The 123,845-nt window shown below is 37.8% G+C and overlaps 3 protein-coding genes and 1 long non-coding RNA gene across 5 annotated transcripts; 2 read left to right on the forward strand and 2 right to left on the reverse strand.

Moving 5' to 3' along the window:
- Nucleotides 1–35,003: 35,003 nt before the first annotated feature.
- LOC131836245 (uncharacterized) lies at nt 35,004–38,175 on the reverse strand. Its single transcript, XR_009355555.1, has 3 exons — nt 37,538–38,175; nt 36,918–37,007; nt 35,004–35,353 (listed from the first exon to the last, which is right to left on the reverse strand). It is a non-coding gene; the product is annotated as an uncharacterized LOC131836245 (long non-coding RNA).
- A 6-nt stretch (nt 38,176–38,181) lies between these two features.
- On the forward strand, nt 38,182–64,918 carry SLC24A5 (solute carrier family 24 member 5). The gene is made up of 8 exons (XM_059181471.1): nt 38,182–38,341; nt 57,134–57,217; nt 57,311–57,414; nt 57,750–57,850; nt 59,551–59,834; nt 61,897–62,103; nt 64,003–64,104; nt 64,596–64,918. The coding sequence occupies exons 1-8, from the start codon at nt 38,182–38,184 to the stop codon at nt 64,916–64,918; spliced, it is 1,365 nt and encodes a 454-aa protein (XP_059037454.1).
- Nucleotides 57,503–97,411, reverse strand: MYEF2 (myelin expression factor 2). 2 transcript variants are annotated; one of them, XM_059181469.1, is made up of 17 exons: nt 97,102–97,410; nt 90,085–90,293; nt 88,801–88,853; nt 87,579–87,586; nt 87,381–87,474; nt 82,994–83,185; nt 82,141–82,294; nt 81,544–81,593; nt 81,361–81,424; nt 76,951–77,052; nt 75,402–75,452; nt 75,038–75,106; nt 74,699–74,797; nt 74,336–74,398; nt 72,343–72,551; nt 72,212–72,263; nt 57,503–65,655 (listed from the first exon to the last, which is right to left on the reverse strand). In XM_059181469.1, exons 1-17 carry the CDS (start codon nt 97,260–97,262, stop codon nt 65,492–65,494), a joined length of 1,794 nt encoding a protein of 597 aa, XP_059037452.1. In that variant the 5' UTR covers nt 97,263–97,410; the 3' UTR covers nt 57,503–65,491. The 2 variants fall into 2 exon arrangements, with proteins under 2 accessions (XP_059037452.1, XP_059037453.1); XM_059181470.1 differs by lacking the exon at nt 74,336–74,398 and having other exon boundaries at nt 97,102–97,411.
- A 23,282-nt stretch (nt 97,412–120,693) lies between these two features.
- On the forward strand, nt 120,694–121,017 carry CTXN2 (cortexin 2). The gene has a single exon (XM_059179676.1). The coding sequence runs from the start codon at nt 120,737–120,739 to the stop codon at nt 120,980–120,982; it is 246 nt and encodes an 81-aa protein (XP_059035659.1). The 5' UTR covers nt 120,694–120,736; the 3' UTR covers nt 120,983–121,017.
- The last annotated feature ends 2,828 nt before the right edge of the window (nt 121,018–123,845 follow it).

Consider the following 123,845-nt stretch of genomic DNA (forward strand, 5'->3'; position numbering starts at 1 on the left):
CTGAGTCACAATGGTGAGACTTAACTGCATCGATTCCCACGTAACACTCAGCATAGCCTCTGCACTGGGTAAATACTTATTTGGGGACAGTTTAAAATCAGTGAACTGTCCCCCTTCTTGCCAGATACAGCGGACACCATCAGACACCTGTATGTGTCACCTCGGGTCCTCTCAACCTCCCCCCACTTCTGATGTCATTGCAGCTGAAGCGGCTGCACAGGGACGGCCACCTCCACCGCATGCCTATGCCACGCACCCTTCACCTCCCCGAGGACCTGTCTCCTGGCTTCAGGTAAGTTCTCCTAGAAGCGGGATCTGAGATGAAAATGTAGAGTGGCTCCTAGGACACTGATAAGGGATGGAAGGAAAGCCAGTGTCTGTGGGAGGTGCTGTACCTGGGTGGGTACCTGGGCTTCGGTGCCCCTGGAAGCCTCGGGGAGGATGCCCAGCACCTGCTTTACAGTGGCCACACCCGAGGAGGAAGACTCCAGAGTAGTGAGCACCAACTCTCAGCTCCCAGGAATGTGAACTCCTGGGTAGGTGGACCAGACATGCTCCTACAACCAGAGAGCCCCAAGCAGAGAGCTGCAAAATTGGGGATGCTGAAGGACACCAGGCCACAAAGGGGCCACATCTCTGACTGGCAGCCCTGGCATGTCTCAGGACTCCACTTGGCACCTACACACACAGCCAGGATGCAGAGGGGAACTAAGAACCTGTGGACAAAGCTTTTAAGAGATGGTGGGAAGACAAGGGCTGGCAGATTAATTCTTCCTCCTGGATTCCCTCAGGGTTGACTTCCTGAGACCCAGTTTATACATCTTCTTAGAAAATGGTCTCATGAGATGGAGGAACCTGTCGCACTCACAGGAGGCTAGTTCCACAGCCCATCTTCACTTGCCCCTCCTCCCTCCTGCCTCCCTTTCCTCAGCCCTCATTCCTGCTCCTTGGAACTAAGTTGTTCCAGTAAGCCTTGGCCTCTAGGCAAGCCAGGCTAGGACAATGGGGTTACCTTCACTCTCTCTCTCTCTCTCTCTCTTTTTTTCCCATAAGAGAGGGGAAGAAAGAGAAAGAGAGAGCATGTGCAAGCAAGGTGGAAGGGGTAGAGGGAGAAAGAGAGAGAGAATCTTAAGCAGGTTCCACACCCAGCATGGAGCCCAACATGGGGCTCCATCTCACAACCCTGAGATCATGGCCTAAGACAAAATCAATAGTTGGATGCTTAACAGACTGTGCCATCCAGGCGCCCCAGCGGGGCTACTTTCTTACTAATTCCAATCTCCATCACTGTACCAACCTCAGAGAAACTAGATCTTAATGAAGGTGTTTAGAGATGTAATGTGGGACCTCAAGTCACACGTGTCCTATTAAGAAGGTTTAAGCCCTTCTAAGTCATCCAGGAGGAAAGAGTAGATCCCTGTATGTCCCTCGGAAAGGAGATAACAGTTCTTGAAGAGAATGGTCCACAAAATTCAGGTGCCCGCTTCCCCCATTTTGGAAAAAGTAAAATCACTGGTGCAATTGAGGGGTTGGATTTAGTGACTTCTTGCAACGGCTGCATCGCAGCCATTCAGTTTTTGCCCTCAACAACCCCCAGCCACTCCTGCAGTTAACCAGTGGGAAGCAGGATTGCATGATGGAAAAAGGTCCTTAACAAAAGTACAACAAAGAAGCAGATGCTGCAGTTAACTTCAAGGTAACGTCAACTATTTCAAGACTAGTTTCAGCTTTTGATGTTTTAAACGTACGTTGAAGGAGAAGTTAAGTCCCTTCTCTAAGCCAGTGCAGGAGACAGTTGTCAGGACCCATCATTGTCCTGTGTCTGTGGCACTGGGGCAACTGTCCGTGTGGTCCTGCTCACCGCACACTCCCAGTCCCTGCTGCCTGCACACCAGAAAACCCTCTATGCCAAATGAACAACACATTTCTTGGTTTCTGCGAGGATGCCTGTCATTTTTTCACCTGCCACAGTATAAGCGAATACCCAGCAAGGACTGCAGCCCCCGCTGCCTGCCCTGAAGGGGCAGGGGCAGCCAGTAGCCCTGTGCTGTGGCTGCAGAATATTCCTCCTGCCAGAAGTCACCTGGAACCTGCAGGAAAGGAAATTGGCATTTATCGAGTGCCTACACACCAGTTCCGCACAGAGCCCCTGCATCACTTATGGGCAAAAGTTCTCCATAAGCCCCAGGTAGTGCAAGCTTTAGGCTGCCCTTGCAGCATCAAAGCAGCCATAGATGGTCAATGCACATAAGGGCGCAGCTGTGTTCCCACATAATTTTATTTACTAACACAGGATTTGGTCAGCTGGCTGTAGTTTGCTGACCCCTGGACTGGCTTACATCACCCTCATAAGCACTCATGGTGGTAAGCGCTGTCCTACCAGGGGGGTTTCTTCTTGTCAAGGGTCATCACTCTCGAGAGAAATCACTCAGCAAATCTCAAGTGTCTTACTTAGCATGATTTAAGTCACCATCTGCACTTCTACTAGAGATGAGAATTGGAAGAAGGAGACGCAACTCTCCAGAATAAATATATCTGGAGATGAAAAAGAAAGAGGGAGAAGAAAGGAGGAGGTGACAAGCTGAGCTTAGCGTGGGGAGGAGGGAGAAGAGCAGCTTTGAGGGATGTTGTCACAGGATTCTATCATCCCAACTTTTCTCAGGATGACTGGAAGCGGTGTCCACTGTCACACGAAGGTTGAGAACATAGTCTAGAAGTCAACAGCATTGATGTCACTGGCCAAGTTTCTGCAAGGTGGTGGGAACTTGGATGAATTGTGAGTCCCGGGCATTAGGTTTCTCATCTGTCAAGTGTGGACTCATAAGACTGAAGTGAGGATTCAGTTAGATCATTAATGGAAATGGCATGACTGTGTCCTTGGTGCGATGTGAGCACTCAGTAAAAGCTGGCTGTTCTAACCATTTTTACCTAAAATGAGCCCAAGGAAGGAAAGGCTAGCAGAATGAAAATGTCAGCTCTCGGTTCACAGATGCTCTTGTGGATGTTCTATAGCTCTTCCCTCCTCCTAAGAAACCTATCAGTGAGTCAGCTGGCCTGTCCGAACCACTGCTAATCCTAAGCAATGATAGGCATTCAGACAGCAGTTCCCCTGTAAGCCAGGATCCATCAGAATTTGACCCGACGTAGTTTCCCTTACGTGGTTTTGTCCACTGAAACGTTTGTGCTATGTCTTAGCAGTTGATCACTGATACTAGAGGGACTGCTCCTGTTGATCCAGCCTAGATGCTGCGGCTTGTTTTTCTAGTTGTTTCTTTCAAGCATGCTTTCTGGAGGGCTTACTGGGGCTTGAGCAGAGACACAAAAAAGGGGACACGTTAGATAAAATATAGCATTTTGGGGACAGAAGACTAACCACTTTTTAATTTTATTTGCATGAATTCTGGCGAGCCCCTGTTTGCAAGCTCTTGAACCTAAGAGCATTTAAGATCAATTTTCTAAGGAATCAAGTTTCTAAGTGAAAATGTAGCTATCACCAGAAAAACAGGAAAATGAGAATTGGAAATTGAATGTTTCCCAGGCTCAAAACACTCATTCATTGTGTGACTCCACGGCCCTCATCCATCCCTCCTAGCCTTTGAGGACCCATGCGTAGCCTGCCCTCTCTGGGAAGCCTGAATTCACAGCTTGAGTCTGCACCGATTGTGGGCTTCTCTCACTGCCTATGGGACAAATAACAGTTGCTCTCTCCATCCTGGGTGGATATTAGTATAATCTAGGGAGCTTTTAAAATTACTAATGCCCAGGCCCTCCTCCAAGAAACCTGATTTAGTTAGTCTAGGTAGGATTAGACATCAGAACAGCTTTTAACTTTTGATTGAAATAAAATATTACTTACAGAAAGTGCATTAGAGTGTTCATTTTAGTCAATTCTCACACTGAAATGTGCCCATGTAATCAGCACACAGATCAAGACACAGAATGTTACCAATTCCCTACTGTCCCCTCATGTGCCCTTCCAGAAACCACTCCCCCCAGGGTAAACATTTTCCTGACTTCTAACAGCATAAGACAAATTTTGTCTGTCTTTGTATTGACATAAACAGAGCCATACAGTATGATATTTTATATTTAAATTAATTTTTAAATTTTAGAAGAGTTTACTTTTACAGAAAATCTGTACATGGTGCAGAGAGCTTCTGTACCAAGGTCCCTATGAGGTGAATATCTTACATTACGAAGGCATATGGAGGTGTGATTTCTTTTTTAATCTGGTTTCTTTCATTCTACATTATACAAAAGAGATGTATCCACGTTGATGTGTGTAGCTGTCATTCTTTGCATCTCATTGCTGAATTGTACTCCATTACGTGAATAATCCATAATTATTTATCCAAACTCCTGTTGATGTGCTTTTGGAGACTTTCCAGCTTGGAGCACTTATAAGTAGTGGTCGTACTATGAACATTCTAGTAGGCATCCACATTTTGTAGAAAGCTGTCTAAGGATTCTAATATGCATCCAGAACTGGAAACCACTACTACAATCTAGTCCAAAAGATTTATCCTCTTGAATTTTTGTTCTGCCATTCCTCATCCCTGTCTTTTCTCTTGTGTGTGGGGCAGTGGGGGGAGGACAAAGAGCATGGTGTTCTCATTCTCTGGTGCACAGGGTAGTGCTGGAGACAAAGTGGGTCTTCAGTAAATGGCTATTTCTTGATTATAATCAACTGATCATGCTTTCATAGTCCCCATCACCCTTTGTTCCAGGTTTGAGGAAACCCTCTCCAAGTAGCAGCACCTCGCTTGCTGATGGGTAACGAGCAAGAGGCGTGGTGCCCATCTTTACTTCATGTGGCCCACTCCAAGCCTTCTCTCTGGTCCTCACAAGCTGGGTCCTGGATGTGCATCTTCAGGATACACTTAACACATTTTGAGTACAAATTTAAGAGGAGAGAAGAGGCACAATGAGCCCAGGTCATCCCAGGGGTGATTCATCAGCTTTTTCCTTTCTGTATTGATTGTTCCTCAATTTTCTTCACTTTTCTAAAAGACATTTGTCTTTTCTTTCCTGATTTTTTTATAGCAGCTTTTCCTATATAAGGAAATTAATCCGTTTCCCTATCATATCTGTTCCACTTCCATGCAGTGTGTTTGCTCTTGGTCTTCGTAGGTAGTGTCCCCTGGGAGCCCTGTATCTAAGCCTTTCTTTTCTTTCCACAGTCCTCCCCAGAGCTCTGCCAATGTGCCTGGCACCATGAACATCCTAACCGAGTCCCAGAATGGGACAACAGACCCTAACTTCTACTGGGATATGTGGCTGGGACACTGTTGAGTTTAACTACGTATTAGTTTTCTTGGGCCACTATAACAAACGACCATAAACAACAGGGCTAAAAACATCATAAATGTTTCCTTTCGCAGCTCAGGAGGACAGAAGTCCAAAATCAGGTTATTAAAACAATAACAAAAACAAAATCAAGGTATATGCAGGATGGATTCCTTCCGGAAGCTCTGTAGGAGAAACCAGCCTAGACATCTGTCCTAGCCTTACACAGTTGCCAGCCGTCCTTGGTGTTTCTTGGCTTATAAACACATCACTCCCATCTCTGTCTCCTTCTTTACAGTATCTTCAGCCCTGTGTGCCTGAGTGTCTGTGAGAGTCAGTTTTGTGTGTCAATTTGGATGGGCCACATTGCCCAGATATTGCGACAAATGTTATTCTGAATGTTTCTGTGAGGGTATTTGGGGGTAAGAGTACCATTTAAATGTGCAGATTTTGAATGAAGCACATTGCCCTCCATCAAGAGGCTGAGCCTCCTTCAATCAGTTGAAGGCCTAAATACAGCAAAAGATGGACATCCCATCACCCCTAGCTCCCTCCCAAGAGGGAATTCCACCAGCAAGAGATCCTGAACTGAAATACCCACTGTTCTTCAGGCTTCCAGACTGATGGCCGTCTCTAAAGATTCAGGGCTTGCCTGCCTCCATAATCCATGAGCCAATTCCTTAAAAGAAATATCTTCAATATGTCCCTGTAGCATTTTTCCTTACCACTCTGTTTACCTACCTATATTCGTCATAAAAGAAACATTCAAACATGCTCCCATTGTCCGCCCTCCTCACATGCCTTACTGAGTGGGGCTGAGTCATACCAGCCCAGCTCTGAAGGCATGAGTTAGCCAGGCCACAAGTTTCCAATACTGGAAACCTCATCTTAGCCCTTCTCAATGCTGTTGTGCCTACATTATTGCACAAGAATGTTCCTATCCTTTGGGAATATGACAAATTTACCTGTAAACTGACCTGTCCAATCGGAGAAATTAGCCAACTCCTTCCCTGAGGGATCTAAAAAACATAAACGACTGAGACATGAAGCAGAATCCCAAAGTGTTTGAGTTCCACCCCCAGGCAGATGGTAATGCAACCAGGTAGTGTCCAAAGAGTCAGCCAGATGGCTAGATAAGTTTTTTAGGAAGACCAAAATATAGGAAGAAAACTGGCATCAAAATTCCTTATGCCTCTGGTGAGAGATGATGAAGGATTTTCTTTAAAGTATATTCTTGGATTCTTGGCAATGACATTTAGGACTGCTAGCCAGTAGACATGATGGAAACAAGCAACTCTGACTCCTCTCTCTAAGCTACCCTCTCTACGCTGTGACCAAAGATGTTACTCTGGACTCTGACCATACCCTGTACTGACTCAAATAGCCCAGCACTCATCCCTATTTCATACAGAGCCAAGCATCATCCAGGCTCAAACCTCCTCTTGAGCGCGGGTCACTCCATGCTTCTCACCCACACCTGACCATGCTGCTCTGTTCCTCCTCCATGCCTTGGTCATGTTATTCCTCTGTGTTTATTTCCATCTTCTTTCATCCTCCTGGAAAATGCAACTGTCTCTCCATGTATACGGAGAGATACAATAATAATAATAATATATACATCCCTTTATTTCCATATATCCACTAAACTGTGTTATAATGAATCGATCAGAACTAGAAACCATGGTAAACCTTTTGGAGGTGGGGTAGAATGGGGGTGTGAGAACAGGTGTTACAAAGATACTCATAGCCTGTGGGCATGGAAGAGCTTCGGAGAAGTCTGGAAGCATGTTCTACAACAGCCTCCTACCTTCCCCCTGTTCACACTGTTTCAAGTGGGGTTGCTGCTCAATCCCGCCAGGGAGGAAGGCTGGAACACGTAATAATGCTTTCGGTGCTTACTCGCCATTAGGGCTTAGTCACGAACTCCTGTTATATTACCTTAGACAACCAAATGACCTAATCAGATTCTAAGCTCCTCTGAGGGCTGTCACTAAAGCTTTGCATCACATAAAACACGACCTCATGAAGCAGCCAATTTGAGTTGTGAAATTGGATTGAAAAAATGAGTCTGCACAGCCCACAACTCTGATTTGTACACCACCTGTCATCCTACCTAGCTTTGACTGCCCACCATTCCTGCCCGTCCCCAGACTTCATCAAAGCCCTAACTCCTGCCTTCTCCCTTATCCTTAACGGGGTGAGCATCAGAGCAGCTGAGGGGAGGGGTGAAGGAGAGCAGGGATGCCCCCCTGCATGTGTGTTACATGATAACATCTTTTAAGGTGAAAGTTTGATTGTTTTGTACAGGACAGTCAAAATACTCTCAAACTATCTGAATCAAGACATCATGTGACACAAGACAAGGAAACAGTAATTGCTGTGGCTAGGGGAGACGGTTGCAGGGACCTCACTTTTCAGTATAAATTACTAACACCCTTTACATTTTGTATTATGTGCATGTGTTACCTTTACCAAAATATAAGTGAATTTTCTTTAAGATTGTGTATTCCCTCAAGAAACCCCTTGCACTCGAGTCCTAGAGAATAGTGAATGACAACTCCAGGAGGGGACATATTTAATTAAAATTCCTATTAATTCCAATGTATTTGCACCATCCCTTTGGTGGAGATGTAAACTTGAAGGTTCTCTTAGAAATGTTCTCTTTTTCTAAAATTAGAATTGGAGCCTAGAATTGGCTGTGAACTTGTAAATAGGATAGAGGTTCAACATCATTCCTCCCACAGGAAGCTGAAGAATTACACAAATATGTGTCTGAGAAGCAAAGGACTGTTTAGGGATGCAAGCTCATGTTTCCTGATTGGTGAATAAATATTACAACCCTGTAACTCAACATAATCTTCAGTGGTGGAGTTTACTGGCTTATTTATTTTACAGAAAGGAAACCAGCAAAATACATCAGGCTGCTTTCCTCCGTCAAGTCCGGGTGAGTTATTCAGAGTGTTACTCTTTCATAGGCTATCGATAGTTTTTCCATCAAAAAAGCTATATTAATTCATTATGGGTGCTTTTTTAAAATGCCTCTGTCTAGCCACCACCCTATTGATGGCAGAGGATAAAAGAGAAAACATCTGAGGAAATGTGAAACATGAATACAACCATTGCCTTTGTTTAAAATGGTTCATTTAATTATCTCTGCCGATGCAAGTAAACTCAGTGATGTCTCCATTACCAACCAAAATGCTGGGAGTGCTAACAGAAATTCCCTGTGCATGCCCTGCTCTGCTCTCCTGAAAGTAGACAGTCGCTGTGGCAGAAGAATTACACTCAGGAGCTCTGGAGTCAGACTTCGGTGCTTTCCTAGCTACTAGCTAATAACCTTGGCTAATTGTCTTAACCCTTCTGCCTAAATTTCCCCATCTATAAAAGAGGGGTAACAGTTGTATCGCCTGCATGGGGTTGTTCTGTGCAGTAAATAAGATTATGCATGTCAAGAGCTTGGCAGCAAGTGAGTGCTCAATAAATTGAGCTATTATGGTTATGTGATAATAGAACGGCCAGATTTGGTGCTATTAAATCTGGACATTTTTCTGTCTGGGTACTTCTCCATTTCACCATTGTCTCCCTGATGATCCAAAACGTGTGGGGAGAGCATGCTTCCCTTGGTCACCATGTTCCCCACATTTCATTGTTGCATTCTGCCTCGGGCCTTTCCCATGTTTGGAATTTGGCGATTTATATTAGCTGAGCAACCTGGAGACATTCCCTCTCTTCTGCCCTCTCCTCCTGTTTGCTCTGACATGGTTCTCAGGCATAAACAGGCTGGTGAGGGCTCGTGCAGTAGCACTCCGAAGGAGAAGGGAGCTCTAAACCGCTCCTTGTCCCCAGTCATCCCTGACGGAGAACATCTCTACTCAACTGCTGGCTCAGCTCAGTCTTCAGTTAAAAAGGTTGGAAAGGAAAAAACAAATGGAATTAAAGCCCTCCTAAAAAGAAAAGGAACACAATCTTTCCTTGCTCCAATCTGCCTCAAACTCAGACTTAAGATGTGATGGGAAAACATGGTGTTTTGGATTGCCTATGGGTTATCTCAAGAACCAAATCCATAGGCTTTATAATAAAACTTCATGAGTAATAAAACATAAATTTTTTGCCTCCTTTCTTTTTTTAAAGATTTTATTTATTTATTTGTTGAGGGGAGAGAGAAAGAGAGCAAGAGAGAGAGAGAATGAGCACACAAGCAGGGACAGTGACAGGCAGAGGCAGAGAGAGAAGCAGACTCTCCGCTGAGCCTGATGTGGGACTCAATCCCAGGACCCTGGGACCATGACGTGAGCCGAAGGCATTGTCTTAACCGACTGAGCTACCCGGGCATCCCAAATTTTTGCCTTCTGCCTACCCATATCCTCTGCATCATTCAGAACTATTCTACACACATTCCATCCAGGAATGAACTCTCCCATTTATAAATACCTATAATGCTCTGCAAGTTGATTATAGCCCTTATTAATACCTGCCTTATATTAAGGTTGTGTGTTACAGGTGTTGGGGACTATGTTCTAACTTTTCCACTGAGCTGTCCAAAAGCTGAGGTCAGGGCTGCTACCTTTATTTTTCAGCCTCAGCTTGTAATCCAAGCTCATTTTCACGGTGCGCCATCCTTACTGCACCAGCCTGCGCTGATAGCCCCATTTAATGCATAAGCAGCAACTATCAGAGCTCCAAACTTACAGTGACTTTATATCTGCACAGCCTTAGAAACCATGATATAAACCAAGGAATAATCAATGGCGTCGTTTTAAATAGCGCAACTCAAAATGGATTACCTGCGCCGACACAGAGAGAAAAAATTAGAGCTGGCGCCGCTACAGAGGGAAGGGATGAGGTTTACCAACATGATAGAGGAAATCTCAGGAAGCTACAGAAATGGTCTGCGTCGGCTCAGCTCCAACCTGGAAGCGACTTTTCCCGCACAAAGGGATTGCAAATCCCATTAATAACCGAAGTCCTTAAAAATTCAGCTTCTGACCACCACATTACTTATCCTCGCAAAGGGAATGCAGTAGTCCAATCTCATTTTAGATCTACAAACCTCAGAAATGTATATGACCATCAGCACCATGTTGGAGAAATATTGAAAGGAAACAGGTGCTCTAAAAATATATATGTCTGATGGGCTCAGAGCCAGTGACATCAGAGACAGAAACAGCATTTTCTTTCCATCCACATAAGTCTATCTCAAAACCCATGTCATTCAGAACTGGAGATACATGGCATCTCGGACTTTTATTCCAGTCTCCTTCCCCTCCACTACTTGGAAGAATTATCAAAAAAAAAAAAAAAAAAACCAAACCTAAACTAGGGGCAGGTCCTCATTTCTCCCAACAGCTTCTTCTGACATGTTCAAAGGGTCCACAGGGTTTCTTGAAGTGTGACTGCTCCAAAGCATAGGGTCTCTGCCCATCTTGCTGGTGCTGCAATGACCTTTACCCTCCTGAAGCCTTGGTCCTCCCAGAGCACTGCTGGGAACAGGGTGTAGATCCCACCCCACGTTCATTCTTTTTTTTTTTTTTTTTGAAGATTTTATTTATTTATTTGACAGAGAGAGATCACAAGTACGCAGAGAGGCAGGCAGAGAGAGAGAGAGGAGGAAGCAGACTCCCTGCTGTGCAGAGAGCCCGATGCGGGACTCGATCCCAGGACCCTGAGATCATGACCTGAGCCGAAGGCAACGGCTTAACCCACTGAGCCACCCAGGCACCCACCCACGTTCATTCTTAATACCTGGGATGCCCCTACTCTCATTTTGCCCTCAAAGGTTCTCCCTCCACACCACACTTCTCCAGAATACCCAACACCTTCTCTGAGGAGCTCAAGATTTTATAACACACTGGGCTTTTTGCCCTCATGAAGCTTCCCCTCACTGCTCTGCAAGTTTCCAGGGCAAAGAAACACAACACCCTTGTTTCCCATCTGAACCAAGAAAGGAGGAGGTAAAACTTGCATCAATTAATATCTCAATCCTTTGTTCTGCCATAAATAAAGTCTTTGTAATAAAGGTACAAGCAGGTTACAGATATCCCAGGGCAGATAAGACCTTTTCAGAAAAAAGCAACAGGAGACTTGCAGAAGAGAATCTAATTTGGACCAGAACTAATCTAGTGAAATGTTATCTCCAAGTTCATCAATGAGGAAGGCAAAGAGAAATGGGCAGGATCTGCTGTGTATCTTTCCTTGCAGCTTGAAATCAATACATAAGAACAATGAATGGCATTTCAATTCATTTTCTATAATGTGTTTATGATCTTCATAAAACCCAAGGTACAGAACCCTTTCTAAAAGTTTTAGAAATAAATGCAAGATTTAGGTGATGCACACTTGAACACTAGAGTCATGACAGTAGGCAAAAAACAAATAAGCAGCTCTTTCTATGAGGACTGGTTAAACCCAGAGCATTTCCATCTGTATGTTCACAAGATGAAAATCATGGTTTTTGGAGGAGGAGCAAGATGGTGGAAGAGTAGACCACCTAAATTTCATCTGGCCCAAGGAATTCAGCTAGATAGTTATCAAACCATTCTGAACACCTACAAACTCAACAGGAGATCAAAGAGAAGAATAGCAGCAATTCTATGAACAGAAAAGCAACTACTTTCTGGAAGGTAGGACCTGGGGAGAAGTGAATCCGAGGCTACATTTGGGAAGATAGATGGCGGGGGGAGGGAACCTCTGTCAGCCACTTACCAGCAAGCCGTAGAACAGCAGAGCACAAAATCAGAACTTCCAGATGCATGCTCTGGTGAGGGACGTCGCTCCAGTGGCTAAGGGAGGGGGGAGGTGGAACCATCATTGGGAAAGTGTGGTCCCAGGTCCCTCAGGCTCACAAAGAATGAGACTGCCTGAATGCGACAGAGCTTCCAGGTATCAGAGCAGGGATACTGGCTTCAGAGACGGAGCCATAGAGTAGGCTTTCAGTTCGGGGTGTCATAAACCATGATTCCCAGAACACCCTGGCTACTGCTTTTCGAGCAGGGACCCCACAAGTGGTAAATCTGGGGAAACTCCCCATTTTCTCCCTGGGAGGAGGGTGTGGGAGAGTGCGCGACAGTAATCTGCTGGGTTTGGAGACTCCAAACAGGGCCCTGTGCCAGAGATAGAAATGCTGGGTTACAGGCCGGGTGAGCTGTAACCAGCTGGAGCTCAGCTGGAGGTCAGGGTGATGGGAGAGATTGACAGCTTTTCTCCAAGGACACACCAAGGAGCAAGGCCCCAAGCTCTTGGCTCCTCTGGGCCAGAGATTAGGAGGCCGCCATTTTCATTTCTGCCTCCGGAACTCTACGGTAAGCGTTCAGGGAACAAAAGCTCCCAAAAGTGAACCCAAGCAGCCCCTGGCAAGGGCGGTACAATTCAGCCTCCGGCAAAGACATTTGAGAATCACTGCAACAGGACCCTCCGCAGAAAAGCAGCAAGAACAACCAGCCATGACAAAGTTTGCTGATGAATGAGAATTACGAAATACCAGTTCTAGGGAAATATAGCACATAGAATTCATGGCTTTTTCCTACAATTCTTTAGGCTTTCAAAGTTGAAGTTTTAAAGTTTTGGGTTTTTTTTTTTCTTTTTCTATTTTTTTGAATCTTTCCTCTTCCCTATTTTAACTATTTTATCTTATCAATACATTTTTTTTAATCTTCTTTTGGGGTGCCTGTGTGGCTCAGTGGGTTAAAGCCTCTGCCTTCAGCTCAGGTCATGCTCTCAGGGTCCTGGGATTGAGCCCCATATAGGGCTCTCTGCTCAGCTCAGCAGGGGGAGCCTGCTTCCACCACCACCCCCCCCCCCACCTGCCTCCCTACTTGCAATCTCTGTCTGTAAATAAATAAAGAAAATATTTAAAGAATTTTTTTTTAATTTTCATTTTTATAGTCATATTTTATCCCTTAATTTTATTTAACCTTATTTTTTGCATACATACAAGTTTTTCTTTAAAATTTTTGGATACAGTTTCTTCTAACAGAACAAAATATATCCTAAGCCTAGCATATGGTTTTTTTCTAGTCTCCAGACTGATCACATTCTCTCCTTTTTTGTTTTTTCCTTTTATTCTTTTTTAAAATTTTTAAAATTTTCATCTTTACAGTCATAGTCCATCACTTCATCATGTTTACCCTTATTTTTGTATATATATAAGTTTTTCTTTCTTTAAAATTTTGGGAGGCAGTTTCTTCTAACAGACCAAAATATACCCCAAATCAAATGTGTGGCTCTGTTCTATTCACCGGCCTATTCATTTTTTTTCTTTCTTTCTTCCCCCAGTTTCGTGTCTCTTCTGATTTGGTTAGTGTATATTTTTCTGGAACCGTTGTTACCCTTTTCACATTTTCTTCTCTCATTCATCTATTCTTCTCTGGACAAAATGGCAAGGCGGAAAAACTCACCTCAAGAAAAAGAACAAGAGTCAGTACCGACTGCTGGGATTTAATCAATACGGACATTAGTGAAATATCAGAACTAGAGTTCAGAATGACAATTATAATTATGCTAACTGCACTTGAAAAAAGCATAGATGATACTAGAGAATTCTTTTCTGGAGAAATAAAATCCCTTTCTGGAGAAGTAAAAGAACTAAAATCTAATCAAGTTGAAATAAAAAAAGCTATTAATAAGATGCAATAAAAAATGGAGGCCCTTACTGCTAGAAGAAATGAGGGAGAAGAGAGAATTAGTGATATATAAGACCAAATGATGGAGAATAAAGAAGCTGAGAAAGAGAGTAGAAACAACTATTGGATCACAAGGAGAGAATTCAAGAGATAAGAGATACCATAAGATGAAAAAATGTAAGAATAATTGGGATCCCAGGAGAAGAAGCGGGGGCAAAAGGTATACTAGAGCAAATTATAGTAGAGAACTTCCCTAATTTGGGGAAGGAAACAGGCATCAAAATCCAGAAGGCACAGAAATCAATAAAAATCAATAAAATAAATATCAATATCAAAAAAATCAATAAAAATAGGTCAACACCCTGTAATCTAATAGTAAAACTTACAAGTCTCAGAGACAACAAGAAAATCCAGAAAGCAGCTCAGGACAAGAAATCTGTAATATACAATGGTAGAAATATTAGACTGGCAGGAGACCTATCCACAGAGACCTTGCAGGCCAGAAAGGACTGGCATGATATATTCAGAGCACTAAATGAGAAAAAAAAAAAAAATGCAGCCAAGAATACTACATCCAGTTAGGCTGGATGATAGGAGAGATAAAAAGCTTCCGGGACAAACAAAAACTAAAAGAATTTGCAAACACCAAACCAGCCCTACAGGAAATATTGAAAGGGGTGCTCTAAGCAAAGAGAGAGCATAAAAGTAACAGACCAGAAAGAAAAGAGACAATATACAATAACAATCACCTTACAGGCAATACAATGACACGAAATTCACACCTTTCAGTAGTTACCCTGAATGTAAATGGGCTAAATACCCCAATCAAAAGACACAGGGTATCAGAATGGATTAAAGAAAAAAAAAACAAAAACAAAAAACAAGACCCATTGGTATGCTAATTGCATGAAACTCATTTTAGACCCAAAGACACCTTCAGATTTAAAGTGAGGGAGTAGAGAACAATTTACCATGTCAATGGACATAAAAAGAAAGCTGGGGTAGCAATTCTTGTATCAGACTAATTAGATTTTACCTATTCTCCTGAATCTGTTCCAAAAAATAGAAATGGAAGGAAAACTTCCAAACTCATTTTTTGAGGGCAGCATGACTTTGATCCCAAAACCAGACAAAGACACCATCAAAAAGGAGAATTACAGACCAATATCCCTGATGAACATGGATGCACAAATTCTGACCAAAATTCTAGTCAATAGGATTCCAAGGTACACTAAAAGGATTATTCACCACAATCGAGTGGGATTTATTCCTGGGCTCCAAGGTTGGTTCAACATCCACAAATCAATCAATGTGATATAATGCATTAATAAAAGAACGAGAACCATATGATACTCTCAATAGATGCTGAAAAGCATTTGACAAAGTACAGCATCCTTTCTTCATCAAAACTCTTTACAGGGTAGGCACAGAGGGTACATACCTCAATATCATCAAAACCATCTATGAAAAACCCACAGCACATATCATTCTCAATGGGGAAAAACTGAGAGCTTTTCCCCTAAAGTCAGGAACGTGGCAGGGATGTTCACTATCACCACTGCTATTCTACATAGTACTAGAAATCCTAGCCTTAGCAATCAGACAACAAAAAGAAATAAAAGGCATCTGAATCAGCAAAGAAGGAGTCAAACTCTCACTCTTTGCAGATGATATGATACTTTTTGTGGAAAACCCAAAAGACTCCATACCAAAACTGCTAGAACTTAACAGGAATTCAATTAAGTGTCAGGATATAAAATCAATGCACAGAAAGCAAGTGCATTGCTATACACCAGCAAGACAGAAGAAAGAGAAATTAAGGAGTCAATCCCATTTACAATTGCATCCAAAACCATAAGATAGCTAGGAATAAATCTAACCAAAGAGACAAAGAATCTGTACTCAGAAAACTATAGAGTACTCATGAAAGAAATTGAGGAAGACACAAAGAAATGGAAAAAACATTTCATGTTCATGGATATTTCACAAATATTTTACAAGTATTGTGAAAATGTGTTTCCTAGAACAATCTATACATTTAATACAATCCCTATCAAAATACCTTCAACTTTTTTCAAAGAAATGGAACAAATAATCCTAAAATTTATATGGAACCAGAAAAGACCCCACAAACCGGAGGAATGTTGAAAACAGAAAACCAAAGTTGGTAGCATTCCAATTCCAGACTTCAAGCTCTAATATAAAGCTATAATCATCAAGACAGTATGGCACTGGCACAAAACAGACACACAAATCAATGTAACAGAACAGAGAGCCCAGGAATGGACTAATTCTATGGACAAGTAATCTTTGACAAAGCAGGAAAGAATGTCCAATGGAAAAAAAAGACAGTCTTTTCAACAAATAGTGTTGGGAAAATTGGACAGCCACAGGCAGAAGAATAAAATTGGACCATTTTCTTACACCCCAAAATTGACTCAAATGGATGAAAGACCTCATTGTGAGACAGGAGTCCATCAAAATCCTTGAGGAGAACACAGGCAGCAACCTCTTCAACCTCAGCCACAGCAACTTCTTCCTAGAAACATCACCAAAGGTAAAGGAAGCAAGGGCAAAAATGAACTATTGGGACTTTATCAAGATCAAAAGCTGTTGCACAGCAAAGGAAAGTCAATAAAATCAAAAAACCGAAAAAATGGGAAAAGATATTTGCAAATGACATATCAGATAAAGTGATAGTGTCAAAAATCTATAAAGTACTTACCCAATTCAGCACCCAATGAAGAATCCAATCAAGAAATGGCAGAAAATCCAATCAAGAAATGGGCAGAAGACATTAATGGACACTTCTGCAAAGAAGACATCCAAATGGCCAACAGACACACGAAGAAGTGCTCAACATCACTTGGCATCAGGGAAATACAAATCAAAACCACCATGAGATACCAACTCACACCAGTCAGAATGGCTAAAATGAACAAGTCAGGAAACAACAGGTGTTGGTGAGGATGTGGAGAAAGGGGAATCCTGTTTCACTGGTGGTGGGAATGCATGCTGGTGCAGCCACTCTGGAAAATAGTATGGAGGTTCTTCAAGAAGTTGAAAATAGAGCTACCCTACAATTCAGCAATTGCACTACTGGGTATTTACCCCAAAGATACAAATGTAGTGATCTGAAGGGGCACGTGCACCCCAGTGTTTATAGCACCAATGTCCACAATAGTCAAACTATGGAAAGAACCTAGATGTCCATCAACAGATGAATGGATAAAGAAGATGTGGTATAGGGCGCCTGGGTGGCTCAGTTGGTTAAGCGACTGCCTTCAGCTCAGGTCACAATCCCAGAGTCCTGGGATCGAGTCCCACATCAGGCTCCCTGCTCCTTGGAGAGTCTGCTTCTCCCTCTGACTTTCTCCCCTCTCATGCTCTCTTTAAAAAAAAAAAAAAAAGAAGATGTGGTATATACATACAATGCAATACTATGCAGCCATCAAAAAACTGAAATCTTGCCATTTGCAACAATGTGGATGGAACTAAAGGGTATTATGCTAAGCAAAATAAGTCAATCAGAGAAAGATAATTATCATATGATCTCACTGCTATGAGGAATTTGAGAAACAAGACAGAGGGCCATAGGGGAAGGGAGGGGAAAATGAAACAAAATGAAACCAGACAGGGTGACAAACCATAAGATACTCTTAATCTCAGGAAACAAATAGGGTTGCTGGAGGGGAGGGGGATGGGAGGGATGGGTTGGCTGAGTGATGGACATTGGGAAGGGTATGTGCTATGGTGAGTGCTGTGAGTTGTGTAAGACTGACGAATCACAGACCTGCACCTCTGAAACAAATAATACATTATATGTTCATTTAAAGAAAAAAGAAAGTCATGGTTTTTGAAAAAGAATCCAGGTGTCTGGGTGAGACTTTTGTACAATACAGATGACTTGAAAAATAGCAGATGCTTTTATCCAATTTATTACCCTGCTCAGTTACTAAGGAAATGGAAATTCTGGAAGTTTGCCAGCAATGTTTAATCTAAAGATATGTCCTTTCCAGGAAGGAATGGAGATAAGCCTAGCTTATCTTTCTGATCACAGACATGGCCTACACAAGGCAGAAGTTTTCCAAACATAATATATGATCCCCAGACTTTTTTTTTTTTTTTCATGTTCCTGAGTTGTTGGCCAAACAGTCCTGGATGGAATAACAGAAGAATTTTTAAAAGGAGTGGTAAACAGTCAACCAGCCAGTGTGTACACACGTGGGGAAATTAATTATATTGCACAAGCCTTAGAGTAATACATGTCTATTGTTAAACAAACAAAAAACCTTAGAAATCATATAGATAAACCAGTAGTAAGACTTGAGAATTATTTATTATCCTACTACCACTATTAACATCTTTGTATATAATTTTTTGGACTTTTTTTATACATACACATAAGTAGACTATACATCTAATTTTTACAAGATTGGAGTCATTGTACATATTATTTTACAAACTGCATTTTTCACTTAGGAACACATTTCCATAAAAACAAATAAACTTCTGTTTAATCCCTTTAACATCAACAGTGCTCTCCATTATACTGTAATTATTTTATTAGAAAATGTAGGTGATCTCATTTTTTGACATCATAAAAAATGCTACCAAGAATAAATACTCTAGATGCATCTCTGGTCATTCCTCTAGGATAAATTCTTTAAAAAGGAGTTTGAGGTCAATGCTGTGTAGATTGCATAGGTTGTTTTGATGCACACTGCCAAATTGCCCTTCAGAAATGCTATTCCAATTTATACTCCCACCTGCATGGTGTGGGTGAGCGTCCAAAGCATCAGTCTTCATGCTGTGCAGTAAACTCATTGACAGAACCAACTTTTCATGACTGTAAGAATCCACAGCCCTTATGACACATTGTCCATCACTTGCACATAAGCATAGCTAAGGGAGAGAAATCATGCATAAATGATACATACATGTGCAAACAAAACAAAAATCTTCAGGAATTTCTCATTTAGCAATAACTCCTAAACATATTCTATTTTTAAATATCTAGTTTAATCAAGTCACCAACTGAGTGTCAGGTTCTTTTTTTTTTTTTTTTAATGTTATGCTAGTCACGAAACAGTACATTGTTAGTTTTTGATGTAGTGTTCCATGATTCATTATTTGCATATAATACCCAGTGCTTATTACAACATATGCCCTCCTTAAAACCCAACACCAGGCTACCCCATCCCACGACCCCCCTCCCCTCTGAAACCCTCAGATTGTTTCCCAGAATCGAGTCTCTCATGGTTCGTCTCCCCCTCCAACTCCCCCCACTTCAGTTTTCCCCTCATGTCCTCCATGCTCTTCCTTATACTATATATACATATACCATATGTGGAACCACATATGAGTGAAACCATATGATAATTGTTTTTCTCTGCTTGACTTATTTTATTTAGCATAATCCCGTCCAGTTCCATCCATGTTGATGCATGGGTAATCATCCTTTTTGATGGCTGAATAATAGTCTATTGTATATATCAACCACATCTTCTTTATCCATTCATGTGTTGAAGGGCATCTTGGCTCCTTCCACAGTTGGGATATTGTGGACATTGCTGCTATGAACACTGGGGTGCAAGTGCCCCTTCTTTTCACTACATCTGTATCTTTGGGGTAAGTACCCAGTAGTACAATTGCTGGGTCATAAGGTAGCTCTATTTTTAACTTTCTGAGGAAATTCCATACTGTTTTCCAGAGTGGCTGTGCCAGTTTGCATTCCCAAGAGTGTAAGAGAGTTCCAGTTCCCCTTTCTCCACATCCTCTCCAACATTTGTTGTTTCCAGCCTTGTTAATTTTTGTCATTCTAGCTGGTATAAGGTGTTATCTCAATGTGGTTTGAAAATGGGCAAAAGACATGAACAGACACTTCTCCAAAGAAGACATATAAATGGCTGACAGACACAGGAAAAGATGTTCAACATCATTAGCCCTCTGGGCATCAGGGTTTTTATCCACTACATGTTCCCAAAACTTACGGTTCCACTCCACAGAGGGAGAGAAAAAGGCCTGAGCTCCCTGGCTGGGAAGAGAAGGCCCTGCATCTGGGCCAGCCAGCTTCCCCTCCAGCCATCCCTCCTCTGGTTCCCTGCAGAGGCATCTCATGTCCCATTGCTGTTTCCTGAGTCAGCCAGGCCACTTCTGAATTCTGCCTTTGGACATGCCATCTCCTCTATCTTAGAAAGATCTATCTATCTATCCCCTCTATCTTCTTTCTTTCCTTCTCTGGCAAATTCTACTGCTCCACTAAGGTCCACTCCCAAGAAAACATCCTCTGAAGCTACTCTGAACTCCCCAGCAGTCACTTTTTGTGTTTCTGACATCACCCCATGTGTACCTCTTTTGACCACTTGTAATACTAAATGCAATGGTCTTGTTCAAATCTGTCCGTCCCATGAGACCACCTTCCAGAATAAGAACAGTGCTGTGGTTATGGAAGGTACCTAATAAGTACATGATACATGGAAAATGTACATGTGAGCAAATGAACAAACAGTCTAGAATTCTACTGAGCCCTTCTATGACCTCTCCAACAACTTCAGAGGTTTATTCAAATCTACATCAACTCAAAGACTGCTATTTTGCATATTTAGGGACCAGGCTTTCCTTGGGGACTTACCTCAGCCCAGGCTCCTACCAACAGTATGCTCTCCTCTCCTTCTCATGAACAAACACTACCACCAGGACTCATTCCTACCCTGGGAAAGAAGGTGATTAAACACAATCAATATACACAGTACCATGGGACCAGCCAGGGACTGTCCATTCTCTGTATTGAGGGGATCAGGAAGAGAAGAATTGGTGACAGGAATTCTAGATGAACAAAGGTGGGTTGTGAAGTGTAAATAGGACAGTCTTTGCATCCCCTTCTAGCAGCCTCTATAATATGGCAGGGGAAACTAGTGAGAGGAGGTTAAAAGAAGCAAATGTGTTTTCACTCTATCAACTTGATCCTGTAGGACTTGGGTGCAGGACACAACATGAATTACCCTCAAGCAATGTGAACATTCTGCAGGTACCTCATCAAGTAATGCTTTAGAAGTGCCGACACAACACAACACAGCTCCCAAAGACACTCCCCTCTCACTATTTTCACATGGCAGGACAGATCCCAGCTGGTTTTCAAATCTGTTTTCATCAAAGACATGTTTATCTTTTTGCCATGAAACGGAAGCCAAGCCCCACTGCTGTGACCACAGCAGGGCTGCCACCAAGCAACAGTGGAAGCCCTGACTTTGGAAGATAGAATTCCAGGAGTTGAGATTTTACTTTCAAAACTATCCTTGAGGCTCTGGTAGAATTAGCCCAGAATTTGGTGTTTATGAAATGACTGACTTTCTCACCATATGCAGGTTTCTTCCCAAATGTCACCTCAGCAGAGGGGCCTTCCCTGACCACTCTTTGAAAATGTACCCCTTGTCCCTCGCCATCTCCTTGTCTAGCTTTACATTTCTCCCAACATTTAGATATTTATTACTATTGGTATTCTGTTAGATTCTGTATTTATTGTCTTCTTTTGGTAAGGAAACACATGAAAGGAAGGTTTTTGTCTGACTTATGAGAAAAGTTGCCAGCACATAGTAGGAACTCAATAAATATTTGCTGTATGCATAAATGCGAATCCTGATCATTCCTGTAATCAGATTACAATCAGATTACATTCCTGTAATCTGTAATACAGATTACAATCAGGATTAAATGAGTAAGACAAAAAAAAAATGTTTAGCCTTTGCTTAGCACATAGAAGCACACCATGTATGATAGTTAATAGATCTAATAATATTAATAATAAACATTCTACTCCCAGAGTCATTTTTAAATTCAATACTGAAAACATAACTTTATATAGTCTGGTTTTACATTCTTTAATGAACAGCCCTGCTTCTCCCAAGAAAGGATGCAAAGTAGCTTACAAAAATATGTAAAAGTTGCTATCCCAACATTACTTATACCATTCTGGAATGTTTTTACACTTGTTGATAAAATATTGATGTATTTTATTTTCCTATGCATCTATTTCACGGTCAACACAATCAACAATCTCATTCTTCTCAGATACAATACTTAATGAAACCACTGATCAAACTTTACAGGAAGGTTACAGTCGTCTCCAACCAAATTACAAATGGTGATCTGGTCTTGGCCTCACTGGTATAGGCACCATTGCTGAGCTGTACTTGTGTATCCTTCTCTACCCTGTGGGTTCCACATTTCCATCTGCAGAAAGCAACTCTTGTAAAATATAGTAGGTATCTCAGCTTGTGTTCTGGAATAAACTTTCCCACAATGACAGTATTTATGTATTCTCTCAGTGTATTTAATGACTCTCCAATATCCTGTATTGCAAAGCTCACAGCTGTGACATGTTTCCTGTTTTTCCTTTTCATTTTCTTTCATGTGTAGATTTTTGTGTCCAGTATTCCTCTGTGGCTGGTCCTATAGAGTTTCTTATGTCCTCTTATTTCCAGTTATCCTTCTCGTTCTTCAGTGGCCTTCGTCCATATTTGTCATCTTGATCTCTGCCTTATTATTGCATTTGCATTTCTAATAAGGTTCCCAAAGTCCTTAGTCATGACTTAGTTCTTTTCGCACTTCTTCAATTATTTGATTAAGCAAATATATGCTCAAAAAATTCCCAAGATTCTTTAATTAAATTAATAAAGGCTCAGATAGGAGCTTTTGATTTAATTGATAAATGCTCAAAAATGTGTTTACTCTTTGTAAGCAATTTTGTGCTTGTTATTAAGCCCCAAATAGGTGACATGTTTAACATTCTATGTAGAAATTCCGAACTTAACTCAAAAAGATGAGGTCAATAAATTCTGAGAAATATGTATTGTTTATAAATCGTTGTAAGTTAAATCTTTACTATTATAGGTTATGAAATAACAGGCTCACTTTTAACCTGATCACCAGAAGCATGTACCAGTCGAAGTGGTCAAGATAAAATCCATCCAGCTGAACCTTGGGGAAATACACTTTAGCTTTACATATTCAAGAAATACTCTAGAATAGAAATGAAACATAAGAAAAAATGACCGACTTGAGGAAACCAGGAAAAGAGAACCAGATAAAGCAAAGGGTAAAATTAGTCCTAAGAAATTGATACCATATTTTTCTGCATAATTGCTAAGTTGAGCCTGAGCCACAAATCTGACTGTAATGGGCAAAGCAAAGAGGAGTACATATTTGCTTACAAGGCACACAAAGTGTCAGTTCACTTAAGAGAACCACAGGTCTTCCAAGCAATGAATTCTTAGAAAAAGTTTCCCTTGTGGGTCCTAATGAAGGGAATACTGTGTAAGGGAGTGAATTACTTCCTCAGCAAGCCCTATATTAAATACCAGGGAGAATTAGACAGGAGGGCTTCCATAGAAGCAGTAAATGTCATTACTAACAAGGCAGCTCACAGAAAGAGGTCCATAAGGAGTCAACACAATTGTCCTAGGGTGCAGCTCTCTATTCAGAAACAACTTCTAGAATTTTTAAAAGAATAGACCTCTTTGCCCATTCAGTAAATATTTATTGAGTATTTTATGGGTCAGGTACTGTACTGGGCATGAGGGAGAAAGCAGTGACAAGACAAATGTAGTTCCTTCCTTCAGAGAACAACATACCTGTTGGAAAGATAGACCAACCACCACAAAACATTAAGATGTGTTCAAAATGAGATAAAATATAAACCGCTGAATTTTAGCTCCTTAATGTTCTCCTCTCCAATTGCATTTCCCTCCACCCTATTACTGTTAAGCTAGTCTTACTGTCACCCACTCCTGTGTTACTGCAGCAGCACACCACCTCCAACTTTGTTTCACGAAAGCCGGTCTCTAACCCACACCTCCTCCCCTAGCTTGTCCTCACCAACATGATTCTTTAACCTCTCTGCTATCTCCAAACCATCAGCCACCTTCCCATTATCCATCAGTCAGTCAGTCCCCTCTTTCTATTATCCTTCTGAATCATTTAGATTACGGGCTCTATAATTATTATCGCCTCCTTGAAAGAAAGTTTCCTCCCCTCCTTTACACCTCTCTCTTCTGTCACACTTGCCTGGAATAAAGCCAAGCCTGGTGGACTCCAGTTTATCCACACCTATACTTAAAAGACAGAATACTCCTGGAGGGAAAACACACGCACGAAATACAGCAAACCAGGTTCACTCTAAATTCATGACCAGAAACCTAAATAAACCCTCAACACTCCTCTTCTGTTTCCTCAGTAAATTAGCTTTTCTAATCTTGTTATGATTAGTTTATACCTTCTACAGTCTCTTTTCTCAAACCTTCTTTAAATATGAATTAAACATGATTTTTTAAATGCTCTGATTAAAAGATAGACACCATCAGGTAAGAATTCCTACTTTTCCTCTCTGCTTTATCTATGAATCTGCCTCATCTCTACCTGTTTCTACGCCATTTCTCTTGTTTCATGGGAGGAAGCAAATCTCCTCCAACAATGGCCCATCTGCAACCTCTGGAGGTCTGGGGCCCTCATCCTCAGCACCTTCTCAAGGATTCCCTTATGTTTGCTGTACCTTCACTCTTCCTTGTTACTGGATCATTCCATCAATGCATAAGCATGCTATAGAATTTCCCATGGTAAAAAAACAAAAAACAAACAAACAAAAAATAAATAAACAAAAACACGAATCCCCTACCCAATATTCTCCTCAATTTCTGTTTCACATAGATTAACAATAAATAAGTAAATAAATAAATAAGATTTTAAAAAAATAAACCCTACTTCTTTCCTTCTCAAGGTTACTCCCATTTTACTTACCTATAGGACTCTAATGAAACTTTTCTGTTAAGGTCATCTTTGACCTCTGTGCTGCCAAATATACTGGACTGTTCTGTATTTCACCTTAACCTCTAACCAGTCCATCCGTGAAACCCACCCATCTTCCACTCTAGCAATACCACCACTCTTTGGCTTTCTTCCCACCTCAGCGACCTACTTGCTGAAACTCATTTGCTGGCTCCTCCTCTTCTATCAGGATGCACCTCTGAGTTCATACTCCTGTATTCAACTGTCTGCTTGACTCACAAGGACAGTGGGCTTAGGGGGGCAAGAGACATGACACCCTGTCAGAAGAATTCTGGGGAACAAATGATGGAACAGTGGACATGGAGAGAAGCATGGTGACCCAAAAGATGTTTAGGAGAAAGAAATAGCTGGACCCACAGACTGAGAGATATGATAGGGAGTGGGAAAAGTAGGACAAGTAGTCAAGGATGCCAAAAGGGTGATCTCATTCACTAAGACTGGGAATTTGGGAGGAAAATGGGCTGCATATAATACATTCTTTAGAAATTTTCCAGAAACCTGCTTTTTCTCAGCTTAGCCTTTAAGAAAAATTGGACAACAAGCAGAGGGTTAGAGGTGGATTCCCCAGACAAAAACCTTGATATGCAGGTATTGCCCCTGAAAAACCAGATGTTCTGACTGTCTCTGACTTCCAACAGTGCAGAGACCTTGTCTGCTTTATCTAGCACTCTATCCTCCAGTGCTGGCATTGCACCTGACCCACAACAGGTGCTCAATGAATAGTTATTGAGTAACTGAAAAGAAAACATAGTTATGAATAGAATAAGGAGATTACCTGCACCCTTCCCCACCAAAAAAAAAGAAAAGAAAACATAGCTAGCAACTTCTTATGAACAGTTAAGAAATGAACCAGAATGGATGGATGCCTTTTTCCTTTGTCTCTCTTTATTCATGACAAAATGGAAATATAGTATCAACTTTCTTTTACAGTTATTGGAAGAATATAGTAATAACTAGAAAAGCTTAGAACAGTGCATGGATCATAGTAGATACTCAATAAAAGCTATTTTTGTCATCAATTTTTTTTTTAACACAACCTCTACTTGGCCATGAGGAAGTACCAAATGACTTTTATGATTTTTTTTTAAAGATTTTATTTATTTATTTGACACAGAGAAAGAGAGATTACAAGTAGACAGAGAGGCAGGCGGAGAGAGGGGGGGAAGCTGACTCCCTGCTGAGCAGAGAGCCTAATGCGGGGCTTGATCCCAGGACCCTGAGATCGTGACCTGAGCCGAAGGCAGAGGCTTAACCTACTGAGCCACCCAGGTGCCCCTATGATTTTTTTTTTTTTTTTTAAGAAAACCATGAGTCTTAAAGAAAGAGAGGAAGAATCCTGAGACTTGGTTAGAAATTCTGAGCTCTATTTTAGTCTCTCAGGCACAAAAAAAGAGACTTTACCTGCAGGGCAGCCCTATTTCTGTTTCTCTCTGTGACCTCACCTCAAAGAAAGCCAAGTCTCCTAAGTGGGTGCTGAGTGAATCTTAAATGTTGCAGTGAAATTCCTTGTGAAGGGAATCCAAGGCTGCTGTTCTTTGGGGTTCTCCCAGGTCATACCTCCCACGGACATGAGTCCACACTCAGGACAAATGGACGGCTGCACAAGTCATATTCAAAAGGTTAAGCACACAAGGCGCAGGAGAGACAGCCCTCCAACAATGAACCTCTCACTCCCGATGTATCTAGGAAGAAAGTCTGAAAATCTCCAGATTAGAGGGATCAGCCAGAGCACAAAATAAACACATAAGCAAAAGGAGAGTAGAAAGCATGATAGACAATAGACACAGCAGCTGAAATTAAAATATCCTAACTTGATTAAAGCCATTTCTGCCATCATAACCACTGTTTCCTCCTGTCTAAATCACCTTCCTAAGTATCTGAGAACAACCAGATTGGCTGAGGCCAGCCCAGTTCTTCAGTGGACTGCAACATGGTGAAAGGGATAGCCCTCATCCATGAAAAGAGCCACAACCATCAAGTTTTATCCAGTGCTCTACAGTTTACAAAGTCATGTAATAGGGATATAATGATACTTTCCAACTCTTTCTTTTCCCCCATTTCTTCTTGCCCTGTGACCGACTACCCATCCATGGAATCGATGACATTCATAACTTCAAGGAAAGTGTAGACGCAGCCTAGAACAAAGGAGTCATTCCTCAACATTGAGTTTTCAATGTTTTTTTTTTGTTTTTTTGTTTTTTGTCCAGAGACAACATTTTTTAAACCCAAGATATGTTGAAAGAAAAAAAGCATTTTCCAAAATCTAAAACTCGGGATGCCTGGGAGGCTCAGTGGGTTAAAGCCTCTGCCTTTGGCTCAGGTCATGATCCCAAGGTCCTGGGATCGAGCACAGCATCGGGCTCTCTGCTTAGCAGGGAGCCTGCTTCCTCCTCTCTCTCTCTGCCTGCTCTCTGCCTACTTGTGATCTCTGTCAAATATAAATAAAATCTTCAAAAAAATAAAATAAAATAAAATCTAAAACTCACTTGTTTATACACCTAGAATAAAGTTTGGAGTTCTGAGCATAGAACTATCAGGCAGGTTAGAGCCCCTCACATGTGGGCTTCTCTGAAGTTGTCACTGAGATAGAGTTGGGATACAAGATGTTTACTGGGGCTCAGCATTTGTAAGAGGAAAAGGAAGAAGCAGGATTTGGGGGAGGAAGAATTTGAACTTGGGGGCAGATGAATGAAGCTGTAGCCAAACCAGTGAGAAGCTCTGAAATGAGTAGTGCCCATCAGAGTTGTCTATGTCAGAACAAAATGTCTGGGCTTCTACAGCCCTCCTTTATTTCGATGTGGTCTGGGAACAGCATGATGGCAGATGAGGCGGCCTCAGGGCTGGGGCAGCAATCTTCCCTCAAAGGGGATCTGGGAGACACAAGTTCATGTCTCCCACAGTGACCTTCCAGTTGGAGAAGAACTGAGAAGAGAGGCAGAGAAGAGGAAAGAGTGAGAAACGGGCGTCCTTAGGTTCCAGGTGGGGTAGGGTGAGGGGGAGTAATATTGTTCTAGTTCTTAGGGAATATCTAGCCAAAGACAGAGAAGTACAAGTAGCCCAGCATTCTGGAAGGCGAGGGCCTTTTTCACAAAGACTTGTGCAGACCATTCCTCGAGAGATTGATTTACAAAGACCGACCACGGTCACAGTCCCACCAGCTGTCCTGGACTGCATGGGTATGGTGTACTAAGCTGTTCTTATTACAGTGGCCCATCTTTTTTTGTCCACCTCCCTACTTCTCCTCTAGCTCCATACTCCACCACCCCCTCATAGCAACTCCCTTCTCTGTTAGCTAAGCAAGGACTTCAAATCACATAATATAATCTGTACAGCCAATCCCAGCAGAGAGAGACGTTACAGAGCACTTACTGTCTTTCTCTCTTCAGGACCAGATTCTCTTATATTCAGTCTTTATGAGCTCTAGGGCTTTTGAGTTCCAAGCCTAGGGGGGAGAAGTTCTAAGGCCAGCAAATTTTGAAGAATCCCTGATAAATGCCTTCATCCCGATTATTTATAGTAAAGGAGGCATCAATCTCTTCACGTAGGGTTGGCAGCCTTCAGAGAGCAGACTAAGGAAAAATGATGATGCTAACTCAGGCCCTGAGGGGGTTTATTATATTAAAGTGAAGAAAATAAATCTCCACACTCCAACATATTTTAGTCAGGGGCCCTCCACTTGTCTCACTTGCCACCCCTTCACAGCACCTCAATGAAATAGAGCTGGAGGAGAAAATGCAAAGTCAGGCTAAGGCAGGCCCTCTTCCGGATTACTCATTCAACCACCAGGTACTGAATCACTCAGGGAAGGCTTTTATTTGCACTCAGAGAGCAAAGACAAAGAAAGGCTACCACAAATTAAGTGACAGTAACAAGTATCAAAAAGCAGGCTAAAAGCAAAATTTCAAATTTTTGTAAATATAGCTAATAAAAATCCCTTATCATTTTGTTCCCAGATGATGGCCTGCCTGATGTATTCAATTTCATTGAGAGCTAAGCACTCTGCCAAGTTCTAATAACATAAAATGTGCTCTCATGGAGATGTGCTCACAGAAGAAAGGGGGACGAGTATTTATATTCTAGGTCTATAATTACACAGCCTAAAAACAAGTGGTATTATCCCCACTTACTAAGTTTCAGAAATAATCAAGAAGGGGAGATTTAACTGAGGTTTAATTAATTCTAAAATTATTTCTGTGCTATGGTGAGTGCTATGAATTGTGTAAGACTGATGAATCACAGACCTATACTCCGGAAAAAAATAATAAATTATATGTTAATAAAATATTAAATTATTTCCACTCCAAAATGTTTTTTAAATAATATTTGATCTGAAAAACTTGAACTCCCCTTCAGGACTCAGAGAATTGGAATATACCCTCCCATAAAAAGGGGGGAAAGGGAGAAATTCTGAGAAAACTGTGAAGGCCTTCTAGGAATTGAAAATGTTTTTGAATGATTTTCATGGAGTTGGACACACACATCAGTGAATGAGACCAACCTGTCCTGGGTTGAAAATTGAACATACTCAGTCATATCCTAAACCAGTGCTCAACCCTGATTTTTGGCTTATAAACTCCCTGAGGATGGGAGTGCAGGAAAGATGGCAGGCACCCTGTGAATATGTGAACCATTAAGCAGAATGACACTCAGCTCACAGCCGTGGCTGTGGCTCAAGCTGACAACTCTTGCGATGGCTGGAGACAAAACAGGAAGGTTCTTGGTAGCCTGAGCTAAAATTTCCTTGTCCTGAGGATTCCCGGGCTACTCTCCTAAATGAGCAGCCACTCATAGGACAGCAGCAACTGAGACACTGAAGCCTCCCTGTAACAATGCATTCCCACTCAACACTCCCTTCCCAGGCTGTGCTGAACACACGTAGGGACACGTAATTGCTCACCTTATTAAGGATCACCTATGGGGCTTGATGTTGCATGTCTAAACTGCAAAAGGCAATGGTGAAATACACACACTGTGTCATATCCATGTGTAATATGTGTATATACATTACATAATATACAATAAAAAGTTAAAAAATAAAAAAGTTCTATCAAGATGCTAGAGTCAGAGCACAGGGACAGCCTTAGTCATGTGATTCTTTCTCCTCCTCTGTCTTCAGAAGAAGAGCGCAGACTGTGAAAGCTTTCATTTAAGGGAGCAGATACTCAAAGGCAGGGAGTAGCAAACATCCCTAGGTCTGATTCTATGGAGAAGAATCAAAATGTCTTTTCAAATGACTGATTTCACAGGGCTTCTTAGAGTAGATTTTTCCATATTTCCTCCAACGGGAAGTTGGAGAGCCCAACTGTGTTTGAAGCATCAGCAGGTGGAGCTGGAGAGCTAACTGAGCTGCTCTGTTAGGGGACACTCAGACAAATGCTCAGACAATGCAGCCAATGGCATTGGAATGGGACAAAAGACCCTGCACATTCTTGTAGGGTCCCAGGGATGTTGTCAAGGAACAGTCATTGTGAAATTCCCTATGTACTTCATTCATTCATGCCTTCCCCAATACTTATTAGGTACCCACACCATGTGCCTGGCACTAGCTGAACACAGGCAATGCAATAGGAAATTAGATAGGCATGGGTTTGCCCTCATGAAACTCACTTTCTGAGGACCTGACTCAGGCTGCAAGTGAGGATGCCACGTACTTTGGCCTTAGACAGACCTTTCCCTACATCCTGGCTCTGCCACTTAGGTGGATGCTATGTAAACTTAGATCTTAGGCAATCAATTCAATCTATCCTTTTTAAAGCAAGGATATTGCAATATCCATCCTGGTAGTTCTCAACACTCCTGGTACCAGCTGGGAATTTTTTTTTTTTTAATATCCATGCTTGAGTCATGCCCAGAAATCTTAGTTCAATTCATCTGGGTAAGTGCCAGATCATTAGTAATTTTAAAAGCCACCAGGTACTTCTACTGAGAAACCAGTGAGAACTCCTCTTCTGTCCTTTAGGGCTGGTAGGAAATTTATACTGCATGATACACAAGGAGATCTCAGGTTTAGTAAACACGGACTGTTGGCTTTGATTCCTAAGCACAACGGGTGGCATCTTACTCAGCAGAGGCCCAGGTATTCCAGAGAAGACTGTTAAACTGAAGTTGTTCAGTGAGTAAGGAAGAGCTGAAGGTAATTCTGAGAGTTTTACATCTTAAAAGAAAGGATGACTACCAGTCTATAATTTGACCACAGCTCAATAACCATCTCTGTACCAATCTGAATGGATTAGTTCCTTGGCCACTTCAAGAGATGGCTTCTTCTGGAGATTCTCTATTTTCTGTTTATTTTAATTTCCATTTCAATACAAACCACACTCAAGAGTCTGATAATGTTGGGGCGCCTGGGTGGCTCAGTGGATTAAAGCCTCTGCCTTCGGCTCAGGTCATGATCTTAGGGTCCTGGGATGGAGGTCCGCATGGGGGGGGGGGGTCTCCACTCAGCGGGGAGCCTGCTTCCCTTCCTCTCTCTCTCTACCTGCCTCTCTGCCTAATTGTGATATCTGTCAAGTAAATAAAATCTTAAAAAAAAAAAAAAAAGAGTCTGATAATGTTGACTACTAGCAAATGCTAATAAAAAGAATTAAGAACATATCTAGCCCAGCCCTTTCATTTTACAAATGGGCACGAGGAAGCCCTAGGAAGTAAAGTCATCATCCCAAGATCAAACATCCAATAACTTCATGGTTTTGTTTTGTTTGCACAGCAGGAACCTCACTAACATTTTGGCTGTATGCGACTTTACATAATAGATGAGTTTCCTACTGGTTGTATGTAAATAGAATCTTTATCAAGTAAACCATATGTTCAATGGACTAAAAAAAAGTTCTGGTTAAAAAAATACAACTATGGATTCCTTTGCTTAAAGATGAAAAGGTTTTTCAGCATGGAGGCAGGAGTGGCATGGCTTTCCAATCTTTCCAAATCTCCAATAGAAACAGACAAAGCAACTAGATAGCAAAGACCCATTAACAGCATTTAACAGAAAGCTGTTTGGAGCTACCACCAGCAGCCCCAAACACAAATGAGTGGGGATGAAGCACCCTCATGATACTAAATATACATGGTATCAGCTTCTATGTGGGAGAAAGTACAGGCAAGGCACAGGCAATCTGACCAAACTGAGAACAGGACACCCCAAAATAACAACAAAAATTTGATGAAATAGGACTATTTGCAAACACCAGTCAAAAACAAAAAGAAACAAACAAAAAAAAGTTTTGGCTCAGCCTAACATTGGTTGAGTACAAGGGATCGCAATAGGGTCTGAAACACATGAAGTCTCAAAACTAATCAAGCAGAACTCCCTTCCAGGATGGGGCTGACACACAGAGATTTGAAACTTCTAATCATGGAATAAAAAAAGCTAACCAGGATAGTGATAGTAGGGAAGAAAGGAAAGAGGAAGTCCCAATAAAAGTAGGCATGGAGGACAGAGCCAATAAATTTCAGAGAGCAAGTCATGATTTTTTTTTAACACTACAAGAAAACAATAGAAGAGCCATCTCTGCAAATTGAAAGAAGTTACACTAAACAACACCTTCTTCTTAAAGTTCAGGAAAAATTTGTTTCACATAAAAATGAGGAAAAGAAAGATGTGAAGGTCAAATCCCACACAAAATTACCATAAGAAAAAAAGAGAATAAGGGGGGAGAAGAGCCTTGCTTCAGACACGGGAAGCATGGTAGGAAGACATGGCCACACAACAGATCAAATTGTAACTAGACTCTAAAAGACATGAAGAAAATCACACGAGATAAGAACAACACAAATCAGATTTAGAAAGAAAAAAACTCAGAAATGAGGTGTTAGTCATCAGGAGATATTAGATATAAAAGAACAATTTTTGAAAAAATGAGTATGAAACTAGAAAGAACATAGGAGCAATAAGCACAACAGATAATATCTTAAAAGAAATAGAAAGGGAAAATGAAAAAATTTAAAATCAAAAAGAAATTTAAAAAAAAGATAAAAAGAGATACATGACCAAGTAACAATACTGATGATACCCAAAGACTATCCAACATAAAAATAGTGGAAGTCCCTGAGAGAATAAATCCAAAGAAAGGGAACAGAACAAATACTGAAAACTATAATTCTCTAAAACTTTCCTGAAATCAAGAAATTTGAAACTACACACTGAGAGAGCACATTTTATATCTAAGAATAGTGACTTAAAGTGACCAACATTATGATATTCTCATAAAATTACTGAACTTTAAAGAAAGAGAAAAAAAAATCTTCTGGGTGGGGCGCCTGGGTGGCTCAGTGGGTTAAAGCCTCTGCCTTTGGCTCAGGTCATAATCCCAGGGTCCTGGGATCGAGCCCCACATCAGGCTCCTGCTCAGCAGGGAGCCTGCTTCCTCCTCTCTCTCTGCCTGCCTCTCTGCCTACTTGTGATCTCTGTCTGCCAAATAAATAAATAAAATCTTTAAAAATAAATCTTCTGGGTATCTAGGAAAAAAGAGCAAGACATCTAAGGGGAGTAAAATTTTATATATATATATATATATATATATATATATATATATATATATATAATCAGCTTGTCAACAGTAATGCTTTATGTCATAAGAAAACAGAGCAACAGAAGATACTTCAGGGAAAAAAATGTGAGCCAGTGATTTTATATCCAGCACAGCTGACTTTCAAGTATAAAGACTATTGAGAAACCATTACAGATAGGAAAGAACTCGAAGAACACAGTTCCTATGAGTTCTTCCAAGGGATCTATTAGAAAGTATGTTTCAGGCATCAAAATGTCTAGAGAAACATCAACCTTAGAACAGTGGCAAACATTAAAAGTGTAGTTACTTGTACTACCAAGACTAAATGAGGATTAAAGGGAGCAATGCAGATAGGCTATAGCTCTTGGAATAGAAGGAGAATGGAAAGAGCATAAGCAAAACTTTTGGACTTTTCTTAGTGATTCTATTAGTGGTGGTAGAATCAATGTCATCATTTTGAGACTCATATATCTAACATAGGACCAGGAAATAAATAATTGTGAAATTCTAGATATGCCAATTCTATCATCCAGGACCCTTGAATAGGAAGTATGAGTATGAACTCGTGAGATATTTTATAAAGAGATATGGTGAGGGGTGGGGCAGAGGGGATTACAAATAATGAGCAATCCAGTAGCAATAAGCATTGCTAGTAACCCAGATTCTTAGATCATGATATGGATATACTTTCCACTTAAAAAAAATAAAGGGTCATTTTGAAGAAATGATTGGTTTTGCGTGTAGGATGAGGCTGGAATATTTCTTTTATATCACGTAATAAGAAAGCAATTAAAACCTATTAAGGTCATGTCAAAGGCTCTCAGAAGTCAACCCAAAGATAAGGCTAAAGATGAGATGATTTGAAATTTAAAAAGGATAATCATGGCAATTGGAAGCCATCAAATATATTTAAATACATAGATTCATAATCATTTTTAAAATCTGGCTGGTTATTTTTGGAAGAAAATTGAAAACTAATTAACTTGAGAAATGATCAGTAGAGGAAAAGGATCAAGCACATATCTTAACTTTTCCATATAAACTGGGTACCCCTGTGTATCCAAAGAGTAGATGATAGAAATCATCTCACTATAAAATATTCCAAGTAATAAGTGAAAAAAAATTATAGAATTAGAACATGACCTTTTTGTGACCTCTAGAGAAGGAAAGGCTGCTAACATCACAAAAGAAAAGACAAACTGACCCCATGTGCTTTCTAAGGAAAGGCCACACTGCCCACCCACTATGGTCTTGCCAGTGGGACAGAACCCAGTCTGATCAAATCTCTACATCCAGCTGCCAGTTACCAAAAACAGAAGAAATGGAGGTATATGTTGAGCTATACCATAGGACACACCCAGCAAAATTAGGACTGTGGGAAACTCTATAGATCAAGTGCCCTGGGGTTTCCCAATAGATAAATTATAAAGAAAAGAAAAAGAAGGAGGGGAAATCTGTAAACTAAAAGAAACTTAAAGGTCTTTTTTTTCTAAGGCTAAGCTATAGTGTCCTGAAGATGCTCCCATTTAGGAGTGGGTGATAAACAATTAAAAATACACAGACTCTGAAGTAATTACTCTGGAAGTCCGTGGCTGTTTACTTTCCAAGAAAAGGAGGAGGTAGGATTGAGGCACATGAAGGGGTTTCTAGGGTGGCTGGCAAAGTTCTAGTTCTTGATCTACAGTGTTTACAAGGGACTCTATCTTATAAAATAATAATAATAATATAACAATAAGCTACACATTTATTTCATTGGGCTTTATGCTTTATTTTACAATAAAAAACTTTTTAATGTCCTTTTGTAAAATGAGCAATAAACATATAAGGTATGTATAATTAGCCTCCTAAATTCTCTTTCCTCAATAAACCCTTATTTGATTTTATTATTTGTTCAGAGCAAGTACATATGTGCTCTGGGAAATGTATTTTGAAGAATCGTTACAATGGGGATGCCTTGGTGGTTCAGTCGGTTGGGTGTCTGCCTTCGGCTCAGGTCACGATCCCAGGGTCCTGGGATCCAGCTCCACATCAGATTCTCTGCAGCAGAGAGCCTGCTTCTCCCACTCTCTCTGCCTGCTTCTCTACTTGTGCTCTCTCTCTCTGTTAAATAAATAAATAAAATTTTTAAAAATTAAAAAATAAATTACAATGTAATCAATCAACGAACATTTTTAAAGTAACTACTATGTGAAGCACTCTATTCCATTGTAATTGGCTGGTATCCTGAGATATGTACTATTTCCCAGATTGATATTGGGCACTGGAAATACTATGGTTTGAATGTTTGTGCTACTTTGTTTGTTTGTAATGTTTAGTTTTATCAGTTGGTGGAACTACTGCATTTTGGAGAGGAAAGGCTCATGCAACATATCCACTCAGCACAAAATTAAGTGGCCTCTACCCTGGCCTCGGCCACTGCTGGCGCTGAGGTCACGGTCTCATGGTGCAGGGCACTGCCTTCTGTGGGGGTCAGCAGCCCAGACACTGCTTGCTGAGAATCTGCTCTGTTCTGAGCTACACTTTGGTGACTCATTGTCCCAACCTCACAACCACACCACACATCTGGATAGACAGTTCCTAGAAATGACCGTTTCAGAGAGGTTTATAATGGCTACCAATTCCCAGCAAAACAAAAGGGCGTTTGAGAATTTTTACCAACCCAGAATCATAATAAGCATCCGGAAACAACTTACTCTTTTCCATCAGAAAAACCCAGTTTCTAAATCTAAAACTTAACAAACACATCAATTTTTATGCTTTTTCTGCAAAGCAAAGGAACCACGAGAATTGCGAAACTTAAAAAAGAAAAGAAATCCTTTGGCCAAGAAGCTTTTATTGTTTTGTTTTGTTTTGTTTTAAGATTTTTATTGATTTATTTGACAGACAGAAATCACAAGTAGGCAGAGAGGCAGGCAGAGAGAGAGAGGAGAAAGCAAGCTCCCCGCTAAGCAGAGAGCCTGATGCGGGGGGCTCGATCTCAGGACCCTGGGATCATGACCTGAGTTGAAGGCAGAGACTTTAACCCACTGAGCCACCCAGGCGCCCCAAGAGGCTTTTATTGTAATCAAAAGTAACACATTAATAATAATAAAGACAGATGATAGATAAATAGGTAACACTGACCATGTGGCAGAGGCTGTTTTTAAGCAGATTACATGCATTCATTTATGTCATCCTCACCACAGGTGAGGTGGCCTACCATTCCCTTTTAACAGAGAGAAGAACTGAGAAGCAGAGAAGTTAAATAACGTGCCCAAGGACACAGAGCTAGGAAGTAGCAGTGCTACGACCCAAACTATGTGGTCTGTGCTATTAGGCACAAGTTACTTCATTGCCCCAAGTTCTTAATGCCTTAGCAAGTGCAATAAATGCTAGGGTAGGGGAGTTAGTAGTTTGTGTTTGAAACCCCCTGGCCTGTCGAATTTGCATTTCAAAATCTCTGGCAGAGAGCACAGCTAATCAATGATCAAATAGCATCCACCATGTCTCCATACAGTTCTTGAAGCTGTCCGCTTCTCCCCACCCCCATTGCTACGGCTCTGGTTCAAGCTCCCATCATTTCTCCACTAGATTATTGCAACAACCTCCAAAATTACCTTTCTGCCTCTAGTTCTAATGGGAGAGGAGGAGGAGAGGCCCAAAAGAAAGATAAAAACATGCATACCTAGCCAAAGAATTCACATACACCTGTCCCAGCAACTTCTAGAAGTGAGGGCTGGAGACGAAGCAGTTGCAAACTCAGGTCATTCCAAATCTAGAGAAAGTCAAAATCACAGCCACTATGAAGACCAGTAAATCAAACCATGCCATAAAGAACAAGCCGCCTGGATCTGCCTCAGGGACGACTACAGCTGCACACAGGAATCATCTGCTCTCCTCCTCACCTCCCCCAGCCTCTCTGGAGCTTGGGGCTCCTGATCAGAGGAGACTGCCTGGCTCCTTTCACCCTCCCTCCTGCACCGGCCTGGCTGAGATGTGTCCTGGGCAGGGCAGTGAGCAGGAAGGAGACTCCTCACATGACCCAGCTTATTCCACCCTTTCCCCCTTCCCAAAGCAGCACTCTTGCAGTAAGAGCACAGCAGGAATGCCGACTGAAGGGGGCCCACGGTGGGCAAGAAGGGCTCTGCTCCTCGGCATCCTCGGGGCTACTGCACGCTTGCCTCCCCCGAGTGCCTCCCTGCCCCAGCGTCTCCTAAGGGCCACAGGTAGGTGGACACTGGGGTCAGCGGCCTCTGCCGCAGCTGCCATGTACAGATGGAGGGACAAAGAGAGGAAAATACTCACTTGACTGACTTCGGCTCATGCTTCCTCCTCTGATTTTAGCATTTGGAAGACTATCAAACGCTTTTGATCCCTCGGATAAGTTCTCAAAGATAGCTCAGAAAGAATTCACAGGCTTCGTGAAGCAGGCGAGCCTCCGGTTTTTATTGTTGGAGACTTCATCGTGAAAAAAAAAATCTTCTTTCATCTTAGAAATTCTCTCTGCAACAGTGGAGGACTCTTCACAGGCCCGTGGGCAGCTTGGGCTCTGAAATGGGAAAATGAAATTGTACAGATATTAGGAATCTTTCTCACCAGAGATACAGTTTCTCTTTGAGGAGGAGGAAGGGTTCAGAATTCCCTTTTAAGAAATAAAGCAGACAAGGAAGAGTGATTTCGTGATTTTTTTTTTTTTTTAATTCTTTCACTATCATCAGCTTACTTCATTAAAGCACCTCTTTGGGGCCCCAATAATTATTTTTTTCAAAAGCTCTACATCATATTCAAAATGCCTTATACATTTCCACTAGGGTTCTTAAAATTCCATCTCGTGACCACACACTTAGTTTTCTTAAGAAATCTCTCTTTGTGGGATTGGAACTAGCGACACCAGCATACTTCAAATTTTCTCCTTCTTTTTCTTACCAGGAAATAGCACCCAGTGTGTTATGTCTCCATCACTGGACTTTCCCGAAGGGTTTTTCACAAAACAGGAGCGCACAGATGGAGGCATTGTCATCTACTTCCTAATTATCCTTTACATGTTCATGGCCATGTCTATTGTCTGTGACGAGTACTTCCTACCCTCCCTGGAAATCATCAGTGAAGGTAAGTGGTTGAAAATCTCCCCCATAAGCTTCCGAAATGTGGTGCCACATGCGCATGGTTGTCTTTAAAACAGCTCAGCAACAATTTTGTCCGTCTCAGCTGGTAACAGAGCACGGACTTCTGTGTTGAGGGGTCCTACCTCAAGGAACGGGCCTGTGCGTGGTTTTTCTTGGTAGTTCATGTGCAGCGTGGCATCTTTAAATGAGCACCCAGCACTTATTATTACAATGGGTCTCTCCAGAAACTCTTTGTCTCCTATAATCCTGGCCATTTGTTAGTAAACTCTTCCAAGTTTGCACATTTGTGCCCTTGATGTGTACACAAGATAAGGCCTTCCTAATGCTCATTTTATACTTTAAAAAACCTGCTGTTTTACTCTAAAACTGTTTCAATTTTTTTTTTTTTTTTTAAAGATAAGATGGGTGGTAAACAAATGACATTTTTCATTTCAGCCTTATGCTAGTAAGGAGACTAACTGGTATTTATGAACCAATAAATAAGTAATAAGTCCTGCATCTTATGTAAAGTGACTTCAGGTATCAGATAATTGTAAATTCAGTTATTAAACTTTAAGCTCAGTCACTGGTTTCTGAAAATAAGATCTGCCAGGCCAAGCCTCTTTCTTCTGTCCCCTCAGCCATGTAGATCACACAAGAATTCTGAGCATAGACCTTTCCTTGGAATCCTCGTCCCTTAAATCAGGATGTCAATGATGAGTCATGCCCTATGCAACAGAAGTGCCAGCAGAAATTTCCAGTCTGTCTCCAGCTTGGTTTAGTTGACTGAGCATGCTTACCTCAGAGAATGTCAAAGTTAAGGGTTAGGTGTCCAGCTGCATGCTTACAGGATTGTACAGAAATAGCATCCACCCCCAGCACCCCGATCCCCACCCCCACACACACTCTGCTAACATTTCTTCCCAGAGAAAGCTAGAACATTAACTCTCCCTTTTCCCAAGGCCCCAGCCCTCTGGCTCTGCTGAAATGCTCCTGATTTTCTCTCCTGTTCACTGTACCACTGCAGTATCCTTAAGACCTACAACAGGACCTGACAAGACCAGAGGCTCTCAACACATATTTGTTTTAAGAAAAAAAAAAAATTCATAGAACAGGTCAGTTTAAGTTTGTTATAATTATTATGACTTAAGTAGGTCTAAATATCATCATTTTTACATTGGCATTCCATTTTATGACCACCTTGATATTTTTCTATAAAACAGATTAAATTACTTTAACATAGTATTTTTACCTAGACTGATAAAATGCAAGGAAAAAAGTAAAATCACCCAGAGATCCCCACAGTCAGCATCTGATGTATTTTCTTTCAGGCTTTTAGGTCTTGATATAAATACAGTTTGAGGTTTTTTCTTTTCATCATATTTTATTCCTCACATCTTCCCATATTATTACTGTTGAAAAACATGATTTTTAATGGTAGCATGATTTTGTAAATGATGAAAGTATCTAACACTGGGTTTTATATACAGTAGGTACCCAGTAGAAATGTATAATTTTAAAAATTATTTTCTTTGGACATTTGGAGGTTTTTTATTATTATTATTTCATGCAATAAAAGCCTGTACTTGTATAAAATCTTTGCAAAGTTCTCTGATCATTTTTTTAAAATTTTATTTATTTGACAGATAGAGATCACAAGGAGACAGAGAGGCAGGCAAAGAGAGGAGGAAGCAGGCTTCCTGCTGAGCAGAGAGGCCGATGTGGGGCTCGATCCCAGGAACCTGGGAACATGAACTGAGCTGAAGGCAGAGGTTTTAACCCACTGAGCCACCCAGGTGCCCCTCTGATCATTTTTTGATAAAGATACAGAGCTATGTGTATTTTGAGCTTTATTTTATACATTGCCAAAAACACTTCACATAGGGTATGCTAACTTAAACCTCCAGAGAGTGGAATAGCTTCTACTCTAGAAAACCATGAATAATAACATAATAAATGTTTTTGTTAATTGCTTTAAAAATGGAACTTCATTTTATAAAATTTGGATTTATCCTATTCTTTGTGAGACTGAACATTTCATGTTTATGGAAATTTGAAATTTGTGGTTTTTGCTTTTTGCTTTTTTGCCCATGTTCTAACAGGGGGTATTTGTCTTTTTATTATTGATTCCCAAGACTTTTTTTCATATAAGGATGTTAACACTTTTTCTAATATAATTTTATATCATATGCTTTTCATATTCTGCTGTTTGCTTTTGTATTTTGTGTGTTTCTCACGTTGAAGTTTATATATTTTAAGTGAATTTATAAATATTTTCTTTTATGATTCTCCTTTTGGTTTTTTTTTTAAATTTTATTTATTTATTTGACAGACAGAGATCACAAGTAGGCAGAGAGGCAGGCAGAGAGAGAGGAAGGGAAGCAGGCTCCCTGCTAAGCAGAGAGCCCGATGTGGGGCTCGATCCCAAGACCCTGAGATCATGACCTGGGGTGAAGGCAGAGGCTTTAACCCACTGAGCCACCCAAGTGCCCCTCTCCTTTTGGTTTTATACTTCAAAAGACATTTATCCTCAGGTCAGAAAAATTGTCAAATTTTCTTTTACATGTAGTTTCTCTCTCTCTTTTATTTTTTACATTTCTTTCTTTCTTTCACTAAGAATTTGACTATAGGTGCAATGTTATCTCCAGAAAGTTGACCCATTTTCACATACTAAATTCTTACATATAGATGTATGTACATCCGCTTCTATACCTTTTTTTAAAATTTTTTCAATTTATTTATTTTCAGAAAAACAGTATTCATTATTTTTTCACCACACCCAGTGCTCCATGCAATCCGTGCCCTCTATAATACCCACCACCTGGTACCCCAACCTCCCATTCCCCCGCCACTTCAAACCCCTCAGATTGTTTTTCAGAGTCCATAGTCTCTCCACTTCTATACTCTTAACTGTTGTAATAATCTCCCTTTTTCCAGGACTAAACCTTTAGTTAGAAAATCTAAATAGATCATGTTAATTATATTAAAATAAGAATTTTTTTTCATTTTTATTTATCTTATTTTTTTAAAGATTTATTTATTTATGGTAGAGAGAGAAAAAGTGTTCAAGCAGGAGAAGGGTAGAGGGAGAAGGAGAGAGAGAACCCCAAGAAGACCCCATGCTGAGCTGAGAGCCTGACTCAAGGCTCAATCTCATGACCCTGAGGACCATGACCTGGATGCCTGGACTGCTTAGATGATTCAGTCAGTTAAGCGTGACTCTTGGTTTTACTTCAGGTCATGATCTCAGGGTGGTGAGATCGCACCCCTCATCAAGCTCTAAATTCAACACAGAGTCTGCTTAAGTTTCTCTCTACCTCTTCCTCTCCCTCTCACCCCCCCACTCCCGACCCCAGACTCACACATTGTCTTTCTCTAAAATAATTAAATAAATCTTTAAAAACAAAACAGAATAAAAAATAAAAACAGAAACTAGGAAATTCTAAATTCAAGGTACTTTGTCCCACCCTGAAAATTTCTCTTCCTGGAAAATAGAAAGTCAAAAAGTGTTGTTGGTTTGTGTTTTTTTTTTTTTTCGTTTTCACATTTCTAAACAATGACTTGACTAAAAGAATAAATTCATCAAGAATTTTGTTTATAGAAAAATTGTCTTGGGAGCAGTAAATAAATAAATAACTTTTCTAGGCCTGCAGCAGAAACTGCATTAAAATTTAGATTGCTACTTCAAAATAATCTTCATTAAGTGACTTCACAGACGATTTATAATAATGACTTCCACCAGGCCACTTGTGGAATTACTCTGAAACATCATCAGCAGACAAGTGAATCACTCTTTGCTCTGAAATATGATAACAGTAGATATTACAAATGTGTAAATTGGTATTCAGTCCAGAACTGGGTCCACAATTCCAACATGTGGGAGGTAGGGTAGGGAGTGCAGTTCCCCCAACAGCAAGTAATTCTGACACTATCTACCCAAAGATAGCGTCTGATTCCAGAATGCCCCCACACTTGGCCCTCACTGCCTTCAGATGGCGTCTGCAACCTATGCTTCTGACTGACTGGCTATTGATTGGGAGTTCCAACAATCTCCTTCTTGGGTTTTGGATACCAGGCATAAGGCTAGGTTCTTACCTATACTTCTGGCCAATGGGCTATCAATCAGAGGTTTCCATGACCTCCTCCTTAGGTTCAATTAATTTGCTAGAGTGACTCACAGAACTCAGAGAAACATTCTACTTACCAAATTACTAGTTTATTGTAAGAGGATATATACTCAGAAACAGCCAGAGGGAAAAGATCATGCAGCAAGGTACAAGGAAGGGGAGCAGAGCTTCTATGTCCTTTCCAGACATGTCACTCCCCCAGCTCTTCAAATCCCATCTTTTTGTTTTTTGCTTAGGGAGGTTCCATCACATAAGCATTGACCACTGACAACTGATTCAGCCTCCAGCCCTTCTCCCTTCTCCTTCCTCTGGAGGCCAGGGGTTGGGACTAAAAGTTCCCATCCTCTAATCACGTGGTTTGCTTCCTTGGCAACCAACAGCCATGCTAGATAGTGTCCAAAATATGCCTCATTAACATAACATTATATATATATATATATATATATATATATATATATATATATATATTTTTTTTTTTTAACACTCACAATATCACAGCCCACTTCCTGGTCTTTACACACATATTCCCCTTATGGCAAAATAATCATGGCAGTCCAAAGATACTGGCCTATTACCAGACTCTCATTGGTAACTACCCAGCCCACTGTGCTGGTCTCGATCACGGATAGCAACACTAGCAAGCGTCTCTCCCTCAGCCCATTCCTCATCACACAGTGTAAGGCCACATGGTGCACAACTAGTGAGCTATTTTTACTACAAGCAATAAAGCTGAATTCACTATTAACCCCAATTTGGCAAAGGGGGTGAAGGTACACCCTATCCCACCAGGCTCTCAGCAATCATAACAGAAGTGTTAAAGACATGGTCACAGTTTCTGGCTTTTCATCCTCCCTGCTTCCAGCCCTTGTAGCTGCAGTCCTGGTCCTGGGACCCCCTGCTCCTAGCAGGGGGACAAAACAAACAAAACATAAGTTGCAGCAAAGTGCAAAAGAAGGAATTCCAACAGCTCCCTTTCCCGCTCTTGCCCAGACCTACCAGAAACCAGGAAGCTATCAAGCGGGGCCACCCCTTCAGGACTCTGCACTTTTAGGGTAAGCACACTCTGGGGATGGCTGGTGAGCCAGTCCTCAGTACCTCTTTCTTCCCCCGTTTTCGATAACCAGTGTTTCAATCGCCCATTCTAATTCTCCATCAAACATATCTCTCTGCCCATTGTTGGCTGTTAGAGGTTGCAAAATGTGTTCTTGGCCTGAAGGAACCATGCAATTATCTTCTGCTGCTATTGTTTTATAGTATTTTGAGCATTTGCATCTACTACCAAGGAAGCAACACCCAGTCTGGAAGCAGTAAATACTCCTGTCAGGCAGGACCCATTTGTAGCCCCCGAAGGTTACCAGCATCAATCTCACTTGCCAGCTATGTTCAGGACCTTCCCACCAGGGAATCTGACACATAGCTGTCTCTGTCTCTCTTGTTGGCAGGTAGGACAGCTCTTATTGGCATTTTGTGCTTCAGAGGGTGCAAGAAAAATGTGTCTGGCTTCAGCCCATCTTTGCACTGCTGCAGACTCTCCTGTCTAGTCATTTCATGGACCCCCAGGCAGCCATCTCAAGGGAGCACAGTGGGATATCTACTTATCTATTTCAATCACCCTCCAGACTTAGGGCGTTCTTCTTATAGGCTCCTACTTTACGCACCTTTCAAATTTTCATAGTGATTTCCACAGGGTTATGTCTTATGTAGACATATATTTAGTACCCAGGTTCCTATTGCCTTTCTAATCTGACCATATGGCCAGGCCATTGGGCACTGCCTTGGAAACTACTCTTCTCCATCACTGCCTAATTTATCCACACTTGCACATAAGGTCCTCAGTGAGGGGTCAACCCAAGAGACCCTGGCCCCTTCATCAACCTTTAATTTGATTCATCTGCCTAACTACTGCCTCAAGTGGTTGCTGGTCCATTTTCTCATAGTAACCGCTACATTCCAGTTTTTATAATTTCTCCAGACAAGGTAAATAGAACACATGTGTTTGGGGTCCTTTAATGATGGGTGACCAATAGGGGGTCCCATGGGCCCACCAACCTTAGGTAACACTCATTAAAACCTTAGTTTTAACCCAGTCAATGTCTGCTTTATTCATCCCATTTCCTTTTTTTTTTTTTTTTTTTTTTAAGATTTTATTTGTTTGGTCAGAGAGCAAGCACAAGCAGGGAGGGGGGCAGCAGGCAGAACAGGCAGAGGGAGAAGCAATCTCCCTGCTGAGAAGGGAGCCCAATTTGTGACTTGATCCCAGGACCCTGGGATCATGACCCGAGCCGAAGGTAGATGCTTAACTGACTGAGCCACCCAGGCGTCCCTATTCATCCCATTTACTAATAATCATCTAAAGACTTCCACCCTGCTGGGACAAGTCCTACCACTTTCTCCTTTCTGATTCCTTTGTTTTTCCCTTTCAATATTTGGTTTGTTAATGTATTTCTAAATAACCTTCTAGAAATTTTCATTCACCTTCTTGGAAACAGTCCCTTGGCATTCCCCTTGGCCTCTTCCCATTTTCTTATTAATTAACCTAATGTTTTCATTAGCATCTGTAAGACCCATGCGAGGAAGCTCAGCAGATTTGATATAGATTCCCTATTTTTCCGTTTTGCAACAATAAGGTGATATGGGGTGCTCATGAAGGCTCCCTTAACCACAGCATCTGTCATGACATGGGTAATGGACATATTCAGTGGGTGAATACCCTAATCTTCATAAAGTCAGTCCCACATGGCGTACATACAAAGCATTATCAACAGCTTTATCTGGGATGTCCCACTTGATATTCATAGGGAAAACTGGGCAGTCTGCATTCTCAGGGTAAACAGACCATTCCATGTCTTTTATCCAGTCCTTCTCTCTCTGGAATAACTTCCTATGTGTATGGATCACATATAGCCATCTGTAATTTTTTCACAGTGAGCTAGCTCTATGTCCCATTAACAACCCGAACATGCTCTTTCACTCTGCAGCGTCCAAAACCAGACACAGCCCCCAAACCACCCTTACAATGCCCTTAGGAAAGGTTCCTCAGGAAGCTACTGATAGCAATACACAAAACAAAACAATTCCTTCACACTATACCCTCTGGTTTCAATGGTTTCTCTTTTTGCTGTTTTTCTCTATTGACCACTTTCTTGGCAACCAGAGGTCTTAAAAGTACTTTCTGATACCCCTGTGTAATTCTCCCCTTGCTGGGAGGCTCTGAGGCTAGTAGCCTATGCTCAGACTCACTGAAATCGAAGCTTGATTTAGCATCAAGATCTGGTCAGGCATCCTCTTTTATTACAGATAACAATAACTAAAGGGTAGAATATTTTGCCTTTTCTCATACTTCACATTTCCTTATATATTAAGTGAATCAACCACAGGAGTTGGATCCATCTCTAAATTCCTGGTAACTTTTATCTTTAGTTAACTTTTACTCTTAGTAACTGACCACAGCACAGCTGCGACTCCATACCGTGGGTGACCACATAGCCACCCAGAAATCAAAGGTTCCTCATTCCCTGTCCTTTCACCTTTTCTCTTTCCAAACCAAATGCTTCTGTGAGCCAGGGTCATTCTAGCAAACCCCACTTCACTGACGCCAAACTAAATAGGTTCTGAACCCAATTCCAATGTATATGCATGGGGGTGGGGGAGGGTTCCCACACCAGCAAAAGCAATGCTCAGACACTAGCACGGTGTCCAAGATATCAATTCAATTCTGACAGTATTTGCCTGGAAATAGCATCAAATTTCACGGGTTAAGGGCTCAGGCCTACAAGACCTCTCTCCCACCCCCCAACTCAGATGCCATTGCAAACTTGTGCTTCTGAAAACTAGCTATAGATTGGGGATTCCAACTGACCCCTCCCTGGGTTTCAGACACCAGTCATAAGCCCAGGTTGTTACCCCTACTTCTGGCCAACAGGCTATCTATCACAGATTCCCACAACTTCCTTCTTGGGTTCAATTAATTTGCTAGAGTGGCTCACAGAACACAGAGAAACATTTTACTTGCTAGATTACTGGTTTATGAAAAATAATATACATATATAATTATATATAAAATAAATATAAATATAATAAATACATAATTATGTATAATTATATATTTGTTATATACTGGTATTATAAAATGACATAATAGCCAGATGGAAGAGATACATGGGGCAAGGTATAAGGAAAGGGCATGGAGTTTCCACCCTCCTTGAACCTCCACATGTTCACCAACCTGGGAGCTCTCCAGAAAACTTCTTTTGAGTTTTATGGAAGCTTCATTAAATAGGCATGATTGAATAAATAATTAACCATTGACATTGGATCCAGCTTCCAGTCCCTCTCCTTCCTAGAGGTCAGAGGTGGGACTGAAAGTTCTAACCCTCTAATTACAGTGTTGGCTCTTAGGTGGGGCCCACAAGTCACCTTGTTAACATAATGAAAGATGCCTTCATCGCTCTCAATACTTAGGAAATTCCAAGGGTTTGGGGAGCCTGAGTCAGTAACTATGGATCAAGACCAAATATATATGAAAAATACATTTTGTTCATATATTTTCATCTGAATGACCAAATATATATTTCTTATAGATCACAATATCGCATGTATGAGTGATGGATGCCCACACTGCTGCTAAATCTTCTTCAGCTGCTAGGAATTGACCCTGGTCTTGAGTACTGAAAATACCTGGCAACAAAATGAGATAGAAATAGTGCTGGCTAGATTCATTTTTCAAGTGCCTATAGATTAATTCTGTCATTTCTCTGTTCAAGGTCTAGCATACTCTCATCCAAATTAGGACATCAGCAATAAGAAACAATTTCCCTGAAATTTGTTTACAGACACAGAAACTGGCTTCAGAGAAGTCTGCAAATGCTTTATATTTCCCCAAGTTCTTTGATGAGCACTGAGTTGTAATAATTCCACCCATTTTGTCAACTAATAAGGATTAATATAATCCTGAAAACAGTTTACTGAAGCATTCCACAGTGTGATGGAGGTGTTTTATTTATATATTTATTTTTTAGCTATTTATCATAAAACAATTATAGAAGACCAAGCATGGTTCTAAACTAAATAGAGATAGTTTCATTTAGTCTTCACAAAAACCCTACCAAATCAGGACTATAGATTGGTTTTACTGATGAGAAAACTGAGGCTCAGATGATAACTAATTACTTAAGATTATACAGCCTGGGGGCACCAGGGTGGCTCAGTTGGTTAAGTGTCAGACTCTTGGTTTCAGGTCAGGTCACGATTTCATGAGTTGTGGGATTGAACCACAAGTCAGGGTCCTCAATTAGCGGGCAGGGGGATCTACTTGAAAGATTCTTTCCCTCTGCCCCCCCCCCAACCTCACCAGTGCTCTCTCTCTAAATCTTTAAAAAAAAAAAAAAAAAAAAAAAACTACACAGCTTGGACCCTGCAGAGACTGTTCTCTCTAATGCCAAAATCCAAGAATGTTCTCAATTTTACACATTCTTGTTTAAGGTTAACTGCCATAATATGGTTATTTCGGAAGTACCATTCTATATAAACAGTCTTAAGTGGCATTTTCCTCCCAAAGGAATGGAATTTTGACCAAAACAAAAATACATCAAATAGGGGCGCCTGGGTGGCTCAGTGGGTTAAGCCGCTGCCTTCGGCTCAGGTCATGATCTCAGAGTCCTGGGATCAAGTCCCACATCGGGCTCTCTGCTCAGCGGAGAGCCTGCTTCCCTCTCTCTCTGCCTGCCTCTCCATCTACTTGTGATTTCTCTCTGTCAAATAAATAAATAAAATCTTTAAAAAAAAAAAAAATACATCAAATACCCATTGTTACTATGGAGGAACTATAGTACAAAATAAAGAGAATCTGCTGAATTGCTTAAATAAAAAATCACACTCTAGCTGTCCAGAGCATTTTACCTTAGAGATAAGATCTGGTTTCTGAATTGAGAAATAGGATGAGGATTCAGGGAAGGGGTTAAAAGGTGTCATCAGAGGTGGAATATTATCTGAGATCAAAGAAGCTAGAGGCAACGGGGTAAAGAACATACTTAAGGGAGCTCCCTCATCCCTGCCAGCCGTGTTCCTCTAGACCCTAGACCCATAATTGGTGGACACACTGAGGTATGTGGGTGACAGAAAAATGGAGACAGAGACAGCTCATAGAGCTGTGTGCCACGTACAGGAGGTAATATAACTAAACTGCTTACACAAAAACCTAGAACATAGTAAACATTCACAAGTTATTCATTATTACATAAGAATAGACTACAAAGACTATAATCCTTTACTCAGCAAAGATGGAAGTGCAGAAGGTGAGTGATCGAAGTCAATATGAATATATTTGGGACAAACACCAAATCTAGGGAGCATCTGCTAGAGCCTGAACACCAAGTTCAAGGCAAATAAAAGCAAGTACTACCTTCACAAGCTAGGAGGTAAATTTATGAAATCCACTCTTTGATCTAATAATCCATGCGGTAACTTAAATGATACTTCTTTGGGATATTCTGTTTAGGGTTCCTTTTACTTCTTTTATGATTTTATTCTATCTTTAGCAATCTTTCCTTGTTTAAAAAATGATATCTTTAAAGTATATTTAATTTAAATATAAATTAATATTTCATATATGATATAAATTAAAAATACAAACCATATTAACTGTTAGCCCAAAGAGGACTATTATCTCTCATCTCTATAAGCAGTCCAATTTTAGAAACAACAAAAGTTCAGTATAAAGCCAAAATAAATCCTTTTTATGTGCCCTTTTGATAGGTAATGGGGACTTATTTAACCACAGTTTAAAGCAGCTTTCTTTACCTTTTTCCAAGCTAACTACACAGAAAACTGAGAATGCTTTATGACTGGTCACTTGATACAGCCCAAAGACTACCATAAGCTCGCTAAGACACTTTTCTTTTTAAATGTTACACTAATATACTACTCAGAAACGCTAATCCCTCCATTGTGCTGATCCTTTGAGGTATAACATGTCTTAAGTGAAAATTATCTTAATAAGGTGTTGGGGAAACGTACTTAAATAAAATATTTAATTTTGTATTAAAAACTTATTTTGTTCATTTTGCTTTGAACTAATGTTTGCCCATGTTCAATTTCAATGTTATGTCTCAGAAAGAGTAAGAAAGAAATGCAAGTTTTAAATCCACATAGAATTGGTTCTAACTTGATAAAATTGAAAGGGAGTTTAATAATTCCATGAGTGTGGCATTTGGATAGCCTACAGTTTCATGGGATTGTTGGATTCTTAATCCTCATGAAATTTACAGAGGCGAAGCCTTCCCAAAGAACAAAGAGTCTAAGAATAGTGCTTCCTCCCTGACTCAAGGGCACTCATCCTTCTCTCAGGAGCATTTCCATCCTCTTTTTCTTTTCCCTCTGACCTTAAGTTGTGGTTCCCCTGGATTTGCATCTAAATCTACCCCAGGTGTATGGATCTAGATAAGTACCCAGTCATCTGGGTATTACCTGAGTAGTCTGCAATAGCAGAAACATACAATAACAAAAACAACAACAAAAATAAAACTATGCATTCATATCTTCACTTTACCTACATGGATAACGAAAGAGTAGCTTCTTGGGAGTAAAAAAGAGCTAGGTGCCTATCCCATCTCTCCAATTACTATCTATGTGACCGTGGGCAAGTTATGGAGCCAAAACTGAGGTAACTGTGAGGTTACGTCTTGTGCATGTGTTATATGATAAGCTTAGGAAAGTTGGAAATTAATTATAATATTATAGGCCTCAGACTCGGGGTTTGTGGGAGTCCTCTTAAGTGGAATTACCTTCAAAGCATTATATTATATTATATTATATTATATTATATTATATTATATTATATATTGCATATAAATTACATATTATACAGGGTTTCAAAATTTATGGGTAACTATAAAGAACTCAAAATGCTTGTATTTATTGTTAAAAAATCACAGAATATATATATATATATATATATATATATGTACACATATATATGTAGTGCATTGAGAAGCTAGACATTTATTCCAAAAATCTAAAGTTTTACTCAAAATTTTTCTAAAAATACATTTGAAATTAATGTCAGAAGCAATTTTGCAAATCACAAAAAAATATATCAGCTTGTTGTCACACTTCATATTGGACCCAAAATAAAACTAGACAGGATGACTACCATCCCAATCACTAGATTTGGGTATGAATGACCTTTGATTGGTTCCAAAACTCTATTCACAAAGCATAAAAATTTGCTATCACTGGGGACCTTCTAAAACTGAGCCAGAGGGTGCCAAATTACACACACACATATATATATAGCTTATGCTTATAGCTCTTATCAAGACATGCATCATGGGGGGTACCTGGGTGGCTCAGTGGGTTAAAGCTTCTGACTTTGACTCAGATCATGATCCCAGGGTCCTGGGATCAAGCCCCGCATCAGGCTCTCTGCTCGGCAGGAAGCCTGCTTCCTCCTCTCTCTCTGCCTGCCTCTCTGCCTACTTGTAATCTCTGTCAAATAAATAAATAAAATCTTTAAAAAATATATGCATCACGAAAACAGCTGTAAATATCTTAAAATTATAGCAGTGGTTAAAACACAATGGCAAACATGTGACTCTTCCCCTTCTATATTTCCACTCTATCTCCTAAATTTTCAATAATGTAGGGGTTTTTTATTAAAAGAAATTTATTTAACAATAAAAAGTGGTATAGAGTCTAAAAGAATAGAATCCATATTCTACGTTTTGATAAAAATTGATAAAATTAGAAGATACCTCAAAGATCATGTCATCCAATGCTCCATTGTACAGACAGCAAAACACAAGTCTTGTCTGAATGACTTGTCTGAAGTCTCATATTAGGGCAGGGCCAGAATACAGGTCTTCATTTTAGTTTAAAACTCTTCCTACTGAATTATATTTCCAGAAGAGAGTTTTCAAAAACTGTTATAAGCTTTTTAACATGGCGCCAGAGAAGACAATATGCTTAAGAGAAAGCCTGATGAGTTTTGGTCTAAGTCGTGGTACCCATGGACCACAGTTCATTATCATAAATAAAGGTGCACTTTATTTAAACAATGTAATGATATCTAAACCTATAAAGAAAACTCACCTTGAACAATCTTCCTATATCCTGAAGGAAATGTGATTATTCCTTTAGAGTAATAAAGAGGAAAAAAGTAATAGCTCTAAGGGAGAAAAAAACCAGAACAATTTATCTTCAATAATAAACTATAGCAGAGAGAAATGCTACCCAAAGGTCAGCAAAGACAAAGTCAGTCTATTCTAAAGTTCAAAAGTATAAACCATTTTACAAAATATTCTTAGAACCTTAAGATATAACTTGTTAAAATATCTTTGAAGCTTTATATATCCATCTTTACAGAATCTTTCCTTTCATAACTCAATTAGAGTCCAGTGAATAGCAACCAGCTTTATTGTTACTGTCTTTTGATAGTAGAAGTGTTCAGAAGAGTTACTTATTTTTCCACCTTGCAACAAACAACTCAATAGATCACCTTTTCCTCCTGAGACTGAATTTTTCTAACAAAGCATTCTTCAGCTAGTGTTAAGCGGCTGAAGATTCTTCTGGTCATTCACTCTTCAGCTGTACCGAGTTTGGACATTTAGTTCAAAATAATGCATCTTTCTTTTTCAACTTCATCCACATATTATCAGGCCCTGATTTTATTAGAGAACTCATGATAATCCAATATCCAGTATCACTCAATTGATACATCTTCTGGAATATTCTGGAAAACTTCCTAAGTACCCCTGAGTCCTAGTATCTATTATTTCCCCTAGGAAAGACTAGAATGGAGACAGTAATACGCCCATGCCAAGAATCACGGAAGAAAATAACTCAGTTACCCATCATGTTATAATTGGCTTGTCTGAGTGCCATTTTTATACTAGGTTTCTGTGATAAAACAGACATAGCATTGGATTTAGAAACAATAGATTCAGGGTGTATGCCCAAACTCCTCACACTGAAGATCCTCACTATCCATGTAACTGAGGTCCCTGGACCTGTGTCTTCATCTGTAAAAAAGAAATACCACCACTCATATCTGAGGATAACTGAGATGATTAAATTATGTACATGAAAGTGAATTGTATACCATGAATGTAACATAACATTTACTTCACTCCTAAAATGAAAAAAACTTAACACAGAGCAATATGCCTTATCATGTCCTATTTTAAATTTTATGGCCAATTGGTCTTACTACAGATCACAGGGATGAATAGATGGATAGATTGACTGTTGATGGATAGGTAGATACTCTAAACAGCAAAAGAAATGTTATGAAATCTGTTCCACGAAACATTACTTCACTCCCTTCATTCATCACTGCAACATGTTCATCAAGCAACATGACCAAAGGCAAATAGTGAGGAATCATTCCAGCTCTTCTAAGAGGACTTTTCACAAAATGGCTCAGCCTCCAGTTAGTCTCTCAGACCAAATATACCCCATGAGAGAAATGATGACCAGGGCTGGTTTATCACTGACAGGCAGTATGTGGATGACTTTCCAAGCACTTCCTGTATCTTTCAAAATAAAAGCCAAAATCCTTGCTAAGATTTACAAGTCTTGCCTGATCTAGCCACTTACATTATCTCCTACTGCTATCCCTTTACACTCTTTATTCCATACATGCCAGCCTTTTTCTGTTTTTTGAACACACAGGCTAGCCTCTAGCATCCAATCTTTACACACTCCTGCCTTGAGCACTCTTAGCCCAGGTACAGGCACACCTCAGATGGTGGAGGTTTGGTTCCAGACCACCACAACAGAGCAAATACTACAATAAAATAGTGAGTGAAATCATATAAAAGTTATGTTTACATTAAGTGTGCAGCAGCATTATGACTAAAATGTTCATACCTTCACTTTAAAATGCTTTGTTAAAAAAACGCTAACCATCATCTGAGCTTTCAGAGCATCATCTTTTTGCTGGTAGAAGGTCCTGCCTCAGTGTTGATGGCTGCTGACTGATTGGGATGGTGGTTGCTGAATGCTGGGGTGGCTGTGGCAATTTCATAAAATAAGACAATGACTTTAGCCACAATGATGGACTCTTCCTTTCATGACCAACTTCTCTGTAGCATGCAATGCTATTTGATAGCAGTTTACCCACACTAGAACTTCTTTCAAAATTGGAGTCCATACTCTCAAACCCTGCTGCTTCTTTATCAACCAAGTGTATGTAATATTCTAAATCCTCTGTTGTCGTTTAACCGTCTTCAGAGCATCTTCACCAGGAGTAGATGCCATCTCAAGAAATCACTTTCTTTCCTCATCCATAAGAAGCAACTCCTCATCCATCACAGTCTTGTCATGAGATTGCCACAATTCAATCGCATCTTCAGGCTCCACTTCTCGTTCTAGTTCTCTTGCTATTCTTACCACATGTGCAGTTACTTCTTCCACTGAAGAAATCATCAAAGTCATCCACGAGGGTTGGAATCAACTTCTTCCAAATTCCTGTTCTGTTGATATTTTGATCTCATCCCATGAATCCTGAATGTTCTCAATGGCATCTAGAATGGTGAATCCTTTCAAGGTTTTCAATTAACTTTCCTGAAATCCATCAGAGGAATTGTTATCTATGGCAGCTATAGTCTTACAAAATGTATTTCTTAAATAATAAGACTTGAGAGTTGAAATTACTTCCTGATCCATGGGCTGCAGAACAGATGCTGTGTTAGCATGAAAACAACAGTCATCTTGTACATCTCCATCAGAGCTCTTGAGTGACCAGGTGCATTGTCAATGAGCAGCTGTATTTTGAAAGGAATCTTTTCTTCTGAGCAGCAGGTCTTATCAGTGGGCATAAAATATTCAGTAAACTGTGAACACAGGCCAAGCAGATTTAGCATCATTCTTAAGGGCCCTAGGATTTTCAGAATGGTCAATGAGCATTGGCTTCAACTTCAAGTCACCATCTGCATGAGCTCTTAACAAGTCAACCTGTTCTTGAAGCCTTGAAGCCAGGCTTTGACTTCTCCTCTCTAGTTCTGAAGAAAGTCTTAGATGGCATCTTCCTCCAACAGAACAGTTTTGTCTACACTGGAAATCTGTTTAGCGTAGCCACCTTCATTAATGAACTTAGCTCAATCTTCGGGATACCTTGTTGCAGCTTCCATATCAGTATGTGCTGCTTCACCTTGCACTTTTATGTCATGGAGATGGCTTTTCCTTAAATCACATGAACCACCTCTGATAGCCTCAAACTCTTCTACAGCTTCCTCATCTCTCTCAGCCTTCATAGAATTAAGGAGAGTTGGCGCTTTGTGGATTAGGTTTTGACTTAAGGGAATGTAGCGTCTGGTTCGATCTTCTAGCCAGACTATTGAAATTTCCTCCATATCAGCATTTAGACGGTTTTCACTTTCTTACCTTCTGTGTGTTCACTAGAGTAGCACTTGTAATTTCCTTCAAAAACTTTCCTTTGCATTTGCAACTTGGCTAGCTATTTGACCACAAGAGGCCTACCTTTTGGCATATCCCTGCTTTCAACATGCTTTTCTCACTAAGCTTAATCATTTCCAGCTTTTGATTTCAAGTGAGAGATGAGCAACTCTTCCTTTCACTTGAACATTTGAAGGCCATGGTAGGTTTTTTCACTGGCCTAATTTCAATATTTTTGTGTCTCAGGGACTAGGGAGGCCTGAGGAGAGGGCGAGAAATAGCAGAATAGCCAGTTGGTAGAGCAGTCTGAACACATACAATATTTATCAGCTAAATTCACTGTCTTGTATGAGTGAAGTTGAGTATGGCAACCCCAAACAATTCCAGTAATAACATCAAAAATCTAACACAACACATATTTCACTTGTGTTTCTTTTCACTAGAATGAAAGTTCCACAAGAGCAGAAACTTTTGTCTATTTTTTTCTGTCCTATTCCTAGCACTTAAAAAAGCATCTGGCATAGTAGGTACTCAGAAAGTGTAACAAATTAAGTGAACAATAGCCAGGTGTTCAGTTATCAATGGCTGCTTAACCAATCACCCCAAAACTAGTGGCTTAAAACAACAATCACCATATTACCACTCACAGCTTTGAGGGTTTACTGGGCTCAGCTGGCAGTACCAGCTTGAGGTCGCTCATGCAATGACAGAAGGCTGGAATTATCTTAAACCTTCCTCCCTTTCACATGTCTGGTGTCTGAGATGGGTAAATTCAAATTTTGTGGGTTGAAATAGTTAAGGGTACGTCAGGCATCTCTGCTTCTGTATGGTTTCTTCATGAGACATCTCCAGTACATCCATCTCCGTGGAAGTCGGAGTTTTATGTGGTGGCTCGGGGCCCTAAAGTAAAGGTCCCTAGAGAGAATCATGATAAAGTTTTGTCACCTTTTATGTCCCAGCCTCAGAGATATTATGGCCCTGCCATGTTCTGTTACTCAAAGCAGTTACAGGACATATAAACTCTACCTTTTTTTGGTTGGGGGGAGGGCAGGAAATGGAAAGGTTCTCAAAATTCACACAGATGCAAATATTGTAGCCATCTTTGTAAAATACAATCTGCCACACCAAGAATAAAAAAGCATGCTATTTCTATGGGCTACTTTCTAGTGTACCAGCAAAACCCAGTTGGGCATTTCTGATGCAACCTGTTTTGGCCTCCCCAAAGCAAGTTTTCAACATGGCTTTCTCTTTTCCTTCCAATAATAGATCCCTTAACTCTAAAATTGAAAGAGCCAAAAGTTTCTTAAGACTCTCATCCCAGGGCTGCTAGGGGGACGGGGGACAGGAGAGGGTGGTGGGGATATGGACATTGGGGAGGGTATGTGCTATGATGAGTGCTGTGAAGTGTGTAAACCTAGTGATTCACAGACCTGTACCCCTGGGGCTAATAATACATTATATGTTTATAAAAAATAAAAAAAATAAAAAAATAAATAAAATGTAAAAGTTAAAAAAAAAATACATTGAATGTTTTTAAAATTAATTAATTAATTAATTTTTAAAAGAAGACTCTCATCCCAGCAATCACCAAAGATAAGGAATTTCCACACTTGTTAAGTCTGAGGGATATACACAAACTATTTGAATAGTAGTGTTTTCTCATATTTCCTACTCTAGAGCTGTCTTAATGGTTTTATGTCTTGAATCAATAGATTCTAATTATACAATAGTAAATCTTTTTGGTTCCTAGTTAACCAGTTTCCTCTCATTTGTAATGACAAGGTTGAAATTGCCAATTTGTGAATAAGCTCCTTAATTCAGGTTCACTTGCAGATCTTAAAAACGACCAATATTTACTTCTTCCTCCTGCTTCAAATTGGATTAAGACTCCTGAAATACTTTACTTTCCCAACTCCTATTGGAGCACTGTTGGCAGTGTTATTTTAAATAATTTATGCTGTCACTATACACCTACAAGCCATACAGCTAGAAAAGAATCTTTTCTGGGTCCTAAAAAACCCTGTATCTTGGCATTTACAATACCGAGTCTCAGCATAGCTCCACAAGCCCCTGGTCTTCTCTCCCTTCCTACAGAACCATTAAGTAATGAGTTCACAGATAAAGTAAGGCACTGGATTCCTCTTTTTTAACCTGCCTATTTTATTTTTCCAGTTTAAGTCACTGTCAGTGCTTTTCTATGAAGCTATAGATTTGAATATTTAGGTATAAAGACATACTTTCATTTGCCACTTTAACATAATTTCATTTGTCTTCAGCCCTTGGATTGTCTCAGGATGTTGCAGGTGCAACTTTTATGGCAGCCGGTAGTTCAGCTCCTGAATTAGTTACTGCTTTCCTGGGTAAATATTGCTCCTTATATTTTCTGCTTACTCAATGTGATTTTCTCATCTTCAAGTCTAGTAACACTTACTTAGCAATTACCTTGCTCATAGGTGTATTTATCACAAAGGGAGATATCGGCATTAGCACCATCCTTGGATCTGCAATGTATAACCTCTTGGGCATCTGTGCAGCTTGTGGCTTGCTATCTAATGTGGTATGTAAGAAAACATCACTCAACATGTTTATTGTTTTGACAAACTCTTAAAACTATTTATAATCTAGAACAAAGAAGGCACTAGTAATGTGTTCAATCAAATTTATTAATCAGTAGAAAAACATGTATTCCATTAAAGTTTACCCACAAATAGCTCTTGGTCAAATTTATGAAAACCAGAGTAGGCTTTAAAACACAATTTTTCTTAAAATTCCTTTCTCTAAGCAAAATGCAAAAGGTAACAATATTTGGCTACAAACATACAATTTCAGTATCACACTAAGCATGTACTTAAAGTTACAGTGTAATGGAAACAGTAAATTATCATTTTACAGGTCTCAACGCTATCATGTTGGCCCCTATTCAGAGACTGTGCAGCATATGCAATTAGTGTAGCCGCAGTTCTTGGCATAATATTCGACAACCAAGTTTACTGGTAAGCTGGAAATAATTGTTACTCTTATGTAAAACACAACTTCAGAGAGTATTTTATGAAATTCCAATGCTTTAGCAATTTTTTTTTTTAACTGAGATCTCAATTATCTGCCACTTCTGCACCATTTTCCTGGATGCCTCTGAGCTAACTTCCTCATCACAGCTGCTGGTTGGGCTTTCCCATCTTTAAAGTTTCTATAATCATGTCAATCTCCTTGTCTCACAATTACTGAATATTACCAACCTTCCTTCTTCACACTACCTGTTCAGAAAGTCTCCCCTTTTGTTGTCTATTATAAAGCCCCAATAGTTGGGTTTTTCAACTACTGGGTTGTTTACCTTGCCTTGGTTAGAAGTGGTCATGGTCACAAGACTGGAGAGAAATGATGGAGGAAGTAAATTTTAAAATCTTCAGGTTCTTCCAACTTTCTCTCTGATGTTCATTTAGCAGAGGAATTACAGCCTTCTTCCTCTAAGAATCAACAATATTTAGGTATTAATAATTGTTTGCCTTCTTTGTAAACTCCCAGTATCTTGCTGTTGCAAGAAAATGAAAAAAAAGGGTGAATCAGTGGATAGCTAATAACTTTTTCAACTAATAAGAACCAAGTGTTTAATAGGTGTTTAACACTACGCTAGGAATCATAAGGGATGGAGAGGAATATATAATGCACAACCAAAGAGATTGTGCATTGCTCAATGCCAGAGGATACCAGAAAAGAAGAAAAAACAATGTAAATGGCACCTTTCTGGAATACTACAACTTAGCAACCCTGCAAAATACCTGCTAACAAGAAACTTAAATCTAGCAGGGAGAAAAATTTCTAAATGAATCATCCTAAAATCTGGTCTGTTTCCCAAAGAAAGACCAATGGATATAGTAGGGATCCTTCTGGGACCCAGCAGTCATCTCTAAGTGGACACTGACAAGGATAGTATCCAAGCTTATGCTCCCTCCATTAGGGAAATCAAGAACTCTGTGCTTCCAACTGCAGCAGAAATTCACTGGCTATCAAATAAAAGGTAAATGACAGGTGCAAATATGATATTAGCCAATCATAACTCTTTAGGAAATCAGAGCACAGAGTAACAGTTCTCAGGGCCTAAGGTATAATTTTATTTTTAAGACTATCCTCGTCTTCTTGTGAATACATGCCAAATTTAATTACATCAAAATAAAAAAACTCTGTAAACTGAGAAGTCCCAGTCAAAGACTCATATATTCTGAATATTTTACACAAAATTCTTATATGGGATTTGAACAGACTCAGTTGAAATGAACTAACTGATACTATATTCTTTTATAATTACCATACATTTTGGGGAATATTTGCTGCCAATGAACAGAGATGGAGAATGCCCATCACTATTCATTAACTTTTATTCTGAAAATCTACAATTATCATTTTCAAAGCATTGTTTATGCCTACCATTTATAAAGAATCTGTAAATGAAGACAATGAATTTATAATTCTTGGTTTTATTTGAAATATAGAAAGGACTCTTAAGCTTTTATCAATTTATAGTAAAGCTGTAACCAAGCGAGGATGTATCCATAAAACCAATATACACCTAGAAATGTTCTTTGCTTGTTCTATTGCTATGCTATAAAATTATTAAGCAGATATGCCCAAAGCTATTAACGTTTTTTTAAAAAAAGTGTTTTTAATTTTAAAACACACAAATTTCTCTGATTTATAGGTATGAAGGAACTTTGCTGCTTTTGATATATGGATTATATGTTTTGGTGCTGTGTTTTAACATTAAAATTAACCAATATATTATAAAGAAATTCAGTCCTTGGTGCACCTGTCTTGCCCAAGCTATGGAGGAGAGCAGTGAACAACAGCCACTGATGGGATGGGAAGATGAGGGTCAGCCATTCATCCGTCGGCAATCAAGAACTGACAGTGGGATATTTCATGAAGAGTCTGGCTACTCTCAGCTTCCTTTAAGTTTACAGGATCTTAGTCAGGTTTCTGAAGGTAATAAGCACATCATGCCCACTATTGAGTCTATTCACTAGAAAAACTTAAAAACTCATTTCAATTCAGCAATTACTATATATACTTATGTAAAAGATACTGTGGAGATTCAGAAATGACGAAGAGGTGGTCCCTATCTTTAAGAAGCTTCCAACGCTGTAGAGAAAAAAGACAATAGCTAAAATATGAAGGTTTTAGTACTATAAAAGAAAAAAGTGTAAGTGTAGTTCCTAAATGGGACAGATTGTATAAAATTTGATGGCTACATTGAAAAGATTATTACAGAGAAGGGAGTATTTAAACTGAGCCTTGTAGAACTGATCAGATTTCAGCTGATGACCTGATTTATGAACAAAGCTACATAAATAAATATGTAATGTGTATAGTAACAGCTATAAAAGTCTATTATGTAAATAATGTAGAAGTAAGAGTATAGTCTGTATTTGATGCCAAGGAATTAATATGAGCAAAAGGCCTATTCAAGTACTAGCATACCTAGAGCACAGAATGTACACAGTAAGGAAGCAGAGAAAAGGTAGATAAGAAAGAACAGGATAGTAAGAGTCTTAAATGCTTTGTAGGTTTATGAAGCAGGGAAATTTGAGGACAAAAAAAATGAAGGTCTGTAAGAGGCTACTAAAAAAGCTGATGTTTGGTAGATGCCTAGACCAAAGGAAAGTAGGAATAAAAAAGACAATGCAAAGGAAGCATCACCAAGACTAGGCAATGGAAGGACTACATGGGACAAGAAAAGGGAGGAGAAAATTCTGAGGCTTTGTTCATGATTGAGAAAAAAGAAATACCACTTATAGAAACTTGGAATTTAGAAAAAAGGGCTCGTGTGGGAAAACATAAATAGTTGAGTTTTAAACATGCCATCTGAAGCAGCAGCAACACATTTAGGTATTTAATAGAAGTCAAATTCATCCATGGCCAGAAATAAAAATTTTTGTGTTAGTTTTTTACAAAGTGGTTCTATGAAACAGATTCTAAATTTATCTAAGTACATTAGGAAGGGAAGTTATTCTTTTACTACCTTAAAAAAAAAAGACTTTTCCCCTTTTTACAATAATTATAGTTTTTAGCCTTTCACGTGCTAGTGGTATATATTGCCAAGTTAAATTTTATAACAATTCAAAAAGAACCACTCTAAATTTTTTCATTACACGGAGATTACATCTAAAATTTACCTAGTGGCCTATTGGCTGGGGCTTGGCAAATTTTTTTCACGAGTTATTTTACCAGCATTAGTTGTAATGTAATTTGATCTAATATATGGGTACATTCTTTTGTAAATGCTATGCAAATTTTAAATAATTTTAAAGTGAATGCTTATTTTTATCCAATCTATTATTGTCTTCCATTAATTTAATAAAACAAATTGTATAAAGGAGCATACTCGAGTTTTTTAAGTTATATTGTAGATTCCAAGCTAGTTCCTATTTTCTTCAAGGTTCTTCTTAAGAATGGTAGTGAATTCCAAATTTGGTAAACTAATGGAAGAAAGAAAAATGAAGCAAGCCTCCAAAACTCACTTACAATGAGAATTAGGATGGAATATTCAAAACTTAATAAAAAAGATTATGCTGTAATTATTTTATACCTCCTAAGTATGCATTATCTGACACACAGGGCAGGCTAGAGACATCAACAATACTGGGGAATAGAAACAACTATAATAGCTATAATAGGTAGAAGCCAGATTAATCCCATAAGCAAAAAAAAGTTACTAAAGACCATCCACACTGTAGAAAACCAGAGAAGTCCAACTGACACTTCATAAACATTATGGCTAATATATTTAGTGAATGATCCAAGATTATTTTGATGGATTTAAGGCCCCAAATCAAGAAACACTGAGTATTACATTTTATACTATCTGCCCTAAAGTCTCAGTTAGTTTCTTTTTGCCAGCAGTATCAGTAATGAGGTATTCAAATGTTTTAAATAGCCTCTTAAAAACTGATACAGCTAATTTATTTCAATATAGCTTTCTAAATGGACGTTTCCAACTTAAGTGGCCATTAGAAAAAACTCAGAATCATTTGTTTTTCCTCAACAGATCCACCAAGTGTTTTCAACATGCCTGAAGCCGACTTAAAAAGAATTTTTTGGGTACTATCCCTTCCTATTACTACCTTACTTTTTCTAACCATACCAGACTGTAGAAGAAAGTTTTGGAAAAATTACTTTGTAATAACATTTTTCATGTCAGCACTATGGATATCTGCATTTACATATATCCTGGTTTGGATGGTCACAATAACTGGTATGTATCTTTAGCATAAGAGCACAGTGTAAAAAGAAAATAATCAGTTTTATAGAAGAACAAACTGCATATACTCACAAAAAGTAATCTAGCTACAGAGGAAATTTCTCTCTCAGCAAAAGACTAAAGAGATGTGCTACTTACAAAAAGATTAAATATTAATATACCAACAAGATCATTCAGGGTTTGTAAGTTGCATATTACATATCAACTATATTCCCAATATTATACAGTTCAGAGTTACAAGCCACAGGATCTTCTTATAAATGAAATCAAATACACAGGATAGCTTTCTACTGTGCTAATAATTACAGCACATGATATGGGGTCCACAATATACTCTTTATATTGAATTCCATTCCATAATGAAAAATATAGCAAGAGGCCAGCATTTTGAGAAAACGATATATGCTCACTGTTTAACTGAAATGCACTTTATTTTGCTTTTTAATATGGACATATAAACAAACTATGAAATGGGTGAAAAGGGTATAAAATAAAATTTCAATTTAGGTTTCTACTATCTTCATGACTAGAATTTAAATATTACTGCTTGGCCATAATCCATTCTAGTCCCACAGGACTCCAGAAGAAAAAACTGAATATAAACATGGAAAAAAAAAAAAAAATCAAGAAATTTCTCCCAAAAAGTTTAGCCCGAATGGACATATCAGAGGTGAGCAAACTACAGCCTATGTGACCAAGTGACCAGGTCTCCTGTTTTTGCTAATGAAGTTTTACTAAACATTATCATGCCCACTCATTTAATTCATTTATACCTTATCTACGGATGCTTTCACACTACAGTGGCCAAGGTGAATAGCTGCAACAGAAACCATATAGCCTGCATAGCCTAAAGTAATCACTACGTGGCCCTTTACAAAAAAAAGCTGATCTCTGACTTTTCACAAATTAATATATGACTTAGAATAGCATGCTAGCAAGAAAGCACTATTTTTTTTAATGAGAAAGATCAAAAAGTCCAATTAGCTTGCATATTAAATCTCTTCAAATTTTCTCAGCCAGAATATATTTCACAGTAGGAAATCAGGAAAAGAACAAAATCAAGTACTAGATCATAAAACAGCCCCCAAGATGATAAATATTACTGTTATTTATGTACATATGAACTCCGGCAAACCAGTAACAAAAATTAACAACCAATTACAATTCCAATATCAATATATAAAGCATGCAATAAACAGCTAAAGTTCTCTCAATTGACAATTTAAGAAAAAAAAAGATTCTAAAGTAAGTTTTCAATCACAACATTAGAAGAGCAGTTACATGTACCTTTTTTTAACTTCCCTCTGCTTGCTTCCCAAAATGAACACATATCTGAAAAATGTTGAACTGATACTGAATTTACCAGAACAGGACCATAATGTTAGGAAGACTCCGAGTAGAACCCTATTTTGTTTTCCTTTGTTTAAGGTAGATCACCAAAGTACGTACAACTTAAAAAATGTATACCATGTAACACATTTACAGGTTAAAAATAGCTATAAACAATTTGCTTAATTCTGATCACTTTAAGAAAATAGTTTGAAAAGCAGAAAATGACCTATCTTATTAGCATATATTAAGCAATGGCCTTGATGAGATAACAGTGAACATCTAAACCTTCTGTAAGTATATCAGGTAGGGGAATTACTCCTTAGTAGAATTCTATTAAATATCTTTAGATATCTGCTATTAAAAATTTGTGCTACCTGGGCTACCCAATTTACCAATCTTATTCAAATATTTTGCTAGGTAAAATTTAAATACATATTGGTTGTGAAATCTAAATGTGCCTATTTTCTTTTTGTTCAGGAAGGAAATATCTGAAGTAACTGCAGAGAATGGTTATTGAATTTGTAAGATTTGCAACTTGTAGTATATCTCTGTTAATTACAGGGGAAACATTAGAAATTCCAGATACAGTAATGGGCCTTACTTTATTAGCAGCAGGAACAAGTCTGCCAGACACGATTGCAAGTGTATTGATTGCAAGAAAAGGTAAGAGCTAGGTCCCTCAAGCTGCAATGCCTATTCTACAAGGCTGGCTGAAATACTGAGCAAAGGTACCTTTAAAAATATTTATTTCCTCAGTTAACATACTTTGAAGAAAAAAAAAGAGTGACTCAAATAGAAGGGTTTACTATTTAATAGCAGAGTAACTTCACTAAATCTAATCCCCCAAATAATATTCATCTGAAATGTGCATCAAATTGTAATAAACCATATTAAATCAGAATGAAAAGCAACAAGTAATCTACAGACCTTATTGAAAAATGATTTAATAAATAAAGATAATTATTAAATAAATGTTAAGACTTTAAATACTAATCCCCAAATTAAAAAATACAAATTCAGTAAGACTTTTGCTCTAATATAAACAATTTTCCAAAACCAACAAACAAAAAAGAATTTCCAGTGTTTTTTTTATGAAGCTTATTAATAAAATACAGTATTGGTGTGCACATTTTAACAATATGCTTTTTTTGCAGGCAAAGGAGATATGGCTATGTCTAACATCATGGGATCCAACGTGTTTGATATGCTTTGCCTAGGTGTTCCATGGTTTATTAAAACTGCATTTATGAATGCATCAGCTCCTGTAGAAGTGAACAGCAGAGGACTAACTTACATAACCATCGCTCTCAACATATCAATTATTTTTCTTTTTTCAGCAGTTCACTTCAATGGCTGGAAACTAGACAGGAAGTTGGGAGCAGTCTGCCTGTTATTATACTTGGGACTTACCACATTATCAGTTCTATATGAACTTGGAATCATTGGAAATAATAAAATAAGGGGCTGTGGAGGTTAACATTAATAGTGTTATGTGGAAAATGTGAATGATGGGAGAGGGAAGAGAAAGAAAACTCCCATTTCTTCATTTAAGTATAATAAAAAATATCCTGAACTAAAACTTACTTACAGTAATTCTTTATCACCAAAGAAAAGTAATTTAAAGCCAACCAAAATCACATCCTAATTTGTCTGAGCCCTTTCTTTCAAGGACAATTACATATATAAAACAGAAGTTTTGGGAAAAATCATCTATGTTTTACCTTACAATAAGTTGATAAAAGCTGAGGAAACTTGGAACAAACAAATCCCACTATGTAGTACTGAAAGTAACAACAAGAAAATGGCTTATTTCATTAAAAACAGTATAACCATTCATTTAAACTGAATGACTGACTTGCTGTCTTTAAAAACCCAAACTTGAGATTAACAAAAATCACAGTATATTTAACACTATACTGTTAAAAGCTGGTGGGAGTTTTAAAAGTTCATTTTTACAGCTTTTGTAAGCATACAGTATTACTAAAAAAATGACTTTTTACTAGGAGATTCAGCAAAACAGATGTAAGAATGTTCCAACCGTGGTTTGAAATTATGCATTACGATCCAAGCGAACATCGATTTCTCTGCCACTGATTTTTATGCCATTCATTATTCTGCAGGCTTTTTCAGCTGATTCTGGGGAGTCAAATCTGACCGTTCCACAGCCTTTTGACTTTCCGTTCTCCATTTTTATTTCTGCAAACATTACATGACCTGTAAAAGAAAAATTACATAATTATTACTCAGTTTAAATGGGTTTCATTTGACTGCACAGGTCTGAAATTCCTCACAGCCAATGAAATGATAAATAACTGACTAAAAACATTAATGATTAAATAACATCATATAAACATTATTCTCATCATTTCATATTCTGATTATAAGGCAATTCATATAAAGTAATAAATATACACATTAAAATACACAAAACAAGAATTAAACTTACTTAGTATTTAATATTTTATCAAAATAAAAAAATAAATAACTTCTTTCTTGTGTTAAATTCTTAGCTTCTGGGGGTGCCTGGGTGGCTCAGTTGGTTAAGTGACTGCCTTTGGCTCAGGTTATGATCCCGGGGTCCTGGGATCAAGCCCCGTGTCAGGCTCCGTGCTCAGGCTCCCTGCTTCTCCCTCTTCTTCTGCCCCTCCCCCCAGCTTGTGCACGCATGCGTGCAAATACACACTCTCTCAAATGAATAAAGACTTAAAAGAAAGATTATTAGTTTCTGAAGTGAATTTTATAGCAATATGGCAAACTAGCACAAAAATGCCACCAAGTCACCATGCCCAATAACAAACTTATAAATTTAAACAAAATTAGTTTTAGAAAAAAACTGTCACTTTCTGCCCAATCTCCTTAATCTCTTTCTCTTTTATCCTCCTTTTCATTCCTTTATAACTGCAAATAGTAGCAACTGCCCAGAATTTTAATTTTTACTAGGCCACAAATGGCCCCCATAATTCTGCTTATCAACCACAGTGCAAAATCATCTATTTATTCAACATCACAATTTGAACTCCAGTGTTAAGAGTGGTACCAAATGGGCTAGGGAAATAGGCATGGAAGAGGTATCAGATTTAAATCAATAAAAGTAAAAACAGTGATGGTCAGAACAAAAAGAACTCAGAGAAGCTTCGAAGAGGAGGAAGAAAACCAGACAACTGTTCCATATGTAGTTAGTATCATTGCTGACTCTAGAGACTGATATTTGAGTAAAACAGTATCATTCATCAAACTGTGAAAGTCCATAAAAATCGACCATCCAAACTAGAACACTTTAGAGAGTTAAATTGAGTTATTAGTAATTATACACTAAATAACAGATGCAAAGGGAGACTAGCCCCAGGCAAACTGGGATATATTATCACCTGATCCACAACAGGTAAGTTGTGTGCCTACTTACCATAATATTTCTTTTCCTTGATTATTATATAGTTGCCAAATTACCATGGGCTAATTTTAGCCTAGCAACCAACATAGAAAGCCAACTATATTTAGTTCTATAAAGGGACTATAAAGGAAGAGGGGGACAATGAAAGCAAAAGGCTTATCAAAAAAATTGCTTAAGCCCTTTTCCAGGTGATAAGATCAACTTTAATCTCAATGCATGAGTAGAAAAATTTGTTTTGTTTAAATCTTGATCTGAATGCTTTCTTATGTACAACATCCTGGACCACTTTTCTACTTTTATTTTTTCATCCATTTCCCATCCCACCGTTACTATATTTTTTTAAAGCAACTGCTGGTCAACTGCTCACCCACTCAATACTAATTAAATGGTCCAAGTTAATAAATGTCATAGCAAACCAAAACCATGATCTTGTAACCCAGGCTGGGCAGCCTTGAACTGTTTCTAAAAGTTATAAAACAGACTAATTCCCACCCCCCAAAAAATTATATATTGTTTGGATCTACAACCTACAACTGTTTAAAAAAAAATAAAACAAAAAACACAGAAATCACATTTTCTAATAACATAAAATGAAACTTTAAAAAGCTTTAAAGATAGATGCAGAGCAATTTCCAGAATCCTCTTAATATCTTGAATGCTGGGACCTGAAAAAAAGAAGTTTATTTAAAGAAGCATACCTTGGTCAATGGCAGCATTATACAGTGATTCCAAAGGAGATTGCGGAGAATTTTTAAGGGCTTTTAAGGTTAGAGGTTCCTCCTTATTCTACTTTTACCTTTTATAAAAATTTAGGGCTTTTCTTAATGTAAGCATCCCATCATAGATTTATTAGCAATAATACTAAGAGTCACTCAAGCAAGAAACCTTCAGAACTTCAGAGGAAAATACGTAATTACCTCGTGCAAAATCTGTCTCAATCTTTCAAGATAAGCTTCTCTCTCTTTTTTTCTTCTCTTAAACTGTATCTCTCAATTTAGGAATCAATACTCAGACCCCTAAATTCCTAAACTCACAATGACCTCACAGCATTTCAATTTGACAAGGTCTATCAGCCAAGATGCTTCAACATGCTTACAGTTGGGACACTTACGCTATAGAAAATGTCCTATAGATACTTGTGTTTCATGGTTAGGCTGTCCAAAAATCCCCACTAGGCATAGAACCAGAAAGAGCTGTGTGTTTTCTAAGTTTCTTCCTAATCCCATAAAAACACTGATTGAGATAACTTACTTTTCTAAAGCAATAATCGAGGAGAAAAAAATTTTTGTTTCAAAAAGTTAAAATCTGACTTCCCTGGCTATTTTTACATGCTCTTGAGGATTTTCTTAAATGACTTAAATATCTACTGATCTTGTATGATTCCACAAAAAGCAAAAATAGAATTGCTATTTTAACAACAGTATAGGACAAAATAGTATGCAATGAGAAATCAGTACCACAGAATAATCAAACATGTTGCTGTTTCATGTACTAGTTATAAAAATGACTTATCCTGAAAAGAAAACTTTTCACTTTATTCAATCCAGCCTATTAATATTATCCTGTGGTATGATCTGAGAAATGCTGATTTAAAAGCATATCTAAAAATACACCAAATTAAAAGCAGAAACAAGTGGTTCAATAAAATCTACTACCAAAGTGAAGTGTAACATAGAAACGAGAAAAAAAGCAAAATCAGGTTCTACAAAAAGCCATAATTATGATATAAAGGACAAAAAACAAAGATTTAATGCTATCAATGAATGTTCTCCATGCATTATTTTTACTATTAAATTATTCCAGAGTTAAAATCCACTAGTCATGCTTGAAGCAGCATGTGCTTTAGTAAATAAAATCTACCACAAGTCTCTACTTTCTAGCCGGTTAACAAGCATACTGATCTAGAAAACTCCATAATGGCAATGTGTGAAACAAAGCTATATTTGTTTACATGGTTTATAGGAGAATAATTAAATGTGCTTTCCTTGCACTGCAGTTCTAAAATATTATGGTACATCATCATACTGAGCTAGAAGGTCAAAGTACAGCTAAAGTGGACAAATATGGGAGCAAGTTTGAAAGACTATCTATTTGACTCCATTAGCACAACTTAAACTAATGTGGGGTCCAATTCTGAATGAGTCAGTTAATTTATTTATACTCAGCCTTCTAAAAAATGCATGTCATTGAAGAATCACATAGGATAGGATAGATAGGATCTCTTTTTATTAAAGTCACTTATTTCTCATATTGTTACATATTGGGATATCTGAACACATTTTCCCCTAAATTATAAAGGCTGAGGAAATGTACTGAAGGTAGTATAACCTAAAGTGCATTTTCTAGGGCCTTTGTATTTGCCCTATCAAGGACATTTAACCACTATATAGATGGTCCCAAATTATAATGGTTCAACTTACAATGTTTTGACATCATGATGGTACAACAGCGATACACAATAGAAACTGTACTTTGAATTTTGATCTTTTTCCAAGCTGATGATATGTGATATATGATACAGGGCAGAAGACATTGAACAGCAGCCCTCAGTAAGCCAGGCGATCACAAGGATAAACAATGCATACATTTATAACCATTGTGTACCCACCTAACCACTCTGTTTTTCACTTTCACTTTAAGTATATAATCAATTACGTGAGATACTCAACACATTATAAAATAAGCTTTGTGTTAGAGGATTTTGCCCAACTGTAGGCTAATATTAAGTGTTCTGAGCATGTTTAAGGTAGGCTAGGTGAGGCTATGATGCTCAGTAGGTTAAGCATAGCTCCATTGTTAAGTCGTGGAAGATCTGTATAGACATTTAATAAGCAAACTGCTTGCTGGTGAGTCACCTATGGGCAGATATTGCCTAGGGAAGCTGCTTGGACTACCACAAGACTCTTACTAAGAAGCAACCAAGCATATACACTTACTCACTTTGGGCTCAAGGGAGAAATAAAAAAACAACAAAACCTGCCTTTTGCTGTTAAAGAGATCATTACTGACTGCAGCAGGTTAAAAACAAACTCCCCATACTAACAAAGAAAAACCTTTCCAAGACTTGAAAATAAATAAATAAAAGAACGTGGCAGAAAAATAAAGATGGTTCAGTTCATACAAGCCAGATACTTTCCATAGCTGTCAATAGCTGAACACTAAATTCCCTATTAACATAACTTATTTTCTTTCCCACCAATGTAGTTCAAGATTAAAAACAGGAAGAAGGCAAGGAATTATTTTTTTTTAAAGATTTTATTTATTTGTTTGACAGAGAGAGATCATAAGTAGGCAGAGAGAAAGAGAAAGAGAGAGAGGAGGAAGCAGGCTCCCTGCCGAGCAGAAAGCCCAATGCGGACTTGATCCCAGGACCCTGGGATCATGACCCAAGCCGAAGGCAGAGGCTCAACCCACTGAGCCACCCAGGTGCCCCAAGGAATTATTTAAATATGGTATTACCTTAATATAAATCTAAAAGTCAGAAGCTCTTACAATAGAATTGAGAAAAACGGGGCGCCTGGGTGGCTTAGTCGTAAGCATCTGCCTTTGGCTCAGGGCATGATGCCAGGGTTCTGGGATTGAAAAATGACATATATCTCATTTGGAGATTTTTTTTCCTACTGAAACTATCACAGAGATCATCCATACCTGCTGCCACTGCTCCTCATTTGACATATTTCACAAGGCCCTAATATATTCATTCCTCTGCAGTCTATGTGATTCATTGCCAAATGCCACTTACTCGTTCTGGTAGACTTCTTACTTCTACAAATATTTCCAACTCTGCAAAACTGTTACAATTCTACTTTCTCTTAGTGATACCTATTTAGTAGTTAACTCATTTTCAACAACTTTTTTACAATTAAAAAAAAATCAAGTTTCTCTTCTTTGAATAAAATATAAATGAAATACAAAAAAAAAAAATCCACAAATGGAGTCCCACGAACATCCTAAACAGATTTACACTGTATGTCCTTTGAGGGCAAGAGGGATAATGTCTTTCTTTGTTCACATTTCTAATTCTAATGATAATCAACTGTCAAAAATACAGTATTTGTAGATTTATTCAATGATTAAAAACTGAATAAATGAATAAGATTTGCTCAGAGTGTTTAACTCACTCATAAACCCTCAACAAACTCTTACAACATATACCAAGGGGGTGAAAAATGTTAGACTAAAAATGACAGTTCTTCCATCAAGAGCCTCCATCTAGGAGGGAAGAAAACATGTGAGCACATTATTATCACAGAGTCGGGTATATATAAAGTATTCTGAGAACAGAGCAGATGACAGCCACGTGATCACTTTGATCACAACTAAAGTTATTCCCCTCAAGATCTCAAAAAATTAAAGATATATTCCAAATACACCTAACTTTCCATCAACTCTCAAAAACTGAATGTCCCTTTTCATCACTATATGCCACCTTTATAACTTACCATTATGATTATAGTCTCTGGGATACAATGCAATAGCAGGAAAGTACTGGCAGAAAATCTGCTTATGTTGTTCCACTCACACTAATTCTCTCATCATCTAAAAAAAAAAAGGCCTTGGGACGCTTAGGTGCCTTAGTCATTAAGTGTCTGCCTTTGGCTCAGGTCAGGATCCCAGGTTTCTGGGATCGAGCCCCTCATCGGACTTCCTGCTCAACAGGAAGCCTGCTTCTGCCTCTCCCACTCCTGCTTGTGTTCTCTCTCTCACTGCGTATCTCTCTGTAAAATAAATAAACAAAAGCTTAAAAAAAAAAAAAAAGCCCTCTTCTAAAGTAAGAAGACCTACAGGACTAATGAACACAGTAAGGTTGTATAGACAGCATCATCACAGCCAAGAATAGTTTATGAAAAAACTAGAAGGGCCACCAGAATGTACCTGTCTAAGGAATTCCTTAGCTATCAACTAAGTTTCCTGTGTCCTATAGGTAATAGAGTATGCAGAACAGGTGTCATCTATTAACTCCACATCATTTGGATGTCAGCATTTTAGGGTCATGTTGACAATGTACTGCACTACACTACAAACAAGGAAATAAATACACCCTTCATTAATATTTCCCACAGAGAAAAAAAAAAGGTTTTTAAATGCAAGCAATGATGATATACTAACCTTTTAAAAATCAGGTAATAAAACAAGCCCTTTCTTTATCCACAGAAGACAAAAACAGGCTCTACTCTAAATCTTGTTATTTAGTAGTAATTTGCCCTGCTCTATGTCAGAGGACAACAGAGTAATTTATTTGAAGTAGAAGTAGACCTGTCGTACTATCCAGGAACAAACATCGGGACAGGTAAGGTCTAAATACAATGTTTAAAAGTTTAAAATCAGTTTTCCCTCCATAATCAATATTAACATGTCTGCAGTCATTAGCATACTTACCACACTGACTGAATTTCTCTTTTAGTTTCTGCCAAGTCAAGTCAAAAGGCAGCTAGAATGAAAAAAGGTATTAGTAACAGATATACAAAGAAAAAAAAAATTTTAAGTATCCTTTACATTTAGTTGCTTACATTTCTGACAAATATCTGGTTGCCTTTGGAGCCTATTCTTTCTCTTATTCCGCTTCCCATTGGACCAGATAGAAATCCTCGATCCATATCGATGCTCCTTTCCAGTATGGCTCCTATACCTGGTCCCATTCTATCAAAGCTGGAGCTCATCCGGTCCAGTCCCATCCCCATTCCTCCAGTCACACTGTTCATGCCACCCATGCCACCACCTAGATTTCAAGAAGGGAAGGGGGGGGATTTGGGAATTTGGGTGTTTTTGTTTTAAAAACAGAAGAAAAAGGAGAAAGAAGAGGGAAAAGAGGAGGGAGAGAATCATTTTTGAGAAAGAAAGAAAGAAAGAGAAAAATTAATTCATTTATATAATTAGATCATATATAAACATAGAATCATTTTCTTATACACAACAGAAAAATCTTCCAAGAAACAATATAATTTGATGTACATTCAGTTAGTTGACTGTTAATGGCTAACTGAATCTCAATCTAGCCACTACACAAATACATCATACCTATATACTTCTATAAAATTATATTCTGATCATAAAATACATCATATAAGTTATATAAATTCTCTGCCCAATATTTGATCCATTAATGGAATATGAGTTTTTATCATTTTTCTTTAATAATATCATGTTTAATAAATGCAAGAACAAAGATATATGAAGTGAATTCAAATTCCCGACCCCCTTTTCCCCCCATCTACCTCGCCCTGCTATTACAACTCCAACGCATTAACTGTTGATCTCATCATACTCTCCCATATAATATTCTTTTCACCTCAGTATCTTCTGTTTTACATGCAATTTCTCTTTCATATCAATTCAATATGCAATAACCACAGAAAAACCTAACTTTTAATCTCAATATTATATAGATCTTAAGGAGATAACAAAAAATGGAATCATATGCCTTTGGCCAGAGCTTGAGAATTTAACTCACAGTGCATACCTAATTCATTCTTATGCACTGAGTCCCCTTTAATTAATTCCAATCCTATTCATCCTCAAAATTCATCTTTTTCTCTTGTATTTAATATCCTCATACACAGAAATTCTAAAAATTAACATCACCTTCAAATTGACTTTCTATGAATAACAAATATAAAGCTCGGGAAACAGAAGTATGAACATTGAGGTAAAAAAGGAAGTTATTACGATTAATGGGAAGATGACCAAGGCTAAAAAAAATGATGAAAGGGAATGAGAAGCAAGGTACAATGGAAGTAAATATCTTTAGCTAACAGGATTTTACAAAAGTTCAAGTAGGCTATATTTCCTATTTGTGAAATTTCAATCAATTAAAGGAATTCAGTTAAGTATGGAGAGCTCACAAAGACATGGCTCAGTAAGCAACAGAGATCAAAAACTGAGCAATGTCTTAAGACTTAATATAAGGCCTCAAATGTAGTAGTGGAAACAGATGGAAGACATGGGGCATTGCCCAGTGTTGCAACTACTCTTGATTCTATCACAGGAAAAGTTTAAGAGGAGAGGAAATAAGCATCTCTTTCAACCTTAGCCTTTAACCTCAGGAAGTCTCTAGAGGTGTTATAACTAGGGGGATTCACCTGCATCTACCAAAAGACACAAAATGTTCACAGATGAAATAAGCTAGTCACCAACCAGCAACTGTAGACAATAGGCAAGGAAACAAAGTTGGTGCTAAAGCAAAAGTTGCTCCTGACATGTGATCACAGAAATCCCCAGATTCCTTAGTTGGAATAGAGCTTCTTGGATTAGCTGACAATTAACACATACTCTGGTGTTAGTTTAGAAATGTCAAAGTAAAATTCAAAGTTAGTTTACAAATTTCAAACAGTGATCAAACAGAAAAGCTCAGTAAATATTAAAATTTCTCTAAATTATGACAAGACATAGTAACACATAAGAACAAGATTTTGTAGTATAGTAATACTACAATAACTATTCTTGCAAAATCTTTTGCAAGCACTCAAATATTACTGAATAAATTCTAGTAAAATTTAAACCTACTTATTCCAGATCCTACTGGACCCATGTTAGAAGCTCCTATTCTTCCTGCAATCATTGCACTGCCTAAACAAGGATGGAAAGATAATATACTAATTAATTTGAATAATCATATTTTAAAATTCCCAAAGTACTATGCTTTCAGATGTACAGTAACCAAAAAACTATATGTCTTCTAGAAATAGGATTCAAATACATAACATATTGAAATAGCAAGCAAGTACATTAAAATACCTAATGTGTTTTTCATCAAGTAATAAATTACGTGAAACATTATAAATTTCCAACTGTTCACAAAAAAGGGGAAACAGACTTTGAAAAATATGACCTACAAAACGAAAAGGAGAAATATGCAGCCAACCCTACCAAGTCTACCAAAGGAATCTCCAAAGCCTCGATTTATTCCAATATCACCACGTCCAAAATCTCTCTCCATGCTACTAGTCATCGCACCACGGTATAGCTCTGAAACGATTATGCAACAAATTAACCCTTTTTCAAATGCATCAGTACACGGTAATCTATTTAGAAAAATTTTGAAACTAAACTGAAAAGACAGCAAAAGTCATAAAAACAAAAAAGTCTGTGATTTACCAACCTACCTCACATGCCATATAATATCCCAGTCCCGTCATGCCTGTCCTATTCCCTATGCCCATATGCCCTCCGAAGACCTCTACAGTACCCATTCCTACATTTACCTACCTCCCATTCGGCCAACTCCTCCAAATCCTCCCATGCTATTCATTGCTTCCAGACCACCAAACCCAAGTCCTATGGAATAAAGATTAATTTTGAGATCCGACTGTCAGTTAGAGAGCTGAAAGGTACATTTTGTAAATGTTGGTTTCATCAGTAAGCTCTTCATCCACCCTACCTTGTCCAAGGGGCTTCTTAACACATCCATTTCCATATCCCTTAAGTATGTACCAGGCTCAATCTCTGCTAGCAGTCTTTAGGTGTGAGCCAACAATAAACCATGACTTTTTTTCCTTGGAATTCTCAACACAGCTTCTAATTTACTAAAAATGGTGATGGGTACATACAAAAAACAAATGCTTATACATACCTCCTCCAATTCTATTCATTCCTCCAAAACCTGGACCATCCATTCCCATACCTCAAATAAAATACACAGTATGTACGTTCAGTCAATCTTATTTTTATGACTAAAGAATGACATAACGCAATACAGCAAAAGATACCACTGGTCTAGTCATGACGGAATGCTAGAGAAGCAGTGGAACGCAGGTGGCATGTGTGCTATGCCACATCAGCTATCTATCATGAGTCTCCAAAAAGGCCTCTACGAATATTTATTGAATGAGAAAACAAAATTCACTGGTCACACTCATATTCAAGCAGAGAATATCTAGGACCAGGTAATCGCTCTCCCTTTTTTTTCAACACACACAAATAAAAATATCACCACAACAGATTTAGAGATCACTTTAGAAAGTAAGGACTCTTTACATGGCAGCTAAGGGAGCAATAAAAAACTAAGAATAAAAAAGCATGTATTTAGGAGGGCAGAGGGCCTAAGAGTAAGGAACAAGTTTCTATCTCTTTGGGTCAGAATGATTTCTGTAGCTACCCTAATAATTTAAAAGTTTAACTATAGCATCTCAGCAAAAACAGGAATCTGATAGCATTTATTAGTCCATCAATTAAGACACAGTTATCAAAGTATGATCTGGGTCTAATAAGTCAAAATTATTTCATTCAAACATCACATTAAGATAATATTTGACTGTTTGACTCTCATTCTCTCATGAATATAAAATCCAATTTCCCAGAAACTACATGATGTTTGATACTGTAACAAACTAAATGCAGAAGGAGACACAAGAACATGGATGTCTTGCATTAAGCCAAACATTAAAGAGATGTACAAAAAGGTAAAACAATGCCACTCTTCTATGTTTTTGTATTGGAAAAGACAACTTAGCTTCTTTAAAATTATATTTATGTTAACACAAGTTTATTACTGTTATCTTAAATATATAAGTAGTTTTAAATTTCTAAGTTTTAATTTCTAATCAGTAAATACCGACAAACATAACTACATAACTACATAAACAAAACAAAACGTAATACATAAACAAAAGCACTTTGGGATCCTCAACAGATTTTGAGAGTAAAAGAATTCTGAAACCACAAAGTATAAAAACTAATCTTCAAAGACAAACTCTAAATTAGTCCAGGTGAAGAGCCAAACAGCTATTTGAAGAGCTACCGTCCCAGCTATATCTTTCAATTTAACCTGCTTATAAGAGGGAAGCATTTCAGTCATATACAAACATTGTATAACCATGATACATACACAAAGCACTACATTTAAACATTCTCCTTCTGCCTTACAGACATTTTAAAATCCAAAGTGCTAAAAGGCTAGCTACAACACAACTGGCCCCAGTGGAACCTGACTGACCTCTGCTCAGCCTTTTTCATGTTCTCTGCTCTCAAGGTTTCATTCTTTTATCAGACTGAATGACATCCTAAATTTAGCTCAACTATAAAACAGAGTCCTTTGAACATTACTACAAACTAGTAAATGTAGGCTTTGTAATCCAGCAAATGTACCATTTAAAAAGAAATAAAAATGTGAGAATACTCACCACTTGGACCTAAATTTCCCATTACACCACCTATGTTCAACTGGCTGGCACTAATAGGCTGTCCACCTGGACCAAGTCCCATTCCAATGCCTCCAAGACCACCTAAAACATAAATAAGAATAGTACTCACCCATATATAATTAACTAACTGGCACTAAGTAAATGTTTTAAAGCTAGATGCCTGTAGTAATACTTCCAAAACTTTGCAAATAAGAGCACTGGTTCTTCTTTTTATTAGAATGCAGCACACTGAAGTGTCACTATAATACCATTTATTAATGAGAAGTGTTTTATGAAGCAGCCCCATCTTTTATCCTAGGTTCAAGGAATATTAAAAAGGACTAATGAAATACCAAGAGGATTTTGAATAACATTATATACCTTAAAAATGGTATATATATCTGAAAATGAGAAGTTGCTCAATTTTATAGAACCACTTAAAATACAAGAATTACGTTTAAGATGCATTAAATCAAACTAAAGTCAACAACAATGATAACATAATACTGAATAAAACAAACATTACATTACTTGGTTTGACCATGACATATTTATTAACATTTATATGGCAACCTTATGTGTTTTCACATCTATTTTCCATAGAGGAGGAAATGTTTGAAACCTTAAGTTACTTGTATAATGCCATTTTAGCTATGTAATTGAGCTAGGACGAGAATTTAAGTTTTGTCTCTAAATCCAATATTCTTTTTTTTTTAAAGATTTTATTTATTTATTTGACAGAGATAGATCACAAGTAGGCAGAGAGGCAGGCAGAGAGAGAGAGAGAGAGGAGGAAGCAGGCTCCCTGCTGAGCAGAGAGCCTGATGCGGAACTCGATCCCAGGACCCTGAGATCATGACCTGAGCCGAAGGCAGCGGCTTTACCCACTGAGCCACCCAGGTGCCCCTAAATCCAATATTCTTTTTACTACCTCTCTTAAACTAAATTTGTTGAAAATAGACTTTAAGAAGTTAATTTGATGACCTTAAAGACTTAATATTTGAGTGGCAACTATTTTATTCTACTAAATCTGAGTATGACTTAGCCCAAAGTTCTTGCTAGCAATGTAGCAATTAAATGGTAGAGGCTGAGAAAATTATATACCATATATAGTTTTCCAATACATATTTTTCAATACATACAGAAGCATATTGTGTTAAGCTGGAAAGATTAATGTGATCTGGTAAGAGAAATATTTTTCAACTCAGTTCCCAAAAATGGTCTAACTGAAAGCAATAGCACATTTGACTATCAGTAATGCTCATGTCTATGCCTAAAACTCATACTTTCATTTGATATCATTCTTTATTAAAAGGAACCAGGACTCCTTGAAACTAGGCCAATTCCATGTCTCTGGGACAAAAAAAAAAAAAAAAAAAACACCAAAAAACAAAACCTTCCCAGATCTAGGAAATCATGCTTTTACCAAAAGTAAGAGTATCAGCAGCACAGGAAATGAGAAGGCTCCCACCTGACAAAGTTACAATAATTTGAGCAAAAGAAGAGAAGGGAAAAAGGACATTAGTAATGATTAACTCGAACAACAAACTGATTCTGTTAAAGTCTATGAATTCAGGGCGAATGGGTGGCTCAGCTGGTTAAAGCCTCTGCCTTCAGCTCAGGTCATGGTCTCAGGGTCTTGGGATCAAGCCCCACATCGGGCTTACTGCTCAGCAGGGAGCCTGCTTCCCCCTCTTGCTCTGCCTGACTCTCTGCCACCTTGTGATCTGTCTGTCAAATAAATAAACAAGATCTTAAAAAAAAAATAAAGTCTATGAATTCATATTATATCTCAAGAAAGAAGAATATATAAAAATGTAAATCTCAAAAAAACAGATAAAGAAGAAGACTGAATACAACAGAGAATTATTTTTTAATATAAATAAATAGAAGAGTACTAATAGTGGAGAATAAACCAGAAGTCCCCTGCAGAAAGCCAGGCAGGATCTCGGAAGACGAAAAGTACTAAGTGATAATTTGGTTGAGGCAGGAAAAGACTGCCCTTATCTTATAAAGAGAGAAAAGATGATATTCAAAGACACATGAGCTGAGAATTTTCCAGAAATTACCAAAAAACCTTGAATTCTCATATTGTGAAAGCTCAATAAAAAGTAATTCATACCCACACTGTAGAAAACTATACACCAAAGACAAATATCTTAAAATCAGCTACATGAAGAACAAAGATTAACCAAAAAGAAAGGACATTTCAACTGATAGCTGGCTTAAAATAACAACAATGGAAGCCCAAACACTGGGATATTTTCAAAGTGCTGAGACAAAATAACTATAAACTTTAAACTGCAAACCAATAAAACTATCTTTGAAGATATTTATGGAGTATCCAAAATTAAGAGAATTTACTAACAACAGATCCTCATTGAAAGAGTTTTTAAAATATATCTTTCAGGGGAAAAAAAAATTAGTGCCAGGGTAAAAGCAGAAAAAGGTAAGGTTAAAAAAAAAAGGTAAGTAATAGTAATGTCTAATATGTGGGACTGAAAAATATATATATACAACTAAGACAATGAGCAATAATAACACATAATTCAGTAGAAGAGTGATCAGAACTAAAACATTCAAAGGGACTCTATTATTGAGTAAACAAATAATTACATTAACTTCAGACTTTGTATTGCTATATTAAAAATCCAGGATAATCACTAGATGAGAAAGCAAGATGGGAGAAAAATATTTGTAAAAAAAAAAAAACCAGAAAAACAGAATACAAAATAAGATAATGGGCATTAATCCAAATAAATCAATAAATGTGAATAAATAAAACAAAGCTCTTGTATCTACATTAATATTAGATAAGACTTAGCTAGTAAAGATAAAAATCAGTTTAAAATGATAAAATTTTACACTGAAAAAAATTAAATTAAAAAACAAAATGATAGAATTTTGATTATTGGGAAACTATATCAGTTCTAAACTTGGATGTAGTTACTAATTTAGTTTCAAAATATTTAAAGTAAAACAAGAAAAAAGAAGACAAATCCAACATTCTAGTGGGAAATGTTACCACATAAAACTTAGTAACTGACAGCACAAACAGACATTACTATTAGTAGAGACATAAGAAAATGTAAATGATTAATAAACTTGTTTAATTGACATATATAAAACACTGCACTCACCAAGCACACCTGGAATATATATTAAAAAGTGCCATATATTAAGCTACCATATGAAAAGTCCAAATCAATTCTAAGAATCACAATCATATCTTCTTTGGCCATACTGTTAAGTTAAAAATTAATAAGAAAAAGCCCCTTACATTTAGAAACTCAAAAAAGTATGGCTTAAGAAAAAATCATAATAGTAATTTAATAAAAACTAAATCACAATAAAAATACTCCATACCAAAACCTGCATACAACAGCTGAATTTAATAGTTGTAACTACTTTTATTAGAAGAGAGAGGCTGTAAAATTAGTGAAGTAAACATTCAACTTAAGGAATTTGGACAAAATAAGAGACTAAACCCAAAGAGACAGAAGAAAATATTAAAGCAAAGAACAGAAATTAAGATACAAAAATGAAATTCACTTCTTTGAAAGCACTTACTATAATAAAACTGAAAAATCTAAGCAAAACTGACCAAGAAAAAAGGGGAAATTGCAAACCTTTGGAATTTATCAGAGCGAAGAACTAGAGATGTAGCAGAAATTTAAGAGATTATTTTATGCCAATAAATGTGAAAATGAACAAAAATTATAAAAATCTTAGAAAAATTGAAATGACCAATACTGACTCAAGAAGCAATAGGAAATATGAACAATCATTAGTTCAAGTCTTCCCCCAAATAAAAGAGGAAGGCCAGACAGTATTTACAAGTAATTTCTCATAAAACAGTGCGAGAACAGATTATTCTAACAGAAAAAGAATAAATACTCCCCAACTTAATACTGTTTCTAATGGCCAAAAATGAAAATAACCTAAAAAAAAAATACATATAAAATGCGGTATTGGCAAATTAAAATGAAGGAATTAGAACGACATCTATCAATATAAATGCATCTCAAAACAATATTAAACCTAAAACAGCAAGTTTCAGAATAATATATACAATATGATATCACTCACCCCAAATTTTTATCCAGCAAAACAATTTCATGGAGTGTTTATGGATGTATAAATGCGTAGCCAAATGACTAAAGCCTAAATGATAAACACTATATTCCTTAAGTTGTTTCCTCTTGATATGGTATCTGGTGGTCAGGAAAGAGGGGGAGTCTCAATTTTATCTGTAAAATTTTACTTTAAAGAAAACTCATCTAAAACAATATGACCTGTGATAACAACAGGAGTAATTTTATTTTGTCTGTATAAAGAGTTTTGTTTAGCATATAATAAAATTGAAAAACAAAATAGTCTGCACTGTTTCTAATAATAACTTTTACTTACGTGGTAACTGTGGTGTTTTACTATCATGTGAACGGTAGTCTTCATGAGGGACAGACTTGTCATCCTAATTGCAAAAAAAGTTTATTGTACGGTTAATTCATAACTGAAAGGATCTATAATGCAGAGGAAAGCAGATAAAGATTTGAAGAGATTGGAGGGTTGAAGTGATATATAGGAACTCACCATTTTCACATGCATAGGTCTATCAAACAAAAACTGCCCATTGAACATAGCTGTTGGTTCAGTCAAGGAAACTCAGTTAAGACTATAAAGTTATACCTGAACATACATTTTTAATAATCTTAGAGTTAAGAGTCAGACTAACCCTAAAATTTTAATCATCTTTACTATTGTACTTATCTGTATTAGTCCCTTCCATATACTCAAAGAAAAATCTTGAATTCTTTCCTTTACAGTTTTACTTTATAAATAAAATACAATCTAATCCAACCACTGAAAAAAGAAAATTAACAAGGCTTCATTTAAAGCAATTGCATTAATATATAATGGATTACATTAACTGTCAACAGCAGATATATATACAATTAGTTGTGGTAGGAAGAGAAAGCAGAAAAAAGTTCATTACCAGACTTATACAATATGGCTAATTCAAGTTTTAAGAGTGACTTTAGTACTTGGACATAGTAAAGGTTTTATGTGCTGGAGACTAAAGTCTAATACACATTTCTAAGCCAAGCAACCTTAAATTCCACAACCCCACAAAATAGTATCAAACTTCTTCAACCTTATTAAATAATGCTAAAGTGTAAATCAGGATACAAATTGCTTGAACTGCTTCAATTGCTTGTTCAAAAGTGACTGTGCCCATTCCTCTGCTCTTGCCATCTTTGTCTTCTTTAATATCTGCCCGCTTTACAGTTCCAGCTATGCTGAACACCTCCTTTAGCTTCTTCCAACCAACTTTGAAGTCAAGCTTAACATAAAATTATATAAAGTTACATACCTAATAAACCCTTCTTCCCATTTACAAATAATACAAACATATCTTTTCTAAACTGTCAAAACTACAAAGAAGTATACTTCTTATTAGACAGTACATCAAGAATATTCAAATAAAAACATCTTAAGTTGTTTAAAATCAGTTAAGCTACATCCACATTGTTCCTTATCCTTAATTTTTTTTTATTCCCAAAATGGTCTCTCAACTGCCCAACTCTGTTTTATACATTTAAAACTTGCACATCTATTTTTACTGAGAAATTCAGTCTTTGGAAAGTATTGTTGATATCACTGACTTTCAAAAGCTTCGAACAAATGACAAACCAACTACAACGTGCACATTCACAAATATCAAATAACAAAGCTAAAGAAAGAAATCCATTTCCCAATATGAACAAAATCACAATGTAATGCAAGTAAACATTTTCAAGAACTGCTTAGGTATTTATAAATTCCACAGTTCTCTTTTAAAAGAATCCTACTCATACTTATACCCTAATCTTATATATATAGACTTAAATTGGGTTCGAGTTTACCATTACTGTTTCGCTTACTTTAGTTAAAAATAAGCAAAATGTTCTATAAACCTACAACCCATTCATCTAATTTAAAAATCTCATGATTAGAATTAAACACCGGAATGACAAAATTTTAGACTAAAACTTAAACTTACATTAGCAACAAAAATTGTGGAACCAAGTCTACCAGCCTGCAAATTACTGATAACCTCAGGAGGAATGTTTGGATTATTGAGAATGGAAGGTGGTAAATTCATCAACCCCGATCCCATATCGGGTACATGTCCTCCTGGAAATGATCCTCCTGTTCGTTGCAATGCCCTACGAGCATTTTCTCCATCAGGATCCTATAACACACATTGAATGTTAAATACCACTAGATACATCAGTAAATCTGTATCATTAAAATAACAACTTCAAATTCTACAGTAGCTATCCCAACTGGCTCAAATTATTGGCCCTCTTGAAGAGTGAGTTTTTCTTATCCAGGGAATTCAGTCCCATAAAAACCTGTGGACAGACAAAAGATTTCAGTCTCCAGGGGTGTCAATTAAATACCTCTTTCCAATCACTAAAGTCACTTAAGAACTTGAAATTAGTTTAATTTTGCCCTTATATTAGTGTACAAATATATGACAGAAAACACAAATATACATAACTCAAAGAGGAACAAAATACTTACTGTTGACTCTTTTCTTTCCAAAATGCAGTAATGGTGAATTCTCACCACCAGATAGATGCCCAAGGCAATGCCAAATGAGACTAATTGAAAGCTTTTCAACAGTGGAACAGACTGTTATAAAACCCAGGAATATTGGAGTAAAGGGGAACTATTATAATGTATAAATTTCATTCCTAAACAAAATATAATTACCTAATTTCCAACCTTCTTCTTTCCTCAACAATGTGTATGACCGGACAATTTTACCAGAGATGAAGGGGGCCGGGGAGTGATAAAGAATGGCTAAGTGTCCAAGTAAAGAATGATGCTAAACATTGCTTTTTATTAATAAGTTCATTAACTTTATAAAAGAAAAGTCTACCCTTTTTTTTTTAAAGATTTTATTTATTTATTTGATAGAGCACAAGTAGTCAGAGAAGCAGGCAGGGAGAGAGGAGGAAGCAGGCTCTTTGCTGGGCAGAGAGCCCGATGCAGGGCTCGATCCCAGGACCCTGGGATCATGACCTGAGCCAAAGGCAGAGGCTTTAACCCACTGAGCCACCCTGTCGCCCCGAGATAGTCTACCTTTAAACAAAACTAAAAAAGCGAGTTTCAATGTACTTCTCACTCGTATCTCACTAGGTAGAATGCAAAAAACAACTCCACGTTAACACACTGTACACTATCATCTCCAATACCAAATGATAATGATAAATGTAACCAATCAATGCTACTCTGCTGGTCTCATTTTGGGGATACTAATAAAAAGAAAATTGGAGGGGCACCTGGGTGGCTCAGTGGGTTAAAGCCTCTGCCTTCGGCTCAGGTCGTGATCCCAGGGTCCTGGGATCGAGCCCCACATCGGGCTCTCTGCTCGGCAGAGAGCCTGCTTCTACCTCTCTCTCTGCCTGCCTCTCTGCCTACTTGTGATCTCTGTCTGTCAAATAAATAAATAAAATCTTTAAAAAAAAAAAAAAAAAAGAAAATTGGATAACCTTAAGAAATTCTCTAGGAAGGCTGGAAGAATAGAAGGTGGAAAAGTAAATGCAAGTATAAAGGTATACCAGCTTCCAAAGTATTTCTTCACCATGAAGAAATAAAAATACAAACATAAAGAAATAAATGTTTTGGAAAATGCTATAAAATTTTTAAGTTAATAATGCTTCGCATCTAACTAAAGCTTCAAAAACTTGTACAAATGCAAAATTTAGGATAGTGGTTACCTATGGGGAGAAGAGGAGGGGTAGGAGAGGTGCTTCATAAACCATTAAGATAGGCTGATTGTCCTTAACATCTTAAGAATAATAAAGCATATTCCTATATGTCTTTTTATATTTAATATGTATATAAATGTGTACACACAAAAATATATACATACACATAAAAATACATAAAACATATATAAAATACAATTTATCAGGGCGCCTGGGTGGCTCAGTGGGTTAAGCCTCTGCCTTTGGCTCAGTTCATGATCTCAGGGTCCTGGGATCGAGCCCTGCATTGGGCTCTCTGCGCAGTGGGGAGCCTGCTTTCCCCTCTCTCTCTGCCTCTCTGCCTACTTGCAATCTCTCTCTCTGTGTCAAATAAGTAAAATCTTAAAAAAAATAAAATAAAATACAATTTATCTAAAACAAATTAACCACTATATAACATGGTTTTTATGCCTCTTTCCCCTTGGATGAGAGCCTGCTGGTCACTACCAGCTATTGCTATTAGAGGGCCTATAAGCTTATAACTGCTACTAAGTCCCATTTAATATAATGAAAAAAACACAATTCCAATATCTGGGAAGGAATACTGGCAATTTATTTTTCCTTCCTGAGCTCAGCCACCCATCTATAAATTAGATATTCCTGGGAAACAAACCTTTATGATATTAATCTGAAAAAGCTAGCTGAATGAAGAATACCTCTTCACTTAGCTAGGCCAAACTCGGTTATTTTTCTCTCTTAAAAAAGTTTAAAACGCAAGTATCCTACATCAATTTGGATCACATTAACTCTATACTAGGGTCTCGGAAATATTACTAAGGATCTACGACATGCTAAAAAGGTAACACAAACAACATGGACTTGGCCTTTAGCATAAAAACCACCACATAAATGGCTGGCATAGACTACAATAGTAGTTTCCCTACTAATTCTCCACTTCCCAGTCAAAATGTTAAAAAAGAAAGAGGGCCCCTGGGTGGCTCAGTTGGTTAGGTGACTGCCTTCAGCTCTGGTCATGACCCTGAAGTCCCAGGAGTCCCTGGAGTCCCTGCTGGGCAGGGAGTCTGCTTCTCCCTCTGACCCTCCCCCTTCTCATGCTCTCTCTCTATCGTTCTCTCTCTCTCATTCTCTCTTCCTCTCAAATAAATAAAATCTTAATAAAAAAAGAAAAATAAAGAAATAAAGAATGAAATAACCCCCAGACTCAAACAGAAGTAGAATTCTGAAGCTGACTCCAATAAAGGGATTTGGGATACCTGTATTTTTTGGTGGCACAGCATTTCATCTTAAGCTATTAACACCTCATACTTAGGATCAAGAAATCAACAACCAGTAACATTCTCACCTCAGGCAGCAGTAACAATTATTATTACAGCTAACATTTACTATGTAGTTATTTCATATTTTGACTACTATGCTAAGAGTTTTATATAATAACATCACTATCATAGTAGCTAACATTTATCAAATGCTTTACATATATGAACTGAGTCCTTGTAAAATCATCACATAGCTTCTAATATTATTCCCATTTTAGTGATAAGGAAACAAAGAAATAGAGAGTAATTAAAGTTGGGGAATTTGTTAAGTAATTAAAGGTAAGTAATTTGCCCTAAATCACAGATTATCTGATACAAAAGCCTGACTTCTTTACCATGTTATCTCATTTAATCCTCATAAAAACCCTATTAGGTGAATACTATCAGTAGTGCTATTATAATCACTGAGGTTTAGAGTATAAGTAACATGCCTAGTCACAGAGTTAGAAAGTGATAAGAGTTGGGACTATACCATAGTCTATATGATAATACTAAATAGTTTATATGGTATACTAAACCAAATTAAACTGTGACCAACAGTAATGCTCTACTCCAATGACTTGCAACCTTGCAGGTGGAGACTATTCAGGGTCCTAAAGTACATTCTCAATTATTTATAATACAGAGTTTAGTAAAAATAAATCGTCTGTGACCAAACTATTCAGTAACAATATGAACTAAAGGAAGATATGAGAATGACTTCTATTCAAGCTAATCATTACCAAGGTCAATTAAACCTAAGTGTAAATAGTTTTTTATGTATCTTCTGATCATTCTTTTTTCAAGAGATTCATGCTACTACAGTTCCTTTAGTACAAAGGGAATACCTCCACTTTAGAGGTTTCCAAGTTCCAGTTACTAATTTCACTAATAGATTCATAAGTTTTCTTAAATTTTAATCTGGTACAGTTTCAGGGTAATTTTAATTAAAAGTGAGTATTAATCTTACTCAAAGCCATTAGGTATTTGCATTATTAAGCAACCTTTTATTATTAACTGTAAGAATATCTGTTACATTTCTCAAATTAAGCAACACAATCTAAAAATTGAAAATGTCTATACCAAATTAAGTCAGCACCTAAAGTTCGCCATCTTGAAATATCTGAAAGTTTTTTTTATCATTTAGTTATTTATAATAACTTACAACAAATCAAATACATAAAAGTGCTTAAAGACAAATAGGAAACCATGTACAGGCAAAACTATCATCAAATATATAATGCCTTGATAAGCATCTATGCTAAAAAAAAAAAAGTTGTAGTCAGAGAAATACATCCCCAAAGACAAAAATCAAAGAAAACGTGTCCTTATATTCAAAAGATTAAATTATTCCAAATATAAGAAATCTTACCTCTTTAATATTCAGGGGTCTTCCACTAAGATCATATTTGTTCATAGTTTCTAGTGCTTTCTTTACGAATTCTTCATCTTTGAATTCAACCACACTTAAGGAGGAAAAATTTATAGGAAATGTTTATTTACTAAGTTTACTTCCTTCCAATCAGAAGTTTAAATTTGACTTAAGATACTTTAAAAAAAAAATTCTTACCCACAACCCTATATCCAGGTAGATTGGTTAATATATGCAAAAGAAAAAAAAGTTTTAGATCAGTAGATGAAGTTAATGGCAGACTCTAATATTTAAGTCCATTAAAAGCAATCAATAATTACATTTTGTCTTTTACACTTCCAGAACATAATAGGCAAGTATCACAAATTTCCTGTCAATGTTTAAATCTATATTTAAGACGATAAAATCTAGCATTTAACAATCTTAAAGCAAATATTTATTTTTAGAGGCCTCTTCTTTAAATTAAAACTAAGTAATGTCATTGCACAAATTTAATCAAAAGTAACTGAAGGAAATAACTGAAGGTTTCAACATACCTATTCTTATATTGTTAAAAATATTTTCAAAAGATGTATGATGTACAAAGTTCATGTATACCTTTCAATTAAAATCAAAATAGGAAATAATTGCATTTTTAACTAAGTTCTCTATTACAGAAAACTGGCTGCATACAATTTAACAGCATCCAGTTTAAGTATGTAAAAGAAAATCACCTATGCTAAAGAAACAAATTCATAGAATCATTTTAAAATAATTATTTGTCATTATACTGTTTGAAGTGCCATTTGTATGTGATGACAAAGCTTTTCTCATGCACCAACTAGTTTTTGCAATATAATTTAACACTTTTAAAAGCTTTCCATTGTATTCTTCTGTGTATTGCTTTCTTGTTGCTAAAAATCAAAATAGTACGACTATCAACCAATTCCTTCTATGTCAATTTAATCATCAAAGTCATTCATACCAATTGGTCAGAGCCCTGCCTATTAACGTAGTCTTGCAGGCGACCAAATTAAGTTCTTCAATATAAGTTTCAAACATACATTCTGAATTAACACCTTTAAGCTATGGGCTTCTCATAGAACTCTTAGGGAAAATTATCAATTCAGTAACTTTTAAAATATCCTTGAAGACATCAAAACACAACAAAAAAAATCCTATATTAAAATCTGTTGGCTAAGAAAAAGCATTACCTTAGAGCATTAGAAAAGTGAATGCCCTTTATGAAACCCAGCCCTTCCAGGCAGCTAGTTTGGTCTGGATAAGTGTCAGAGTTGCTGGTATAAAGCCTCAAATCTTGCATAATAAAGTAAAACAAAATGAAACTTAAGTTTCCAAAAACTGGTACAAATATTATACAAAAAAGTAAACTGCTGAGGAACTTTTAAACCTCAAGCAGATTATTGCCCACAGCACTTACCCTTGATTTTCCTTCCGCATCCTTAAAGAGCTCCACGTATGTAACCTCACCAACTACATAAGACATACAAAAGGAAGATACCAAGAAACAATACATTTAAACACCAATATCTTGCTTTACTGCACACCTGTGCACAACTCTACAGAAAAGCACCTATTATTCACCAACAATCAAAACCAGACCAACATACCTCCTATCAATGGCTATATAAATTTAACTAATTTTCTGAAATGTACATCATCCACGTTCTCTAAAAAAAGCTAACAACCATATTAACCTAATTCATACTACAGATCATATTTTGGCCAGCATGATATAGTTGGTGAACAAATGCACATATACATACAAATGGTCCCTTAGCCTATCATATTAAAAACATCAACATTAACACTTTTCAAATAACTTTGGTCGCCTACACACAACAGCTGTTTTAAGGTGACTTTCTACCTGAATGTCTTCAATCATATTTGCCATCAGTAAACTAAATTTACAAGTCATGCTTCACAGCAAGCCACACACTTTCTAAATAAAGTCAATGAATAAAACCAATCAAATAGTTGTCACCTTACAACAGATACACCAATTCAAATTTTTTTTTATTTATTAGAAGAGATCAGCCTCAAAGCCAAGTACATAATTTGCAGGACTGTTGAAACTCAATTTTTCAAGAGATAACAAAGCTAACTTTTACAAGATCAAATATTAAAATTATTTTTCCCCAAAACCAACCATGTATATAAAATGAAGGTTTTCAGGTTTTTCTAAAAACAAAACTGCAACAGCAGTAACGCAATTTTAATATAGAACTGCAGAGACAGCATCATGGCATTCATGACAATGCAAACAAAATGAACTCCACAGCCAGATTCCAGACTCCACCAAGATAATAACAAGACAGCTTTTGGAAAAAAATAATCAGACCTTATTATTCATACTTTAACACGCTAAATGTATTGCTTAACTAATGCAATAGTCCTTTAAAAATCTATAAAAACTTCAACTAGACAAAGCAATCACTTTAACAAAATTCTTGGTGGCATGCATATGCTGGCTCACTACTATACCACTAAAATGGGAAAAAAAAAAAAAAGAACTTCATTTATCCATAAGACTTTGTAATGAAATCATGTCAAGTGAAAGAGGAGGAAAAGAATTCATGTCAAGAAATAAACAAAATTCAATTTTTTGAGTCTGTGTGGCTCAGGGGAATAAAAAACGTTTGCTTAGTTCCCTCCCCTTTCTATATGAAGATTATCCAACAGTGGGTTTATCAGGGATGGTTACCTTTTTCTCTCATTAGATCTTTAATAGCTTGCCATTTCATATCATATGGAATGTTGCTAATGAAAACTCTGTTTCGATTTGGACCCTTCTTTTCTCCAGTGCCTGAATTCTTGTCTTTTGAATAAGGATGAAATCTATTAGCCTTCTTATTTCCTGAAGATTTTTCTTTTAATTCAGATTTATCTTCTTTGACTGATTCATCATTCTCCCTATGAATTAAAAACAAAACAAGAAGAAAACCTCAGTCATGTTTCTAATAATAGAAGCCTACATTACACAAATATTTTATATTTATCACTTCACTTCACAAAACTCTCCAGTAAGACCTTAGCAAAGCAGCTGGAGAGTCAGCTTGCTTGCTTTGAAATTACCCAGTGCCATTTCAAAGCAAGGATTTGGGCATCTTACCAAACTTCTCATTTAATAATCCTCTTTTTTCGCATATTAAATAGCTGCAGCATCCAGTCTCCCAGCTTCTCCCATTATACTACTTAATAAATATTATTAGAACCTAACAAGAGGGGAAAACGGGTGGTTTTATTCCTAGAATATATGTAACAGCCCTCTTTAAAGAAGTCCTAACTTTCCGAGCTTCAATCAAAACTCTATAAAGAATTAATCTGCAAAAGGATACCCTGAAAAAAGTTTATCTCTTCAAGATTAACAGTTTCTTCACATAACTTTTCTCCTCCTTGTTTAAAAACATAACTAAAATACACAGTTTTACTATCTATATATGCATACACTCCTACATTTCTTTAAATTTTTTCTATTCTCAATTTTGATCAATGTAATTAATTGGTCAGGTATTCTAATATTTTCATACTCAGTATTTCCTGTGTATTAACCTATAAACTAGGATAGGGTACTTCATAGAATCATGTCACTTTTACTGGTAGTTGTTACCTAGAAGGTGGGATGGAGTATGAGTAGAGATGGGAAGCAGTACATAGAGGCAACACAAATAAGAATTTTATAAATCTACTTTTTAATGAGAACCTAACTGGAAAAATATTTAATTTCTAAGACTGCAATCACAAGTGGGGGGTTTGGGAGGCAGGAAAAGAATAAATGAAACAAGATGGGATCCAGAGGGAGACAAACCATTAGGAGACTCTTAATCTCACAAAACAAACGGAGGGTTGCAGGGCAGGGAGAAGGTGGTGGGGTTATGGACACTAGGGAAGGTATGTGATATGCTGAGTCCTGTGAAGTGTGTAAACCTGGCAACTCACAGACCTGGACCCCTGGAGCTAATAAAACATTGTATGTTAATTAAAAAATAAAAAATTATAAAAAAAAGACTGCAATCACAATGCAACTATATGATGGTACACACCAACCATCTATAACATGTAAATATATGCTTAAAGAAAACCTTATAGATAAAAATCTGGGTGTAGGGGTGCCTGGGTGGCTCAGTGGGTTAAGCCTCTGCCTTCGGCTCAGGTCATGATCCCAGGGGCCTGGGATCGAGTCCCGCATAGGGCTCTCTGCTCAGCAGGGAGCCTGCTTCTCCTCATCTCTCTCTCTGTCTGTCTACCTATTTGTGATCTCTCTCTCTGTCAAATAAATAAATAAAATCTTTTAAAAAAAAAAGAAAAAAAATCTGGGTATATATTACAAAAATATAATTTACTTTTCAAAAGTAATCTTTTTTTTACAGAATAAATAACAATAGGTTTCTTTTAAATCACTAATTACTCTAGTGAATCTAAAACTATTTAGTAAAACTTCAATTTAAAGTAATTTTCCATGAGGTGCCTGGATGGCTCAGTTGGTTAAGCATCCAACTCTCGAGTTCGGCTCAGGTCATGATCTCAAAGCCCCGCATCTGGCTCTATATTGGGCATGGAACCCACTTAAGAATCTTTCTTTCCCTCTCCGTCTGCACCTCCCCATACATGCCACCCCTCCAACCCCCCCCCCCGTTATCTCTCTCCCCTCTCTAAAAAAATATAAACAAACAGATAAATAATTTTCCACAAACACATACTAATAAAAATCTCTGGGAATGACATTCAAAATCCAAATCTTTTAAAGCTTCTTCACTTAGTCCAACAACCAACCAGGATTCATAATGCAGGCTCTAATTTATCTTCTAAGTCAAGTAACTGTGGGAATCTATACACTGCAGTGCTCCACACACACCTAATGTGGTCATTTGTTCCTTACTATACTAAGCTTTTTAGGTACTACTTTCCTGAGCAGGTAAGAGCACAGCCATAAATAAATTATGTAAAACTGTAAGAACAAAAACTCTCTGCATTGGTATGAGCAGCATCTAGCACTGTGACTGCACATAATATGTCACTCAATAAATATTAATTTTTGAATGCATGAACAGTCAATTAAGAACCCATCCTAATAGGAGCACAGATGGTGCTGCTGTCTGCCAGAAAAACTGCTAAAATCAAGGAAGAGACATTAAGGGCCAAACTTGCTCTGCCAGCCTTTTCAGACCTCGACAGGAGCACCTTTCCGGTCAAACATCTCTCACCAGAAATGGCAGAGCCTATAAGTGGTCTTACAACTGTCCAACTCCACCAAGTACCTATCTGTCTGAATAGTGTGCCACTTCTGAAAATGGCAGGAAGCAGCCAAAAGGTACAGAGGCCTTTTCTCTGGTTTCTGAGTACAACAGATACAAGAATTCTTCTTTTTAATTCCCCAAGGAACCCATTTACATAGTAGGCTGAATTAAGTGAATGGCTTTAAAATAAGTCTGTTCAGGTAACCCGACAACTATATAGTCGCTAGCTCAATACGCCTTCTCCTACCTATTTTCTTTCTTTCTTTCTTTTTTTTTTTTTTAAGATTTTATTTATTTATTTGACAGAGAGAGATCACAAGTAGATAGAGAGAGAGGCAGGCAGAGAGAGAGAGAGGGAAGCAGGCTCCCTGCTGAGCAGAGAGCCCGATATGGGACTCGATCCCAGGACCCTGAGATCGTGACCTGAGCCAAAGGCAGCAGCTTAACCCACTGAGCCACCCAGGCGCCCTCCTACCTATTTTCTTCCTGGATGGAACCAATTATGAAAATGGCACAAAGTTCTAAAATACTATGTTCTTCTATTCTTACATGAATGTTGTGTTTGCTGACAACAATCTGATAATTCCATTAAAAAGCAGTATTATAGGGACACCTGGGTGGCTCAGTTGTTTAAGCAACTGCCTTTGGCTCAGGTCATGTTCCCAGAGTCCCAGGATTGAGCCCTACATCTGGCTCCCAGCTCGACAGGAGTCTGCTTCTCCCTCTGACCTTCTCCCCTTTCATGCTCTCTCTCACCATCTCTCTTTCAAATAAATAAATCAAATCTTTTTTTTAAAAAAAGCAATTATTGTGTAGGGTAGGATATCTTCTCTAAAATATTTATTCCAACAATGATAAGACAGAGCAATTTCTTCAAGTTTTCAACAATTAGCAGATATTAAAGATACTGTTACACTGCTCATCTATAATGCATAAATTATCTATGGAATGCAGATCAGTTTAGTGTCTAGAGGTATGGTCTGATTATTAAGAAACTAAGATATAGGGGCGCCTGGGTGTCTCAGTGGGTTAAGCCTCTGCCTTCAGCTCAGGTCATGATTTCAGGGTCCTGGGATCTCTGCTCAGCAGAGAACCTGCTTCCCTGCCTTCTCTCTCTGACTGCCTCTCTGCCTGCTTGTGATCTCTGTCTGTCAAATAAATAACTAAAATCTTAAAAAAAAAAAAAAAAGAAACTAAGATATAATTATTCAATTCCTAAACTCTTTTTATGCCATAAATACACCATGGAATAGACAATTAAGATACATGTGAAAACTCTCAGAGAAACAACACTACATAATATCAGATATTGGCACTAGATCTTGAATTCCATGTAATAATGCTCAAACTATTCATTTAAACAAACTCTCTTCTTAATGTACTTGAGATAAAGACTGTGACTATTTTAAATCACTAACAGGTTATCTACTCTTAAGATGGAATTATGCCTACCCAAATTATAATATAAATATCTGAAAAATCAATATTCAACACCAAACAAGGAAAATAGTTTTAATTTTAAAAACAGTGCTATAGTATGCAATCTAAAATTAAGCACAGGGGCACCTAGGTGGCTCAGTGGGTTAAGGCCTCTACCTTCAGCTCAGGTCATGATCCCAGGGTCCTGGAATCGAGCCCCATATCAGGCTCTCTGCTCAGCAGGGAGCCTGCTTCCCCCTCTCTCTCTGCCTGCCTCTCTGCCTACTTGTGATCTCTGTCAAATAAATAAATAAAATAAAATAAAATATACAAATAAAATTAAGCACAGTTCCATTCTTTACTACCAATATGGTTAAAAAAAAAATACTACACTTCAAACACTTCACCTTGCTTCAATGCTTAATATTTCATACAATATTTTATACCCTAATATAACTCTCAATCTCTATATACGGTTTTACCTAAGGACACAGAAATAATAGAGTTGTAACAATACTGCTATTTTACCTCCTAGTCACTTAAGAAAAGGAGAACTGGTATACCATTTTGACATAAACAAAAAGACTAAACCTAGGAAAACATCTTTAACTTCTTGTCAAAAGATGTGAATATGCCCACAAAGTCCTTGTGCATATGTTTCATGATCATAAAAGTTCACATCTGCATTTCTTAAACAAATATACTAGGCCTTTTAAAGCGTAAGGCCTAGGGGCGCCTGGGTGGCTCAGGTCATGATCTCAGGGCTCTGGAATGGAGCCCCATGTCTGGTTCTCTGCTCAGCAAGGAGCCTGCTTCCCCTTGCCTCTCTGCCTACTTGTGATCTCTCTGTCAAGTAAATAAATAAACTCTTTCAAAAAATAAATAAGTAAAGCGTAAGGCCTTGGGGATACAAAGATGAATAAAACACAGGGGTTTCCATCCTCAATGACTATGGATTAACCTCAGAAAACTCATTTCAATCTTGGTAAGTGGCACTCTGTTCACTTCTAAGTAAGGCAATATTTGGTAATTTTTATAATCTGTGAATCCTTATCCTTAAAAATGTATGGTAATCAACTCCAGGATTGTGGGTTGGATTGTTAAGTACACATACAGTAATCAACTCAAGGGTTTTGTGTTGGATTATTAACTACTTCAGTTGGTTCTTGGAGTTAAAGAAAAAAAAAAAAAAAAAAAGGTTTTTTTAGGTTGACGCAGGTAAATGTCCCTAGTTACTCAGTATGAGTGACCCATGCTGGACCACTATACGGTTCTTATGGAATTGACAGTACAAGAAACCCTTGAGAATAAATTTGCATCTTTACTCAACTTCTGAGAAAAGAGGAAGGGCGAGAGATGAATTATAAGCAATATGAAAAAATCTTCATTTGTATTTACTAGTAACATTCCCTAATTTCTTCACTTTATAGTCTCCTCATCTTCAGTTAGAAGTGAGATTCTTCCCTACCTCTGTCCTCTCCTATCCAGGTAAACCAAAATGAGACATTAAAAGAGATTAAAGACTTGGGAGGTTTAGATACCAGCTTTATCTGTACTGACACTATTATACTAATCATACCCAAGTATAGTAGGGCTTCTTTCTGTAATTCAAGGCTGTACCTTTTGTTCAGCAGGCAAGCCCATGTTTAGATATAAACAAAAAGCACATATTTTATATTTAGCATTCCAATGCTTTTTATTCGAATTTATGATGCCAAATTCCAGACAGCCAACAATTTTGGCAGGCATGGTATAAAGTGATCACTTTCCCTCAGCCCAGTTACTGAGATGCGCCACTTTGCACCTAGCAACAAATTCCACTGAGGTTGAATCTCTTATACCTACATCTCTATTCTACCTAGAAGATGCCACTTGTGCTATTCAAACCCAACTAAGAACAAGAGTGTCATAACTGAGCTGGGAGAGCTACCTCATCTGCACTCAACCCCTACACAAACTAGTCCAGGTCTGCCCCTATTGCTTCAAACATTTTATACAAAAGTAAAGAACATTTCTCTTCCCTATTTTAGTGTGACCATATGTTCACTGCCTTCTACTCTGAAGCATAACTGAGAGAAGGAAAAGGATGTTTGGGCTAAATTATTAACATACTTTCAACTTCAAGTTTAAAGAGCTGAGCACATGCAAAGGAATGCCTGATTCATATCCCCTACATAACAAGAACAATGGGAAGCATGGTATTTTCTTATAACTAGAAATTATGGATTCGAGCTAACTAAATTCTTTATAAGCCCTGATGACTGGGGCAATCTTAGAAGTAGTGGGTTTTCTTCAATTAAAAAACAAAATCTTATTTTACCAACTTACCAAAATTAAGAATAAACCATCACACGATGAGTTCTTAAAAAAGAACCTGCATGACTTAGAAACATTTGCGGGGTCGGGAGTGGGAGGGGAGCAAGACACCACGCGCCTTTTCCCTTTCAGAATAACCTCCTACCAATTCAAGAATAACACAATGGATTCAGTCTAATAACAGCACACTATTAAACTTCCTCTTGGTATGTATCAGTTCAGAAATTAATATATCCTTTGGAAAGCCACAGTAAACACTGAACTTCTAAAGCTCAGAATAAGGCCAGGAGAAGGGGCAATATTCCTTTGAAATACGTTCTCTGTAGTTAAGAGGAAATGTCCGATGATGTCATCCCTAGATACTCCCTAGTGATGAACACTAACTACAGTACTGGGCTTTAAAAGGGGGACCATTTTCCTGCAGACCGTGGTGGCCGCGGAGCTTTGCTCAAAGGTTCTCCAGCTGAAGTCTGAGAAGAAGGGGTGACCCGCAGTCTCGGGAGGATCAACAGGGGAGGGGCGTCGGCCCCGGGCTCGCACCCCGGCTCCCCCGGCACCGTGCGGGAGGGTAAGGCCTGGGAGCGGCCCGGCTTGCACCTGCTCCTCCCGCCGCCCACGGCCCTGGGGCGGTTATCCTTCACCGAGGCCCAGGCCGGCTTCGACCCCCCCCACACACACACACGCCCGCCCGCCACAGGCCGACTCCCCACCCCCCACCTCGCCCCGGTCCCCGGAGAAAAAGACAATACATTTTAACGCCATTGGAGCTGCTGCTGTGTTGCGGCGGCTGCTTCTCCGGCTCCGGCGGGTGCGGTTCTCGCCGCGGCTCGCCCGGCTGCTCCACGGGCTGCTGATGCGGACTGTTGTCGCCAGCGGCCCGAAGCACCTCGGGCTTGTCGGCGTCCGCCATCCCGCTCCCGCTGCCTCCGCCTCCCCCTCAGCCGCCTGCGCTGAGGGGCTCCGAGCGCTACAATGGCGGCGGCCGCGAAAGCGGTAACGGATCCCGATTTGAAAAGGCCCCGAGCGCTCAGTTGCCCGGATCTCGCGAGAACCGGTCGGAGCTGGGAGACTGGGAGAGGGTGTGAGCCTGATGTGGGGGGTGGGAGTGGAGGGGTAGGGGGGAGGGATGGGGTGGCGGCGGGTCAGGGCTGCCATTGCTGCGGTCCGCCCTGCCTCAGCCCGGGGAGGTCTTGACTTGTCCAGAATCCCCCGGTGGGGCCTTGTTCTGACCACCAGCCTGCCTGTCGCTTGGCACCCAATGGGGTCTTCGCTTACAGAAGTCGGCTCTGAGTGCTAGAAATCCCTAGAGCTCTGAAACCCAGACTATGCAATTCATCCCTGGTAGGGGCAGTTTAAATTAAAGAGGCACATACCACTTTGCATCTTTAAAGACATCTGCAAATCTTCAGACTCTCCTTAGAAATCCTTTGAATAATGCAAATAAATCACTTGCCACTTGAATGCCTAGGCACCCTGTGGACATTCAATAAATAGTTATTGATGACAGGTTGCAATTCACCAAAATGAATAGCTTTGAATTTCTTTGAATTCTGGTTTTTCTTAAGAAGGAGGCTTTCCTTTAGAACTGGGCTATCAGCTTACAAAAAGAAGACTGAAGTTTTTGAATTCTCTGGGCAGCCACCAATGAGGAGAATCTATAATTTTAATAAGAAATCTTCTAGAATGGCTGATAATGGACATTTTGGTTTGGAGTTCTGTTTATTTTATGTTGATGAAAATTATATTTGAAGCAGTTAATAGGTTTTCAAACAAATTTAATTACCATGTGGAGTTTTAAAATATAGTCAGATTTTTCCCCCTAAATATGAAAAAGTAACCCGTTAAACTTAATCAACTCCTAACTCCTGAGTACTGTAATAATATTTCACATTTAAAAAACCTTTGTCAGCCGAAAAGTTTAAAGACTTTCCCAAAAGAAGCTAACACATGGTTTACATGCTTTGCAGACTATCACACACAGATTAGTGGTAAAGTGGTAGTTAGAAACTAATATTCAAGAAATACATAATTTCCTCATTTTCCCCCGTTCTTTGGCATTTTAATTATGTAGATTTCTGCCCTTAACCAAAAAAATACCTTGGAACAGAAGAGTTGCACTACTTCATCAAACATACACACATTAAAAAATCGGAACAGTCTTGGTCCTGAGCAATACAGTTGGTAAAATACTACTGTTTTGGGTGCTATTGACATTATTTCATAAACACAACACATGCTGTTGTAGTTGCTTCATGAATTCCTTATCTTCAGTCAATCCCAAAACTCAGCATTTGGAATAGCAGAAAGGCATTGAATTCTGACACAGAAAACCTGGGTTTGAACCCCAGCTCTGCCACTTCTGCCTGTTACTCCTTGGGCAGGTCACTTAACTTCTCAATCTTTCTGTAATAAATAAGGAGGATTAAGGTGAGAATTAAAAGAAAACACTTTATGTAGGGCAAAATGCTATATGAATATAAAGTAGTATTAGAATTCCTTATCTCTCCAGGCTGAGCAGGGTTTTAGTCAAAGAGAAGTCAGGTGATTTTTCCATAGAACTGAACTATGAGTAATTTCAAACATTGATCACCCTCTATTATTCTTTTGCTATAGTTGACTTTAATGTTGAAAACATAATCCAGCTGTCCCTAATACAGGATATTCTTGCAAAATCTTTCAATAGATGGAATTTAATATTTTTAAGAGAACTTTATGCTTAAAACAAAGTAGTAAGCACATGAGGAATATGAAAATGCATATAACACTGTTGGGGAGAACATTTATAAAAAGTATTATTTGAGTGCTAAAGCAGAGATAAATGTGAAGCATAATTAAAAATTTATTTATAAAAAATTTTATTTACCAAGAGACTGATCTGCTTGGTGTAGTGTGTTAATTAAAATATTCCATTAAAATATTTTTGTTGACTGCTGAGCTTTTTTGGTACCCCTTAAAATGTTGTGCCTAAAACAAATATTTCCCTTACTGTAACTTAGTCCTGGCCCTAATAAATGCAACAAAGGGGAGAGGCTACTTTCTGAAGAGGGATTGGTGAGCATTTCATGGAAGAGCTGGATCTTTAAAAGATGAAGAGAATTGGGGCAGCTTCTAAAGAGAAAATAATTAATACTACTGCATTAGATTGCTCTATGATGTTTCCTTCCTCTCATGTTATCAATATTATAATTACCTTAGCTAAATCTGTAAAAATAAAAAATCGTTATTAACATTCTATTACTACATTCTATTTCTCTATTGTCCTTCCTTCCCTCCACTGTTTTTTTTTTTTAAGTCTATGTATACATACTGAAAAATTCTTGAGTAATGCTTTAGTTTTTATCTTCTCACAATTCCCACTGCAAATGTTATTATTTGCAATTGCAGAAAATGTATAACTGGTACAACATCACATAACCACTTAGTTGGGGTGTGTGTGTGTGTGTGTGAAGGGAGGGGTAGATTGAAAGAGGCCATTATACATATCTGGAACTTTAAGCCTAAAATTCCAAAATATTTTCAATCAATACTTTAATGTGTGTGTTATTTAGGAATTGTGTTCACCTGCTAGTAATAAAGACTAGAAATAATTGTGTCTTCAAAAAAATAGAAGTTACTACTTTCTTAAGTAAAAGTGGTGCAGAAGTAGGCATCACAGAGCAGGTATGGTCATCATGGGCGAAGGTTCCTTCTAAATCTTGCACCATCCTTGTGTGTGGCTTCCAATGTTATGGCCCAAAATGGCTACTGGAGATCTAGGCATCTTGAACTCACTGGAGGCCAGAAGTAGTTCAGAAAAGGGGGATCCTATCTAGAAGTCTCAAATGTTATGCCCCAATAATGGGTCCATGATTAAAGGAGCAAGACTGATAGAAAGTGAAGGTCAAGCAAAGCTTTATTTCACGCCAAGCATCAAGAATCTGACTGAACGTTTGGGGACGCACCTCTTACAAGACATGCGACCCTTCTCTGTTTCACAGTCTAGCTTTTAAGGGCAAAGGCCATGCTGTCAGGTCTGGCCGCGCACAGGTGACTAATGAGATTGTAACACACACAGGAAACTCCACAGTGATGCTAGGTGACCAATTGAGTTACAATTTACCCTAGTAGACATTTGACCCAGCCTATCACCTTGTTTGGGATTGGCACCCAAAAGGCTCCCAAAGGGCGGGGCCCATACTCCTTGGTAACCAGGGAGACAGTATGCATCCCCCCACTGATCGGATGTCTCCACCTGGCCTGACCCACCCTTGTATCTGGGCTTTGTTACCTGGAGCTGGTTTCCGGCCTTGTGCCCTGGGGGAAGGGGAGCGGGACAGTTTAACTTTAATGAAAGCCTCTTGTTAAGTAGGTCCTTACATCAAACAACACTTCCATCATGGGTCAAAACTTAGTAATATGACACACTCAGCTATAAGGGAGGTGGGCAAATAATTTCCCAGTTGGGTTCACTGCCCAGGGTTGTGTTTCCAAAGAAGAGAATGGAGTGTCAATTTAATATGATAATCCTTTTAATTTGTTTTAACAGTACAAACAGTACAGCATGATTTTTTTTTACGATTTTATTTATTTATTTGACAGACAGATCACAAGCAGGCAGAGAGGCAGGCAGAGAGAGAGGAAGGGAAGCAGGCTTTCCGTGGAGCAGAGAGCCTGATGCGGGGCTCGATCCCATGACCCTGAGACCATGACCTGAGCCGAAGGCAGAGGCTTTAACCTACTGAGCCACCCAGGCGCCCCAGTACAGTATGATTTTTAAGTCAATTTACTTGGCTTTGTAAAATTAAATGGCTGAATTTGGAGCCACTAAGTTTCCACACTTTTAAAGAACTGAAACCCAAAAAGGAATTTATAACTTCAGGAAATACCATGGGTTGTATCTGAGATCCATATATATTTCCTTTTCTCATCATGGAAGTTCATTGTATGATGAAAAAGTGGATGCCAGTTATTGTCATTAGAAAAAGTGTGGGGAAAAGTATGGTTTATTCTGACAATGAACTGGTTATATTTCTCTCTCTCTTCTCTCCCCTCTCTCTCATTGTTTCTCTCTCTCTCCTCCCACATTCCCTCATTCTATTGCTCTGCTTAATTTAGGAATCTAATTTTTCACATTTAGCATTCTAAAAATACATCCTAAGGAAAGGTCTCCACCAATTAAATGAATCTTGGAATTAAGGCAATTATCTGAATAATCCAGGCAGAAATCCCATGTTCACCTCAATTATTCAAATAACTCAGATAATACAAAGGGTTTTACTTGAATTCCTTGGGTAACTGATTCATTTTTCAACTTTACAATGCCAGGGTCATCACCCAATCACAAATTTACTTTTGATTTTTATAAGCAATATTTGGACATTTTTTTCCTTGAAGACTAAAGACTCCTATAACTCCTATACATTCACTTGTCTCAATTTTTGTCCACTTTCTAATTTCTTAAATCATCCTGCTTTTTCCTCAATCTCACCCCAGTAACTCCATTAAAAGGTGGCTCAGAAGAGCCAATTTCTAAGGTTTCTGCCCTGCTTTTCTGACTATAGGCTTAGTTGCTCCCTCTTCTTTTTTTTTTAAGATTTTATTTATTTGACAGAGAGAGATCACAAGTAGGCAGAGAGGCAGGCAGAGAGAGAGAGGAGGAAGCAGGCTCCCCACTGAGCAGAGAGCCCGATGCGGGACTCGATCCTAGGACCCTGAGATCATGACCTGAGCCGAAGGCAGCGGCTTAACCCACTGAGCCACCCAGGTGCCCTGCTCCCTCTTCTTTAATAATCCAATGAACTGGGCTTCCTCTGTCCAAGGCAATGAGTATTGTATGGTAATATTATTTTAATTATTTTAAGTTTAGTCCTAATCTAAAGAATACTAATGAAAATGATTAAAACAAATATTGTTTTTCATTTAAATAATTACTTTTTTTAGAACTATTATTCTCAGTTTTCAACTACAACATTTGGAAGAGAAAATAGATTTCTTACAGTGATGAATAAGATTCAATCCATATGTTTCCCCACATATTTGAAGATAATCCTATAAATCGTGGTGATAGATATAATAACTAACATAATCCATATTCCTCTTCTTGTTTGATAATAGAAATTGATTTAAGGTGACTATGAAAATTGATAAAAGTCCCTATTCCCTAGTCTCACTTATAGCTCTCCATGACCAAGTAACTCTGTTCTAACTAGGAAAATATAAGCAGAAAGGTTGTGAGGACCGAACAGGAGGTTCCTTAGAAAGAACTGACTTAATTGGAAGAATGGACTTTTTTGTCCTCCCTTGCTGCCTGCTGCTGGCTGGCTTTAAATGAAAAAATGATGTCTATAGCAGTAGCAACCATGTTTGACCATAAAGTAATTTTGTGATTGGAAACTAAGTGCTAAGGATGATGGAACTTGAAAATAGACTAATAAGAAAAAAAAAAAAGAAAGAAAATAGACTAATAGATTAATCAGCCCATCCTTAGATAGCCACAGTAACAACCTTCACATTCCCACCCAAAACTGTTGTCAAAAGGAGGAAATAAATTTCTATCCTAATTAAATTGCTACTATTTGGAGTCTTCTTCTTCTATACAGCTAAACTTAATCCTGATGATCAGTATTTTTATAGAAATGACTGAGTTACTTTAATAGTTTCTTCTACACTGCGGTCACACAACACTACTTTTAAAAATGTTTTTTTCTGAAGACATCATTTACATTGGTTTTTGTTTGCTCCTTTGCTTTATGGTTTAGAACACTATAAATTACCTATATGGTATTCATTCTCCCTTTTTTCCTTACTGACAGAACCACGGTTTTGGTTAAACTAGCAATGTGCCCAGCTAAAATCCTGGGAGTGGCTTTGGAACACAACTCTACCTAAGAAGCTGTAAGGAGAAATACACTGGGGATTCCAGGGGGTCTTTCTTAACAAGTTATTTGCCTTCTTTCTTTCCTGTGAGGCTAGAGGGTAGAGTATCCCTTTGGAAACCTTGAGAGAATAGGAATGAGAACAAAACCCACAGCTAAGGATGACAGATCAGAAAAACAGGGGACTGAAACACTTAGGATCTTACAGAGCCATTGTAAAACTCCCAGCCTGCCTATACTCACTCAAACTTCTTATTTGGGGAGAAAAATAACTTCCTTTACCTTAGACATTGTTGTTGGATTTCTGTTACCTCAGTTTCATGAAACTGAACAGAATTCAAAAATCCTACCCTCTTACTACCTTTTGTAACAAAGGACACACCATTCCTGATGGCTGCTTATGAGCCTAGTTCATCGGAAGCAATGGTTTTTGGTAGTATACAAATGTGGTACATTTTTTCATAGTGTATTACAGAATGGTAGGCTGGAGTGATTTCATGTCATTACATTTCTATTCACAAACTAAACATGCTAAAAATATTAACCAATATTCAACCAAACATGGTAGATAGTTCATGTAAGTTTTAATGCAGAAAGACTGAGGTTTACACAATAATTAGGGCTGGTGAAAAAAAAGGTCTAGGAGCTACTGCTAGAATTTGAAAAATTGGGAAGAGCAGGAATCATGGAGAATCTATCACCAGCGAGCCCTATGCCTATAGGAGAAAGTTAAGTCTCAGAGCTTACTAACACCCCAAAACTGCTGGTGTAACACCTCACCTGCCACTTGCTAATAACTATAAGTTTAGTGAGATTAAAGATTTCTTTTTCTTCCCCCCCATCTTAAATTTTAAACCAGTGCCTCTCATTGGTATAATTTACATTGAACTACTGCAGGCTACAGAATCTGAGATGTCTCATAAAGGAGATGGGGCTGGGTATCAGTTAATCATATTTGGCACAGTGTCTAGGCCATTTAGTATATATTCTGAGGTACACCAAAACAAAAGAGAGAATTACGATGTCCATTTTTTCATTCATCAGTTCATTCATTGTATCTGTTAAATTTAGGAATGTCTGTGCCTCTAAATAAGGTTAAATATGTAAAAATACTTAGAGCAATGTTACTGGTTTTTTTAACTTTTTTTTTAAAAGATTTTATTTATTTATTTGACAGACATGGATCACAAGCAGGCAGATAGGTGGGGGCGGGGGGGGCAGAATAGGGGGAAAGCAGGCTCCCTGCTGAGCAGAGAACCAGATGCAGGGCTCCATCCCAAGGTCCTGGGATCAAGACCTGAGCCGAAGGCAGGGGCTTAACCCACTGAGCCACCCAGGCGCCCCAGCAATGTTACTCTTTTGACTACATCAACAAATCTCAATTGTGAGTGCTTTGAGCTATCCTTCAGATTTTTAAGGAAACTGCATGGTAGTACTGTTAAGGTCATTGTTCTGATAGTCCCAAAGTCATTGAGGAAATTTAGGTGTACATAAATTTCCATTTACTTCAACCTAGATTTCCACATATAGACTCTTAATATTTCTGGAAGCCAGTGTCAAAAATATTTCTGAAAAATCATACCTCATTCTTCCCAACGGTTTATTGCTTTGAGTATCATCTAAGAACAGTTAACTAAGAACTACTATATAGATTATATAAAAATTATAAAATTAATCAGTCCTCATAACATTAGGTTTATATTTTCTCCTTAGAATTTTCATACTTTCAAGTATCCCCTTGTGCTCTACTCACTAACTTGAACTTATTTTACTGATTTTTAGGTAGTATTGAAAGATAGGGTCCCTATGTAGGCCTTTCTAGTTAACGTCTATAGTTGCCTAAAGTGATTAAACACTCATACAGTTTAGTTTTACTTAGAATATGAGAAGTGTGAGTTTTACTTGTCTAGCTTAGTTGTAGAAATCTGATATCAATTATACAAGTGCTTCTTCTTTAACAATGCACACATTCCTGGAGGGGGTTGGGGGGAAAAATTCCTGTTCTAAAAAATTATCCCCGGAAAATAACTAGCCACTTAAAAAAGTAAAAAGACAGACTGGGATAAGATCTTTGCAAAACACATATATGATAAAGAACACTTATCCAAAATATTCAAAACTCAATGATAAGAAAGCAACAACCCAATTAAAAACTAAAAAAAAGATCTGAACAGACACCTCACCAAAGAAGATACAAAGATGGAAAATAAGCATAAGATGTTCCAAATCTTATATCATTAGAGAATTGAAAATTAAAACAATGAGATATGATGATTAATGATTAGAATCCAAACATTGACAATACCAAATGCTGGTCATGAACTTTACTCTCATTCATTGCTGGTAAGAATGCAAAATGGTATAGTCACTTGGAAGGACAGTATGGCGGTTTCTTACAAAGCTAAACATAGTCTTAGCATTCAACCCAGCAATCGAACTCTTGGGTTATTTACCAAAATGAATTTATGTCCACACATGTACATGAACATTTATAGCATCTTTATTCATAATTTTCAAAAATTGGAAGCAACCAAGCTGTCCTTCAATAAGTGAATGGCTGAACTGTGGTATAACCATGCAGTGAAACGTTGTTAGGCAGTAAAAAGAAATGAGGGCGTCTGGGTGGCTCAGTCAGTTAAGCATCTGCCTTCAGCTCAGGTCATGATCCCAGGGTCCAGGAATCGAGTCCTGCATCAGGCTCCTTGCTCAGCATGGAGTCTGCTTTTCCCTCTCCCTCTGTTTCTCCCCCAGCTTGTGCTCTCTCGTGCTTAATCTGTCCTTCTCTCTCAAATAAATAATATTTTTTTAAAAAAAGAAATGAGGGATCAAATCATGAAAAGTCAGGAGGGAAACTTAAATGCAAATTGCTAAGTGAAAAAAGCTGTCCTGAAAAAGTAACAGTCTATATGACTCCGTATATACAATTCTGGAAAAGAAAAACTATAGAAACAGTAGAAAGATCAATAGTTTCCAGGGGTTCGTGCTGCAGGTGGGTGGAAGGGAGGGGAGAAAATAAGTAAGTGGGGCACCAGATATTTAAAGAAGTAAAACTATTATAATACTATAATGGTGGATTGGTAACATTAAACATTTGTCAAAACCCATAGAACTGAAACACAAAGAGGAACTCTAAACTATGGACTTTAGTTAATAATAATGTATCGATATTGGTTTACCAATTGTACCAAATGCACCACATGCAATATGTTAATATGTTATATGCAATATGTTAATGCAATATGTTAATAGTAGATGAAATTGTAGGGCAAGGGGAGAAGAGTCATTTGGGAACTTGCTGTACTTTCTGATCCATTTTTCTGTAATACTAAAACTTCTCTAAAAAATAAAGCCCACTTGGGATGCCTGGGTGGCTCAGTCAGTTAAGCATCAGACTTCATTTTGGCTCAGGTTATGATCTCAGGGTTGTGAGATTGAGCCGCACCCGGGCTGTGCTGGGTGTGGAGCCTGCTTAAGATTCTTTCTCTCCCTCTACCCCCATCCCAGAAAAAAATTAAAATTAAAAATAAAGCCCACTCAATTAAAAAAAACTGAAAATATTTAGGAGAAAAAAATCACATTGGGGGGAAAATGTAAAACCCGTTCATCTTCACAGCCTGAACACCACAAAAAACATTTACAAAAAATGAAAATCTAACATAGTTAAAAATATACATTACAATATAACTAGAACCTCACAAGAAAATTTTTAGTTAGGAAAGAATGATAGAAAAAGTGTAAAGAAAGTTTGAATTATGAATATAGGGACCAATGCACAAAGACCAGGAAAAACTGATATGTATGCATTTACAAGACAGAGCACATGGCCAGACTGAGCCAAGAGTAAGAAGGAGTGAAATGGGCATGTGTATAGGACTGATTTCCTCCACAGTTCACTGCATTCAGCTGTGTTAATGTAGACTTGGGTTCAAGCCGCTTTCACTTGATAGTCAAGCCCTAACATTTGGAGGAAAACTGTATATAAATCAATTGATTTCCACATGCTATTGACATACTTATTTGCCAATTATGTATTAACTGATTCATAGTACTGACACATGCACTGCAGCAAAATAAACTCCTTCTGTTTCTTTGTTTCTTTAACCCAGTAAAATAAACCAATTTAATATATTATACCATGGTTATTGCTCACACATTTATGGAGATTGTGCCCAAGGTATCCTTTCATACTCATTAGATTCAACAGTAAATATAGTAGAGCGCTTCAAGTATACTTTAAATGAAACAATTTAAGGCTTATGGGCTATAAATTAAAGCCAATTAAATGAAACTTCATTCAAATAGATCACTCTGAACTGAAGCATTTAGCACATTTTTTTCTTTGCAGAAAAGTTTACCAGCAAAACATAACATCTCATTTCCAAGGGTGCTCATCAAACAGAGCAGCATTAGATCATTATCCACACTGAAGTGTCATCATGCTCAATTCACTTATGAGTCCAGTTACTTTAGATAATTTCTTCACTGTTGACAAAAATCCCACAGTCATTTTCTAATCAAATCTAATCATCCTATTATTGTACTCTCTAATCTTTTTTTTTTTTTAACGTATGTAAAATCGGGAGAGGACTACCTAATTTTTATTTTATTTTATTTATTTATTTGACAGACAGAGATCACAAGTAGGCAGAGAGGCAGGCAGAGAGAGAGGAGGAAGCAGGCTCCCTGCTGAGCAGAGAGCCTGATGCAGGGCTTGATCCCAGGACCCTGAGATCATGACCTGAGCCGAAGGCAGAGGCTTAACCCACTGAGCCACCCAGGCACCCCTGTACTCTCTAATCTTATGTCAGCATATTCAGCATTGGCTATTCTCTAGAGATCAGATGGTAAAATGACCTAGAGGAAGAACTCCAAGGAAAGAAAATAGAAAACTAATAGGATGGTTAAAACAAAAAAAGTATAGGACTTTAAGCCAGTCAACACTAAGTTACAAGACTGAGAACAAGACCATGGACCATTAATTTTTGCTGAGGTTTTTAGATTGTTCCTTGAATTACTTTGGGATAATAGAAATGGACTTCCAAGCCCCCTGAATGCTCTAAGCTGTGAGCAGAATTTTTTTTAGGTAGAGGTCATGTATTTCTTATGGTATTTTCAATCAATCTTAACACTCAAAAAAAATTAAAACCACTCACATGAGAAAAGGGCATGGCTAGATAAAAATGACACTAGAATAGGTAAGAATGTACGTTTAAAGATAAAAGGGACTTTTGGATATAGCTAATTATTGCCTACCATCTAAAGCCAAATAAGCATTGGATTAATTTTTTAGTGTTTATAGCAAAAATAATTTATATTTGTCTTTAATACATTTTTTAGAGTTCAGTAGTTGAGAAAATAGCAATACTTCAAATAAAAAGACCCAGCTATATTAAGACATTTTAGTTTAGAAAGAATAATCAAACTTCAACCAGACAAGATGTAGGTTTCCACAAAAAGCTGAAGGTAACATGTTGGCCTAATAAGTTCAAGAGATGATCTCACCATAGAAAACATGAGCGCAAGAATTCAGCTGGAGCCAGGGTAGCAAGAATTCACAGCAAGGAAAATTTCCCTCTGAAAAGTATCCTGAGCCAGCTTGTTAGAAGAAATTCTTGATTTTAGTTCCTTTGTTGCACTATTATTCTAATGTATGTTCATAAAAGTGGGGCTGTCATGTTCCTTAAATTTCTATAGTTGCCACATCTTCTAGGAAGTTGGATAATCAACACTTCTGCAAGTCCTACTCATACAAAGGATACTATTTAGCATATAGACAGAGAAACAAAGTGTTTTGAAACAAACCTGAACTATAGTCATCTAAGTTAAAATTTCTTCCACTAGCTTAACATTTATGTAGTCATAATAAATTATATGTTTATCTTCATAGCTAACTATATGATTTTTTCTATATTTTAGTGTCTTATTAAAAATAAACTTTTAGAACAACTAGCTATATATACCCACACAGTAGTCAACATTTTTGGCCAAAAAGCAGAAAAATAAATGTAGAAAAATAAATGTATTTACTTACTTCTAATTTCTTTACTTCATTTCTGATTTTGTGAGGACATTTATATAGGACACACATTAAAACAGATAATGAAAAAAAAGTAATATACCAATACATGAGAAAACAAAATTGCAAGTCAAGGCAATAGAGGAAAAAAACCATAAAGGCCTTAATATTTTACACAGTTATTAATTTCTAGATATTAATTTTACTTGGCCATCCCTAGTGACTAAAAGAAAAAGCAAAGGGGATCAATTTTATGATGCACATTGTGTATAAGAGAACACCCCACTTAACTTTGGATGGTTTAAGTGAGGAGGAGTATGAGAGTTCAATTCAGGAAACTGTCAATGAAAAAAATGTTTTTGAAGAGATTTAATATAAGGAACATTAAGTGATGTGTTGGGCAAATCCGAGTCTGTAGTAACAACCCTATAGTATATATTGAGCAGGGCATGTAAACTGAGGATTGTTTTATACAGAATATTTGCATATAAGCTGAAAGTAGAATGTTGAAGCATAGGAAAGGCAATTCAGTTTGGAGGAGGTCTAAACAATGCTACCTATATATTTACCTTTCCAATAATTTGTATTGTTTGAAAATAAATAATAGACTATCCAGAAGTATGGATTAATCATGTGTGCTTTAGAAAAGCATTTATATGTTTCTTATCTGTCAATAATTTTTTAAAATAAAAATTAAGCAGCAGGCATTGACAAGGACCTGAAATGCAGGTATTCTGGGTTTTGTCTATTTTGCAATTCTTCATCACTTCTTTGGCAATGGAGAATAGAATATAAATTACTAATCTCTGCACTTCTATAAAACGTAGTAGACTTGCCATGTTGTTTTGCAATGTATCTCATCAAGGTCAGAGACCAAAGATCATCTATCTTTGTAACCCAGCCACTAGGAAAGGAAGTAGAACATAATGGATTTTAATTCATTATATTTTCCTAAGTGAGCCATTTTGCAGACTTTCCAGAACATCATCACCTTTCATATAGCTTGAGAAAGGTCAAGATCATGCATAAACTAACACCAAGGAACTTAATATATAGTCAAAACTTATCTTTTGCTTCAATTCAAAAATATTGACTAAAAACAGAGTATCAACTGATATATGTATGAATTTAAAAAGGAGGAGGAGGAGGAGGAAACCATCCAGAAGAATCTTCAAAATCTAACTATACTTAGGCTATGTCAGTGACATGACAGATCAGCATTTACTCAAATGATCTATGAAACAATAGCCCTATCTCACGTTCGAAGTTGGATGAGAATTAGATTGTAACATTCAGATTTGTAAAGTCAGTATAATGAGCATTTAGTATGAAGCCATACTAAAAGTCATAAAATGACAAGTCAAAATCATGAGAATAAATCCTTGGTGTGGGGCCCATACAGCAGTAAAATCAGTTACTTAGGTTTTTTTTTTTTTTTTCCTTGAGTTTGGAATGCAAAGAGAATGAATAATTGCCAGTTATAGTATGAAAATATAGGGTGATGTAAACTGCGGTAGACAGTGTTAAAATCAAAACCAAATGAACAAATTTAAAAGCAGTTTGAGATACAAACAGTTGGTTAATATTGTGTAAATTAAATGTGTAAATTAAATGGTTAACCTGTGAACTTATTTGAATAGAACATTCTTGCAACAGTCTAGAAACATACATAGAATAATAGATGGAAGAAAATGACCTCCTTTCCCATACTCTATGAGTGACTGTATTGCCAGAACACAATATTTCTGGAACTTGTTGCTTGAAGTGTGGTCCTGAACTAGCAACCTCTGGCATCACGTGGATATTAGAAATGCAGAATCTGAGACCCAAACTCATTCTTGCTGAATGAAAACCTGCATTTTTTTCAAGATCCTGAGGGGTTTCATATGCACATTAAATTTCAGGAGGCACTGCTCTAGCATATACTACCAAAATAGGATGGGGGCCCTTAGCAAGTTTTATTTTATTTTATTTTTAAGATTTTATTTATTGATTTGACATGGAGAGAGATATCACAAGTAGGCAGAGAGGCAGACAGAGTGAGAGGAGGAAGCAGGCTCCCCACTGAGCAGAAAGGATGTTGTTTTACAATGTATCTCGTCATCCCAGGACCCTGGGATCATGACTGAACCAAAGGCAGAGGCTTTAGCCCACTGAGCCACCCGGGCGCCCCCCTTAGCAAGTTTTTTTTTTTAAAAAAAGTCGATAAAGACATGGCTAGGAACATGTTACTAGAAGAACTTCTTCCACTTTCTTCATTGGTGGGCAGTCCACCTATATTATAGAGTGTTTAATAGTTTTGGTGTTTTGTTTTGTTTTGTTTTTTTAAGATTTATATTTATTTATTTATTTATTTATTTGAGAGAGAGGAATAGGTGAGAGAGATTTCCAAGCAGGCTCCAGGCTAAGTGCTGAGCCCACTGTGGGGCTCAATCTCACCAATCTGAGATCATGACCTGAGCAGAAATCAAGAGTTGGGCACTTAAACAATTGAACCACCTGTGTATCCCCAGGGTGTTTAAAAGTTTTAAATGAAAAAGAATAAGTATTTTTCAGTATAGTCTTGTATGAACTCCCATTTATACATTGCCCATTTCTTGTAAGACCATGAAATTTCCTAAATTAGTAAATACTCTAAATACATTGTCTTCACTTTATTGTTGAATTCTAACTCATCTTTACATCATGGGCTTTCAACATTTTTTACACTAACAATGACCCAATTCTGCACCAACGTTTCCCCCAATTGCTGACAATTTAATAACATACAGGACTAATAATTAAGCTTTTAGAGAATCTACAGGTGTTTGCAATTTGAAGGTTCTGAATATAGTATCCAAACATAAATAGAATTGGACCCTTATAATTGAGTTGGACAAGCCCCCCAAGTAAGAATGCAGGAAGAGATTGTATTGTTGTTGTTTTCTTTTGTTTTGTTTTTGTTTTGCTTTCAATGCCGTTTAAGTTTAGAGTCTATGTACTGAACAGTGTTTAGAAAACGTGCCATGCAATCACATATGGGCTTTTATGGAACATTCCTGTCTTGGTGTATTCTCGCTCCTTGGTAGGTCTTACTACGCAATTTTTCAGCACTACGGACAGCGCCTAGACGCCAATCCCTAAAAAGCAGGGGCGGGCAGGGAGGGCAGGATCCGGTTGGGTTTGCGCAGAAAAGAAAAGGTGAAGAATAGGGAAAAATAACTCCAAATGACGCATGCGGTCCCCAGTTAAACCAACACACTTTCACTCTCGTCTTTCTCTTATCAGACGAGAAGGAAGACGTATTTAGCGTCAACTCCTCGGCTGAGACTGCGGTCAACCAGTACAACAAAATGCCCGCGGCACAGCTACGGATGCAGAGCAGAGGAAAACACGGATTTTAAGAATAAATTAATTAAACCTCCACTGCCTTGGGAAGCCAGATGAATGATGAACTCCGATTGCTACCCTGCAGTGTGATAGTGAAAATGAGCACCTTTATTTTTTTCCTTTTCTTTTTAGAAACACTGAGGAATAGAGCCTGTTGCTGCGGTGGCCCATTCCCCGCCCCCCTCTCATTTCCCAACTCCTCTGTGTCACAAACACAGACGCCTTCACATACACGCGCGCGCGCGCAAATATTTACACTCTGCCACATCGAATAAATCCAGGCACATTTTCCTGCAAATACACTAGCGCGCGCACACGTACTTCGCGGGCGCCCACGTCCTCTGTCTCTCCCTGACAGATACAGACATTTACACACCTAGGCCAGGAGAGCGCTAACCACGGTCCTGTGACTCCACGCAGTTTCCCAGGACACGCCTTTTACACTGTTACTGAACCGATCAGCGAACACAGACAAACCTGCCAACACTTAAGTCTACTCGCTGGATTTCATCTCCATGGCAACAAGCATGGAAGGTGAGACATCGCTGCCTGCGAAGTAACTTTCTCCCCCTACCCTCCGCATTGACTGACAGGGTTTCAGTGAAGGTCCAGAGGAGAAGCCTGTTCTCATTCTCTTGTATTTCTGAAGCTAGGGAGCCGGAAAGGGGAGGGGGGTGGGGGGATACAGCCTGCAGGTCTGGTCAGTTCAAATTCTAAAGGAGAAAAGAGCCCTGATGTTGCTGCTGCTGCTGCTGCTGCTGCTGCTGCTGCTGCTGTTGTCAAAAAGAAAAAATAAAATGTGTTTTGTGTTTGCAGTTAGCTTTCTGATGCTTCTCCCATGTTTTGTAGGAGGTTTCTACGCTTCTTTAGTTTACTATGTCCAAAGAGAACTGGAGACAAAGCAGAACGATAATGACAGTCCAGGTTTCTCTAGTGAGACATTTTGAAAAATTTCCGACCAGATATCCAGTATTTGAAAAGATCCAATGTCAGAGTCCTTGGGGAGTCATACGAAGATTCTCTAAAGGTTGAAATCTGAAAGGTTGAGGGGAGGGTATTGGTTTTGGCAGATCCCAGGGTTCTGGATCTCTGGCAAGGCCTGAAATGTATGTACTTCACCATTATGACGACATCTGGGTTTGTAATTTAAGGTTTTCCTTTAATTCCAACACATTCCATTCCTAATGATTAACTAGTCTGTGCAGAAATGGTCTGAACAATGCTTCATTTCCCTGTTTACTTTGAATGGGATTTAATAACCTTGATATTTGGTGGGGGATGTATATATGTGTATATGGGAGGAGTCATCATTTTTTTAGCCTAGGTTTTCTTACATGTCTCATTTTATGAAATCATGTGTGTTCATATTATTAGCATTAAAGATCACTATATCTGATATCCAGTATCAAAATACTTTTCACCGAGAATACCATATTCCACTATAATAGTTGTCATTTCAGATATACTGTTTGGACTATCATTACTAGATAAATATACCAGAGGGGAAAAAACCTGTTGATTAAAATAAAATACAAGAGGTTCTCTCTCTTTTTTTTTAAATGGGCATATACTTTTCAATATTGGTTTCTACAGTTGCAACATTGTGGCATGCAAACGAACTATAGGTTTCTGAAAAGTGAAATTTTATATTTCTAATCAGTAACTTATTCACAGAAGAAAAAAAACCACATACAACATCCATGTCGTATGTGGCTATATATATATGTGTGTGTATGTATATGCATATTATATACATACACACACATATATATGGTATAAAAATACTGGTATCTTTGACTACTCACAATGGTATGATTTGTATGATCATAGAAAGACTTTGTTTATTGGTTATTAATTACAAAGCTATTGAGTGAGATTTTGGCCTTTAGGTCTACAGCTATACTGTTGGCCCAATCCTATGATTCATCAGGACTTAAAAATCTTAGTACCTGACAGTTGTCATGAAGGAAAGGATGTACTTTCAACTCAATTGCTCATTTCTAAAGTACCTATATGTTGATCTTGTTCATTTTTTGTGGTGTAGCATATTTAAAATAACTTCTACTGCACAATTTTACATCTACTCTTTTTTTGAAAATTCATTTCTTTTTTCTCAACAGGGTTTATTTGTCCTGGTATTATAACTTCATGGTCTAAATGTCTCTCATTTTTCTATTTCCCAGTAAACAAGATATTAAGATGATGTTTTCCTTCTGAGGTAGGCATTAAAATGTCTGTTTTACAGAACCTAATGATTTATTTTGCTTTTCCATCTCTGTCACAGACTAGAGAAAGTGAAAATGTATCTTTTATCCACATTCATCGAGTAATTTCAGATATCTTATTGATTATGAAGAAGTCAGTATTTTAAGTGGAGAGTTCTATTTATTTTTAACAGTATTTTGTTACTAGCAATACTTTCTTTCATCAAATTATGCTCTATATCAATAGAAAAGTACAAAGCTCATTGCACTTACGATATAATCTCAAAAACTTTAGGACTTGCTGTTGAAATGAGACAAGTTGTTCATTTCACACAGCAAGTAAAATGGAAAGTTTGGGCAAATGTTTGAAAAAAAATAGGCCTGAAAATATTGGTATTTCATTTGCTACACCTATGGCTTAAATTACCAAGGGCATCTATTTGCTGAACATATTGTTAGGCAATTGCTTAACTTTTTATTTATTTGCTTATGGAGACAGCCTGCAGCAATGGTCAGACTTTTTTCCCATCTTAAATACTACCCTTAAATTGTTTACCTTGACTTGTACCTTGTTTTCATCTTTAGTATAGATAGAATTTTAAAATGAATTTAAAAGTCCAAATTCTTTTAAGATATTAATAAAACCTCTGTTCTTTATCTCCCCAATTTCTGGCTAAAAATAGAAATTCCCCAGTTCTTTGAACCCCAACTGAATTTATTTGGTTCTACTTTTAAAATTTGAATATATAATCATGTCCTTATTATTAGAAATAATTGTTTTTTATTTATTTATTTTTATTTTTTTTAAAGATTTTATTTATTTATTTGACAGAGAGAGATCACAAGTAGGCAGAGAGAGAGAGAGGAGGAAGCAGGCTCCCTGCTGAGCAGAGAGCCCGATGCGGGACTCGATCCCAGGACCCTGAGATCATGACCTGAGCTGAAGGCAGCGGCTTAACCCACTGAGCCACCCAGGCGCCCAGAAATAATTGTTTTTTAGATCTAAACTTTTGCACTTAAATTTTTGTGCAAGTAAAACATCTTTTTTGTCAAATTTCTTTTATCATTTGGCTTTATTTATTCATTACCCATCACTCCAAAACCCTCTTCAATTTAGTGTCCCTCCTGGACATTCCACCACAATTTTTAAAGTAATGAAAATATTCTGAAGGCCAAACCCAAGGCCCTGTTTTTCAGCACGTAGTTTCTATCACCACTGCAGAATTTGACAATGTTTACCAATATCTTTAGAAACTCTAGCTTCCTTTGTTCTAAGTGAACTTCCTACTACAGAGTCACTTATGACTCTGATCATTCCTAATACAACTCCACTAGCAGATCCTGCTTTCCTCTTGTAAGAGAAGGATTCTCAGAGGTTCATTGCTAGGTTTCTTTCATCTTCAATCCTTTTTGGTGACTGCAAATAGAACCTTAATGGGATGACATAAAAATTGCTTTCTGGATCAGTCCAGAACAAGTAGATCTGGCTTCCTACAGTAACATTTCAAATATCTGAATGCAGTTAGCACCCTCCTTGGTCTTCCTTTTCTGCAAAACTCAGCAACTCTTTCTTTCTCTTAAGTTTTGATCTATAAATTCTGTGTATTAAACTATCTTCATCCTGGAGCTATTTTTCCACACAAATTTTGTCAGTGATATCCTTAAGATATTCTTCTCACCAGTAATTTTATGCTAAACAACATGATCTGGGTTAATTTGTTTAAAACTGCCTATTGAGTATCTACTATGTCCCAGGTATGGACTCCATAAGTTCGCTAAGCACAGAACTAAACTCTTCATTTACTTTCTAAATTGACACTTTGTACATATTTTCTTAATTTTGATTAATGAAAGCACTGTCTTTACACTTGTCCAGGCTTAATAGAGTGGAGTCATCTTTGATACCTCTCTCTCCATGGCTCTCTACCTTCCATCATTTGCCAGAACTTCCCCAATATCTTTACAAACATCTGCAAAACCCATTTCCTCTCCCACATATCTATTTTGTTAGTCCAAGCCCTCATTGCTTCTCACCTGGACCATTTCTCTCATGGTGCTCGCTCCCTGAAATCTTTGTCTATTTTGGCCTCATCATCAAGCAACTCAACCTTTAGGCAAATAAATTGCAAACTCAGCCTAACAGTCAAAGAATTTCCCATCTTGGCTCAACCTACCTTTCTAATGTACTGTTTCCCATACTCCGCTTTACTTGTGCCAAACTGTGAACAAATTCAGCACTTTTCTACCTTCGTGTTTATTGTCATGCTGTTTCCTTCTGCACATACCTAAATCTTCTGTTTTTCAAGACTAAGCTCAAATACAATTTCTTACAATCTCTTTCCTGATCCTTAAATGAGTGAAATCTCTATTTCCTCTAAATTTGTTGGCTTTGCATCTCTTCTGTTGTCAGGATATTAAAGATAATAATATTAACCTTGTATGGTTATTATGGGGGTTAAATAAAAATAATAGATGTAAAGCAATGTTTGGTATATGGTGTATGCTAAATACAAGCTTATTCCCTCTTCCCTTCTTTTTTTTTTTTTTAAGATTTTATTTATTTATTTGGCAGAGAGATCATGAGTAGGCAGAGAGGCAGGCAGAGAGAGAGAGAGGAGGAAGCAGGCTCCCTGCCAAGCAGAGAGCCTGATGTGGGGCTGATCCCAGGACCCTGGGACCATGACCTGAGCCGAAGGTAGAGGCTTTAACCCACTGAGCCACCCAGGCGCCCCATCCCTCTTCCCTTCTATTGCCTTTGTAGAAACCTATGCTGTTTTCTTCCTGTTTGTGCATGGACCCTTGCCCTTACGGGTTGGAATCACCTAGAGTAAAAATCATGTGAATCTTTCTAAGAATGCTATCATTAATCAATCTGATAAAAATAAATAAGAAACACTGAACTCTGAGCTGCTGAATTTTGATATTTATCTCCGAGGCCAATTTTTTTAAATCAAACAGAAGTTTTCTTATTCACTTCAACTAAATGTTAAATATTTTTTGACATGTTTTCTGGATGCCTAAAAATCAGATTTTCAGAAACCAGAACTTTATTCATCAAAAATTAGATTTTTCAATACATTTATTTTGATTCAGTTCAGATATTTTTTGGATAACTATGATAGAAGCTGAGAACTGTAATTAGTACTTGAAAACTAGTTATTTTTGCATTAAAAAGGAAAGTAATTCAGATTGTCTGAGACTCTCAGGAGGAGGCATTATCTGGTGTGTTAGGTAATTTAATAAGATATCTTGTATCTCAAACGTGGAAGATACTGTGTTTTAATTTTAATAGTGACAAATGAGATAAATGTTTTATTGCTACAGCTAGAAAATGCCTCTTTTTGTTTGTTTGTTTGGTCAATTGATGGGCTTTAATATAAATAACAGAGACTAGCGGATTATTCATTAGGAGCTAACTGACAACTCTTTTAATGCTTAGCTACAACCCTTTGTTTCTGTCTGCAGTATGATTTTTTACAACATAAATAAATTGAACTAATATCATAATTATACATAGTTTAGGTTTTTCTACATAATGTCAATATGGACCAGTTGAAAAATGTACAGATTATTACTAAAACTGCCCAGATGTTTTAACTTTTGCATTAGCAATTGTTGCAAGTGTGTTCCTCAGAAACTGGTCTCTGAGGCAGAGTTCAGTGTGAGGACATTTATTAAGTGGTGCCCTAGGGCCCAACACTTGTGGAAGAGTGGGGAATAGGCAGGAGTGTGCAGAAGTTGAACTATAATGTAGAACCAGTGCAGTCTTAGTTTACTGTATATACAACTCTAGACCTAGAATGGTCTTTCAGAGTTGTGCTCTATTGAGTCGAAATGACCGGGCTTTTTAATTTTGCATCAATCAGTCATTAGAAATGGTCTGCCCTGGGAACAGACTGTGACCTTGCATGAGGCAGGCAGCTCCCCACGAAAGGGGCTACATACAGCTGAAGATTATCTAGTGGCAGCACTCCCAGCTTCTGGGCAAGAAGTCCTGCATTGAAGGGAGCCTGTTAGACACACCACACACATCCACCAGTAAAGCAGGTTTATTGCTTCCTCTTATCAGCATATCCTCTGAAATAGTCAAATGATACAGCCTAGCAAAGTCAAGACTCTAATGAAAAAAATAGTTCAAACTAGCTACTTGGCTGAATCAGTTACACAACAAAGGTTTGGTTCAGCATGTCCATGTAGAAACATCCTGCTTTTTGTGTCTTCCCTTGTTAAACAAATGAACCAGAGAATGTATGGATCTCAGCAAAAGACCTTTAACTGATAAAAGCAATAAAAGTGGAGATTTCCTCAGGGAAAAAAGTTCTTGTTAAGTCCCAAGGTCATTAGATATTCAGTCCAGTCTCATGTCTTCTACAGGATAAATCGTACAAGAGCTCAATCAGAAAAATCACTCTGATCCATCTAAGTGATACTAAATTTTTAAAAAATTAAAGTATAGTCACTGTACTATACATATTAAGGAAGAAAAAAATTGATTTGATGGGATGAAGTGTAACAGAGAAGTTTGAAACAATATTTTTCCGTTACTGCATACTGCACAATGTATTAAATATTCCTGACACTTAAGGTTTGAAGGTAGAGCTGTTTTGTAATCCAAACTATTATAAAGTAAAATATTGTTTAATATTAACTGGCTTATTCATGAGTGAATAACTGTGAAAGCTACAAGTTTGTTCTTATTAGTTACTTCCTTTTACTCTTTACATCCCGTATCTCTTCTGTATCCGTCGTTTTCTGAAAATCGAATCCAAAAAAATTTGGTCAAGCCATTTTAGTAAGTAATTCTTAAAAATTATAAGAAAAAGCAGTAATAAAAATGCGAACAAGAAAAATCTATTATTCTTTGTTACTGGATGACAAGTTACTTGCTAGAAGTCCACTCAAGAAGGGTGGCTATGGGTTAGTAACCATTTGATTTAATTAAACAATCTTAATTTAATTAACATTAAGACATCAAATGGGAAAATCTGTTTTGCTTCAATCCAACACATACTTTGTGAATACTTTTGCTGTAGTTTTAAAATCTCAGTACAGAAGGAGCTTAGGACTGGAAATCTGTTTGGGAAGAGAACTGGGGATCTCATCTTGAAGCTGAATGTTTATAGCAAATAATGCTGTTTCACTTGGTTTTATGTTTATTTAGGGTGCTGAAAGCTAATGGGGCTGGTGGGGAGACGGTTAATGCACAGATACTGCTGCTTACTACTTACAAGATGCTATATTGGATACTGCTCTTATTAAAATAATTTTGTAAACACAATCTATCTCTTTAAGAAATTAATATTTAGCATATGGAGCGGTCGTGGGAAAGAAAACACAGGTATATAAGTCTAAAAGCTAAGAGAATGAAAAAGAGAGAAGACATTGCACCTATTTAAAAGGATCAGAATCTGCATCAGACAAAATGGCACTGGAGAGAGACCTTAAAACATGGTGTGACCAGCCTACAGGGTCACCAGGTGACCTGGGTGTGACCAGCCTACACCCCATGATTATTTATGATGTTATCTACACATGCAAAAATCAAAGTAAATATTAGGTGACAATTCAGGTCAAGGAAGCCATGACTTAACCATCTTACACTGAACCAAAAGCTTCTGGGGCTAATTATTTGAATATTCACTTTCATACCTGATTTTATATTCAGTGCGTATGGGTAGTTTCAGGCGTCCCCAAAGGCAACTCCGTAATGAGTACAATAGAAGTAACATCTCCAATGCCAATTTGATCCTGATCCATATCTGATGTTTTCACATGTCTTTTGTGAGCTAAGTCAAGAGAGTTTGAAAACTGCCAGATTTTAGAAAGGTTACCTGCTCAATACCATACACGAATAACACTAAACTGAGTCCAATTTTGTGTCTAGGTCAAGAGGTGACTCCCTCAGCACTTCTGAAGAGCCATAATGCTGTGACAGTGAATAATGAGTAGTACCTATTGTGGCAACTCTTCAACTAAGATGAGTGTCAACGAAGTATCAGCTTTTTCATTGACTCTGGAGCAAAAAACTGGCTTTGCTTTTGTTGGGATTTTGTGTATATTCTTGGGACTTCTTATTATCAGATGCTTCAAAATCCTCTTAGACCCATATAGTAGCATGCCTTCCTCTACATGGGAAGATGAAGTTGAAGAGTTTGATAAAGGGACATTTGAATACGCACTTGCGTGAGAGTTCCACCATTAAGGCTTTTAGGGCTATGCCACTACGACACATGGAAGATACAATTGTAATTTCCTTGAGCATGCTGGAAGAAGCTCATTTCATTCAGTAAATTCAATAAACACGTGTGGTTGGACAAGTCATCTAACCTGTATGGACTTCAAGGAAGAGGCTAATTAAAGCATTTTTAATGTCCCTTTCGATTCTAGTGCCCTATGAACCCAGTGAATGTATCTGGAAGCCAGAGACCTGAGAAGAATGAAGATTTAAGATGTCATTAGATGTTTTTCAGTTTAGGAGTCTAATCTCTTGTGATTTGAATTCTAATGTTGACTTAGTCAAGAACTAGCCTTATGACTAAGGAACACTTTTCCAGATCTGCAAAACAAGGATAAAGAAACCTATCCTGCATATTTTACAGGGATGTTGAGAGGACCAAGTGATGTGTAATGAATGTGAAAGCAACTTGAAAATCATAAAATATTGTTGGAACATACCATGCCATCATTATTTATTACCCTCATTGGCAATAGAAATAGAGATTCTCAAACCTCAAGAAGGAATGGTTTAGTGTAAGTTATTCCTCTTCAATCTTCATTCTCTTCATTTGATGTATGAAAAGATAGAATTATATTACTCTAAAATTCTTTCCAACTATGAAATTCTTTCTGATTAACAAATGGAAGAAGATAGTAGGAGATAAATAAATACAAAACTATTTGTGTCACCAGAACACAAAACTGCCAAACACACTAAAAAAAAAGGCTAATATTTACTATGAGTTAGCACTAAATTGAGTGCTTTCCATTTATTATGTGATTTGATACCCTTATGAATCCTCTGAGTTCAATACTACTATTTCCATTTTATTATATTAATGTCACAGATGAGGAGCTAAAGCTGAGAGAGATTAAATAACTTTCCAAGGTCATCAAGTGAGAGAGTGGTTGTGTTAGGAATTGAACATGGGCAGGCACCTGGGTAGCTCAGTGGATTAAGGAATTGAACATGGGCAGTCCAATGTCAGATGCCTTGTTTATAAAGACCATGATGTACTCCAAGACACTATCCTGAGAATTTCTGTACACCTTACAAGTATGGTTATTGCTCAAGTCTATGACATTCCAAAACAAGTTGTCTCATTCCTGATACTTTCTATCTCCCAGTAGACTTAGAACACATCGGTGTTAATCTTCTGGACCAAATCCACACCTCAAGGAGCTCTTTGAACTCCAGTAGGTACAGGAGTGTGGGCCTGGGACACCTTATAGCCAGTTAGTTTTGTCCAAGAACATCTCATTGAGCCAAGTCAGCTGGATGTACTGAAAATTATGTGTGCCCAGAACACTAAGCATCTCCTTTGAGACCCAGGCTTCTTAAGTATTTATTAAGATATACATCCAAGTATGAGATGCACCATTTGTCCCCCAAGGAGGATACCCAGCAAGACCCTCCATTTTGGTGACTAGAACATAACAAGGACAAATTTTTCCTTCGAAAAGAATAAAGACCATAAAACCCAAAACACAAGAAAAGTTTATGACATATGAGCCTTGTTTCTGAAAGTTCAACACTCGAAAGCTTTTCAGATATCATCAATTCCACCATAGTATTATTTTCAGTCCCACTAAATGAAAATCTTTTAACCAAACATCTCTTCATCCATAGCATTTATTCATGATCTGTTGTTTACCTTAGACTTTTGGAGGGTAGCAGCAGGGAAAGAATCATCAGTGTCTTTTTTTCAGAGCCAGAAACAATATAAAAAATATGAAGAATGGTTACAGTATGCATACATCATGAAAACTTCATGAGATGCTAATTCTTCTAGGAATGTCCAATGTTACAGTCAGATGATCCCCTAGCTGCCCCTTCCTGAGAGCCCCATCAGAAAAGACAAGAGAGAAAATAGAGGAGCATACCTCCAGACATTTTCCTCCTGTTACTTTACCCACATGTCTGAAAAGCCCAATTTGGGTTTACCTTTCAAGGTTGGCTTTATGGATGGTATAATTTCATCCATATCCCCCAAACCATCTCCCATCTGCTCCAGAACGTCTGAATCCCCTTAATAGAGAACAAAGACTTTCATTTCACAGTTACAGATAAAAGGCTTAGAATGAAAATGTCTGATTGATATAAGACCAAGACTAAAACTAACTCACACGACACTGTAGTCAGGCAGACAAGCAGCAAGGAAAAAGGAAATTGACCACTATAGGACACATTCCCAATCTTCGGCAGAGGAAAAAGATTAAGGAATAAATAGGTGGGTTCCTGAAGGGGGGGGGGGTGCTGAAGGAATGGTTGAAGGAAAAGGGGACTAGAAGTAGCAGAAGTAACTGCCAGTGAGTTCACAGCTTCCATCCAGGGCCAGTGATGAGGGCTTGTTTTGAGTCCCAGCCCCATCTTAGCTGTTTAAATAATAGCAAGAGCTGGAATAATCTCAAATGAATTTGAATCTGTGCCTTCTGTGTGGAGACTTAGAACCTTTTGTTGAACAGATAAATGCCTTGTACTTAAGAGCAGAGTGAGTTAGTGGTACATAGTTGTAATTCTGTCTCTATTTCTGAAACAGCCTCATGACATTAGCCTGACTGATTCACATGACATTCGCCTAACATCTAAGGGGTTTTACTTAGGTATCTGCAGACCCTTTTCTACAATCCAGCATTGGTTCACTGACCTACCTTTTCTCCTACTTTAATAGGCATAGTACCTCTCTCAATCTCTAATGATTCACCCTGGAATCTCCGATGTGACTAAGTAAAATCATCAGTGAATTGTAAATATTTCCAAAACAGTGAAAGTGCTTAAGTACAAATGAGGACTGGTCTAAATCCAACACAAATTAACTCATTTTATCCCCTTG

This window comes from Mustela lutreola, chromosome 7 (assembly GCF_030435805.1).
Source record: "Mustela lutreola isolate mMusLut2 chromosome 7, mMusLut2.pri, whole genome shotgun sequence".
In the NCBI taxonomy this organism is placed as follows: Eukaryota; Metazoa; Chordata; class Mammalia; order Carnivora; family Mustelidae; genus Mustela; species Mustela lutreola.

Bases quoted from the DNA above. Each gene is read 5' to 3' on its own strand.
- SLC24A5 (XM_059181471.1), top strand. From the start codon at position 38,182: ATGTCTCCATCACTGGACTTTCCCGAAGGGTTTTTCACAAAACAGGAG. The intron at 57,415-57,749 runs GTATGTAAGAAA...ATCATTTTACAG, and splicing joins GTGGCTTGCTATCTAATGTG to GTCTCAACGCTATCATGTTG. The intron at 57,851-59,550 runs GTAAGCTGGAAA...TCTGATTTATAG, and splicing joins TTCGACAACCAAGTTTACTG to GTATGAAGGAACTTTGCTGC.
- MYEF2 (XM_059181469.1), bottom strand. From the start codon at position 97,262: ATGGCGGACGCCGACAAGCCCGAGGTGCTTCGGGCCGCTGGCGACAAC. The intron at 77,053-81,360 runs GTAAGTAAAAGT...TTTATGTTTTAG, and splicing joins TAAAACACCACAGTTACCAC to GTGGTCTTGGAGGCATTGGA. The intron at 75,453-76,950 runs GTGAGTATTCTC...ATTTTATTTGAG, and splicing joins GGGAAATTTAGGTCCAAGTG to GTATGGGAATGGATGGTCCA.
- CTXN2 (XM_059179676.1), top strand. From the start codon at position 120,737: ATGAGTAGTACCTATTGTGGCAACTCTTCAACTAAGATGAGTGTCAAC.